Source organism: Panthera tigris, chromosome B3, assembly GCF_018350195.1.
Source record: "Panthera tigris isolate Pti1 chromosome B3, P.tigris_Pti1_mat1.1, whole genome shotgun sequence".
Classification (NCBI taxonomy): Eukaryota; Metazoa; Chordata; class Mammalia; order Carnivora; family Felidae; genus Panthera; species Panthera tigris.
Window position 1 is genome coordinate 14,035,407 of NC_056665.1, and position 144,179 is coordinate 14,179,585.

At 41.4% G+C, this 144,179-nt stretch overlaps 1 long non-coding RNA gene across 1 annotated transcript; it reads left to right on the top strand.

Annotated features, from left to right (window-relative positions):
• The first annotated feature begins 51,110 nt into the window (after positions 1–51,110).
• Positions 51,111–91,707, top strand: LOC102972635. The gene is made up of 6 exons (XR_444472.3): positions 51,111–51,389; positions 52,996–53,124; positions 84,946–85,078; positions 86,789–86,973; positions 90,921–91,084; positions 91,668–91,707. It is a non-coding gene; the product is annotated as an uncharacterized LOC102972635 (long non-coding RNA).
• Positions 91,708–144,179: the final 52,472 nt, after the last annotated feature.

Below are 144,179 nucleotides of genomic sequence, written 5' to 3' on the forward strand. Positions count from 1 at the left end.
TTTTGGTTCCTGCTGTGACAAATGCTAAGTAAGCACCCGATATTTCCCAAGAATTTCTAGCTGGCTCATCCCTGGACACTTAATGTCCTTCTGGTGGCCCCCGAAAACCTGAGCCCATGGGAAATCATCTTACTGTTACCTTTAATTCTAGAAGCTTCTCTGTTGTTCTTCATTCTTGTGCTTGCCCTGTTTATACAGACAGCTTCCCAGCTAACACCTTGCTACAAGACCCACCCATCAAAAGCTTTTCCAATTACCCTTTCTTTCTTTCTTTTTTTATGTTTATTTTTTTATTTTTGAGAGAGAGAGAGAGAGAGGGAGAATCCCAAGCAGGCTATGAGCTGTCGGCACAGAGCCTGATGCAGGGTTTGATCTCCCAAACCATGAGACCGTGACCTGTGCCAAAATCAAAAGTCGGATGCCCAACCACCACCCAGGGGCCCCTCCAATGACCCTTTCAAAACCCAGTTCATTTGCATTGTTTGAGACCGCTTTGTCTTATTATCTTCCAATATAGAAGGTTTGAGTCAGGGTTATCTATTTATTTGCCACATTCTTCTTAGCGTTTGGCTTCAATTATTGAGTAAAACTGAAAATCTGTTCATTCTGTCCACATGGGAGGAAAATTGCTCAACCCTCCCTCTCCGAGCCTCTTGGCTATCGAGACCCTAGACCCTTCACAGCCTCTGCTCCATTGGCCTCATGTGCCTAATTTGGGCTTCTCGAAGGCCCCAGGTATTTCGCCTGCTTTCCTCAGCCTCTTTTTCTTGGAACTTTTCTTCCCTGAGGAACGGGATACAATCACCACAGCTCTCTCTGCGGACTTGTAGCTTCCAATAGTCAGTTCACAGATTCTCTAATTTTATTTAATGGTTTCATAAAGAGGCAATGCAGTTCTTTACAGAAGTTAACAGCCAGGGCATGCTTGCGGGATGTTTAGAATATCCTTGTTTCAATTAAACAGATACATCGCTCCTTGCAGTAGTGGCTAGTTTCTGCCTATGTCAGGTGGTACAGAACCATTTTGTTTGCTGGGAACTCTTTGTTTCTGGGAGTCAAGTCTCCCTAGCCCGGGCCGGAGGAACAGAGTTTGCTTAATCCTGCCCGCTAGATGATGAATTAAGCTGCTTGGGCTCGAGCCTAAAACAGGATCCCAGGTCTGGCAAGATTCATGCACACTCCTATCTAAGAACTGTTCCTTATTTTGCTTTTCAGGTGCAGTTTCCCCATTATGTGTTCTATACGGAAGACATTCCCTATAGCCTCCAAAGATTCTCCTCCTGAGCTCCAGATAAATGTACAATAACATTCCATAAGTTTTGCAAGGCTCCAAGCCTTTCTGGAGTCAGAGATGGACTGGAAACTACCCTGAGGGAATGTGGGCTCCATCCAACCCAGACTCGTATTTCTAGAATTGGTACAACCAGGAGAAGGGGAGGCCGATTTGGAAGATGATGTCGCCCAGAGCTGATGGGATCCAAAAATGAGAATGTCACTCTTCTCCCATCTTCCACAATCCTCTGAATTGCTCTGGGATCCTTAAGAGAGTTTTGGAAATCAACACGGAGTAAATTATCATTCATTCATTTAACCAATACATTCGCAGCATCCACTCTATGGTAGACATTTGCTGGGTGGGAGGCCCACGCCGACAACAAAGCAGGCAGTTACTGGTAGCAGCCTTAAGAGGAGATGAAGGTAACAAGTTTCTAAATGCTTCATTAGAAGTAAGAAGGACGGGGGCACCCGGGTGGCCTAGTCAGTGAAGCGTCTGACTCTTCGTTTCAGCTCGGGTCACGATCTCCCGATTCACGAGACTTGGAACACCGCTTTGGGCTCTGCGCTACCTGTGTGGAGCCCTCTTGGGATTCGCTCCCTCTTCCTCGCTCCCTCTGCCTCTCCCCTGCAGCCTCTCTCTCTAAAAATAAATAAATAAGCTTTAAAAATAATGATAATTATAAGTACTGTACAACATTATATGCAATAGCCCCAAATGAGAACAACCTAAATGACTATCAACTGGCGAATAAGGAGGACAAACTGAGGCATCTCCATACAATGAAATATTATTTGGCAGTCAAAAGGAGTGAGAAGTGCTGATGTGTGTTGTAACACTTAAGGATGGACCTTGAAAACATGCTAACTGGAAGAAGTTCTGTACAAAAGACCACATTTAATTTAAAAAAAATTTTTTTTAATATTTATTTATTTTTGAGAGAGAGACAGCATGTGAGCCGGGGAGGGGCAGAGAGAGAGGGAGACACAGAATCCGAAGCAGGCTCCAGGCTCTGAGCTGTCAGCACAGAGCCCGACGCGGGGCTCAAACCCACAAACCGCGAGTTCGTGACCGGAGCCGAAGTCGAACGCTTAACCGACTGAGCCACCCAGGCGCCCCAAAAGACCACATGTTAAACGAACCCATTTATGTGATGTGTCCACATAAGGCAAGTCTATAGACACAGAAAGTACATTAGTAGTTGCTTGGGCCTGTGAATGAGGAGTGACTCTCAAAGGGCATGAAGGAACCGTTCTCGAATTATGGCAATGGTTGTACGCCTCTTTAAGTTTTCTTAAAGTATAAAATATTGAATGCACACTTACAACAGGTGAATTTCATGGTATATAAGGAATACCGCCAGAAAGCTGTTTAAAAAGTCTTGAAGAATTCACTGGACCACTACATCCCAGAAATTATTACTTGAAAAAGAATAATTATTGCTCTAAAGGAATTAAAGAGGGGAGAGCAAGAAAGGATCAGCGTGCATAAGTAAGTGCCTCCTTAAATAAGGTGGCCAGTGAAGGTTTTGCTCAGGAAATAACACTTCACGAGAAATCAGAAGGGTAAGAAAGAGCCAACCAAAAGAAGCCCTGATGGAGGAGACTGTGAATGAGAGGGAGTAGCTCGCACAAAGGTCCTGAGGTGGGGAAAACTTTGGCCTCTCCGAGGAACTGAGGAGAAGCCCAGTGTGAGAAGGAACAACGTTGTGTAGGGCCACAGGATCCATGTTAACTAGTTGAGATTCTATTCTCCGTGTAATATCAATCCACTGCAGAGTTTGGAACAGGGCAATGGCGAAAGTTGGGAAAAGCCGATCAGATGCTGTTCCATAGCCCAGGAGAAAGAGGACGATGTCTCGGATGAGTGTGGCAGAAGGAAGGATGGACAGAAACAGATACGTGCAGTGTTGATGTTTGAGATGGAACCAACCACAGTTGCTCAGAGATTTGGGTTTTGAAGAGTGAGGTAAAGAGACGAATCAAAGAGGACTCCCATATTTCCAGTTAGAGAATTTACTAAGATGATTTACTAAGATGAGAAAGATTGAGGTAGGAACAGTTTTGGGCAGCAAGAGAATCAGGATTCCTCTTTTGGACACGTTGAGTTAAAAAGGCCTCTGAAACCAAAGGAAGAGTGACGGAGAAGGCAAAGGAAATGTAGGTTTGCAAAGGAGACCAAAGGGCAGTGACCCGTGAGGCCAAAGAAAGTATAGGAGAGTGTGACATCACAAAATCTTACAAAAAAGAGACTTGAGAGGGGCGCCTGGGTGGCTCAGTTGGTTGAGTGTCCAACTGGATTTTTGGCTCAGGTCACGATCTCATGTTTTGTGGGATCGAGCCTGGCATCGGGCTTCGCACAAGCAATTTCTTGTAGGCATGATGATGAGAGAAACACCGGAATCGGTTGAGACCCAAAAGGAGTGAGGCTATGGAGGCTGTATATGTGGATGAATCAAAACACTTGGACCTGGAAGGAAGACGAAGGAGTGGCGGTAGTTTTAGGGAAATGAGGGATCAAGGGAATGCTAGCATATCGGGTAGGGCCCCGTATGATAGAAAACCCTACAACAACTTGCTAGACGTCTATTTTCTCCTCCTTTACGTGAGGCAGTAAGAAGTTCTGGGCTGCCATGGTGGCTCCCCAAACACCAGGGCCCCAGGTCCTGCTACCTTACAGCCATGTCAACAGACACACGAGAGGGAGTGATAAACAAACTCAAGTCCTCCCATTTTGAGGATGCTTCCAGGAGGCTGAGCCGCTGCCTCTGCTAACTCGATCCCGTGGCCAAACCCAGGTGCAAGAGAGGCTGGAAACTGTTGTCTCTTCCAAGTGTTTATGGACTTAGCTAAATACGTAGGTTCTTTAATTAAGGGAAAAAAAGGAATGATGGCCATCGGAGATCAACTGTCATCCTTTGCCAGAGCCAGAATTTGAGTTGTGTTTGCGTGTTTGCTTTTTTGTTTGGGTGTTTGTATTGTTTAGCTGGTGAACGGAGCTAGTAAAGGGGCGTTGGCTACAGGAGAGTAATGGACCAAAGTCCACAAAACCCTTGAGAAAGACGAGGAGGTTGGATTCAGAACCTAAGTAAAAGGACTGGCCTTTGAAAACAGAAGGCACCTGTCCTCAGCTGTAATTTTAGTGGAAAAAGGTAAGTCAAGGGCAGTCGTAGGTACGTTTCAATACTTGAAACTAGGTCAAAGATGACAGACTCCCAACTGATGACATCTATCTTCCGGGTGACATTTGCAGGGAGGTCAGCTTAGAGTAAACTAGAAGTTTCAGGAGATGGGTGAGGCACAGGATTTTTATTGTCATGGAGATCCAGCATAGTGGGGAAACTGGGAGGAGCCACAGAACAGTGGTAAGAGCCCTTATGAAATTCCTGTTCTGTAGAACAAATCACACGCTACACATATCAACCTTCTATCGCTTCTACCATTTTGGATTCCTCTTCTCCAAACTCTCTCCAAGTTCCCTGGTCCTCTTTTGAAATGTGGAACCAAAGCTGTGTCTCTCCAAGGTTTGACTACAGAGGTCTGACCCTCCCAAGGGCAACTGTGGAAGCTTCATGTTATAAGGCGTCATGAAAAGGAAGATGGGGAAAAATAAAGAGGCAGCTCCACACTCTCGAATGTTCCCAACCTGCAGCAGGTTGGGTGGTCCTTAACAAGGGTTCATTTCCGTTTCCAGTGGCCCTTCTCTCGAAGACATTTTTCCTGGAGACTAGAGTCCTGGGCCAACGTATCTAGATGAAAACAATGCCAGTACATTGTTGAATTTGACATTTATATTTACATTAAGAACCTATTTTTACGGTTGTGGAAGAGCCTAATCAATCATTCATTCCGGCAGTGTTCAATGGGAAAAAGTATCCAGATTTCAAAATGTGATGTATGCCCAAGTTGTGATATGGAGACAGTAAGTAAGTTGGAAGGGACAAGGGATAATTCTTGATCCTTAATTTTCTTTTTTTCCTGGCCCTTCCTTGTCTTATTCCAAGACTGGTCTACCATGGTATCTTGGACTTCTTTAGTTTTTCACTCTGAGCATACTCACTATTCCTTATCAATTTCCTGGGAACTGTAAAGAACACCAAAACCTGTTCCTGTTCTGTTTGGTTCTTAAATTCGTTACTGAGATACAATTATATTTCATAATTATTCCTGTAGGAATGCTATCTCACATTTCCGACCTTGTTTTGTATTTGGTTTCCAATTTCCCGACGATGTGCTTAATGTATGGGCATCTGCAAAAGCTGGAAAATAAGTTCTTGGTGTCAGGCTTAGCTTGTTACCACATTGCACCCAACAGATGGTAGAGTGAGGTCCCTGTGCTATAGCTCCATAAGCCCCTCTAGACAGAGTTTCAGCCACAGGGACTAGGGGGTGATCCAGGCCAAGAATGTCCTTTCCTTAAGCTCATAAAAAAGTAAATTGACTATACACACACACACACACACACACACACACACACACACACACACGTATGTATATGTTCACCTGCATATATATGTGTGTATGTAAAGCACATGTATAATTTGTATAAATGCTTTTCTAGGGGCGCCTGGGTGGCGCAGTCGGTTAACCGTCCGACTTCAGCCAGGTCACGATCTCGCGGTCCGTGAGTTCGAGCCCCGCGTCAGGCTCTGGGCTGATGGCTCGGAGCCTGTTTCCGATTCTGTGTCTCCCTCTCTCTCTGCCCCTCCCCCGTTCATGCTCTGTCTCTCTCTGTCCCAAAAATAAATAAAAAACGTTGAAAAAAAATTAAAAAAAAATAAAAAAAATAAATGCTTTTCTATATGTATAAATACATAAGCATGTATTATATATATGCATTTATATATGCTCCCTGATTTACCACGTCATTACAATCTAGAGGCACTACTCTCTTGACTTATGTGTCAATCACCCCCAGAGTAAATAAGAAGTAACAGCAATAAAAACCATTTCTCTAGGGGCGCCTGGGTGGCTCAGTCCGTTGAGCGTCCGGCTCCAGCTCAGGTCATGATCTCGCAGTTCGTGAGTTCGAGCCCCCGGTCGGGCTCTGTGCCGACAGCTCAGAGCCTGGAGCCTGTTTCAGATTCTGGGTCTCCCTCTCTCTCTGTCCCTTCCCCGCTAATGCTCTGTCTCTCTCTGTCTCTCAAAAATGAATAAACGATAAAAAAAAATTTAGAAGGGGAAAAAAAAAAAACATTTCTCTAAAGGAAAGAAAATGCCTTTCGCCATTTTTCTAAAACTCTTCGTCAATTTATCACCGGACTTGGTCGTCTTAAACTCACCAATATCTTTCCTACTGTACTTTGCAACATATTATGTCCCACACTGATTGCCAGGCTATGTCCCAAATGATCAGGGTACTTGTGGTGCCTAGTATTTGGCTCCCCGAACCACGCTCCACAGTCTACATGGAACGTGTGAAGAAAAAGATGTCTCTACTCGCCTTTGTCTTTAAGAAAGTGAGTAATTGTCTCTCTCCTTGCCTCTTCCCTCCATGGAGAATTTACTGGCCCCAATTTTTAAAAAAGCTCCTACCACACTCCCATTTTCTGTAAGTGCAATTAGTTGCAGGTACAAAATTTGGAGCAAAGAGGCCCCTTGTGGCCTGTTGTGCCTGCAGTTATCCAACTGTGGCTGCAGTTTTTCAGTGCACAACTGATTGCACCCACAAAAAGAAAGGCTAAACTCTGAAAATGGGTCCCTTTAAGACAGTTGGGGGATTGCATGCCTCCGGTCGGCAAATTGCAATCTTTTATAGAGACACAGCCATCGCTCCGGCTCGCAGTGCAGGTCTGAAATCCAGGTTAGGCATCCCCGGTGATGGAGAGCGCCCTCCCACCCCCCGCCCCTCTGGAAGGCAGGTGCCCCGAGCCCCTCCCCAGGCTCCACCTCACCCCCAGTTTCACCTTGAACTACCTGCGGACAGGGCGTGAGTATTCAGCATCCCAGCCTCTATCTCCTGCTTAGTTCACCAGTCACTCTCCAAAAGGGTTTGAAGACAGAAGCTCGGTCACACTGTCAATATAACACATTTAACCAACTCTAAATTTGCTTTAAAGAGACAGCTACAAAGATTGACTTTTGCAAAGTGACTCACTCCACCATGCAGCAAAAGACGTCCATTTGCTCCCGACTGTTATTAACTGTGTCACTGAGTACATAAGAAAGGGTTTTGAAGGAATTCCAGTGTGAATCCACTAATTCAATAATCCAATAACATAAATTCCAGTAATGGATATTAATACCGTGTTCAAAACACCGCGCTCACAACTTTTATATCTCTTTTTCTCAAACAGACAGAGCATGCATCGCTGAGAGGCTCCTGATAAAATAATAAAACCCGATTCTCATCTCGAAAAAAGAATCATTATAGGAGGATGGTAATTTACTTTATATGACCTTCAATTGATTATTCTGTGGCTGCTACACAAATATCACAGGAGCTATTGATCGTAAAACCTACCAAATAGATCTCTAATAGCTTTTACTGGGCAAAAATAATTACGCTTGCACTGTGGTCAAACACACATAAACCAATGTGGAGGTATTAATGTATGCTATTATTACCCATCTGTCTGCGAGGTATGGAGAAGCCCCTTCATGGGAACACACTATGTCTAAGCCCATGAAAGCTTAATATCCAAGCCAACAATTACAGCCAGTTACACTGAAAAATTGATTACTGTAACTAAAAGCTAGGGCTGGAAAACAGAGGCTGCAGCTTGCTTAATAAAAGTAAAATCATAACAAGAGAAATCCTAATTGAGGAGCTCCTACTGCCGTGGCTACACGGATGCAGAAATTGAATTTCCCTGTGGTGCTGGCAGCAGAGTAACTTTTCAGAGTCAAGAGCTTTCTATCCAGCCCAGATCAAGATCAATGATCAACGCCCGTAAAAGGTCAGGGTGTCTAATCAAAGAACAGATCATCTATCTCTCAAGGAAAAGTGTACAACATAATCCAGAAATGCAGCACGGCTGGCCACGGAGAGCGAGAAAAACGCAGGGAAAGAGAAATTCCAGTTCCACTTTGGTGAACAAGAAGAATGCTCTGCTCATACTAAGTGTGGAGCCGGACTTAGGAAGGCAATCTGAGGTCGCTCAGGTGGGCCTGAAGCCGACCAACCAAACTGGAGCGCAAGGAGGAACTTTCCCCAAGTTCAGGGAAAAAATGTTTTCAGCTTCGAAGTTCCCCCCCGGCAAGCAAAAAGCGCATCCCCTCGCTCTCCACCCTGCCCCAGGCCAGGATTTTAAATAATAATGAAAACATAAATGCAATAATAATAATAATAACAAACCCCGCTATCAAGGTGTTAAAATGAGGGGTGGCAAATTTCTAACACCTGGAATACACAGACCAGAAGGCTAATAAGAGTAAGTGATGCAAGGCCAAAAAAAGGAGACTGGGTCAACTCAGTGTGGACTGTGTGTGTTTGAGCGGGGAGGGGCGGGGGGGGGCAGTTGTATCCCACGAAACAGGCCAGGGTAATAGCCCATGAATCCTATCCACGGATCCCATGAAACAGAACAGTATTGGAATGTGCAGCTGGAGGGCTGCGCATTCCAATGACAAGGAAGGTTTTTCTAAAGTACTTCTGTTCAGACCACGCCCCAGGCCAGTAGAACCAGAATGCTGCTCTAGGCGGTGGGAATTAATTAAACACGGAACAAAAACCAAAATAAAAACAAAACAAAACATAAAAAGCCCCAAAGCCCCACAAATCCAGGTGAGTCTCATGCCAAGCCAGGTTTGAGAACCACCAACCCTGAGGATCAGAGACCCTTCTTCGCCAGACAGATGAGAAACCTGGAACTTCACAGGCGCACCCCTCCTCCGGCAGCAGTATGGCTCACGTGTTTGTTTCTCTTCCTTTTTGGCATTATCAGTCCCAGTTGTTAAGGGCAGGAAAGCTGGAGTCACTGATCTCTCTTTCATGATTTATGATTCAGAAGGAAGCCACGGGTGGAGGGGTTGGGGGTGATGCTTACTGCTGTGGTGGCTGTTATTTATTTTTATTTTCATTTTGTAGATACACGCTTTTCTGGAAAACCTTGAAGCCCCTGGTAGGGCTGAGCGCCGCTCCCCGCCCCTCAAGGCCTTGCCTGGATGTAACTGACATGTACATAGATACACTCTTGGACCGTGAGGGGATTGGGGTGGGGATGCTGCTTGTCCTCAGTTGTTCTCAAATTACTGGATAAAGTGCATGTATTGGATCCTTCGCACCAGAAGGAATAATGGAGTCCGGTTATAAAATCCATACCACGTTAGCAGGACTCGTGGTGGCTGCCTTCTCAGAAGATCCAAGGAACTTAGCCCCGTCCTTAAAGGCAAGGTGATTGCACTAAGATTAGCTCTGCTCCTTTTTTTTTTTTTTTTTTGAATTGTTACAAGCTTTTTTTTTTTTTTTTTTTTTTTTTTTTTTGAAACGGCCCTTGAGATCCAGGTTAGGTTCTTGCTTGGAGTAGTTTGTGTAGCCGGTGCACATCAGTTACTAACTAGCACTGTGTTCATGCGGTGCACTTCGGCCTGGGGGCGGCTTGCCGCCTGAAGTCCGCCCGGGGCCATGCTGAATTCAGCCTTGGGCTTGCAAACTCCACCACGGGTCCGTGCTCTCAAAGGCACAGACCGGAGGCAACGAAGTGTTATCACTCCAATGTGTTTCTCCCTTAGTGGTCCCTTCCAAAGGTAAGCGTTCTCACTCTTCCACTCGTTTAGAGACGAAACCCAGTGAGGGCCCGTGTGTCCGCACGCACGGAGGGCAGGCCAATCCAAGGCAGGCGTGTGCAGTCGGGGAGAACGCGTCCCCTCCGCGTTCCTGCAGGCCCCCCGCCCCCTCCCGCCCTGGGCGCCAGCGGCGGGGCCAGGCGCGCGCGCCGTCGCCGTGGGCCGAACGTACCTGCCGGGTTCCGGCCTCGGAGAACGCGGAGGGGTGGGGGTGGGGGGGGCCGCAAGGGCAAGGCCAGCCGGCGAAGCGCGGCGAGGGGAGCGGCGGGCCGTCCCGCAGGTGCGCCCCACCTGCCGCCCGATTGGCCGCGGCGGCGGCGGCGCCCGGCGGGAGGAGGGCGGATGATGGATGGCCTGTCCGCCGGCCCGGGTCCGAGCAGCGGGGGGCTGGCGAGTGTAAACACGAGCGCGCTCCGCGGCTCCGGGCCCTGGGCGGAGAGAGCGAGAGGCCGGCACAAAAGGACCCGGCTCGGAATGTTTAGATTTTGAAGATTAGTTTCTATTATATCGCTGTGGGGGAAAGGAAGACGCACTCCGGGCAAGCGGAGGGCGCAGAGCCTCGCCTCGTTTAGGGCCGATGTTTGACAAATCGTGTCGCCATCGGAGCAATCCCTGAGCCTCCCCAACAGTTTTCAAGTCCTGTTGGTCATTTGTGTGAATGATGCCCTATCGGTTATCTGAGGGGGGGAAAAAAATGAAATCAGAGCCGAACAGTTGCATTCTCTTATCTCAGGCAACAGTAAAATCATGGAACATAGATTTCAAGAAACAAAACAAAACAGAAAAAAAATGGGGAGGCGGGGAGACAATGCACTTTAGAGGGTCTGTTCCGGATAAAAATATAAGACAATTGGATATCAGATGCTAAAAAAAAAAAAAAAAAAAAAAACCCGCTTGAGCTCAAAGAGAATATAAAATACGAGAATGTATTCTAGAGATAATTTTGCACTCTAGAATGTGTAAAATTTTCATAATTTGTCTAGCTTTTCCGTCCTTAAAAGTCATGAGCACTTTGAATATGTTTTGTTTATCCTTGCAAAAAGATGACAGCACATTGTGTCAGGCTATGGGATTTAAGAAGTGTCCTTTTAAAAACTCATTAGGTTGAGAGGAGGGATTGAAGCAGACGGAGGGATAACAGGAAAAAATATGTCACGAACCACCATGGAAATGGAGCTGGTCGAGAGAGCTATTGTATCTTCCAGACTCCTCTTTGGCAACAGAAGGACAGGTCCATTCACTTAGCATTTCCTCCCGTACAACCGCAGCACTCTAGCTAATGCCATCTCCTGTCAAGAAGTCAGTCGGTCCTGCCCATGAGCTGATTCTTTACCTCTGAGAGCAAAGCAGTTGAGAGAAAGCAGTGGGATTTTAGATTATTTTTTTTTAATATGGGAATGTTATTCGATTTCATTGTGCTTTAGAATAGCCACCATCCCTACTGGCCTAGCAACTACAACCATTAAGAAAATAGAAGCCATGTAGGGGCGCCTGGGTGGCTCAGTCGGTTGAGCGTCCGACTTCGCTCGGGTCACGATCTCACAGTCCGTGAGTTCGAGCCCCGCATCAGGCTCTGTGCTGGCAGCTCAGAGCCTGGAGCCTGCTTCCGATTCTGTGTCTCCCTCTCTCTCTGGTCCTCCCCCCATTCATGCTCTGTCTCTCTCTGTCTCAAAAATAAATAAAAATGTTAAAAAAAAAAAAAAAAAAGAAAATAGAAGCCATGTTGAAAATAGCAATAAGTGAAATTGAATCCTGTCACAGAGGTGTGTTTTATCTCATTGTGGTTGAAGATGAGTCAGGGGGAGAAAGAACCTTGGTCCATGCATTTCCCTGTTAAATGCTGTATTTTCACAGGGTAAGGGTTGAAAAATTTAAGAAACTTAATAATCCCATCACACTAGCACGGACTGCATATCTGCCCCCCCCCCCAAGAAAACAGCACACATAAATTCATTTGTGTTTCTTTCTAGAATTGCTTTTATGTAGGCTTAAATACTTACAGAAGAACTCATTTGAATCCTGTGGGTTTTTTTTTCATATGTTATATGAAAAGTACTTGTTAATATTAGTAGAAAATAACCATATTAAAAAGTTTTAAGAAGAGCATAATATTTCCTTGAATGTACGTATCATTTGATTAACCATTTCCTCGTTGTTGGATACTTAGGTCGCTTCTGGCTTTTGGTAAAGTAAATAATACAGTAAGGAACATCTTAAGGCAACATTTCCGTGTTTTAAGTTAATGGATTACTTTCAAATAAACTTTTTAAGTGGAGTAAATATAAATAGGCCATGAATGAACACTTTGATACAATTTTACAATAATTTCCCAATTGCTTTACAAAAAAAAAAAAAAAGAAAAGAAAAGAGAAAGTAAAAAGTGGTAGCGTTTAACCCTACGCAGAGGAAAATATTGGATCACATGTTTTACAGTATGCACAGTGTTACCAAGAAGACTAATAAAAAACATGTGGCAATGTGGTGGGCATGATTATTTCTTTGGTTTTTACTTTGATTATTAATGAAGTTATACTTCTGTTCTCTTCTAAACATTGATTTTACTCCCCCCTCTTAAATTTTTAGCTCCCCGTTTATTTAATTACTAAGATACCTCTAGTCAGCATATTAAAAGAAAATCTAGCATTTTTACAAATCGCCCTTTCGTGGTGCTCATTTTGCACTAGGGTGGTACCCCCTGGTCAAAATAATCCTAGCAAGAAATGCCTGACAAAACCGGGCTAAGGGGCAGTTTGGGATGATCTACTGAATTTAGGTTACCAGCAGGCTTCCGCTTTCCCTCCGTTGTGACACCTAAAATGATATTATCATCTGTGAAATTACCCCAGGAACTTAAGGTACTTTATGGCGAATCGTATTCTCTCATTAGGAAACTCAGAATCGTGGATCCCTGCACTAGCTTTCCTTCCCGTCTGAAAATGTGTGTTCTTTCCTTAAGCTGTGATGCGGTCGTTTAAAAATGCCTTCGTGCGTCTCGGCACCTTGGCAAGTGCACCAGTGCCCAGTAAATAAAGTGGCAGCCCGTGTCCCTTTTAGCAAAAGCTATATATCTGTTCAGACTTGTAATTTGCTCCGTTTATATCCTTTGCCCTTGAACTCTGGTTATTAACGCAATGTTTCTCCAAATGATGCCATATAACTCTGCTCTGAGCACATTCACGGTGACACCACGCAAACATTCCAAGGGCCAGGGCCAGCTGAGGAAGGAAAGAAATGATGGCTGAATTGTGGGAGTTTCAGTGCGTTCCTCACAATGGAGCGGCTGTAAAACTATCGCTGTTAATATTCAAATCGGTGACAAGGCCAGCGCCAGACTTTTGCTAATATTCTGAGGTCTGATCGCAAAGCAATTTGGCGAAGTAGCTTTGATTAAAAAAGGAACAGCCAGCGCCCTTCTCCCAAGAAATGAACTAAAAGCCCATCAAAGCATCTGAGACAGGTGTCCTAATTATACACCTTCGAGAAATTATTTGTGGGGCGTCTGGGGGTGTGGGTGGCCATCGTTGCTCAGTTAGAAATAGCAGATTGTGTAGGCAGTGGAGCTACTGACCGGATCCCTTTGTGTGAACTGTAATGAAAGACCCCGATTTTTGTTGCTGTTGTCGTTTGTGGTATGTAAGTAGCTTGCCTCCTGTATCTTGTAGAAGAGAATTGGGCACGGACTGCGCCTAATAATTGTTTTCATTTTAAAATAAAAAATGTACTAATTAATATTGCGTGAAATTTTGGGGAGGGAGTAGGGCCAGGCTCCCTCTACGATTGCTGGGAAGGGAATGCACTGATTAACCAAATTAATAATTTAGGTGTGATCACAGAGACTGTGCGAAACCTACTTTGGAAAGGAAATTGTTCTCCCACGTTTCAGAAAAGGACATTTGCGGAGAAGTCCCTTTTCTTTTAAAATGAGGAAGTCTTCCATTTAGAATAATGTGCCGAAGAAACAGCCTGTCCAGGTTAGCCTCTTTTGAAGTGTGGTATTTGTGTCAAAATAATGGTTTTAGGAAGTTTATTTTCCCAAAGCTCTTTATTTTCACAGGCCTTGGTAGATTCACGCTGAAATGACCTCACAAGAAAAAGTCTCTTTATTGGGGGTGGGGGCGGCATTTTACCCTTCAGCAAATTGTTCATAGAAATGAGATTTAATTAGTACACCTCCAAAAATTCTTGGCTGTGCATAATGCAGTTCATGCAAAAAATGTTGATGGGAATGAGAACATAATATACCATCAAATATCAAATTTTATGCTGGAAAATAAGCTTCCACGAAGTCTCTGGGCACAGGTCTTAGTACTCAGTGTGCGCCTTTCGAAAAGACACTTCTGACTCCTCCCACTGACCACGCTATTAGCGCACAAAACAGGACTTGAGTACATTTACATGTGTAAATACACACGTGTGAATATCGTCGATAAAAAATAAATAAGCCATAGCTTCCCAGGAACACCAAACACACTTGTAAAAGATCATTTTCCCCCATTGCAGTATTATTCCTGAGGCAAATGAATTCTCGATTCCAAGTAAGCTATGTTAAGAATACCCTGGAAAGAAGGCTTTGCATGACTATGGAGGGGTCCATTTTCTTATTATTCTCTCTCTAATCAACGGTACCTCAATGAAAGGAGGTTTTTCACTTTTATTTATTTATTGAATTAATTTGTTTTCCCTTAACGTTTATTTATTATTGACAGACAGAGAGAGACAGAGCAGGAGCATGGGAGGGGCAGAGAGAGGAGGAGAGACGAGAATCTGAAACAGGCTCCAGGCTCTGAGCTGTCAGCACAGAGCCGGAGGCGGGGCACGAACTCACAAACCTCCAGATCATGACCTGAGCGGAAGTCGGTCGCTCAACCAACTGAGCCACCCAGGCGCCCCAGGAGGTTTTTCACTTTGAAATAAAGAGACCCTTCTAGTGATCGTATTTTGAGAATATGGTTTGACTGAGGAAGACAAAAATGCAGGTAAGGGAATTTTCTTTTTCTTTTTTTTTTCCGGAGAACTGTAGAATCTCATGAGTGGACGAGCAGAATCTTGAGACAGACGCCAGACACCTTAGCTACATCACTTATTCCTGAATCCCCGTGGGAGGAATACCTGATGAACGTTGTCTAGTTATTGAATTAAGTGCACAAATACATGCGGCTGAATGTGTATCGTTGCACATCATAGGATTGAAACCTAATGAAGTCACGCGCTTCATGACACGAAGTGATTTTAATGCAAGGAGATCCTGTGGATGGCTTCCTGATCCTCAAACTTCACGATGTTTTGTTTTGTGTATTGAATTCGGGAAGTTACGATTCCATTGCGCTAGTAAAACCAAGTTTAGGGACGCCTGGCTGGCTCCGTCGTGGAGCATGCAACTGTTGATCGTGGCACTGTGAGTTCGAGCCCCACGTTGGGGGTGGAGTTTACTTCCGAAACAATTAAAAAATAAATAAATAAAACCACGATTCAAGAACCTGGCTCCTACGCTTTTCTTCCATTGTCTGGGCTCACTGATTGCTAAAATGCCCGTGCGAACTAAAACCGTGTACGATGTTAGAAATTTTAGTCGCAAAGGGAAGTTGTATTATGTGGTGCAAAGCATGCGTTTCATTTTTGATGGAATGAGAGCATAGCTTATTAAAGATTCTGAATGGCTTGAACTTTGACTGGTTGTCCACAGACTAAACTTTGGATTTTCTACTTTGTCCTCTTAAATAAAATACATTCATCTATAATGCAGATTCTGTGTGGGAAGCTTACACCAATCACAGTTTCAAACATTAAATTCTGGAAGGTGACGAATATTCACCCTTGACTCTGTCCTTCTTCCCATTTCCCTTTTCCTAAAAGGAAATGTTTCCAACAGGTCTATTGAAGTCTATGAGAATTCACTTCCCTATCCGTAAGTAACATGTCTGTACGGTTACTTTTTAAAAATTTCTTCCTTCTTTTCTTTTTCCTTCTTAGTATTAGTATTATTTTAGTTTGGAAAATTCTCTATTGACTTTCCCTAAAGAAGGTCAAGACTTGTGTCTGTCCCTAATACCCATGCCCTCGTTTGCTTACTAGTTACGTTAGAATTTTTAAATTAATATTCAGTGTGCATTATCACCCTAAATGCTATCGAGGGCCACGCTAGGGAGTAAACGTTTCTTGTTTTGCACAATTTCTGTTTCCCCTAGTGTTAATAATTACTTTTTTGTTTTTGGATTTTTTTGTATGTTCTTTCACTTCACTTCCTAGTGACATCACCAAATCCTCTCTCTTAATCTCTGACACTTCTCTTGCGACATCATATACTTCAGTTACTGTACTACGGCTTTCTTTAAAAATAAATCTTTCCAGGGGACACCTGGCTACCTCAGTGGTGATGTATGTGACTCTTGATCTCGGGATGGGGAGTTTGATCCCCACGTTGGGCATGGAGCCTACTTTAAAAACTACCTACATAAAGCTGGGGCGCCTGGGCGGCTCAGTCGGTGAAGCGTCCGACTTCGGCTCAGGTCACGCTCTCGCGGTCCGTGAGTTCGAGCCCCGCGTCGGGCTCTGGGCCGATGGCTCGGAGCCTGGAGCCTGCTTCCGATTCTGTGTCTCCCTCTCTCTCTGTCCCTCCCCCGTTCATGCTCTGGCTCTCTCTGTCTCAAAAATAAATGTTAAAAAAAAAAATTATAAAAAAAACACAACTACATAAAGCTAAAAACAATCTTTCCAGGGGTGCCCGGGGGGCTCAGTCCGTTAAGTGTCCAACTTTGGCTCCGGTCATGATCTTGCAGTTGGTAAGTTCGAGCCCCGTGTCGGGCTCTGTGCTCCCAGCCCAGAGCCTGGAGGCTGCTTCGGATTCTGAGTCTCCCACTCCTACTCACTGCCCCTCTCCTACTCACACACTCTCTCTCTTTCTTAAAAATAAACATTAAAGGGGCACCTGGGTGGCTCGGTCGGTTAAGCGTCCGACTTCGGCTCAGGTCATGATCTGACTCAGAGTCAGGTCTGACTCTTGATTTTGGCTCAGGTCATGGTCTCATGGTTCTGAGAGCAAGCCCCAAGGTCAAGATTCTCTCTCTCTCCCTCCCTCTCCCTCTGCCTCTCTCTCACTTGCTGTCTCTCTCCCTCCCTCTCGGGAAACAAAAAATAAGTTAAGAAAAAAGAAAATATTTTCCTTTTGATGTTTATACATATCTGTATGCAAAAGCCTTTTTAAAAAAACACAAACAGATGATAATGGGGTTAGCGTCATCTATTAACATGGAAAAGAGCGTCTTCACTCTGACAAGAAGAGCTCAATTATTTTATTTGCAGTTATAAAGTACTTTACAGTTTTTGAACTTTCCGGGTAAGAAATACTAAAGTACCATCATGTATAAGTTTCCACCTTTCCGGAAGGTGGTAACGATGCATACCGCATGTCCCCATGTTTCCGTGAGAGTATTCTTAAGATTAGCAAAATGTTATTTTGCAGGGACATATCGTTAATTATTTAAGCAATTGATTATTCTGGAAGTTAGTGAAGAATGCGGACTATGGAGTGAAACGGGCAGAATGTACCCTGCAGACCTGAGTTCCGCGTTGGCCAGCAAAGTGAAAGGTACCCCCCATTAAAGAAGATTAATTTCTATTATGATATTATTGAAGGTTGCAAATTGAAATAGGACAGATAGATTATCGAAGACTTACACTCAACGATGTAAGATTTAATTAAAGTAAGCTATTCCAAATTCTACGTGCCGATGCAAATGCTAATAAACTGCTAGATCTTAAAACACAGTTCCATAAAACCTTAAAGTCAAATCTGCTAGGCATCATCAAAATATTGAGACCACTCTTCTGAATACGTGATCGTCCGCATCGTGTTTGAACAGACATTCTACCTTTACGGTGATTTATTGAATCGACCTCAATGAATTCTAATTAGCAAGAAAACTGGTATATATCTAGGAATGCTTGGTAATATCCACGCTTTCAAGAATTATACACAGTGAAGTAAAAAGCAGAGTGGATATACAATAAGATTTAAAAAATATCACCAAGTTTAATATCATTCTCATAAGCTTGGCAAGTCTAGTGCAATATATTTCCGTCCTGTGAAGGTCAATATAGAATGACAGATTGAAATACTCTACGTGACTTGCAAAAGTCATTTTTGGGCAAGCTGTTTTCCAAGACCCAAATTAAATTAAGGCGTACCTTGCTTGAGACGTTTTTTATTTTAACTGGATTGTGGCCTCGCTTTCAGAGGGTATCGCTTTTTATCCCTGGTTGTCAAATAGATACTCCCGTTGTGAAAATGAGCTTGATAGCATGTGGCAAATACCGATTACGCGCCGGCCCCGTTTCTGGAAGAAATGATTTTTTTTTTTTTTTTTTTTTTATCATTGGAAATAAAATGCCAAGAGTTTTTCCTCATTATTTGCCACTTCTTCCTGAGGCTGTGATTGGAATTGATAGAGGGAGTACATCCTAGCGTTTAGGAACGCAAGATTTGAGGCAGGCACAGTTGGGTTCAAATCCCGTGTCTGCCACTTACTAGAAAGCCACTTAACCTATCTGGGGTAACTGGCTGCTTCACATGTGAGGTGGGGGTAAAAACTGGTGTTCGTCAGAATTCAATAGGGCACGTAGCACAGCGCCTGGTTCAGAGGGAGCACGTCCATCAGTGAGGAGGAGTCCGCGTTGCCGACGTCGATGTTGTCGATGATCCTGCCGTTGGTCCCACATCTGCAAATTTATTCTCTTTTGTTTTTATTGCTTACTTGCCTGTTAACTGGTATTGTGATTTTAGTGCTCCTGGCTTTGTATACTAGTAATGTTAGGGATGAAGATCCTAGATGACATGACGTAGTTTTTAATCACGTCGAACGTTTCCTGCGCCGGAGGGTCTATGGTTTTGCTCATTCTAGGGCCACGTCTCCAAATCTCACCTCCAAGAGCGCTCTCTGGATGAATCTGATTTAGAGAGAAGTCCTTACCTTTTGCCCTTGTTTTCTTCTCTTGCTTCCCTTGTCCTTTATAGGGTTTGTCATCCTTGCTGCCCATGAGAAGCCAATTAGACCCAGGGTACAGATCTGTGTGGCCACCGTGGCCCCTTAGGGCAGTGTCCCTGGTACTGTTACTCTAAGAGTCCTTGTCGTGTGCCCTGTCGTGGCAGGAGTCATAATGAGATCGATGCACTGAATCAGATCGATCAGCCTGCCTATTTCAGCCACACTTCTGGAGGCTGGATCAATGCTGATTAAGCACAAAGCAAAGGGAAATTTTGGCCACATTTTATTAAACACTGTTTTTTTTTTTTTTTTTTTTTTTACTTTATCATTTTTCAGAATAAAGGAATGGTTCCTCAGCAATCTCCCAAAGCGACCGGTGGGGTTTCTTGTTTTTAAGATTGCCTTAAGTGCCACCTTGAACTGGTGGACTTGTATTTATCTATTTGGTGTTTTAATCCAGTTACCGTTGGCTGAAACAGGGAACAAAAATACAGTCATCACTCAGCATAACCCGTAAAAGGCCTAGAAGAAATGTACATCTTTTTTTCCCCTCTTTTTAAATTTACTTTTTGTTATTTATTTTTGAATGCAGTGAAATGCTTTTTTTTTTTTTTTTAATTTTTTTCAATGTTTATTTCTGAGACAGAGAAAGACAGAGCGCGAACGGGGGACGGGCAGAGAGCGAGGGAGACACAGAATCCAAAGCAGGCGCCAGGCTCCGAGCTGTCAGCACAGAGCCCCACACGGGGCTCGAACCCACACACCGCGAGATCATGACCTGAGCCGAAGTCAGTCGTTCAACCGACTGAGCCACCCAGGCGCCCCTGTTTGTTTGCTTGTTTAAAATTTATTTTAAATTCCAGTGTCCCATGGCTTTCAGGCGTAGGATACAGTGGGTCAGCAATTCTATACGTCACTCGGTGCTCGTCATGACGCGTGCCCTCCTTAGTCCCCACCCCCGCCAAATGTACCTCTCGATGCATTTGGGGGCACACGCTTTTGTACATAACCTTGGCAGACACCTCAGTAGTTTCCGCAGGCCCCTCCTCCAAGAAGCAAGAAAAAGTTCCTGTAGACCTTCAAACCTTAAAATTCAGATTGCTGAGGGTGTCTTCAGTAATCTGAACACCTCAAGGGGTGGGGGTGGACGGGACTTGGTAGAGCAGGTCACGTGTCCACACAGTGCTGGCCAATCCCTGCACACCGCTGCAGGAACAGCAGGTTGGAAGGGAAGCTGAAGCAGCCCCAGGGCAATGGTGGGGGCGGGCGTCCCCTCTCAAGTTCTAGACAAGATTTCAAAACAATAGTAATAGTGGATAGTAGTTCAATTACTAGAGTATTATTATTATCATTATTTTAACGACTTGGCTTTTTAGAGCAATTTTAGGTCCACGACAAAATTGGGAGGAAGCGACAGAGATTTCCCATTTACCCCCTCCCTGCTGCCACACATACATAGCCTCTCCCATCATCAGCGTCGCTCACCGAGGGGCACATTTTTTATCGTGGGTGAACCTACACTGACGCATGATCATCTCCCAAAGTCCGGAGTTTACCCTCGGGTTTACTCTTGCTGACGTACATCGTACCGGTTTAGACAAAGTCATGGGAACATATATCCATCATTATGATGCACAGAGTATCTTCGCTGCCCCCAAAATATTTTAAGCTCTGCCTTTTCATCTCATGTGCCCGCTCTCACCCCTGGCAACCACTGCTCTTTTTATCATCTCCGTAGTTTGCCTTCTGCAGAATGTCGTATGCTTGGAATCGTACAGTAAGTAGCCTTTTGACATTGGCTTCTCTCACTGGGTAATGCGCGTTTGAAATTTCCTTCTGTCATTTCATGGCTTGCCACTGTCTGTATGTGCCAGTTGATGTGTCTCCTCATGCCCCGATTGCTTCCGGTTTTGGCAATTATGAGTAAATCTTTCCTAAATATCCATGTACGGCATTTTGTGTGGACATATGTTTTTTCTTTTTTTTTTTAATTTTTTTAAGTTTATTTATTTATTTTGAGAAAGACAGAGACAGCACGAGTGGGGGAAGGGCAGATAGAGAGAGGGATAGAGAGAGAGAATCTCAGGCAGGCTCTGAGCTGCCAGCGCAGAGCCCGATGTGGGGCTTGAACTCATGAAACCGTGAGATCGTGACTCGAGCTGAAACCAAGAGTTGGGTACTTAACCTATGGAGCCACCCAGGCGCCCCTGGACTTACGTTTTCAATTCCTTTGGACACACGCCCAGGAAAATACCTGTCGGATGATACTTACCAGAGCATGCTGAGTTTTGTAAGAAGCCTGCGATTGTCTTCCAAAGGGGCTGTGCCATTTTGCGTTCCCACGAGCAGTGCGAGAGAGTCCTTGATCGCATTCGCTGTCGTTCCTGTGCCAGATGTTGGTCATTCTAACTGGTGTGCATTGGTATCTTATGGGTGTTTTCATTTGCATTTCCTTGATAACATACAACGTAGAAAAAAATTTTCTATGCATTTGCCACCTGCATATCTTCTTTGGTGAGATGTCTGGTGACGACCTTGGCCCAGTTTTTAATTGGGTGGTTTGTCTTAGTATTGAGTTTCAAGAGTTCCTGATACATTTTGGGTAATAGTTCTCCATCAGATGTGTCTTTGCAAACATGTTCTCCGAATCCATGGCTGGTCTTCTAATTCTCTTAATATTGCCTTTTGCAGACCAGAATTGTTTTGTAATTTTGATTAAGTCCGGCTTATCAGTGATTTCTTTCATGGATCTTATGTTTTGTGGTACCTAAAAGGAAGCACAATGTCCAAGGTCATCTAGATTTTCTCCTGTGTTATCTTCTAGGAGTTTTATGGGTTTTTTTATATTAAATTTATTATTTTTTAAAATAATAAATCCAAATAATAATCCAAATAAATAATAATCCTATAAATAATCCAAATTAGTTAGCATATAGTGCAACAATGATTTCAGGAGTAGATTCCTTAGTGCCCCTTACCCATTTAGCCCATCCCTCCTCCCACAACCCCTCCAGTAACCCTCAGTTTGTTCTCCATATTTATGAGTCTCTTCTGCTTTGTCCCCCTCCCTGTTTTTATATTCTTTTTTGTTTCCCTTCCCTTATGTTCATCTGTTTTGTCTCTTAAAGTCCTCATATGACTGAAGTCATATGATTTTTGTCTTTCTCTGACTGACTAATTTCACTGAGCATAATATCCTCCAGTTCCATCCATGTAGTTGCAAATGGCAAGATTTCATTCTTTTTGATTGCCGAGTAATACTCCATTGTATATATATACCACATTCATCCATCGATGGACATTTGGGCTCTTTCCATACTTTGGCTATTGTTGATAGCGTTGCTATAGACGTGGGGGTGCACGTGTCCCTTCGAAACGGCACACCTGTATCCCTTGGATAAATGCCGAGTAGTGTGACTGCAGATCGTTGCGTATATGTGTGTGGGTCTATTTCTGGGCTCTCTGTTTTGTTCTAGTGTCTGTCTATTCTTTTGTCAATACCACACTGTCTGGATTACTGTCACTTTATATTAAGTCTTGACATTGGGTAGTGTCAGTCCTCCCACTGTGTTCTTCTCCTTCAATATTGTTTTAGGTATTTTGGATCTTTTGCCGCTCCGTATAAACTTTACAATCATTTGTCAAAATGCACAAAATAACTTGCTAGGATTTTGATTGGGATTGCGTTGGATCTATAGATCAAGTTCAAAAGAACTCGATATTTTAATGTTTATTTATTTTGAGACAGAGAGAGACAGAGCATGAACGGGGGAGGGTCAGAGAGAGGGAGACGCAGAATCTGAAGCAGGCACCAGGCTCCGCGCTGTCAGCACAGAGACCGAGGCGGGGCTCGAACTCACAGACTGTGAGGTGATGGATGACCTGAGCCGGAGTTGGATGCTTAACTGACTGAGCCACCCAGGCGCCCCAGTAACTCGATATTTGGACAATATTGAGTCTTCCCATCTATGAACGTGGAAAATCTCTTCATTAATATAATTCGTCTTTGATTGTATTCATCAGTTTTGTAGTTTCCTACAAAAACAAATTTTGTGCAGACATATTTTTCTTAACTTATACCTAAGTGTTTAATTTTGGGGGTGCTAATGTAAATGGTGTTGTATTTTTAACTTCAAATTCCAGTTCATTTTGAGTCCACAGGAAAGCACTTGACTTTTGTATGTTAACCTTGTATCCTGCAACCTTGCTGTGGTTACTTATTCGTTCCGGAAGGTTTTGTGTATGTGTGTGTGCGCGTCAGCTCTTTTCAGATTTTCTACATAGATGATGTGGATCTTCAAAAAGATGACACTTTTATGTTTTCCTTCCTAACCTGTATATGTTTATTTCCTTTTTTCATGCCTTATTTAATTAGCAAGGACTTCTGGATTAAGTTGCAAAGGAATGGTGAGTGGGGACAGCCTTGCCTTGTAACTGACAAAGTAGGAAATATTTTGTTTTTCTTACCATAAAGTATGATGTTAGCTGTAGGTTTTACGCAGATAGTCTTTATCCAGTTGAAAAAGTTACCTCTATTTTTAGTTTACTGAGAGGTTTTTATCTTATCATGAATGAGTGTTGGATTTACCAATGGTTTCTTCTACATGTATAAATATGGTTACGTGATGTTTCTTTTTTACTTTGTGATGTGATTCATAGTCTTTATTTAAAAAATTTTTAAGCTATTCCAGTACTTTTTCTTCCCAATGTTACTGAGATAAATTGACATGTAGCATTGTGTAAATTTAAGATGTACAGAGTGATGAGTATTTATATATATAATAGATATGTCTTGCAGATACATATATCATAGATATGTATCATATATATCATAGGTATATTATCATAGGTGTATATATGATAGATACATATCATAGATGTATATATCACAGGTATGTATAATAATATATATGATATCTAGATCAGATCTAGATCGTATCTAGAGTAGATCTATAGAATATATATCAAAATGATTACCACCATAAGATTAGCTAACACGCCTACTACCTCACACAATTACAAATTTTGTAGTTTTTGCGTGTGATAAGAACAGTTAAGATTACTCTCCTAGGAACTTTCAAGCTTATAAAATGATATTGTTAACTAGAGTCATCATGCTGTACATTTGATGTCCAGAATTTATTCATCGTATAATTTAGAAGTTTGACGCTTTGCCTACCATCTTCCCATCCTCCTCTCCCTTTTGATTTTCTATTTCTAGGAGTTCGACCTTTTTTTTTTGTCCTCCCAGATTTCGTGTATAAGAGAGATTATACAGAATTTGTCTTTCTCTGTTTGAATTATTTCATTTAGCATAATGTCTTCAGGGTCCACCCATGTCATCACAAATGATAAGATTTTCTTCGTCTTAAAAATTTTTTTAATCTTTACTTATTTTTAAGAGAGAGAGAGAGACAGAGCGCTAGCGGGGTTGGGGGGGGGGACAGAGAGAGAGGGAGACACCGAATCCAAAGCAGGCTCCAGGCTCCGAGCTGTCAGCACAGAGCCTGACCCGGGGCTCGAACTCACGAACTGTGAGATCATCCCCGAGCCGAAGTCGGACGCTTAGCCCATTGAGCCACGCAGGCGCCCCATTTTCTTCTTCTTTATGACTAATAATCTCTCTCTCTCTCTCTCTCTCCCTCCCTCTCTCTCTCACTCTATGTGTATGTGTGTACACGTGTACCACATTTTCTTTATCTGTTCATCTTTTAATGGAGACTTAGGTCGTTTCCATGCCTTGATGATTGTGAAATATGCTGCAATGAACCTGAGGACGCAGATACCTCTTTGAGATAGTGATTCCATTTCCTTCAGATACGTGCGCAAAAGTGGAATTGCTGGGTCATAGGGTGTGTCTATTTTTAATTTTTTGTGGACCCTCCCTGCTGCTTTCCATAGTGGTTGCACCAATGTCCATTCCCCCCAACAGTGCATTAGAATCTCCTTTTGTCCACATCCTCAACCTTGGTTACCTCTTATCTCATCACCATTCTAAAGGCATACGAGGTGATAGCTCACTGTGGTTTTGATTTGCATTTCCATGACCATTAGTGATATTGAGTATATTCTCACGTATCCATTCACCGTGTCTTCTTTAGAAATATGTCTCTTTGGGGCGCCTGGGTGGCTCAGACGGTTGAGCGTCCGACTTCGGCTCAGGTCACCATCTCGTGGTCTGTGAGTTCGAGCCCCGCCTCGGGCTCTGTGCTGACAGCTCAGAGCCTGGAGCCTGTTTCCAATTATCCGTCTCCCTCTCTGCCCCTGCCCGCTCACGCTCTGTCTCTCTCTCTCTCTCTGTCAAAAATAAATAAACATTAAAAAAAAAAAAAAGAAAAAGAAATATGTCTATTCAAGTCCTCTGCTCATTTTTAAATCATATTTTATTTATTTACTTTTTGCTCTTGAGTTTCATGAGTTCCTTCTATGCTTACGACGTTAGCCCCTCATCTGACATTTGGTTTGCAGATATTTCCCTCCACTCTGTAGGTTGCCTCTTCATTCTGTTGACTGTTTCTTTATTTGTGCAGAAAATGTTAATGTGATGTAGTCCTGTTTATTTTGGTCTTTTTGCTTGCCCTTTTGGTGTCATACCCGCCCCGCCCCCCAAAAAAAATATTGCCAACACCATGCCAAGGAGCTTTTTCCTTATCTTCTAGGAATTTTGTAGTTTCAAGTTTTACATTTAAGCCTTTAATCCTTTTAAAGTCAGTTTTTGTGAGTGGTGTAAAATCGGGGCCCGATATCATTCGTTGCACGTGAATACTGCTTTCCCAAGCTCATTTATTGCAGAAACTATCTTTCGCTCATTGATAGTCTTGGCTCCCTTGTCAAATATTCACCGATCGTGTACTTGGGGGTTTCTTTTGGGACTGTCTGTCCTTTTCCTCTGGCGGCGGTGGTGGTGTATGTGTGTTTCCTGCCAGCAAAGCACTCTGATTTCTATCGCTCAGTAGTAGAGGGGCGCCTTGATGGCTCCGTCAGTTAAGCATCCAACTCTTGATTCCGGCTCAGGCCTCGATGTCGTTGTTCGAGAGGTCGAGCCCAGCAAGGGACTCCGTGCTGACATCGTGGACCCTGCTTGGAATTCTCTCTTTCCCTCTCTCCCTGCCTCGCTCTCTTTCTTTTCCCCCTCTCTTTCTCTCTCTCTCTCAAAATAAATAAATCAACTTAAAAAAAATACTCTTGGTCGGTAGTATAGTTTGAAGTCAGGAAGTGTGATGCCTCTGGCTTTCTCCTTCTTTCTCAAGATTGCTTTGAATATTCGAAAATTTTTTCGGGCCCTCCTTGGTTAGGTTTATTCCAAAACGTCTTATTGCTTTTGATGCTATTGTGAGTGGGATCGTGTTCTTTTTTTCTTTTCTTTTTGGCTATTTCATTTTTAGTGCATAGAAAGGCCACGGATCTTCCCGTGCTGATTTTGTATTTTTCAGCTTGGCTGAATTTGCTTATTGGTTCTAACCATTTTGGTGGCAGGTTCCTTCGGGTTTTCTACATATACGATCACGTCCTCTGCAAAAAGAGATCATTTGGCTTCTTCCTGTTTGATTTAGATGCTTTTTTTCTTTTGCTCACCTAAGTGCTCTGGCTTGGAATTGTGGTAGTATGTCAAACACATGTAGTGTGAGGGGGCATTCGTGTCTTAGTCCTGATTTTAGCAGAAAAGCTTTCAGCTCTTCATCATTTGAGTATGTTAGTTATGAGCTTGTCCACACAGGCCCTTTATATTTTGAGTTATATTCCTTATATACTCAATTTGTTGGGAATTTTTATCACGAAAGGATGTTGAATTTTGTCAAATGCTGCTTTCTGCATTTGTTGAGAGAATTGGATAATTTTATGCTTCATTTTATTAATGTGATGCCTCAGATTTATTGATTTGCATACGTTGAACCATCCTTGTATGCCAGGGATCGATCCCACTTGATTATGATGTATGATCCTTGTAACACGCTGTTGAATTCAGTTTGCTGGGATTTTGTCTGGAATTTTCGCATCTATATTCGTCAGGGATGGTGGCCGCTTGTTTTCTTTTCTTGTAATGTCCTTATCTGACTTTGTATCTGGATGATGCTGGCCTTATAAAATGAGTTTGGGAATGTTCCCTCCTCTTCAGTGTTTTGGATTGATGTGAATTCTTCCTTAAATATTTAAATGGTACAGTTCACCAGGAAAACCACCTGATCTTGGGCTTTTCTTTCTGGAAAGTTTTTGATTACTGCTTGACTGTCCTTAAGTCTTTATTGGTCTGCTCAGATTTTCTATTTCTTCATGGTTCAGTTTCGGTAGGCGTGTACTGCTAGGAATTTATCCATTTCTTGAGGTTAGCTGATTTGTTGGCTTCATGTAATTGTTCAGAGTAGCCTCAGAGATCCTTTGTATTTCTGTGGTGTCAGTTGTAATGTCTCCTCCTTCATTTATAATTTTGCTTATTTGAGTCGTCTCTCTCTATCCCTCGCTTTTTGGTTAGTCTAGGCAAAGATTGGTCAATTTTATCTTTTCAAAACGAAATCTTAGTTTCATTGATTTTTTTTTAGCATCTTTCTAGCCTTGATTTCGTTCGTTTATGTTCTAATCTGTATTATTTTGTTTCTTCTGCTAACCTTGTTTTCCTTTTGCTAACTTCGAGCGTAGTTTGTTCATATTTTCCTAAATCCTTGAGGGGAGAGAGACTCCTAAGCAGGCTCTGCAACATTAGTGCAGAGCCCAGTGTGGGGCTTGAACTCATGAACTGTGAGATCATGACCTGAGCCATGATCAAGAGTTGGACGGTTAACTGACTGCACCACCCAGGTGCCCCCGGTTAATAGTTTATAAATACATTTATTTGGAAAACTAAGGTGTTGACAATCAACTGTCAGCAATCACTATTTTTGTGTTTCTTATGTTGTTAAAAGTCCAAGTCTGAGACCCACTGACTACACATTAATTACCCTTCTGCTAAGTGGTGGATACCATGTGTGTTTTTTTGTTTGTTTTTTTAATTTTTTTGTAATGTTTATTTATTTTTGAGAGAGAAGAGTGGGGACAGAGAGAGAGGGAGGCACAGAATCTGAAGCAGGCTCCAGGCTCTGAGCTGTCAGCACAGAGCCTGACATGGGGCTCAAACTCACAGACCGTGAGATCATGACCTGAGCTAAAGTCGGACGCTCAATGGACTGAGCCACCCAGGCGCCCCGCCCTCCACCCATGTTGTTGGTTTTTTTTTTTAATTTTTCTTGATTTTTTTTTTTTTTTTTTTGTTTTGACAGAGACAGTGCAAGTAGGGGAGGGGCAGAAAGAGAGAGAGAATCCCACGCAAGCTCCACACTTCCAGCACAGAGCCTGATGTGGGGCACGGACCCATGAACCATTGAGATTGTGATCTGAGCCAAAATCAGGAGTTGACTGAGCCACCTGGGTGTCCCAATGGTGGACGCCATGTTCTGAGCTGAATATATGAGACACCCCCTGAATATAGGGCACAACCCTTGCCCCTGTGGGTCAGCTACGTGAGGGCAAGGTAGTCCGTATTTTTACTTCTCTTTCTTCTCTACACTATGCCTCACACATAGTAGGTGATAAAGAAGCATCTTTTGAACGGGTGAACAAATGAGATCGTGTCACATTCGTCTGCTTATCTGATCACCGTTGGTAATCACTAATCTCATCAACTAAAATTTCTTAAAAATGAAAAGGTGTACTACCAGTGAAACAGTTCCCTGTGTAGGTATATGAGATGGAAAAAAAGGATGGGGAAGGGAACCAACTCATTGATTTGGACAACTCATTTCATATCCTGCACTAAGACGTACTGACTTTGTACCTCTCAAAACGTCACCTTTGAAAGTTGAGACATAGTGGAAACATTTGGGCACTTGCCAGACCTCTTCTCGTCTTCTCTTTCCACTTTCAGTTCAGTAAAACCTCCTTCCCTCAAATCATACACATGCACGCGATGTGTTTTTAAAGAAATTATAGAGACCATGGCAGACACATCGTATTTATTATTTTTGAGCAGGTCAAATAGTTCCGTCTTCTTATTATATAGTGTGGGCAGCCATATACCCTGCTTTTCTACCTTATAAGACCTGGAGCCTTAGTTCAAGTTGCCTGAAGAAACTCCCTCCTTTCAAATTTGGGTAAGGCTGTCTGCACCTAGAAAGCCCTTTACCTGAATTGATGAGAGTAAGAATGGTTACCTAAATATCTGATTAAATAAAGTTGACGGAATATCTTTAGGCCTAAAATGTGCTTTCCTCATTCTCAAATAAACTCCTATTATCTTTAAAGTTTTGCCATATGAAAATGTTTGCTAATGGTTTGAGGCAAAACATTAATATTCAAATGTAAAGTGTTCTTTCCGCATCAATGAGAAGTTCCGTAGAAGAATGGGCAAAACACGAACAGTGAATTCACAGAAGGAAAAAAAAAAGACAATAAATGTATGAAAGACCAAAATAACAATTTATGAGACACCGTGCTTATGAAATACCCGTCACCAAAAGCAAATAGAGAAACTGTTAACCAATTTTCATCCTTCGTGTTGACATCAATGAACAAAATATTAATAAACAGGCCCTGGCAAGGATCCATGCTTATGTATGGATGTAGGACGTTTTGTACTCAAATGTAAGTTGGCCCAGCAATCTCGCTTCTAGAAATTTTTTCTGAAAGGTACCATCATGGGTGCCGAAATGCTTATGAATGGGGTATTTTCAAAAGAGATTTCTTAGTAATGGTGGAACACTGGAAGTAACCTCAATGTCCACCAAGTAGGTAAGTGATTTTCTAAACCTGGAGTTAGCTGTGCCATAGGATTCCAGGCAGCTTTTATAAATGCCTGGGATGGAAAACTCTCCAAGATATGTCAAGTGGAAAACATTTTAAAAAGCCAACAAGCAGCATCTTGCAGATGGTTATAGGCAAAAAAAAGAGCATATACACAGAAACGTGTATGGAAATTTACCAGAGGAGGATACGGAAGGATGTAGGCAAAATTGTAGAAAGTTGGTATTTCCAGGGATGAGAGGACAAAGAGAGAGAATAGGGAGCCTGGGGACAGCGAAAGGAGCCTCCCTCGTATGTGTTATTCTGATTGTTTTCATCTTTTTTTTTTTTTTTAATGTTTATTTTTGGAGAGAGAGAGCGACAGAGACAGAGCATGAGCACGGGAGGGGCAAAGAGAGAGGGAGACACAGAATCCGAAGCAGGCTCCAGGCTCCGAGCCGGCAGCACAGAGCCCAACTCGGGGCTCGAACTCGCAAACCGTGAGATCATGACCTGAGCCAAAGTCGGACGCTCAACCGGCTGAACCACCCAGGCGCCCCTGATTGTTTTAATCTTTTAAAAATACAGTACATTCGAGTGTTTTGTAACTTAAAAATGAAAAAAAAAAACCACCTGCTTTCAGTTCAATGTAATGAATGCCAGCAAAGAGTTACATTATTTTTTTCCTGAATTATTTGTAGTACTTCTTTGTGTATTCTGGATAGTAATAATGGATTAAATACATTCAATTCTTCTAAACTGGCGCTTTTTCTTAATTTATGGTGTCTTTTTTGTCCAGAAAATATGTTAACTTTGTGTGATCAATAGTCTACTAAGGTTTCTTCCCCTGTACACGTCAAGATTATAAAAATACCATCCAGAAATTTTACTCTAATTTTTTTTTTTTTTATGGTCAAATGCACGGACCTCTTTGGGACACCTAAAATGTTTTTCTTTTCTGTAAAGTAGAGGTTTATCGTGAACTCTTTTCCTAAAGGCTAATTGATCATCTGATTCAAAATTTCTTACATGCTTTTCCTTTCATGCTAATTTAAAATGTCAATTTTAGGGGCGCCTGGGTGGCTCAGTTGGTTAAGCGTCTGACTTCAGCTCAGGTCATCATCTCACAGTTTGGGAGTTGGAGACCTCAGAGCCTGAAGCCTGCTTCAAATTCCGTGCCTCCCTCTCTCTCTGCCCCTCCCCCACTCATGCATGCTCTGTCTCTATTTCAAAAATAAATATTAAAAAAATAAACATAAAATAAAATGTCAATTTTATCATATATAGATTATTAGATACATAGAGGTCTGTTTCTATATTTTCTTTTCCACTGATAATTTTTTCTGTCACTTTGTGAATACCACAGAGTTTTAATTACTGTAAGTTTGCAGTTTGTTTTACGGTCTGATAAAGTTTTCACTAGTGCCCTTGTTTTCCAAACTTTCTTGACTATCTTTACCTATGATTCAGCTTGTGACATGTCACTAAATATCAGACTGTAATTTTTATTTGAATCATCTTTATATTGAATCATCATTTTATATTGAATCATCTTTAACTTACAGATACATTTAGGAAAATTTATATTTTTATAATATTGAGTTTTTAGAACATTTCCACTCACCATTTAATTAGGTATTCTTGTATGTTTTGTGGTTAATTTTGGTTGAATTATTTTGTTCACACAGGCATTGCTTATTTCTGATTACTGTTATTTCTAGGTAAATTATGGTTTTTATTACTGTTATGAAAAACATGTTTTATTGCTATTATAGTCTCTGGTTGATGATTCTTGTCTTATGAAAGCATATTGCTTTTACAATATTGATCTGGTAGTTGGTCAGCATCCTTGAACTGTGTGGTTCTCACTATGAGTTTGTCCATTCTTTTCTTAAAACTTAAAGATAATCACAGTCTGTAAGTTACGACCTTCTCCCCTTTTTCATTTTAACATTTATTTTGTCTTCATAATTTTAATACATTAACCAGAATCTCTAATACAGTGCTAAACTGCCTCAGTGAGAGTCAGCTGCCCTGTCTTTTTTGTGTGTGAGTTTTGATAGGAATGATTCTAACATTCTAGAATTAAGTATGATCTGGACTATACATTTCTGGTAGATCCCATATTTCAGATGGAAACATTTTTTTTTTTCTATTTTAGCTTATGTCTTGTTGTTGTTGTTATTTGCTTGGTTTTTCATTTAAATCAGTAATGCTCTTAGGGAGCCTGGGGGGCTTGGTCTGTTGAGCATCCGACTCTTGAGTTCGGCTCAGGTCATGACCTCATGGTTCGTGGGTTCGAGCCCAGCGTCAGGTTCTACAGTGACAGTGCAGAGCCTGTTGGGGATTCTCTGTCTCTCCCTCTCTCTCTGCCCCTCCTTGATCATGTTCTGTCTCTCAAAATAAAGACATAAACATTAAAAATGTAAATCATTAATGCTGTTTATACAAAGGCATCGTAATGCATTGGTTCAGGGAACAAGTTGGAGAATCCAAATTCTGCATATTCTGTGTAACTGCACCACCTACCTTCCCTGGGCCGCACCTTTTTCTTTATCTGAGAAGAGGGAGAACTCATAGGATCTACTCCACTGGGTTATTTTAAAAATTAAATGAGTTTAAAAATTAAATGAATGTGAAAAAGCTTACCATGGTGCCTGGTACATAGCACTCAACAAGGATTATTATTTATTGTTATTATTACTATTACAGAAATAGTCATTTGATTCTCATTTTTAAAAATATAGCGACTTATATTAAATCATTTTTTTGGTATTGCACTATCTTAACGTTCCTGAGGTATACCTTTTTTGGTCGTGATTCATTCAACCCATTGTTGGATTTCTAGTATTTGCATCCGTTTGTAATACCTATTTGCGTCTCCGGTTTTCCTTATGGATGTGGGAGTGTCTGTGTGCTTATATAGTTTCTATAAAATTTATCTTCAAAAATTTTTTTAACATTTATTTATTATTGAGAGACAGAGAGACCCAGAGCATGAGCAGGGGAGGGGCAGAGAGAGGGGGAGACACCGAATCTGAAGCAGGCTCCAGGCTCTGAGCTGTCAGCACAGAGCCCGTCGCGGGGCTCGAACTCACAAACTGCAAGATCGTGACCTGAGCCAATGTCGATCACTTAACCAACTGAGCCACCCAGGTGCCCCCGTAAAATTTATCTTCAAAGTCTGGAGTCCATTTTAGGAACAGAGCTCTAACATAGTTCTGTGATTATTGGTGTATTCAGGTTTTTATTTTCTTGATAAAAACTTGATTCTCCATATTTTTCTAGAAAATAATTTTTCTATGATTTCTATATTTCGCATAAAAGAGTACCAAATATTCTCATATGAGTCTTTTCAAATATCCTCCATTCGTATAGAATTTTTTATTTCTTATTTTTAATGCGGTTTCTTTTTTCTCTCAATTTAATTATTTATATTATTGTTTTTATTATTATTATTTTTAATGTTTATTCTGTTTTTGAGAGAGAGAGACAGAGCGCGAGCAGGGGAGGGACAGAGAGAGGGAGACACAGAATCCGAAGCAGGCTCCAGGCTCTGAGCTGTCAACACAGGGCCCGACGTGGGACTCTAACCCACGAACTGTGAGATCAAGACCTGAGCTGAAGTCGGAGGCTCAACCGACTGAGCCACCCAGGTGCCCCAATTACTTATTTTTAAATTCTAAGTTAGATCTCCAGAAGTTTGTCTGTGTGTGTGTGTGTGTGTGTGTGTGTTGAGACTAGTGTTTGGATATATTCTCATTGATTTCATTTCTTAATGTAATCTAATTTATACTTTTATCATCATTGATTTATTCTTTCTCCTTTCTTTGGATTTAGTTTAAAGCTATCATTTCTAGTTATTGAGCCACATGCTTAGATCATATATGTTGAAAGGTTCCTTTGTTCCATATTTACTCATTTCCTCAATCACTCATGAATGATTGCCGAACATGCATGCAATGAGCATGAATTGAGTTCCCACCAAAGGTATTGAAACTGTTTTTCAAGACATGTGGGAGACACTGGAGGTACTAATTACTCATAAATTGGAAAGGAAGTAGATTTTGAAAAGAAAGAATGAAAGGAAACAATCAAGAAAGCCAGCAAGAAGGGAGTAAAGGAAGGGAAAGAGGAAGGAAGAAAAGAAGGAAGGAAGGAAGGAAGGAAGGGGAGGAAGGAAGGAAGGAAGGAAGGAAGGAAGGAAGGGAGTGGAGGAAGGAAGGAAGGAAGGAAGAGAGGGAGGAAGGAAAGAAGGAAGGGAGGGAGGAAGGAAGGATGGAAGGAAGGGAGGGAGTGGAGGAAGGAAGGAAGGAAGGGAGGGAGTGGAGGAAGGAAGGAAGGAAGGAAGGAAGAGAGGGAGGAAGGGGAGGAAGGAAGGAAGGAAGGGAGTGGAGGAAGGAAGGAAGAAAGGGAGGGAGGAAGGAAGGAAGGAAGAAAGGGAGGGAGGGAGTGGAGGAAGGGAGGGAGTGGAGGAAGGAAGGAAGGAAGGAAGGGGAGGAAGGAAGGAAGGCAGGGAGTGGAGGAAGGAAGGAAGAAAAGGAAGGAAGGGAGGGAGGAAGGAAGGAAGAAAGGGAGGAAGGAAGGAAGGATGGAAGGAAGGGAGGGAGGGGAGGAAGGAAGGAAGGAAGGAAGGAAGGAAGGGAGGGAGGGGAGGAAGGAAGGAAGTGGAGGAAGGAAGGAAAGAAGGAAGGGAGGGAGTGGAGGAAGGAAGGAAGAAAGGAAGGAAGGAAGGAGTAAGAAGGAAGAATGGTTAGCGTGAAGTAGAGAAAGACGCGCTAACAATATGCACAAGGTGCTATGAAATGACTCATCTCTAACTGAGGGACAATAATAATTGCTCTCCTTACCTCAGAGGCTCATTACAAGAAACAAGTGAATTAATGTATGAGAAAGCATTTGGGAAACCTGTACAGAGCGATTAAGTACAGTAGGTCGGGGGGGTGGGATAAATCCTAGGTTTCCTCATGCAATCAGGAATGCTGCCATTCTCAGCGTCAGCTTCGTCTCTCATTGTGTCGCATCCTTTTTAACATGTCATCCAGGAAATTCACACTTCATGTGCGCCTAGTGCTTCGCCTGGATTGCTCTTCCTCTGTTGAACGCTGTGCTCTGAAATAATTTCCCCTGTGAAATACCGAATTCTTCCGTGTGTTGCACAACCGCGTAACTCCCTGTTCCCTCAAGGGATTCTCTCCAAGCCACCTCCCGTGTAGGTTGTGCTCAGTCTTCTGTTCCGGGTCGTACCACTAGGGAACACGCTGTGGTCACGCGGTACCATCAGCCCGCGGGGCCACAAGCCTCGCGCGGAGGAGCATCATCTCCTTGCAGGGCCTTTTCCGAATTTGGGTGACGTGTGGTTGGCAACAGGCCCCCATCATTCCACTTCTGACTGCTACGTGCTGAAGGGCGGTCACTTCTCTGCCTGCCTCCGTCCACAAATCTCTCCCCCCTATTAAGACATGTGATTTGATAGTTGCTATTTTGGGGACACAGCTTTAGCGAGGTACCGTAGGATAGATTTTAGATAACATATTCAGAGGCCTTACCAATCGCAGTCTCCAAGGTAGCCAAAGACCTTCTTTTTAGCTTGTAATCTGATTTCTTGTGACCTTCTAGGGATATTCAGTTCCTGTGGACCTTCACTGCCTTTGGAGATATCAGTTCCTTGATGTGCTTTGCAATTGTTCTAGGATGCCAATATCAGAAATATAAGGCAGGTATTGTCTGTATAGCCACCGTTCCCTCCCATCTTCTTCAAAAAAGAAACACCTTCTTCTTTGTTTCCCAAGTGTGCGTGGTTCCAGAAGGTGCTGCCAGTCAGATAAATTGCGCCGCTGGCCAAAAGGGTATAACTTCTGATCCAAGCCGAGCCAGTCAGAACACTTCACTTCTCTTGCCAAAACCATTAGTTCAGGAGGGTTAATGGCAGCTGAACGATGGCCTCCCAAATAGGATCACATCTTGGTAGTCAGAACCTGTGTAAATGGCATATTACATAACAAAGGGCAATTTAAGTGCCAGATAGAATTGAGATTGCTGTTCCGCTGACCTTAAAATAGAGAGGAGACTCTGCAAAATCTGGAAAGTCCTAGCGTGATCCCCAAGGTACTTCAATGTGGAAGAGAGAAGCAGAGAGGCCAGAGGGATGAGATATGGGAGCCCAACCCACTACTGCTGGCTTGGGGAGGAAGGAGTTTGGATAGAAGAAGGTCTGTGATCTCCAGAAGCTAAAACAGGCCAAAAATGGATTTTTCCATTAGAGTCTGCAGAAAGGGATTCAACTCTGCCAACGCCTTGAACTTGGCTACCCAACAAGACCCATTTCAGACTCCTGACCTCCTAGACTATAAGGTAGTAATTGTATATTGTTTAAGCCACTGAGTTGGTGGTGATTTGTTATAGCAGCAATGAGAAACTAATACAAGGGTGATCATGCAGATAACCTAGACCAAGAAAGCCCCCTTTTCCCCGCGGATTTTTGAGACCTAGTGAGTGGGTCAAGGACAAGGCCAGGGAGGTGTGCCAGGAGATTGTAGAAGACAGCCAGTTTGCAAGAATGAGCTGAGAAGGGCAGAGATGGAAAGATGGAAAATGCTTCCTCAAATCTCCCTCCCCACGTACGGGCTCTGCAGGACAACGTGGTCCCCTTCCCTATACGCTGGTTTGAACTGGGATGCTCTGTCCCTTGCCGTTTGCCACTTGAATAGACGTGAGGAACACAGGGGCTAAATGTTGATGTAAGAGAGGTTCCTGATGAGGACAGCCTCAGCGATAAAGGGACCAGCTCAGAGAATCTTCAAGCCAAACATCCCCAACCCATGACCACAGTGTTGTTCACAGAGGGAAATACGCGCGAGGCTCCTGATTGCTTTCAAACCTGCCTCCAGTGTTTCAAACCCCGTCTCCAGTATTCCCGGAGTAGGTCAACTCTTGGCTCATAAAGAATTGAGCATCTTTGAGACTCACATTTACATATTACAAAAGCATGTGTGATAGGATCACACAGTTACTCCCAAAACACTCCCACGTGCAAAGTGCGTATAGCTATAGATAACAGGTACTAGATCCAGACGTATAAATGTGTTTGATTTTTCTCATGGCTCCTTGCTTTTTTTGCTGCGTGGAAGAGACCAATCTGGTCATCTCAGCTTCATGGTTGAATTTGGTCAGTGTCTTCCGACAATATAATATCCTTCAGATAAAATTTCCAGTGGGCCAGAGATACCCCGTCCTTTCTTTTCTCTGAATTAGTGTTATGCACACTTTGTCCTCAAGCCTCAAGGAGAGACTAGGTCTCTGGGTCCTCAAGGAATCCTGGCCTCTCCCACCAAGAGAGAGGATGGTGCTCTGGGCGGCTTCCTGCATTGGTGACACTTGGTGTGAGGGCCACATCCTTGGGTGGCACCCTGAGTCTGTTTGAACTGACGGTCTGCCTCATTCAGCCTGGCCGGGTCCCACTGATGCTCCCCAGTCACTGTGGCGTCTCCCACCATGAGAATGGCTCTTCTGAGTCACTGTCGCACCGGCCACCTGGCCCTGGGTCTGGGCTGTGCACCTGATGGCCTCGACTTTGGACTCCTGACCCTTTCTGGTCCCAGCGCTCCCCTTGACAAGCTGAGTGTCCCTCATTCAGGGACACCCTACGAAGGGTCTCTGACCTGGGTCCTCTCCAGCTGTAACTGAGGGGAGCTCGGGAAAAGTCAACTATGCCCCCTTTCTCTGTAAGCTCTGAATTGACCCCTTATCGGGTCCCAAACACAGAGTTGGACAAGGGAGCTGTGTCCATGATATGCCCTCATTTTATCAAAGACACTCTCTCTTTTGGCTAAAATTTACAAGAAGGAAGACTGTGAAATCCATGCGCCATGTCCTCTGTTCCCGACCTCTCACCCATCGTTTCCCCTCTTGTCTCTGACGCCATTTCCTCCAGCATCCAGATTCCAGCTTCAGGGCTACCTTATGGCCTTCAGAGGGGTGGGGTTGGGACTAACATGAGACCAGTGGAATTTTTAAAGGTTTCGCCAACTCTGCATATGTATGGTGGATTTTCATTCAAAACATTAAAAAAAAAATTTTTTTTTAATGTTTATTTTATTTATTTTTGAGACAGAGAGAGGCCGAGTATGAACGGGGGAGGGGCAGAGAGAGAGGGAGCCAGAGAGTCCCCAGCAGGTGCCACCCGGCCAGCGCGGAGCCCGAACCCATGCAACCGCGAGGTGGTGACCTGAGCCGAAACCAAGAGTTGGATGCTTAATCGGCTGAGCCACCCAGGTGCCCCAAGGCAGTGACGTTTTTAAAAGGGAGCCACACGGGAAGTAGAGAAAGACACTGCCGTTGATGGTTTGCTAAGGGTCCAGAAGTTTGCCGGAGCTTATAAAAGTGAGGCCTCAAACACTCAGTGACTTACCGACAGATAAATAAGCACACGGATAGGGAAGTAACAGTATGGTCCGTGTATCCGCATGGTCTGGGCATCCAGAGATCCCATACCGTGTATTGTTGGCAATTCACAAGGAGCAGAATCTGAAACTCAGGCGGGAAACGTAACAACTCTCAGGTCCACCTTTGTGTGCAGATGTTGGACAGGTGGAAAAGTTCCAACACATTTTCTTTCCTTCTCAAGTTTTTTTTCTCTCACACCTTTTTCTCCGCTGGGGGGCTGGGGTAGGGAATACGTATATCTAACAGCAATTTGATTATTGACGCAGCAATGAAAGCTGGCAGTTTGGTGATTCTTCGGTGGACGCCTGTGGGTGACCGTCTCCCGGCGTCTTTACGCGGGTCTGCAATGTCTGGCCTGAAAGCCACCAAGCAGTTGCCTGATACACGCAGCTGAAGGGGACTCAGCGAGGGGGCAGCCAGTATCCCAGCTCCCAGACATGGTAGAGGGGTGAAGGCATCAGAGGGCTCAGAAAGCCATGGATCTGGAACCATGCCCCTACCCTGCCAGCTTTGTGACTTTGGGCACGTTATTCACTCCCTGGGCACCTCAGTTTTCGCATCTGGAAAAAGGGGAGGATAATCTCATACTTTCGGGATTAACTGAGATAATATATGTAAATCTTACAGTTGGCAATTTTTATAACGTCCAGCAACTCTGCCGTTTACTACTGGCCTGAGCTGGAAAATTCGTTTTCAACCCTCCATTGGGGTTTATTTACTTATCAGCACATAAAAATTCAGGATGTCCAGTTAAATTTGAATTTCAGATAAAAAACTAATAACTTTGTTAAGATGAAATACGTCCCATGAAATATTTGGGACTAAAATATCTCCTACTAAAAAGGTAGTTGTTGGGGCTCCTGGGTGGCTCTGTCGGTTGGGCATCTGACTTCGGCTCAGGTCGTGATCTCACGGTTCGTGGGTTCGAGCCCCGCGTCAGGCTCTGTGCTGACAGCTCAGAGCCTGGACCCTGCTTTGGATTCTGTGTCTCCTTCTCTCTCTGCCCCTTCCACACTTGTGCTCTGGCTCTGTCTTTCAAAAATAAATAAATGTAAAAAAAAATTTTTTTTAGAAAGGTAGTCATTATTTGAACTTGAAATGTAAATGTTTTATTTTTATTTTTGAGAGGGGAGACACAGCCTGAGCGGGGGAGGGGCAGAGAAAGAGGGAGACAGAGGATGGGAAGCAGGCTCCAGGCTCAAAGCTGTCAGCGCAGAGTCCGATGCGGGGCTCAAACTCACAAACCGGGAGATCACAACCTGAGCCGAAATCGGATGCTCAACCGACTGAGCCACCCAGGCGCCCCCACTTGAAATTTAACTGGGCATCCTGCGCTGTATCTGACCCCTTGTCTGATGGATGAGCACATTTATGTTTCCCCCATCTTCTACGAGAGCACGATTGTGAGCCTGAGATAAAAGAAATACACGTGCAAAAGTTGCCTAAAATGCAACACGCGATTCGCACACAAGGGAACGATCTCTTTATGAGCGTGGGGAGTAGACTCCTCTTCCTCTCTTCCAAGCAGACTGAGAAATGCACGGTGAAAGTCAGTGAGAGGTGATACTGTGAGTCACAGACCAGTTAACCCGATCACCTCTTCCGAGGGCCTGGCCAAGAGTCTCTGGGTTACTGGCGACAGACTGCTCTGTCTCATTACTCTGCATGTGTAGATTTCACTGTACTTTTTGTACTTGGGGAGAAGAGGAAGGGGAAGATTGTGAAGGGGACTGCCCGCCTTTATATGGGGAGGGTTATTTCTTTATTAATGAACTTTCTAGACATGCAGTTTGCTTTTTTCCAGCACATTAAGATTTTCATCAGGTCTTTTCTCCCGGAATGGCAAATCACGAACGTCTTATTTTAGGAGCAATCACAGGAGGGGCCATTTTGGTGCCCCCCCCATATGCCAAAGTTGCATTTCAAGCATAAATACACCTTCAACGGAGAATTACAAGTGAAAAGTCGAGGTAAAACAAACAAACAAACAAAACTCAAGGAGATTTTTCACTCTTCCATGGCACGTGCATCCAGGAAACAGAAGTGCTCAAATACTTTCCTTTTCAAAGAAAAGAACATCTTCAAGTATTTTCCATCTCTTCCCACGGCCCAGCACTAGGTATCAGAACAAAATAGGTTCCTGCGTAACTCAGGCAATTTCTCACGATACAGTAAATAAGGAGAGAGTGTGAATTTTGCCTCGACAATGCTTGCTTTACCAGCTAATTCTAATTCCGTCTCTTTAGGAAAATGAATAATTCATTGCATTAAAAACTTAGTCAAATCAATTATTTGCTAGAATGTCGTTGACAGAGGGTGCCAGTCATAGCACCGAATTGTTGTTTTTAAATCCGTTTTGCTAGCTTCACGTAGACACTGCCTCCTGGAACCATCAACTTGGCAATTTCCTCCGAGATACAGAGAAATAAATCTCCGGGGACCCTTGGCCTTTGACTCTGGAATGCAGAAGCCTTGGGCGAAGAGAAACATATGCTGGGCACCCGCTCCAACGCGGACAGACACCACGCAAGCCCCACCCCTGCATGAAATTGGTAATTTCCCAACCCAAGGGCCTGATTTTCAGCTGGCAGGGGCCAACCGTCAGGATAAAGCTCTCTGTGCATAGACACTCAGGGCCATCGCGTGTTTATGGACACAAATTGAAGATCAGATCCGGTGATGGAGTCTCCGGCCGCAGCTTGAAACCAGCCCATCAATGTCAGGTTCTGTTAAGTACCTGATTTCAGCACTTTGGAGCAGTTCCGGTGGGTAGAGAGGTTCTGTCAGGGTCAGCGCTTCAGGCCAAGTTCAGACTCTCCCATTTGCCACAAGCGAGGACGATGGGAAGTGAGCTGCGAGAGTTTTAGACTAATATTTAGATAATTGCAATTTATCTCATCTTCAGGATCACGCTGATTGAACCTGAGCCGAGTTTGAGCCCGACTGGGTTTACGAGGCCTCCTTCCTCGGAGCTGAGACGTTTGAAGGAAGAAGAAGAGCGAGACCTGGGATTTCCGGCTGACCTTGGAACCAAGAATGACCAATCCCGGTAAACAATAAGAGCGAGTATAAACAATCACGAATATTGCACAGGCCCTATCTCCAGTGCCGAGAAGAAATTAATTTCCTATTTGGGTCCCATTCACATAAATACTTCTAATGATGTATTTAAATCCAGACTCTGTTAGATCCTAAGCGCACACAGTACCTGAGCCAACAGCGGGAGCCTTGCATTTAATTGGTTACTGTAATAAACATATAAAATGTTGTGTTTTTTTTTTTTTTCGTGAGAGGACAGAGCAGTGGCTACATAAAAGGACATCAAATGACACATCCTCCATTTCCCAGCAAATAAAAAAGCCATCAGCTCATAACAAGGCGGTGATAAAAGGTGCTGAGGCCAGTAAGATTAAGACTTTGTAATAAGGTTCAGGAGCCAAAACTGACAGCCATTTTCTTTTATATTTATCATGTCCTCACATTGGGGTGAGAAGCCATGGCTCTGTCCCATTGCTGGCGAGAATTTATAGCAGCTCCATTATTAGGAGATTGCAGTGAAATGGAGTAGAGGTATGGTTTTCTGAGAACGTTACGATAGCCTCCTACATTATACACTTGACAGGTTCGTCAGCTCTTAGTAACAAGCCTTGTAAAGTACTTTAATATCATTAGCACTATTTTCTTAATGTGTCTGCTCTCCTCACAGCCTGAAAATCTCATATATCATAGGCTGGAGGGAGGCATGAACTCCTATCTCCCCTTTTCTGGCTTCTTAAATGTGATTTTATAGTCACACGTAGGGTTGATATTTTAATCAAAATAATGCAGCCATTTTCCTTTATTGATTATCAAGTAAATATGTATAAATATGTAGTTAGGGGTGGGCAACCCTTTTAGAGGATATTGAAAACGCATAATGAATGGCTTTCTGGGGTAATCTTGTCGCCGCCTGCTTCCTTCAGTAATGCTATGGGCCAGGAGTATCTCTTCAGCTCTCCTGGCCCAAAGGTCTGTGGAGTCCACGGCGGGAAAGAGGAACACGGGCCAGAACTGAAATTCTGGAAGCACGTTCCAGGTAGGCAAGGCCTACACCAGATGCCTTTGAAATTTCTGCAGTCCGTGTCTCTGTTTCTGTAAGCTAGCATGAATCGCAATATATTCGGTGGTTCGTGTCGCATTCCCAAAGGGCAAAGTTTTATTTCAAGATACAGAAATCCTGTAAGGTGTTTCTTCCTTTCTTCCTTCCTTTCCTTTCTTGGCTTACGTCCGTTTACCTGCGATGGCTGGTATTAAACCCAGAGACCCCACAGTGCGAACGTTTCGTTAAGTGTTTTAAATTTGAAAAATAAACATGTGTTGCTTTGTGAATGTAATAAAATTATAAACTTGGTTTAGAGCTCATGTATAAACAGGACATACATCTTCATAGGGGCTGAGTTTATTCTTAACACGATAAGTAGTCTCATATATGACCTTGATCAAAACATTTGAAGGATTGTCGGCAATCGCCTGAAATCCATACTAAAAATAAGGATGGGGACACACACACACACACACACACACACACACACAATATCAAGAGAATCTTACGACATCCAGTAAAATTCAGCCAAATTGTTCTGTGACTTAAAAGCAAGTTAGAGTCAAATGTATCGTTCACTTCAGTACTAGAACTCAGAGCAAAACATCAGCCATGTGTAGGCAGTGGAGACAGTATCAGTGTCAAGTTATCTACTATATGCTGCCCTGGATGTGTATTCAACTCGTTACTGGATGTATGTGCTGATTCCCACCGCCACTCTCTCAAGCGAGAAATCAAAGAGTCTCTCTGTGGAGTGCTTCCTTTTGAATAAAAATCACTGCACCGCGCTCAGGACCCACAACATAGTAGGTAATCAACAAACATTGGTTGGAAGAATGAGTAACTGCGTCTGTCCTTTCCTCCATCCTGTGTTGGGATTTCTGCTCCTGTTTGCCCGGGGCCATCAAAACCGGGTACCTGCAAGAAACAGACACACATCAGAAGAGAAGAGCCGTAGCGTCTCAATCTGAGATTGAATCCCATCCATGCTTGTCTTCATTAACTTGCACATATGCTTCCGCGTTTACAGCGGACAGTTTGCAGATGATCTCGAGGCGGTTGCACTGTATAAGGACAAGGAAGCACCACTAGGCAGTCCCCAAACTGGCTCCAGGCAAATTATTGGAACGTGTCTAAAATACTTAACCGTTCAAAAGGTGTTATTTTGAAAATAAACAACCCAAGAAGAATTGAGACCTTTATCTCTGTCCCCACATATGGTCTTTCTGTTCCTCGGTTGTACAAATATTCCAAGACGTAGTTCACAAAGTGAAACTGTCAGGTTACATTTTGTCAGTTTAATAGCTTTGTTTCAGTCTGTTTAAAAACGCCCTCCTAAATTCTGTCTCCCCTTTTCACTTGGCTAATTTAGGCGCAAAGATGATGGTCCATATTTCAGACCACCTGTCTTCCCACCTGAACAAGAAGACAGGGCAGGGTCAGACCCATATTTTTGTCTGTTTTATAGTCAATACAATAACTGCTGCTGATAGATTAATTATATAGTAACTACGGCTGATTTTTCTTAGAAAGGAAATGATTAAATCGTGTATTTTTCAGTGCGGTCTGGTCACCACATGAGGACCTAACCTAACCTTTTTCAAGTACTTTATGTCTCTTCACCTGAAGGAAAACCATTAATTTGATGAACGGAGAAACTGTCCTCGGAAAATGCTACCGTTCACACGATCTAGTTAACATAAATACATTTTTAATATCTGTCGATACGTAACTGTTCCTCATCAGTCACATGCCTGGTCATAAAATCATTTAGTCTATTTATTGCGAGAAATCATTAAGAATTAGACTTATCTAAAGTCTGTAAATTTGCCAAGCTTACAACATTTGATCCCATTGAGAAAATATTTTTTGATGAAGTCTTTACGTGTAAAACAGTGGGGTAATTAGTCAAAATCATCGACTGAGAATTTATGGACATTCATGTGTCTAAACAGCTGTTTAACTTCTGAACACTGATGCACTGACATTCAAAGACAACAGTACAATATGTAAAACGAAGAAGAAATTTAGAATCACCTGGCTGGTCTTCCTCAATCAAAATTCAATTCTTTGGGTTTTCCCTTCCTTGGCAAACCCCCTGAGCAGGAGTAGTTGTAATCCTTCTTCCCATCTATGCCCAAACAAGGCATACAGGGAGCAAAGGTGGATTCCTTATCAGTCCTTTGTACATCTCATGGTATAATTTAGCTCCTCACCTCCAACTTTGAGTTTCCAGAATCTGTATGACATTCCAATTGGTCAGAGAGTTTGGGCCGAAAGCCTGGACGAGCATGTTGACTCTGTTTTAGTGTCCCACAGAAAACACCAATGTTGGGTTAATTAGCTAAGAAGATTTCAGTTCAACTCACTACGTTTATTAGACTCTGGGACAAGGATTGTAAAATCAAAATGTCACCTTGATGATCTGTTGTCCCCAGATTGAATCATGTTTCAATGAATATGCTGATTACTTTGATTTGGTGAGGATCTAGGGCAATGGGAGTTCTCATCACGGCTGAATGGGAAATAAATTGAGACGGCCATCTTGGACAACAGTTGGACATTATCAGGTAACTTGGTAATGTGTGAATCTTCCAACATAGTAATTTGGCTTCTAGAAGTACACCTGAAGAAATGGTTCTAAAAGTGCCCAACACTGTTCAAAATAGTCTAAAACTGAAATAACCCAGATGTCCATCAACAGTAGAATGAATATATGTGTGTGTGTGTGTGTGTGTGTGTGTATGGCATATTCATACAATGGAAACTATAGGCTGGAAAAAGGGAATAGCTACATGTATGACCATCAATGATCACAAAAACCTAAGGTTGAACAAAAGAAGACAGTGAAAGAGACACACATATGACTCCCATTCCCGTAAAAGTTTTAAAAAAGTAAATCCAAATCTCATACTGATTAGAGATCCATATGAATGTGAAAAAAAGTCTAAAAAAAAAAAAAAAGGATGGAATTGTTAACACAAAATCCCGGAGAGTAGTGTGATGAGTGGGTGGTAGGTATAAGGGTTTGTGTTTTTTTTTTTAAAACACCAAGAATTTAAGGTGTACGTACGTAATTTATTCATCTTTAGAATATACATTTCGAAATTCAAAAAAAAAAAACCAATAGATTTAAAAAGTAACAATAGATGAATAGAGAAGCAGTAGAAATGAGTCCAAAGACCCACCTCTGCTCCTTTATCTCATTTCACTTTTAAAAATCTGTCTGATGTTGGGGCGCCTGGATGGCTCAGTTGGTTAAGTGTCCGACTCTTGATCTTGGCTCAGGTCATGATCTCATGGTTCATGGGATTGAGCTCTTGCATTTGGGCTCTGTGCTAATGGAGTGAAATCTGCCTGCTTGAGATTCTCTCTCTCTCTCTCTCTCTGTCTCTCTGTCTGCCCATCCCTAGGTCCCACTCTCTCTTTCTCTCTCAAAATTAAGTAAATAAACATTAAAAAAAATACTTCTGACACAATCATGGAGTAGCCTTTGGTGTAGACAAAAATAGCGCCCCCCCCGACCTCCGCAAATGGTGCATTTTGCTTCTGCAATGGAAGTGTGTTTCTGTAGTCTATCAGATTTAAATCAAATGTAGACAAAGATCATTTAACATACATGGGAATTAGGTGAGATCTCATGTGTTCCATCTAATACTTTTTATATACCTCTGATAGTTAACAATATGTATGAGGATTATGATTTCAAATCAATTATTCAGACGCTGAAGTTAGCCAAATGCAGTCCATTAAAATGACTATTGTTTTATGTTCCTGTCTCCTTTTAAGACCATTTTCAAAGACTAAATCAGGCACTTAAGGCACTATCATTCCATTTTGCCCAGATGTGTTCATGATGTAACTTTACCACTGTGGCGTAGTTTTAGAAGATTTTGATAAATTCTCTTCTTACATTTCAAAGTAGTGGATACCATGTGAATAGTTTTCACCTTTGTCTTATTTTCCAAAAGCAAGCGGAAGAAGGGGGCAGATATCCCGTAATGCTTGCCAAACAACTCAACAAGAACAACAAAAGAAGGCACACAGAGCGAAATGTCATTTTATCCTCTCTCAACAACCCAGTAGGCTTCATATGATTATTAATCGTCCCCTTCTAATAGAGGAGAACAATGATGCCTAGTGAATAGAAGGACTTGCCCAGGGGCGCCTGGGTGACTCAGTTGGTTGAGCCTCAGACTCTTGATTTCTGCTCAGGTCATGATCCCAGGGTCCTGGGTTGCAGCGCCTGCATTGGCCTCCATGCTGAGTGTGGAACCTGCTTAAGATTCTCTCTCTCCCCGTCCCTCTGCCCCTGTCCCCTGCTTGCGCTCTGTGTCTCTCTCTATAATAAAAGAAAAAGACTTGCCCCAAATAAGTGATGACACTCAGGTATGAACTACGGTGCTTTGTTCTCTCTCCTACTCTGAAAAACCTCCCTCCCTCCCATGTGAATCAGCAAAGAGTTTATTACCGTAATTAGGCACATGTCATGTATGCATACGGGCAAAAGACGATCTTCACAATGTTCAGTGTAGTTCACGTACATCATTAAATTATTTTGCAAATTCGCATCATGAGTAGCATTTACTATTGGTAAATTATGTCCACATCAGGCATATAATATTGCCATCTTTTTAAGTTAAAGACATCAAAGAGTTTTTAATAGAAACTGTAAAATATTTCCTTCCAAAACATTTTTTTTCCCCCACCTCTCTTTTCCTGAGTGAGCCTGACATTTCTAGGAGATGATTGTCATGTGTTTATTTCCATTTCTCAGCGCCCTTCCTGATCACACCAGGCTGGTAATTAGTAAGATAAAAATTGCTATTGGATCATGCAACATTTCAACTGTCATCCTGCTGGATTGGGGGAAAAAGTTACACTGCGCGATGAGAACCCAGCGGTGCGATTGTATTGACTTTTATGTCATGTTTGTTTCAGTTTACCAGTCAAAACGAGTTTCACAGCTCCTCCTGGTCCAGAAGGTTCCGTTTGCTTTATGAAAATGAAGCTGTCTTGTTTTCTGGTTCATAAATCATTGTCAAGCAGAGCTAGATAACAGAAACAAGTTCAGATTCCAGAATGATTATCCTTAGAGATGATGTATTAAATATACAGAATACAACTTGATTTTCATAAGCCATGTTGACTTGGCAGGACGAAGGCTTCAGGGGAAAATTATCTCATAAGAGGAGGTGTGAGAGCCTGCACGATCTAACCAGGTGGGGATGGTGGGGGGGGGGGGCGGCAGAAAGTTGAGCATATTCGCATAGAAACACGTGTGTTCTCCCATTTCCACTCCGTTATTTACCTGCTGCTGCTCCTTGAAGCATTTAGGTGCCTCTTTATTTTATGACCAATATAGGAATCCTCTTTAGAAAGGAAGAGGTTTCCTTTTTTCCTGTCCCTTCATTATCTGCCATTTCCCTTTCATCCTCTTTTTGAATATTCTGATATCTTGTGAAGTCCTCTGTCTCTTTATATCATAAGCTCTTCGCCCCTGAAATTAGGTGTGGTTTGAGTTTTACCTCTGGGATAGCACAGCCTTTCCGCAGGAGGCTTCCTGATGCCTCGCCAGAGCCAAATCAGGGGCCATGGGAGCAAAGTCTGAAGGAAAATCACAGTGGCGTCACAGAGAGTCACAGGGATGTCCTGAGATTACAACAGCCCCTCTGGCAACCGGCAGAATAGGTTTCACGCACATGCCTTGTCCCGAATGTGCTGAGACTGACTTTCCCTCTAAAGGAAGAGGTCAGACGGCCAAGCAAAGCCAAGTGCATTCATCCCACTGCGAAAGAGAGATGTTTCTTCGGTGTGAAAAGTGTTTCGCCTCCCACCTGACTGCTTAGTTCCTACTGGAGTTGCCAATCTCGTTTCAGACATCCCTCCTCAGAAAACCCTCCCATCCTTCCCAGCCGCCTCTGCAGTCCTGTTTCTCTGGGTATTCACACTCTTCGCTGTCCCCCCCGCTCTGTCCTTATTGCTGGGATAATCAAGAATTAATTGCGTGATTCGTTTCTGTAATACTGCTCTTACTTGGTAAGATGGAAATTCCGGGGGGCTAGCTGGTCATGTCTGATCACACAGTTGTGGTCAGGCACATGCCACAGAGTATTTTGGCATTAAGGATTTGGAAGCAGAGGGTCGCCTGGGTGCTCAGTTCGTTGATCTCCTGACTCTTGGTTTCGGCTCAGGTCGTGATCTCACGGTTTGTGAGTTCGAGCCTCGTGTCAGGCTCTGTGCTGACAGTGCAGAGCCTGCTTGGGATTCTCTCTCTCCCTCTCTCTCTGCCCCTCCTCCCCCCCCCCAATAAATAAGTAGTTTTTTTTAAACATTTATTTATTTTTGAGAGAGAGAGAGAGACAGAGCACGAGTGGGGAAGGAGCAGAGAGAGAGGGAGACACAGAATCGGAAGCAGGCTCCAGGCTCCGAGCTGTCAGCACGGAGCCCGATGTGGGCCTCGAACTCAGGAGCCACGAGATCATGACCTGAGCCGAAGCCAGATGCCCAACCGACTGAGCCACCCAGGCGCCCCTAAATAAGTAAATTTTTAAAAAGTATTTGGAAGCAGAGCATAAAGGAAAAAAGATAGGTAGCTGAAGCCATTCACAATTCTGAGTAAAATTTGGTGTAGCAGGGCATTTGGATGGTGATGCAAGACATAGTCAGGATTTAATTCTATTTCGGGGGCACCTGGGTGGCTCAGTTGGTTAAACGTCTGACTTCAGCTCAGGTCATGGTCTTGTGGTTCGTAGGTTCCAGCCCTGCATCGGCCTCTGTGCTGACATCTCAGAGCCTGGAGTCTGCTTCGGATTCTGTGTCTCCCTCTCTCTCTGCCCCTCCCCTGCCTGTGCTCTCTCTCTCTCAAAAATAAACATTAAAAAAAATTAATTCTATTTCAGTTAGGTTTTTGTGCTCAGGCTGGAAGGCAGCCTTCTCCAAAGAGCAAACTAACAGAAAATGTACAGATATTGGCATGTATTTCTGTATTATGAAGACGAGCTTTCTCTGCTTTCCAGGAAAAGTCTTTGATTTTCCTAAGATAAGAGAATCAGCTGGGGAAGGAGAGTAGGTCTGCAAGCAAACCCATAAATACCACAAGTCTCTAGTTTGGGATTCAGGAAGTTGTAATCTGATTTTACCTGGCTTATCTGACTGATTTATTATTTATTTACAAGACTAGCATCTTCACTCATTTATTCAGCAGGAAGGCAAAGTGAGGAATTGGAAAGTTATTTGAAAACTTTGATAAGTACAGTCGGTTAAGCGTCCGACTTTGGCTGGGGTCATGATTTTGTGGGTTCGAGCCCCACATCCGGCTCTGGGCTGACAGCTCAGGGCCTGGAGCTTGCTTCAGATTCTGTGTCTCCCTCCGTTCTCAGCCCCTCCCTCACTCGTGCTCGCTCTCTCTCTCTCTCAAAAATAAACATTAAAACATTAAAAAAAAAAAAAACTTTGATAAATACATGTAACTTCATGGGATCTTCACCTCAGTGTGTATTTTCAGTAACACACTCAGAGACCTCTGTCATGTGGATAATTGTCCCAACTTGTCACTTCACTGTAATTGTAAAAACAAAACAAACAACCCCCTCCCCCCGCCCCCAATAGGACACAACATTTTCTAAGCTAAGGACAAAGTCTCTATGGAACTTTGGATTTTCTCAGAATACATGAGATTTCTAGGCAGTTGGTTAACTCATACGGACTTTGCAGCTTTTAGAAGCATAGAGACGTTTGTAAATAGAGTCTTGTTTTTATATACAACTATTATAAGAACACTGGGGCTTTGCTCTTTAGGAAGAGAGAGTTTCTGTGGAACAATCAATAGAGAAACCCTGCATGGTTTATTTTCTATTATGTATACCTTACAGGTCATGGAGTCAAGTACTATGGCAGGGTTTCTAAAAGGCTGGTGATTTTTAGGAAAGAACATCAATAACATATGTAGCCGAGCAAGCTAAAATAATTACAATCAAATTTCATGCTTCAGGGCATAAACTGATTTCCTGCAAGGGTCAGGAAGGAATTGCGCTGCCTTCACCAATGTGTACTGCATTGGGTAAACGACTCCCCTATTTTTGTTTGGTGTGCCTTCCCCCCCGCCCCGAAACTAATATACTGATCAGTGCTCTTAAGAATGCAGCTCAGCTTACCATACGCCCATCCTTGGTTGCATCATACCTTTTTTGCTTTCTTCCTGGTACCTAAGAACCTTTTCTCTAGCACAGCGTACTGGACGGGGCACAGGTTGGGAAGCGTTGCGTATAAAATGCAAACGTTCCTTCTTGGACACGTTTCTAAAAGTTGAAGGTCTAGAAGGGAGAATCTGGACGGAGAAGAAAGCAAAAATAATGTGATTTGGGATTTTCAGCACACCGTCTTAAAATGCAGCGAGGACCACTTTGTCCCCTTTGAGACCCTCTCAACCCGTCCACTTCCGCTCCCAGCTTTTTATTAATCTTTTTTTTCCCCCCCAGCTAACTTTTGCCACGGAGGGGCGGGGGGGGGGCGGGAATCTCCATCGAAACATGAATCTGCTCTTTCTCAGACCTTCGGCATCACGAACAATAGATTCTCACCTTTTGCCACCATTTTGGAGGGGAGGGGGGGTAAGGGGAGGGGAGGGAGGGGAGAGGAGCAAATGGTTATTCTCAGGCGCTCCTTCTACTACAAACTTGGAGCAGAGGCCTTTGAGCTAATTAATTACATTCTGTATATCTGAACCAGCTAGCAGAGCTCCTCGCTGACACTTGGATACATCTGGGCCTGATAACAATTGCAAATACTCAGGGCACACTTTAGGGAAAAAAAAAAAAAAAGGCTTATGTTACAATGTGCAATAGCACGTTTTACAGTCCTCGGATCGGTCAGATAAATAAAACAGCTCGAGTCCAGGGCTTCGTGGGGGGAAACGTACTTGGTAACATTTCACCTGGAGCAGAAAAATTTCCCCACTGACAAGGGAGCAGTTTGACCCGAAGAAAAGGTTCAGTTCCTCCGAGGGACAGTTTTGGAGATTTGGGTCCGACGTGGGGGCGTAGAAGAGAAGTTACAAGAAGCTCCTTCTGCGCATCCATCCGAGGAGCAGGTGTAGACATGAGACTGTGCGTTCCTCGGCCGCGTTCGGGGTAAATACTGAAAAGATCATGTGAGTCCGTTTGGGAGCCGCCTTGGAGGGGGGGCAGGTTTAATGGGTTGAGCACAGGTAGGTGCCTTTCCAAAGTCATCAGTCGTGCTTCGGGGGTGATGCTGGGAGCACGGAAGGAAACACCTCCCAAAGCCAGAGCTTTGCGCACGACAGAAACAATTGTCGGTGTGCACTTGGCAATGAGCTGGCAGGCAGTCCCTTCTGCTAACACATGCTGTATGTCAGCAGTCAGCCTTCTTCCTCCTGTGGAGAGCTGCGAGGTCATAAAATAGAGGGGTGTCACTGACTTTAATCTGGCAAATTTCCCTGTTCCTCGAGTTTACGTCCTTTTTAAGTGCAGCTTTGACGCGTTAGTATTTAATATTCTTGCCCTTTCCCTTCAGTGTGTGGTTTTGTGGCACGAATCCAGGATGCCCAAGGTCTTCATTTTCTCCATCTCATGCCCCTGCTTTTCCAGAACATTGCTATTTCAAAGTTGCATATAGTACGGGCCCCCCCCCCCCGGGTGGCTCAGTCAGTTACTCGTCTGACTTAGTTCAGGTCATGATCTCGAGGTTCATCAGTTCGAGCCCCGAGTCGGGCTCTGTGCTGACAGCTCGGAGCCTGGAGCCTGCTTCGGATTCTGTGTCTCCCTCTCTCTCTGCCCCTCCCCTGCTTGTGTTCTGTCTGTCTGTCTCTCTCTCAAAAATAAATGAATGAATTAAAAGAATAAAAGTTGTATATATTAGCCACAACTTTATTACAGAGGACAAAAAAAAAATGTGATCTTCCATTTGTAGAGCACTTTGGACTTTACTCATTAATGCAGTTTTTCTTTTTAATGCGCAAAACAGGACAGAGACGTAGTGAGCCCCCATTTGACAGAGGTAGCAACTGAGGCTCAGATATATGTGGGAAGTTGTTCCAAATTCTCCAGTTCTTAAGCAGAAATGGAGCTCAGTTCCACAACCCATGAGCATCCATAACTAAATACAGTGCTTTTAGCCATTATACTACCACCTTTTGACTGTGTAGTGATTTCCATTCTGAAAGCAACTTTTTTTCCTACATCATCTCCTTTAAGAAATAAATTCAAAGGACACCCGGGTGGCTCAGTCCGTTAAGAGTTGGACTTCAGCTCAGGCCATGAACTCATGGTTCGTGAGTTCAAGCTCCACTTTGGGCTCTGTGCTGACAGCTCGGAACCTGGACCCTGCTTCAGATTCTGTGTCTCCCTCCCTCTCTGTGCCCCTCCCCTGCTTGTATTCTCTCTCTCTCTCTCTCTCTCTCTCTCTCATGAAAGAAAGAAAGAAAGAAAGAAAGAAAGAAAAGAAAGAGAGAAAAACTCTAATTAAAATAAATAAGCTTTAAAAACAAACAAATGAATAAATATGTAAATCCGATATAATCCACCCATTTAAAAATCCCTCTCAATTCAGAGGCACAGGGATGTAACTGAACTTCTTAGCAGAGGTGAAGGAACTAATGGAATGTGAATTTTGGTATTCCTTTTAGACACTCTCTTGCATATATGGGTATCCCATATACCGAGGAGCACGTGTCACTTTAATGATGATATGCCCTGTCACCCCGTTTGTTCTCTTAAGGAAGCAAATAAACACGGATTTTCTTGAGGGAAATGAATGGGCCCAGAGACCACGTTTCATGCCTTACTGAATCCCCGACTCACTCGCTTCGAAGGCCATCTGTCCTTGAGACAAAAAGACCACTTTTTGGTAAGTTGTGGGGAGGTTTGGTTTGTTTGTTTTTGGGGGGTCGGGGGGTGGGCGGGGGTATCCGTGTCTCCGGAAAGCCGGCCCCTGTGTTCTCAGGGGTTATAAAAATGGGACTCGTTTTTATTGGCAATCCACAGCCGTAGTGCTGAGACAAATACAAATCGGACGGTGTGGATCCTCAAAGGTGAGAACATACAGCTGTTGGGAATTGCGGGAGAATCTGACCAATAAAGGAAGTCACTATTTTTCCAGGCCTAAAGTGAGTTATAGGGCGAGACGGGTGTTGTATATTTATGTAAGGCAGCAACGGGGAGTTTAAACGGCCGTATATTGCCGAAAGAACATCATTCACATTCAGGCTGAGACAAAAGGTGGAAATGAAGTAACATCCTGGCCAGAGAAGGGCTCACGACAGAATAATAACGTTTCAGAGAGGGGGGCCACGGAGGAGGCCGTGGGTAGGCCTCAAAATGAGGAAATGATCAAAATGCCTTGTCAGGCCTTCAAAAAACAGTTACACACGCGCGCGCGCACACACACGCTCAGGATTAAGGCCTGGCCAAGCGTCCTTGGGAAGGAAGGTCATTTATCTTTCACAGAAACGCGTACACAATTACTTGCAACCTTCATCAGTATAGTCAGCAAGATAGGTTTGCCAAAAGAACTAGAAAAAATATATATCAATACACATATTACAGTTGGGAGTGTGCATTATTATACACTCTAGCCTCACTGCATCAGCGTGGATACTAATTCAGGACAATATTTGAAGGACTAAAGTGGTTCCGGCTGCTCAAGACATTCAAGGGAAGGGGGTTGGGAGGTGGGGGTGGGGGGGGGAACTGTCTTATCTCCTGTGTTTATTTATTGTGTCCTTTTGTTTAGAGGAAGTTGCATGGAGAAGAAAGGGATCATGGAATTATACTCCTGTAATGGCAAATGGTGAAAGGGAAACAGACATTCATTCCAGAAAAATAATCAAAAGAGGACAGGGGGTGGGGAGGGAAAAAAAAAAAAAAAGACTTTTAACGTTCAAAAAATATACATAGCCAGTCTGTGGGACTCTTTGAAAAGGCTGTGCTTCTGTTTGGTAAAAATGGTCTCCAACACACCCCCCCCCCCCACGCTAATTAAGATGTCAAAATTTTTAAAGGTGATCACAGTGAATATCGCAGAAGCTTTAGTCATTTTAGCAAAAAAAAAAAAAAAACCCACAAAAAACAAAAAACAAACAAAAGAAAACAACCCACCAGGATATAAAATAAGGATCTCCAGTCACACAGCTTTTGGCTATCACTAACTTAGAATGCTTATTAAAATATGGGATCCCGTGGAACGGGGATGAAAACAGTCTGTCTTATCCCTGAGGTTTATTTATTTTTGAAACGGATGTAACAGTTTTGAAAAACTTACAATTAAAAAGGCTCCATTCAAAATGTGTCTGTGACCGGCCACGGACAAGATTTGAAAGTCTACCTTATTAGGACAAAGCGCGATGAGACGTCACAATGATTTTATGCCAAGGACACGTAATTTAAAACCTAAAGCACACATGTACAACCTCAAGCATCCTTAAAGTTTTAAGGGCATAGTGGAATCATGACATGGATAGATTTGCTTCCATTTTTTCTTTTCTTTTTCTTTTTTCTCTACCATTTAATAACTGCATGCTAAACTGCCATTAAAACAAAACAAAACAAAAACCAGTGGATCGGAATGATTTAATTTTCTTCTTGGACCCTTTCGAAACAGTATTATTTCTCGCTGTTTCAGTCATGCCTGACGAGTTTGCACATCCAACCCCAATATTATCGGGACATGGTATTTAGCAACCTTTTCAATAGCCAAAGGCAAGGGAGACTAAGAATGGACTCTCAGGCTTCCTCCTCTCCCTATAAAACCAGCAATTTGCAGATGGGAACCGCTCAAAATGCATTTGCAGGTGAACTTCCCAGGCACAGAGCTGAAGCCACAGATTTCTAAGAATGACAACTTCAGCACATCCGTGAAATGATCCTACTCGCCAATTTCCTATTTTTCCACAGGGGACATCTCAAGGGCTGGGGTCATGCAAATTCATTCCTGGCTTCTGAAGCATCAGGTAATGGCCAATGCCAGAGGCGGGATTCCAAAACCATTAGCCCAACTGGTCTGATCCTATATGGGAAAACCTGATACTTGGGCCCCGTACCCCATCTCCTGGCCTGCCTGCCTAGTACTAAAAATGCATCAGTGGAGAAAATGCTGAAATAGGTCACTTGCTGAAGCATATCCTAGAAGTGTTTGATGAAAAACAAATGCCATTTCCACAGAGTTTGAGCTCCATTGAGGAAAATAATACCTTAAATACAGATTGTTCAGTCTCCACTCCTGTGTTTGCTATATATATAATACACACACACACACACACACACACACACACACACAGACACATGTATATGTATAGAAAATCTATCTGTGAGGAATTTCTTGAACCAAGAATCGTTGGTCACACCTGCAGCATTTCATTCTAAGAAGCAATACTGGCAGAGAAAGAAAATTCTTCCTTTCTTTGGTTTTTCCCTTACATGTTTGAGTAAGGAATCATTAGAACAGTTGCTGGCATCCGGCGTCCGTGTGTTGTGGTGTGTTGAAAAAAACCCCTCCCTTTAAACGCAGATTTTAACCTTTCCACCTTGGCCTCTTACATTTTCTTTCCTTTTACTCAAAGCATTTAGGTAAATTAGGATGAGGTCCTTCCATAAAAATGCAAGGGGATCAGTTAAACTTTCATCTCTAATTTATTCATGAAGAAGTGAGGTCTTGCCTGGTCTTGCTGTGCATCATCCTGTCAGAACGACTTTCTCTCTCGTTGAGAAGGGAGATGGAAGGACAGGAAATCAGAGCTTGGGTTTTGCCAGTAATTGCTGCCAGGATAAAAATGCGGGCGCCTTCTTGCTTGGGGATGCGAATGGGGGCAAAAGTTTCAAAACACCAGAACTGGGACCGGAGGAGCATCTGTATGTGTGGGAGTGTACAAATAAAAGCATGAATTATAAACATAAATATGTAGATATTACGAATGCATCAAATGTAAACACGTGGCTTCTAGAATCCACCTGTAAGACGCCTATCGATTCCATGCCTCTGAACCTATTCAGCATCGTGGCGTAGGCACACCATCGTGTCAACGTACGAGTGGACGCAAAGCATTTACAACAATGGAAAACACGCCCGAATTAAATTTCCCACACCGTACCATTTCCAGCTCTGTTTTGTAGTTACAACTTCCCGCGAGCTTGCTAGTGTAGACTGTCCGCTTTAATGATTCTTGCTCTCATGCATAAAGATGAAGCTTTCTGTTGCCCTGCGTGTGCAGGCAAACACGTGTGTGTGTCGCCCCCACCTTCTTGAACAGGGGCAAGTTCAAAAGATTTACTCCTCTTTTAAGAAGACCCTCGTTTTCTCTTTCAAATTTAACTGCGGTGTAATATGTGTAACGTTCTCTCTTAAAAGTTCCTCATCTTTCTTTTTTCCTTTTTAAATCATTTCCTGTGTTTTTTTTTCTTTTCTTTCTCCATATTTCACGTTTGTAGGCTTGTGGGGAAGGAGCTCAGAGTCTTATAATGTGAAAGACCTTATTCTGGTTGATGAATAGGTTCCTCGGTTTTGCCATTCCCACCCTGGTATTCAAAAATTATCATCTTTTATACATGTGCGAAAGGGAGGGGGGTGGGATCTGGCATTAGTTCTTTTAGTCGTCAGGAAATTACAAAATGTACACTTGCAAAGTAAGCAATTTTTGCAGTCGGCCTGCACATCCATCTTTTTAATGAGCCTTGTTTATAACCTGACGCCGTGTTTCTAGTCACCTACCCTGTTTACGTCTTTGGCCCCTTTAATTAAGAGAAGAACCAGTTAAAAGAAAGTAAGAAGAAATATTAATATGATCTGATTAATTCAGCTAGCAGGAGGTTATGGGGTACCAAGGTTATTATAACCTATAAAGGCAATGTGAATAAAGCTGTATTCATTTGTAATTTTATTAGGCGGAGCAAATTAGTGAGTCTGCATAGCAGTGACAAAAGACCCGTTCCTATTTTTCCTTACCCCCTACTGCAAGGGCCAGGTGCCCAAAGTTAGGCTCCATATTAGGCAAATGAGATCTGATACATCTCAGCTGCACATCTAATGAGAACCTCCAGAGCTGGTGCTGTGCTAATTTGGAAAGATTAGCTGGGATGTTTGTGTATGGCTGGTTAAAGTCCAATGAAATAAAAGGAAAGCACAGAGAAAAGGAAGCAAAACCAGCAAAGGGTTAAAGACCTGAAGACAACCGGGGGGGAAGGCCAGAGAGAATTGATCATGGGCAAACTATTAGAAACAAACTATCAGGGGCAGTTTGCGGGGTGACGAGAAAATTCGGTTTTAAGAGAAACAACCACGGAACCAGTCTCTTTCTAATAATAAAACGCAATAAGGTCCACCCGCCGTGGGGTCCCCCTCGCCTTGAACCTTCCCACCCCAGCCCCTCTGACATCAGGAGCCCGGCTTTTGTCCACTCTCGTGGAGTCAAAGAAAACTGCAGTGTTTATTTCCGGGAAGGATGTGGCGAGCCCTGATCAGTTATGGAGTGTTCAAAGGAGAGTAAGACCTTGGATTGCGAGTAACTTGTTCTTCGAGGGTTCCGCAAGAGGATCAGACATTTGTGATGAATTTTAACTTGATAAACGAGCGTTGGCTTGCTATGGCAGTCGGGTACCTGACACTGAACATCACATGATCACGACTGAACCAAAAGTTCTTGAAATTCGCTTTGATATACAAGTGCTTTGGATTGCAAGCATGTTTCTGGAAAGAATTACACTCTTAAACCAAGGTTTGATTGTAAAAGTAAGTAGGCATGGTGGGAGTCTTTAATACAAAGATCTCGGTATCCTTCCAGAGAGATATTCTCTTGGGCTGGTCTGAGAAAAGAGGTTCATTCTTCCAAAATCCTGATTTGTTTGGGCCTCTGATGTATGAATTATAGTTTCCCTCATCTTGCTTTTATCTCATCAGTTTTTCTGAACTCGAATTTCAGAGTCACTGCCAATCTGGTATTTGTTCTGGCCTGACTTGGCATCTCCCGGTGATGGCTCTAACCCTTACCTGGCCTATGCCTGACTCGCTGTTACGACCTTAACCCTGAGAACTTGGAGGGTTCCCTTCCACCACAGTCCAGAAAAAGGTTTTGATTCAGTTAGGGGTAAACTATGTTATATCCTGAAAGTTAAAATTGATTGTGATAGTTCTTAGTCTGATGCATACCCTAGACATAGACTCCTAAAGGGCTCATCTGAGCTCTTAACCAACTCTGAGTCAGAAAATTCACCTTTTACATGTATATAGTTGTACTTTACTGGAATATCTCTGGAATACTATCTAAGCTAGTTACATGTTTGCCTCTGAGAAGGTAACTAGGTGCAGAGCGGACAAGGTGGGTTAAGAGAATTTGTTCGTCATTTCGTACCTCCTAAATTGTGAACATGAATATGTTCCCTATTTAAATCGAGATCTTTTCATGATTTTTTCAAAGTACAATCTTTCACCAAAAAAAGAAAAAAAATTGCCTTTTATAAGAAACAAAACAAGCAAGCAAAGGGAAAAAAATAAGAGAGAGGCAAATCAAGAATCAGACTCCTAATTATGGAGAACAAACCGATGGTTACCCAAGGGGAGGTGGTAGGGGGATGGGTGAAACGGGTTCGGGTTCAGGAGGACACTAGTCACGATGAGCGCTGGGCGATGCCTGCAATTACTGAATCACTCTGTTATACAGCTGAAACGAACATAACACTGTATGCTAACTAATTTGAATCAAGATAAAAACTTCAAAAGAGAAAATTAGCCTTTTCCCACTAGTACGGCATCCCATCGAGTGTACTCTTAGGAGAAGGAAAAAATCGTAAGTTGGATAATAGCAACAACAGAGTCCAAATAGATCATTTCAGAAACCCAATGGAGAAACGAAGGACATTCATCTTGAACAGGCATTTCCATGGCCGAAATTATTTGAATGCTTTACACTATGTTCAAAACAAATATAAAATAAGTGAAAAAAATTAAATAATAAGAAGGACACCCTCCCTGGTTGAGGAGAGAAACGACTTCTCAAGAAAATAAATCTTTTATTGGAAATAAGTGAAAAGACAGAGCATTATATTGGACGTTAAGTGTTCTCTCAACTCCAAGTACAACATAAAGTAGGAGTCCTGAAAATGTGAAAAAAAAAATCATGCAGTGATCTCTCTTCATGCAAAATGCATCTCTAAAGTTTTAAAACTACATATAACGGTTAATGTATACGAATGTGGGAGCAAATCCCACAGTGAACACATTTAAATACCTTCCAAACTCTTTGGGATTTCTCCTCCCGGACGATACTCTCCTTTTTTTAAAATGGCTTTGGCCTGAAAAAAAAAAAAATTGCTTTGGCCTGTAAAGCCACTTTTTTGATAGAAAGTGTACGCGAAATTGTTACTATTTACATAACATTTAAATGGCCCCCTGGTTCTCCCCATCATCACTTTGCTTCCACTGGTCAGGTGAGAAATGGTTAAAAACATCTCCGGAACAGCAGAGCTGGTGCATCGCTTAGAAGAAGCCAATACTATCATAGTAGGGACTCAGGGAATATCTATTGAGTCAAATAAGTCAAATAAGTGTTCAAATGCATATCACACACAGCTTGGTAAGGTGACCTGTGGTTTTCAATCAGAATTCATCTTTCTTTCATCACTGATGCCGCTGCACTCACAACGTTTGGTTTATTCTGAGCGACAGGGGTTTAGCGCAGGTCCTCTGGTCAAAATCCCAGTTCTGTCACTACATGCTGTGTGTCTTTGGGCAACTGGCTTAATCTCTCTTTGGCTCCGTCTCCTCGTTTGTACGATGAAGGAAATAATGGTAGCGCTCAGCTCTTGGAGTTACTTCGAGGATTAAATGACTTAATGCCTGTAAATCACTTCGAAAAGTATTTGGCATATGGCAGTCCTTGATAAACGTCAGCTAGGGTTACCATTTTACTTTTCATTTTGGGTACAACTTTTATAGCAGTCTCTTCCCAACTTGTGAAGCCCGTTGGAGACGGGCTGGCTTCTTCAGCTCCCTGGTACCTCTGTGCCTAGCACAAAAGCCCTACCTCAAAAGAGGGACGCGAGACATGCTGACATTTTCTACACTGCATGGGGGTAACAGTCATCGAAACGATCCTGCTTAGAACCCGTCTTTCCCTCTCCACTTAGTTCTTCGGTTTTCCCTCTTAGTCTTCTGTTTTCAACAGCCGCAACGGAGCAGCCAATAACTACCAGACAAGACCACGTGGAAGCTTGAGTGTTAAGTGCCATGTATTACAATACTGATAAAATGTTGACTTTATGTTAGTATCTGTGGGCTACAACAGGTTCCATGAACGTTGGTACCCTTTCTCTCTCTCTCTCTCTCTTTCTCAAGAAAAAGATGCCGTTGTTGGTGTGCGAATCCTGGAAGGAGCCAAGATTTGGGAAAATTGTCTCTGCCACCTCCTAAGCTACTCTTCATATCAAGTAACACCCAACTCATGGGATTGGGACACGTTTTGGTGAGACAAAATATGTAAAATACCCAGTACTCCGTAAATGACAACTATTGTTACAATCCTCGTTTGCAGAAAAATCCGCCTCAGAGGGTTCCCATAGGCATAAAAGACTTCAAGCAAACATCATTTGGTAATAGTTGCACTCGTCGCTGGTAATAGTGCTTTGATTGGAAGGGTTCTGAGTCGGAGCCCACACTCGGGGGAATGGGTCTGTCATCTGGAAGCAAGTGTGCCTCGTGCCCTGTCCAGGAAGGGTCAGCACTGTCCTATGCTTTTTCCACATAGACGGCAAGGATCTTTCCAAAGATTCCAAGCCCCCTGGATTCTCTCGGAGATCTGATGAAGCCTCTGAACCTGTCTTAGGAAAAATGATTTTAAGTCAATAATGTAAAATGCACTTTAAAAGACAGCCATTAAAGGGGTGCCTGGCTGGCTCAGTTGGTGAAGCATCCGACTTCGGCTCGGGTCACGATCTCACAGTTCGTGAGTTCGAGCCCCACGTCGGGCTCCGTGCTGACAGCTCAGAGCCTGGAGCCTGCTTCCGATTCTGTGTGTGTGTGTCTCTCTCTGCCCCTCCCTCACGCTCTCGCTCTCTCTCTCAAAAAAGAAATAAAACATAATAAAAAATTAAAAAATAAAATACAATCATTAAAATGCTGATAAGACCAACTCATAGTATCATAATATCATATGTGCTTCTTTATTAACATAAATAACAAGATCCAGCGACAGATCTCATACCTACTGTCCTTTTAAAGATGTATGGAACAAACATGACACTGTGATGGATCTGTGGCATATTTAATGTATAAGAGACTCTTTTTTTAAATGTTTATTTATTTTTGAGACAGAAAGAGACAGAGCATGAGCAGGGAAGGGGCAGAGAGAGAGGGAGACACAGAATGTGAAGCAGGCTCCAGGCTCCGAGCTGTCAGCACAGAGCCCGACGCGGGGCTCGAACTCACGAACTGTGCGATCATGACCTGAGCTGAAGTCAGACGCTTAACTGACTGAGCCACCCAGACGCCCCCTGTGGCATATTTAATGTAATAGAATTGTATCCATCCCTTGGTGCAAAATCATATGTATTCTTAATACTGTTACCATGTTTTATCCACATTCATAGTGAAAGGGAATGCTGCATTTCAGTTAGAAATTGGTGAAAATCCATCCGATTTTGTCCATCCATTTTCATGGACCCCTTGCCCTGGAGCCCTAGATGATGAATCACTGTGCTAGAATCCCAACTTAAAACCCTGGCCTGAGACCTAGAAACTTCTTTTCACGTAATCAGCCTGGTATAGACCGTGTTTCTCCAAGACCACCTCCCTGGTCGCCCTCCAGCACATACTCGTCCGTCTAATGACGTTTGTAAGGGCCTTCAGAGATCAAGTCTTAGAAATTTTTGTGGACACGTTGAATTGTTCCTCCCACCTACACAGGCTGATATCATAATTATTATGGTTCTGTTTCTAGTGAGTTGGGAGTATCTTGGTATAAATGTTATGATTTCTGAAAGTCAAGATTGAAGATTGATGCAAGAGAATTCAAACTGAGCTATGACAATATTTTAAGAAATGAAATGCTTTGAGAACAGTCATAAAACAGGAAGTGCCTTAAGACTTGGGAAACTTCAGACTCAGTTGTACAGAGGGAAAAGAGCAAAATAGACTTTGGACAAGCATGTAGACTGGGGGATAGGAATTCAACCTCAGCTTTACAGCTTTTTGACATGGACCCATATTCCTAGATAAAGGTTATAATTCATTCTCCTGGATATGAAACAATTCTTCACATGTTGGATTAAAAGCCCAGAGGGTATATATAGAGCTGGGTGTATTGGGACAGAGTGATGTGTATCTCTAAAAAGGGAAACACAATTTAGATTAGGAACCTATTTTAAAGACAGGATACAGGTTTAATTTTTTTTTTATGTTTATTCATTTTTGAAAGACAGAGAGACAGAGCACAAACAGGGGTGGGCGGAGAGAGAGGGGGAGGACACAGAATCCGAAGCAGGCTCCAGGCTCTGAGCCATCAGCACAGAGCCCGATGCGGGGCTTGAACTCATGAACTGTGAGATCATGACCTGAGCCGAAGTCGGACACTCGACCGACTGAGCCACCCAGGCACCCTGACAGGATACAGGTTTAAATTGGTGATTTATGTACTTACAAATATTTTGCATGTTATTGACTCCCCATGAAGGTAACAAGTCCAAAGGGATAGTTAAAGTAAAACCTTACTCATCGCTCATATCTTAATGGTGACTGAGAGGGAGAACGCAAGATGAAGTCTCCCAAATCTGACCTTTCAAAGGCAGACACGGTGTGGCTCTTCATTGCTTGTTTACATTTGCGATACTAAAAAGATTAATTGATTGTTCAATAAATTATCACTTTGCAGATGGGGTTAGTCTCTTAAACAAACCACCAATCACCTTGTTAACACATAGATATAAATAAATCGCTTTCAATAGAATGAAAATTATCCCCTATGTAGGTGTGGCAATTAGATTATTGATTTCAGGTAAATGTCTAATTAATTATGCAATAGGCTTCATTTCTTCTGTTAATTAAACTCCTGCTCTTTTAAGTCAATAAACTGTAGCCTCAGGAGAAATGAGAAGTTTCCCATTTGAAGAGTCTAGGCACTACCCTCCCCCCCCCCAAGTGGGGCAGAATATGGAACCCTTCCTTTTCCTTCAACACAAAGACCCATATGGGGACGAACTTTTAAGAGTAAATTGTATTTCCAGTTCATTCATTGGCTATTTCTAGAATCCAGATGGAATAGAAATCCAAAAAGAAATACTGAACTTGAAGGGAAGCCACTACCCTGTCTTTTGTGAGATTCTACCTAACAGAAATTAAACTCTCTCTGTCTGATTTGGTTTTACAGAGACCAGCTCTAACCTACCTTTACACAGTCTCCACCCAAGGTTCAACTCCTTCCGAAATCATGTTATCCTCATTTCAGTGTTGATCATTCACATGATCTAGCCGGGAGAAAAGACTATTTTTAGGATTGTCCTGGGATCAGAGCCTAAATGCAACTCATGTCCTCACCAACATGCCTTGTCCTATTCTTTACTTTGGACCAAAGAGTGATCCATAAACGACTTGTTTTTTCTGTTCTACTTGGGAGTTGACTGGTTGTTTTCTCTTCTCTTTTTGGGTGTGTGAGGGGTGGGCCGAGGGGTGGAAGGTGGGGGCTGTAGCTGCTTTGCCTCATGCCTGGAATCTGAACTTGGCTATCCCTTTCACTCTGATTTCATAACTTGATAAGGCTTCTGACCCTTTGATTGACTCCAGGTTTTGCTTTTCCTACCCTGGCCTCAGTGCCAAAGTCTCACACATGTCCTCTCTTGTAAATCTAATGTTTTGCACATAGTAGAGGCACAATATTAATCCAGTAAATGAATGGAAGGGTGGGGGCCACATTGTGTATTTGTGAAAAGCCCTGGGTAAATTCAGTTCTGGAGAGTCTCTAGCTTCCAGACAGCAATGAACTGATTCTTTTCTTCTTTTATGCATTGACCTAAGGATAGTCCACAAAATTAAAAATTACAGTGATAGTCATGAATATTTATTGAGTGCTTACTATGTTTCAGACATCATTCTAAGATAAATGGCATCCATTATGTCATTTAATCCTCAAAGAACACTTTCAATACCCACTTTATTATCTTCATTTTACAGAAAGAGAACATGAGGCATAGAACCCAATGTCACAGAGTAAATGTTGGAATGAGGTTTTAAACTCAGGAAATATGACTACAGATTCTGTACTTTTAACACCTACCCCGCCACCAGTGATCACTCATAGGCAAAATGAGTGACCAGAACCAAAGGATCAATAGCGTATCAAACCGGTCCTCTTGGGCGCCTGGGTGGCTCAGTCAGTTAAGTGGCCAACTCTTGATCTTGGCTTCGGTCATGACCTCACAGTTCTTGAGTTTGAGCCCCACGTTGTGCTCTGCACTGACAGCCTCCAGCCTGCTTGGAATTCTTTCTCCCTCTTTCTCTCCCCCTACCCTACTCGTGCCCTCTCTCATGCTCTCTCCCTCTCTCACGCTCTCTCCCTCTCTCAAAATAAATAAATAAACTTAAATTTAAAAAAAAAACAAAAAAAACAACTGGTCCACTTGACCTGAAAACTTTTTGGCAAGAATGATAGCTCATGTTTAGTAAGACCTTAATTCATATTATTCATCCCGCAGTGAACACGCAGACTGCCATATTCTCAATGAAATCTCCGTCAAGAAGGGGTTGACATTCTATGATGCCGGCCAGGTGCTGAACAGAGGAACACCTCCCACTAATGGTTTTAGCACTAGAAACGTGGATAACACATAAATAGAAATCATTTTCTCCCGACCAAAATACTTGCCCAGAGCGTAGAAGTAGCTACAGAGGAACTGCACACTATATTTTCATGTGAATGTTGCCCAGTGAGTTTACAGTAAGCCTGGACGTGGTCCTACTGACCACAGAATGACTTTCGCTACTTCTTGAGAACCTGGATATTTCCTTGTATGGCAAGAGCTATAATTAGCTGAGGACTCCTAAACTGTACTTGTTAAAAATAATCCCCATTCAAGAAACCTGGTAAAAGTTGTGCTGGTGTTTGCATGAAGCCTGTTATACATAATTTTCTGAAGCTGTTTTCAATCATGCAAATGATTTTTTCCTTTGCAATATGCTAATGCAATCTGATTTATTTCAGTTGTAAAAGTTAATTACAATGTGTTTGTGAGTCCCTAAAGATGATGTATTAAATGTTTATAACCGGGATTATTAAAATGTCCTGTCTCGATTACAGAGCTTCTCTTTCAAACACTAGAACTAATTGTAGCCTTAAATCACAACAACCTCACTGTTAAAATTAACACAAGGGCAACATTGCATAATTTTAATTAATTTTAATTTGGCCAAAGCAAATTAATTTTTGTTTTCTAGAAGGACAGCTACACTCTTTTGTAGCCTGCTTCCACTGAGTATGGAGTTCATAAACTTCTTTTCTTCTGAGCATCTTCATTATCTTTGTTTATATTTTGGTTCCGATTTGCATAGCTGCTTCTCCCTGGAGATAGAGGGTGGGAGGGAAAGGAAACCAGAGTGGAATGTATACACTTCTGTGGTCAGGGAGACACATTTTTGTCTGTGAGTTTCATAATCTTCGTGGTCCAAGTCTTTACCAATAATAACATTCAGAACTCAGACTTCTATACTTAGCACCCATTAAAAAGCTGCCAACACCTCTTTCAAAGTTGGCAAAACAATTTCCTAGCAAGTACCTGCTTAGAAGACATCAGGTCCAGATTCTTTCCTCCTTTTCCTTGTGTCTAACATGTGAATACCCAAACTGATTAGTTCATATGCATAACTAATACTTCCGTTGTTTTATCCACTGTTTTATCAGGGTGTGCTAGACTTAAACAACAGTAACAAACAGGATAAAATTCTATTTATTCCTAAAACTGACTGATCCTTCCCTGGAAAGCTTCACCTCCAGTCTCCATTTCTCTGAATATCATGGTCAGTCTCTGCATTCAGAGGAAAGCTGTTTTAAAATTAGCCACAGCCGCGATAAAAAAAGAAAAGAAAAAAAAAGAAAAAATCTTGAAAATATATCTTAGAAAGTCAACACAGCCCCCTGAAATCTAATGTTTTTATTTTTATTTTCTTTATTTTTGAAGGAGAGAGAGAGAGTATGAGCGGGGGAGGAACAGAGAGAGAGAGAGGGAGACACAGAATTCAAAGCAGGCTCCAGGCTCTAAGCTGTCAGCACAGAGCCCGATGTGGGGCTCGAACTCACGAACTGTGAGATCATGACCTGAGCTGAAGTTGATCGCTTAACTGACTAAGCCACCCAGGGGCCCCCCTGAGATCTAAAAAAAAAAAAAAACAAAAAACACACAAAACCAAAAAAATCTGTGACAAGTACTGTGTTAGATTACAGTGCTTTATCTAGCTGACCATAAGTTCTAAATGTTGTAAAGAACTGAATAAATCGTATATTTCAACTCACATGTAGATATTTTGGGATGACGTGCGTTCCTGCTTTTGCCAATCATCTAAAGTTTAACCTGCTTGTCCATATTTATAAGTGTTCCTTATGCACTTGATAAACTAAAATCTTAGAAGCAATCTCAGTTTATGGCCAGAAACCATAATCATAGCCAAAATGATGCGTGAGTTTAAAAAGTAAAGTCTAAGCATATCAAATAATTCTTTGTGCAAGCCAACACGTTGTCTTTAAGAGTAAAAGAGGACACTGCTGATTAATGCATGAGAAAAAATTTGCTTAAGACGGGAATCTCCTGGGAAAAATGGAAGATTTGCTCACCTTCCACACTGGGAAATGACTTTGATGACTTTCTAGTTGTATATTTCGCACATTCCTTCTGTCTGTTCCTTTGTTACAAAGATGGGTCTCTGGCAAGCACATCTTAATAGCATGATTCCATCCTGATTAGAGTTGACTAGATGGATATGGATATTTGATTGCATGAGATCTACGGAACTTTGCCTTAAGTGTAGTCAGGCATGAGATGTTTGGGTTAAACTCTGGATGCGGCTAAATCAGTATTAAGCAAAACTGAGGGATGTGGGCAATTCCTTTTCGGTCCATGTTGTGAATGTATTTATTAGATAATAAAAATGTACATTTGAGCCACAGATCAGGTCAAAGAATATATATGACAAGTTTCATTTTTTTGACTAAGGGAAATTACCGCTGGGTAAACAGTTAAATGCTGTGTATAGAATTATGAAAGGAAATTTAGAGTTCTTGCCTGGTTAAAAAAAAAAAAAAAAAAAAAAAGAGTGACACGACTCAAGTTACCATAATGGCAACCTACACATAATCAGTACGAAAGGTTTTTGGGTCAAATTCAATGACTTTTAAAACAAATCTAACAGAACACATGTCCTGGATTGAAGAATGCATTTTTTAAAAAATTGTGAATTTGTCAATTAGCAAATTCCATTTTGATCTTGAGTTGAATGTGCACTGATAACAGAGTAAAAGCATATTATTTCTTATAAGTGAATGTTTGCAGAGAACATTAGGGCCTTTTTGAAATTCTTTCTGCTCCTAAAATTATATTGGTGAGAGGGAGAAGGGACGAATTGTATTGGTGATCTGAGTAGCTGTATTTATATATGAATGTTTCTTAGGCTTATGTACTCTATGAGGTCAGGGAAATTATTTTATTCACCTTTGTATCTCCAAGTTCTTAACATAATTCTAGTATTATACTAGAATTATACTAGAATACTTAACATATTCAGTATTGAATGTACTGGTATAAACAGAAACGACCGAGGAGATTTGGTATAGGCTAAAAATAAAATTAGACCAGAACCTCAATATTCACATTCCCACCCTTAAGGCAATCAAATAAATACAAATAAAATAAATCTTAGAGCCTTAACCCACTCCCTAGAAACTCTTGGCTGATAATTGGGGAGGTTTCTCTGATACTCTGAAATGCAAAGAAATTCCATCAATGAGAATTAGTATGAATGAGAGTAACAGAAGACACTCAGGCTCATGATAAAGCCTCGGGAAACAACCTCATCGCCTCCTTTTTTTAATATCTAGATTTTATCATTCGTTCTGGGAATTATGCTGTGGACAGGAAGCATATGTAAAAAGTTATGCTTATAACCTATCAAATTTTTTTTTTTTACTGTATTATATGGTGCAGGTTTTTTTTTTTTTTAATTTCCTCCTAAAACTACACTTCACAACGTGCATACGATACACGAAGAGGGCATCCATTGTCAAGTGCTGAAAGGATTTGTTCACTAACTTTACAGATCGCACTCCCTGGCATCTGTGTGCCAAATGGTTAATGGTTGCCACTTAGTAAGAAGCCTCAGCCTGTTATTGACGGAGTCTCTTTCGCTCTCTCTAGTGGAAGGACACTGGTAAGAAGAATGAACGTACTTCTTAATGCAGACACCCATGGGCTAGAGAAATAAATCTCACTTTGGCTACATATGCCAATGATGAGACTGCATTCTTCAAGCACTGTCAGGTTATCGACTTTCATCCCAGGGTTTGTGGAAGACTACAGATTTAGACATGCGGGCTTGTACAGTGACAGAGGAAGGGATCCCGAGACCACAGGCTTCGTCTTATCCCGGAAAAAACTGCTCTATGAGAAGATGTCTCCTTAGAAAGAAATGCATTTTGTTAGATGAGGCAGATAGTTTTCCCGATGGGGTCTGATAATGGGTGCCAAAAATTTATGATCGAGTCTTGAATCTGAAGTGTTAATGCACTGATTAACTGTATACTGCCCAGACGACAGCCACTGGCCAAGACGGCCAGAAATCACGTCTGGTCACATCCTCCACTGGCGTTCTTTTGAGATACGAATAGAAATGGCCACTTCTCATTTAGCCCTTTGAGTGTCCTATAGGCAAATTAAAAATAAATTTTATTGGGGCACCTGGCTGGCTCAGTTGGGAGAGCATACAGCTCTTGATCCTGGGGTCGTGAGTTTGAACCTTAAATTGGGTGCAGAGATGACTTAAACAGATAAAAACCTTAAAAAGTTAAATAAGTTTTATTAAAAAGCTAATTCTTTTCTCTACATCAACAATGAATAATTGGAATATGAAATATGAAATTCAGTACTATTTACATTAACACCAAAAAGTCAAATGTTTAGGTCCAAATGTAATAAAATATTTACAAGACCTATATGAGGAAAAGTGTGAACCTCAGATGAAATAATGGAGAGGTATTTCATGTTCATGAATGCTAGAAGACTCAATATAGTTAAGATGTCAGTTCTTCCCAGCATAATCTGTAGATTCAGTGCAGTCCAGAGAAAACTCCCAGAAACTTTTTTGGTAAATACCAACAAAGCGATTCTAAAGTTGCTGTAGAGAGGCAAAGACCCCAGAATATCCGACACAGTATTAAAGGAGAAGGGGCGCCTGGGTGGTTCAGTCAGTTGAGTGTTCCACTCTTGATTTCAGCTCAGGTCATGATCCCAGGGTCAGGGGATCGAACCCTGCATTGATTGGGCTCCATGCCCAGCATGGAGCCTGCTTGAGATTCCCTCTCTCTCTCTCTCTCTCTCTCTCCCATATATATATATATATATATATATATACACACACACATATATACATATACACATATATATACATATATGTATTCTCCATATATGTGTGTGTGTATGTATATATATGGAGAAGAATACATATATGTACATATATTTATATGTATATACATATATATGTGTGTATATACATATATATATGTACACACACATATACACACACACACACATATATATATATGTATATATATGGAGAAGAATATTTGGAAGACTGACACTATCTGACTTTAGGGCTTAGTATAAATTAAGACAGTATGGCACATATATATATATACATATATATACATATATATGTACATATATGTATTCTTCTCCATATATATGTGTATATATACATATATATGGAGAAGAATACATATATGTACATATATTTATATGTATATACATACATATATATGTGTGTGTATGTACATATATTTATATGTATATACATATATATGTGTGTGTATGTACATATATTTATGTGTGTGTATATACACACACACATATACACATGTATGTATATACATATGTGTGTATACACACACACATATACACACATATACACACACATATATATGGAGAAGAATATTTGGACGACTGACACTATCTGACTTTAGGACCTACTATAAATTAAGACAGTATGGCATTAAAAAAAAGAATAGAAACCTAGTTCAGTGGAACAGAATGGAGAGCCCAGAAACAGACCCAGATAAATATACTCAACTGATCTTTGACAAAGAGGCAATAGTAATTCAATGGAGAAAAGGGTCATTGTTTCAGCAAGTGAAACTGGAACAACATTCACATTCAAAAAAAGGAAAGAAAAGAAAATGAAAATGAAACACGACGCACACCTTACATCTTTCCGCCCAATCAACTCATAATGGATCCCATACCTAAATGTAAAATGCAAAGCTATAGAACTCCTAAAGGACAACACAGGAGAGAACCTATGTCTGACTCTGACTTGACGATGAGTTTTTGGATACAACACCAAAAGAATAAGGCATGAAAGAAAAATTGTTAAGTTCTACTTCATTGAAATTAAAAACTTGGGCTCTGCGAAAGACACTCTTAAGTAAACGGAAAGACAAACCACAGACTGAGAGAAAATCTTTGCAAAACTCTTCTCTGATAAAAGACTGGTAACAAAATAGACAAAAAGCCTTCAAAATTCAGCAATAAGAAACTAAGGAACTCAATCTTAGAATTGGGCAAAAGAGCTGAACAGATACCCATCAAATAAGATAATACAAATGGTAAATAAACATAAGAACAGATGATCCGTGTCATATGTCATAAGGGGGTTTCCCAATTACAAATAATAAGATACTGTTGTTTCCTATTAAAATGAATAAAATCCAAAATACTGAGCACACTGAATGATGTAAGGATGTAGAACAACAAAAATCTTCATTCATTGCCGGTTATGATACAAAACGATACAACCACTTTGGAAGGCTGCATGGTAGTTTCTTACAAAATGAAGCCTGCTTTTACCACATAATCCTGCACATGCTCCTTGGTGTGCGTACGCGTGATGTGAAGACGTAGGTCCACACGAACCTCTGCACATGCATGCTTAAATGAGATTTATTCGTAACTGACAAAACTTGGGAGCAACCAAGATGTCCTTCAGTACGGGAATGGACGAATGAACTGTAGTATATCCATAAAATGCGGTATTATTTGATTGTTAAAAGAAACGAGCTATCAAGTCACGCGAAAAGGCACGAACTAAGATTGCAAGTATGTCACTAAGTGAAGGGAGCCAAGCTGGAAAGGCTGCACGCTGTACGATTCCAGTGCGTATGGAGTAGACAAAACTGGAGACAGTGGCCTGAAGTTCAGGGGGAGCTGGGGGTGGGTGGTCAGGTGGAGAAGAGAGAATGTTTAGGTCAGTGAAGATAACTTTGTATGATAATAAGAATAAGGATCTGTGTCATTATGCATTTGTCAAAGCCATGAAACGGAAGACACAAAGGGCAAACCTTCAAGTGTGGACTTTAGTTACTATTGTATGAATATTAATTAATGTAATGCATTACACTAATATAAGAGGTGAATAAAAGAGGAAGCTGGGCCGGGGGTGGGGTGGGGTCGGGGGAAGAGCTTTGTGGCAATTCTCTGCGGTGTCTCATCAGTTTTTCAGTGATAATATAAATGGTAATATATTAATTTCCAACAAATCAAAATCATAATAAATAAATGTCATCTGCTGTTTATAAGAGCTCTTTCTGGGGCGCCTGGTTGGCTCAGTCGCTTGAGCGTCCGACTTCGGCTCAGGCCATGATCTCTCGGTTTGTGAGTTCCAGCCCCGCGTCGGGCTCTGTGCTGACAGCTGAGGGCCTGGATCCTGCTTTGGTTTCTGTCTCCCTCTCTGCCTCTCCCATGCTCATGCTCTGTCTTCTGTCTCAAAAATAAGTAAACATTAAAAAAAATTATGAGCTTTTCCTAACATGGTGTAGAGACAGTTCCTTCGTCTGCCCAAACGAAGCCCTGTCTATTTGGTGTTATTGCAGAATAAGCTTAAAATCAAGGACTATCAAATTGGAAGCACCTTTTGAATTTGGGGCTCGGAGAAGGTTCTAGTGTTTGTAGCTTCGATGGAGTCTGCTTTTGGTGGCCTTGAACTTAGATTACATTATCACCAAACATTGAGTGTGCTTTAAAAAAAATTTTTTTAACGTTTATTTACTTTTGAGACACAGAGCAGGATCCGTGGAGGGGCAGAGAGAGAGGGGGACGCAGAATCCAAAGCAGGCTCCCGGCTCTGAGCTGTCAGCACAGAGCCCGACGCGGGGCTCAAACCCGCGAACCATGAGATCTTGACTCATGAGGTCATGACCCAAGCGGAGGTCAGAGGCTTCACACACTGAGCCACCCCCCCCCCCCCCCCCACCGAGCATGCTTTAAATAGGACACCTAACACTTGGGGTTTGGCAGTGACAGTGATGTGCAGTTATCAACCTCTTCTGATGCCTTTACTGAATCTCCTAGGCGGGCTTACTTTTCACGTGTGTTTTCATAAAACCAAATCAAAAACTGCAACACATACAGTTTAGCAGAGCATATATGGTTATTTATGCACACATCTTCCTCTTGAGGCCTTGGACCAGGGCATTTCTTTTTTTTTTAATTTGAATCCTCAACCTGACATTTAGGAAATGTTTGTATTTGTGCTACCCGAACAGATTACCACAATTTAGAAGCTGAAAACAACAAAATGTGATACTTCAAGGGGTGCCTGGGTGGCTCAGCCTGTTAACCATCCAACTGCGGCTCAGGTCACCACCTCACGGTTTGTGAGTTCGAGCCCCGCGTGGAGCTCTGTGCTTGGAATTCTGTGTCTCTTTCTCTCTCTACCCCTCCCTTGCTTGCTCTCTCTCTCTCTCTCTCTCTGTCTCTCTCTCTGTCTCTCAAAAAATTAAAAAAATTAAAGTAATATGCATTTTTATGGAGAAAAAAATGAAAAAAACCCCGCATACCAAAAACCTACCCATATCTTACGACCTAGTGAAATGTTGACGTATTTTCTTCTGGACTTTTATTTATAATTGTTTTTATATAAATATACTTACATAGTTTCCATTTCAGGTCTAGACTTACACAGTTTTAAATCATGCTTTTCTTTTCCACCCAACATTATACTATTAATATCCTATTAGCTGTATGCTATTAACCCTGATGTAGATCTCTATCTCATGACCACAAGGTCAGGACCTGAGCTGATATCCAGAGTTGGACGCTCAACCGACTGAGCCACCAGGTACCCCGTTTTTTTTTAAAAAGATACTTAACATTTGATTTGAGACTTTTGAGAATACTTCATTTAAACATTACCCTAGATGGGGGCATTTAGGTGGCATTCATTTAAAAGAGCATCATTGCGATCATCATCTTTGCACGTAACGGATTTATTTTCTAATTGTTTTATTTAGAAAACCTTCATAAAAGTGAAATTTCTGTGCCAAAGAAATCCTCGATGAGAACATAAAATATATTTAAATATATAAATCTTTTTTTATATATAGTTCTATATTTTACCAAGGTAAAGGAACTGAAATCAAGTGAATAACTTGGAAACTCGTTACAATGATGTTGACAGACGAAAGGCAATACGTTGAATTTAAAGAGCTTTAAAGTCAATCAGAAAATAAACTGTTTATCCAAAGGAAAAACAGGTAAGGCACATAAACAGATGTCCTATGGAAGGCATACAGTCAATAAACATGAAACAGTGCTTAATATGATAGCCAAATCAAAAATGAATTTCCTACTTTATTTCCATCATGTTATATATATGAAATAATATAACATGACGGAATATGGTACAATCAGCAGGCTTACTGTAAGTACATTGCTGGTGGTAATTTAAGTGGGCACAGCTTTTTGGGAAAAGAACTTAATAATATTCTTTAAAATGCCCTGTATTTGATGGGATATACCTATAAAAATAATGTAAGAAGAACATAAAAGAAAACAGAGTATCTCAGTAGTTATGTAATGGTGCTATGCAGCTGAAAGTTTTCTAAGTACATAAATCACTTGTATTTGCTGCCAAATGTGGTGTATTCCTCATAGAAGCCAGGAAACAATCCTGACCTTTCTTTAGGTAGATAATGAGAATTATATAAGACCCTGCCCCTGGAATCGGTTGAGCTGCGAGGTTGAGGACAGAGACTACAAACTACTACGTTGGGACAGAATTTCCGATCCAACTGCGGGAAGTTTGGGTCTGGCTACCAAGTTAGAGGAAATAGCCCACAAATGACTGACTTCATTTCTGATGCCAGCTACACGCTTAGGGATGTCCCCACTGTATTGGCAATTCGTAAAAGACCCACCAAGCTCACTAAAAGCCGTTGTCCTACAGATGCAATGGATGACAGGAAAAGATACCTTGAAAGCAGCCAAGGAAGGAGATGCACAGGACAGAATCTGGTAATGTCGCAAACATAAAACTCACATTATCCTCAGGATACATTACCCTTTCGACAACACTATGTGCTATGTATATGTCTATGTATATACACACGTATATGTGTATATATATGTGTGTGTGTATATAATGTGTATATATGTGTATATGTGTATATATAATATATATATTAAATATATAATTGTGTAATATGTAATATATTATATATATTATATATAATAGTCAACCTGAAAAGCCACAACATGTGGTATATATCATTGGTTTTTTTCCTTTTATCCTCTCTAGGATCCTAATAGAGCTTCAAAACACATGAAGCAAAAACTAATAGTCCTGAATGGAGAAATAGGGAAATCCAAAATTACTCTTAAAGCCTTCCATATTCCTCACCAGTAATCTGTAGAAGTAGGAGATAATCTTTGTGACTTTATGTCGGGCAAAGCATTCTTGGGAAGCAAAAAATCAGGAAACAAACAAGAAAATATTGATGCGTTGTACTTCAAAATTAGAAGCATCCGCTTTTACAAAGACACTGTTACTGACATGAAAGATAGGTAACATTCCAGGATAAGATACTTACAACACAAATCTGCTACATAACCAGTATTCAAAATTTATAATGAATGCTCACAATAAAAAAAAAAAAAAGGTTCACAGTAAGAAAACAATCCAGTACAAAAATGAGTAAGTGATTTAAGCAAATGCTTTTATGAAATCAGAAATAACGATAAGCACAAGAAAAGCTGTTCAAAGTCATTAGTCATTAAGAAAATACAAATTAAATCCACAATGAGATACTGCTTCACGTGGCTTACAGTGGTTAAGAAAATGATGACGCTAAGTACTGGCACGAATGTGGGACAATTGGAATGCCAGCCTTGTTGGTGAGAAGGAAAAAAGAAATCAGCCGCTTTGGAAGACCCTTGGGCATCTTCTTACCGTATGACCCAGGAATCCCCCCGCCTAGATTTTCACTGAGGGGAAACTAAAACATATCCACACAAATGGCCGTGCGTGAATGTTTATAACATTTTAATTATAATCGCTCAAAATTGACACAGTTCATTTATGGGTGAATGAATAAACAAATTCTGGTACATGCGCAGAACGTAATACGAGTCAGTAATCGTTAATGAGGAATAAACTAGCTGATACATTTAACAAGGCGGCTGCATCTCCGAAACATTATATTAAGCGAGGGTCAATGTCTACCAACAGACACCCTAGTCATATTTATTCATCATGGCAAAAAACCGACACAAAACAAAGGAAGGAGCCTAACTGTCTGTCAAGAAGAGAAAGGATAACAAATTATGCTATACACACATGAGAGAAGATAACCTGGCAATAAAACTATTGATAATGTTAAGTAAATTATATTAAATGGAAGAAGCTAGAAACAAAAGTGTACAAACTAGATGATTCCATTTATTTATTTATTTTAATATTTATTTTTGAGAGAGAGAGCAGGGGAGGTACAGAGAGAGAGAGAGAGAGAGGGACAGAGGATCTGAAGCAGGCTCCACGCTGAGAGCAGAGAGCCCGATATGGGGCTCGAACTCACAAACTGTGAGATCATGACCTGAGCCGAAGTCGGACGCTCGACCGTCTGAGCCACCCAGGTGCCCCTGTGGTTCCATTTAGATGAAACTCAAGCACCAGCAAAATGAAACAGGGTGACAGATGTTACGATAGCGGGAGTTTGTGCTTGAGAAAGGGTCTGAGAGTCATTTCCAGAGTGATGAAGTCTGTCTGTATCTTGAACTAGGAGGAAGTTACAAATGTACGTCTAGGTGAAACATTCAGTGAGCTGTACAATAAAGCTTTGTTCATTTTACTCAATAAAAATTATGTCTCACATAAAGTTAGGTGCAGAGCACCTTGGTGAAATTGATGTTTCTAGAACGGGGACAGGAAAAACACAGCTGAGCCTTGGAGCCTCCTGTAGTGCCAGAAAATAAGGAAATGCTTAATAAGCGAAAGGATGGGACTGGGAAATGTCACAGGGACACAAAAGCCAACCTGAAGAGTCCCCAACGGCTGAAACTGAAGCAATTTGTTGTACTAAAACATGCAATACAACATCTGTTATATGTAGAATTTTAATTATTACTCAGTATATTTTTTCTAATTGCCATTTCGTTTTTACCCATGGATTAGTTAGAATTATATTTCTTGGTTTCAAACATATGGAGGTCTCAATTTTTGTTGTTCTTCTTCACTCCCAGTTTAATAACATTATATTCAGAGATTATATTCCGTGATTTCAATTTTTTTAAAATCCCGTTGACGCTTGCTTTGCGATGCACTATATGGACAATCTTTGTCAAAATTTTGACAAAGCTTTCAATAATGTTAAGGCAGACTTTTATATTCTTATGGTACTTTTGGTTGCCTACTTCCGTTATCAGTGACTGAGAGATTTAATAAATTCACTCGCTATGATTCTGGATTTTTCTACTTCTCATTGTGATTCTGACAACTTGAGACTATTATATGATCCCACTTAACTGGCACTTTTATTATTATGGATTGTCCTTCTCAATCTGTTAATACTCCTATAAAGTGTACTTTTTCTGGTATTAACATAGCATGATAGTTTTCTTGTAGTTAGTGTTTGCACGGTACATCTTTCTTCTATTCTTTGGTTTTAAATATTCTGTTCTGACAATTTAGATGTCTCTTGTACACAGCACAGAAATTGATTTTGAGGATTTTTTTTGAGTGGTCCAATAGTCTTTTTATTTTAATCAAATAACTTAATCAATTTACATTTAATATAACTTGTGATATATTGAGATTAAACGTATCATTTTACTAATTCCATTTCTCTACTCTGTGTCTTTATCTTGGTTAGTTATTTTTTATTAATCCAACTTTTCTTTCTCTAAGCTTGGACATTGTGTCTTTTACTTTTTTTGATAGTTGCCATAGAAATCACACTATTAGTTGGTTTTACCTTCCTACAGCGTAAGTACACAAATTTTGTTATATTTTAATAATTTATACTTTAAAATCAAAAATATATTATTATTGTTAAATATGCACTGTAATGATCTTTATTTGCTCACCATCTCATCATCTTGCTACTGCTTTTTGTTTCTTTCTGCATTACTGAGAACCCATCCGCAATCTTTTTTTTTTTTTTTTTTGCCACATAAAGACTACCTATCCTACTTACTTACTACTTAGTTAGTACTATACTACTTATCCTGTACATATTATCCCACTACACTAATATTAGAGTAAATAAGATAGTAATTCTATGCTATATTATCTCTCCTGAATATTGAAAATTCACATCCGTTATTTCCTCAGTTTTGTGACCTATTCTCTTTTTTTTTTATCTTTTTGAGATGTTAGCCCACACATTTTACAACTTTGTTACTGTATCCTATAAATACCTCACTCTCTCATTTGACAATGTTTTGTTTCTCCATGCTTAATTCTGTATATGTCCTTCTAAAGTAGTATCCGGTGCCCTAATTCTCTTTTTAGCTGTGTCCAGTCTCCTGTGAAACCAATCAAGTTATTAATCTAATTTATATTTTTTATTTGGTTCTTTTTATAATGTTCAGCTCTTTGCCTAACTTTTTCGTTATGTCTTTTATCTCCGTGAACATAATAAATAGTTATTTTAAGCTGTATGCTTCATAACGCCAATACCTGGAACACTTGTAACATGCTTTTATTGCCAATTTTGTTTGTTTGGTTGGTTGGTTTCTTTGCTACCTCATATTGTATTGTTTCTTTACGTGTCTGTAATTTTTCATTGTACACTGGATATTTGATAGAGTTTGGGTTCTCAACCCAGATTAATCCATTTGAAGAGTCCCCTTCCCCTGGACATTACACTTAATTATTCACGGATGAAACATAACCTAAGCAGAACTAACCATAATCTTTCCCAAAAACTTGTTTGTTGGTTTTTCCCCAAATATATTAAGGAAAACCTCCCATTTTTCTAATGATGTGCTTAGTAGAGTGGACTTCTATGCCACGGTTCTTGAGACCACCTTTTTGCCACACCAAGAGACTCTATCTGAGCAATAAGGCAAACATAGTTAATTAAGGTCATGAAATTAAGAAAGTGATGCCTTCCTGATTATGTCTTAGTTAACAGTAACTTGAGAGCCACATCTGTATTAACTATTTATAGTTCCTATTTGCATGGCTCAATAAATCTCCTTTTTAGTTTAGATACTTTTAAATTGGACTTTTTGTCATTTTCAACTAAGAATTTCTTGTTAATCTGGTGAATTAGTTCAGGCATAAGAGTAGTTTTGGTGGTTGTACAAAGAGCTGAGGAAGTTTGATTCAGGGCCGGTAGGTAAGGTAGAGAGCTGGTAATACTAGAAAAGATGATGAAATTCTAAACGAACGAGAATGGAAATGAAAATACGAAAGGGGTATGGATTGGAGAGATATAACCTAGTAAGAATAGTGGGATGAAATGTTGGACATGAAAAATTCCTAGTAATGTTTTCTCTATTACAACAGCTCTGTAAGCGAAGGACCGCACGTTCTTAATACTTTTATGTACTCACTTGAAATTAGACGGTGTACAAATACTAGTACATATCACCTTGGTTTGCAAGCATAATTCGTTCCAGAAAGATGCTTGTCATCCAAAGCCCTTGTATAGCAAAACGAATGTCAGGAACCATTGGCTCAGTGGTGATCATGTGTCCTTTGGCCTCACGAACGACTTGTATTACAAGACATCACTCGTTTATCGAGTTAAAATTTGTTAGAAATGTTTGCTTGTCTCACGGAACACTAGCAGAACAAGTTACTTGCAACCCAAGGCTTTACTGGTGTCTTAATTCAAAATATTTAATGTCGAGATGGATTCCTTGCTTTAGCAGTTTGAGTTTTCCCTTTTACACGTCGCTTTACCTGGGTAGTGAAATCGGCACATTGGCCGCTAAACGGAGACGTTTTCGACCTCAATCCTGGTGGATGTGACAATTCCATTTAACTTAATCTTTGCAAGTGATGGTATAAATATAATTTGTATTGTTCTACAGAAACTACTTCAGTTAAAAAAAAATATGCAATCAGTCGCCTTCCTCTGCAGCTTAAGGTACGTGTGACCAGGGAGACCTTTCCAAAATAAAGTTGTAATAGTGCTTAGATAATAGATAAGGGCTATTCTGACCGAACTGGAATATATGGAAGGAGGAGGTGATAGACATCTTGCAGGAGCCTAACGTGTCTAGATAAACATTTCTGGGCAAGATGATTTTAAAACACGTATCTGCTTTCCTGTGTTTCTTCTCTTCGCTACTATTGTTGAACCCCACTCTAAAATTGGAATTTGTGGCAGAGTTGTGACTTGCTCTCCATAAAGGGTTATCAAGGCCATAATACACAGTTTTCCTCTTTCCAGAGCCTTAATTGTACTAGTAATCTCACAATTTACTTTGAATTGTGAGAAATAAGGGTGGGAAGCGTAACAACGAGAGCAGTTGGGTTGTGAAACATGGAATTGTTATGTCATAACTGCAACATTTCTCATCGGAAAATCTCTTTCATGGCTATGGGAACAAATAAAGATTGCCTAGAAAAGTCAGAAGGAATGAGAAACTTCTCCCCTCATTCTCACATTTTTGCCGAATAGAAGCAGCAAAGAACTCCCATGTCAGGATGAATCACCCGACTGGAATTCACACACAGCACAAGATGAGGGGGCTACCAAATGCCCGATGCAAATGTTAGTTACAGCACATTTCCTAAAAGGCAACTTCGAGTCACCCCCATCCCGCTCACTCTTCCCAATCTCTGGTTTGTGTCTTGTCACCTATACCATAAACAAAGCGGTAGCATTTGTAGAGATAAATAGAGAGGTGCGTGGGGACAGAGCCAGGGAACTTGTCGGGGAAAGAAAAGGCGGAGAAAGCCTGCGCGCTTGAAGCCAAAAATGAAAAACTTAAAACAATCATGCACACGGAGATGTGGGAAGATTCCTCAAATCTTGTTACAGAGAGTGAAGTTCCAACGTAATTCTATCAACACTGATACTGAGAGAGCTCCAGAGTCATATGGCTGATTCTTCTATGTGTTTCATCAATGGTGGTGCTATCTAGGCTGGAGGGAAAATCTGAAAGTTACATCTGGCAAGAATATAGCAAATCCCCAGGAGGTCTGTATTAAGGTACCCATTTAACTAGCAGGTGTCTCCGTATTTACATTCAGTTAGCACTTAACTCCGAGTGTTTTACGCTCAGAGAACGTGCGTGTAGATTCCATTACATATTATAAGTTGTCGACTGCTTGGTAATTGTTTCATTTTTAGACATTGTTTTTTTCTTATTACAAATGTGATAAATGTATATAGCTTTAAAAGTTAGTAAAGGCAAACTCACACACACACACACACACACACACACACACACAGGAAAATTAGAGGATTGCACTGATAATATCGTTCATTGTTTTTTTTTTTTAATCAATCTGTTTGTGACTTAAAAAAAAATGAAGATCACTATTGCAATGTCCATACTCCATGTATTTTAAGCAGAGCTTTGGGGAAGGAATTGCCAAATACAGTAATGAATGTGAATCAAGCTCTAAAAGGAGGTGGGGAGGCAAATGAGGATTCATCTTCAAAAAAAAAGTTCTCTGCTAAATGGGGGAAATTGGGTAAAAAGATTACAAGAATGCAGAAAGAATTTTGGCCTTAGGTAATTAGATGATTTAACTCTCACGACTGTTTTAATACATCCAGGCTTTCCTTTTATCTGAATCTATTTTTTTGTCTTGCATGTTTAGAGCTCTGTAGTTGAGGCTGGGTCTTAGAAGCCTCTGATTATACCACTTATAGCCTACATTGTATGTGGGGAAAAAAGGGATTTGAAAAATAACCCAAATAATGCTATGCAAGTGGTAGGGTTTTGCTGAATTTTGGAGCACACTGGGGACTTGGTAGGAGTTTAAGCTGGAAAGGTGGACACCAGTGTTTATATCAAGGTGGGGGCTTCGAATGTATGGGCATCACATTGATGTTGATGAAGAGCTCTTGAAGGAATTCAAGCAGAGGAGTAACATGAATGTGCTTATTGTTTTAAAAGAGTATCTTGATGGGTGCCTGGGTGGCTCAGTCGGTTGAACATCCGACTTCAGCTCAGGTCGTGATCACACAGTTCGTGAGTTCGAGCCCACCATTGGGGCTGTCGGCCCAAAGCCCGCTTTGGATCATCTGTCTCCCTCTCTCTGCCCCTCCCCTGCTCACGTGTTCTCTCTCTCTCTCTCTCTCTCTCTCTCAAAAATAAATAAAACATTTAAAAAATTAAAAAATTAAAGATAAATAAATAAAAGCATACCTGAGTGCCAAGGGAATAATGCATAGAAGAATGGACCCGGTCAAGGGACATTAGTTGTAACGGTCCAGACCTCTACTCCTCCAACATACATAACACACACATCGAAGGTGTGAACCTGCATGACACAATGGTAGTAGGAGGCAAGGTAAGAGGCAGACTGGAGAGAAATGTAATAGTAGAAATAACAGGACTTGGTAACCATTGGAAGATGGAGAGGAAGATTGAGAGAAAAATCTCAGCAAACAACAAGACCCGGTTTCTTATCCAAAAACAGTGATGCAAAGCTTTCAGACCAAGTAGCCACGGGGAGAGATTTTGTGGTAAAAAGATATGATGAGTTGAGCTTTGGATAAGATTTTGGGGTACTTACGGGACATCTGGGGGGCAGTAAGTGGTTTTTGAATATAGAATTGGATTTCTGGACAGTTATTTAATAATAGCTACAACTTACTTGATGTGTAGTATGTTCCAGAAATTTCTAAGTGCTTTACAGATTTTAACTCACTTAATTTTTGAAACAAACAAATTACTTGTTTAAAATGATTAAAAAGTAAAATAGAGAAGTGACTTCCCCATGGTTGCATGGCTCTGAAGGAGTTGAGCCGTAACGTAAATACAATAATTTGACGCCTGAGTCTGCATTCTTAGTTACTACGCTATAAATGCTAAAAGAAAGGGAAAAAATGTCATCAGCATGATGACTCCAAGGAGTTGAAACTCTGGTAGAATATAAAGTAGACATTAGTAGAGAAGGGGAGGAGAAAGGGAGGGGGAAGGGGAAGAAGAAGAAAGGAGAAGAAGGAGGAGGGGGTGAGCAGAATCAACAGATTTTTTTTTAATGAGAATAAAAATGATGAGGAATCTAAGAAGCAGAAGGAGAAAGAAGAATCAGGAAAGAGTCAGGAGGCTAAACAAAGAGGTGCCCTGTCATGGTAGCCTAGGAGAAGAAGTGAGTGGTGGTTTGAGAACCAGTGAGCGGTCAAAAAAGAATTGAAAAGTACTCTGTACTTTGCCTTCAGAAGTCTTGGGTGACTTGGTCAGAGCAGTTTCAGGGTAGTGATGTGATAACTTGGCTTGATTTAGTGGGTCATGGACTGAAGAACAGAGCAAAGGTTGACTTCTTTTCTAAGAGGTCCGAGTACGAAGGGGAAGAGAATGCGTAATTATTTCTTTAAGGTATCATAGGGTAAAATAAGGTTTTATTTATGTTACGTTTTAAAGTATAGCCATAACATTAGTACATGTCTACGTTGGAAAGAAAAGACCCAACAAAGAGAAAAAAAAAATGTTTAGGGTAAAGGAGAGGGCCAAGATCATTGATGGCATGAGTTTTCAAGAAAGATCCGAAAACATAGACTCCAACGTGAAAATGGAAGATGAGCTTTGGACAGAGGTAGAAGTTCCTCTTTCTTCAGGGTGAAAATGAAAGGAATGGGTTTTGTAGGTATAAGAACAGGCGGTTAAAGAGTTCAAGGCTGAAGTCTCCTATTTTCCCCAAAGAGTACCAGATGAGATCATTTGCTACAAGAAAGTCAAGAACAAGGCCACACATGTGGCACACCTAAAACTTTGGAATAACTGCTATCAAGAAGAGAGAGAGAACTCAGTACACCTATATCTCCCCTTGAATGGTCCAAAATCTAGTTGGGTTTAAAAGTCACAAGTCTGGAGTCAGACACAACGGTCCATAAGTGATTCACTGACTTAGATACGTTGGGCGGGTATTGTGGGGAGACAAGGTGATGAACTTGTTACTGAAGAAATACACCTCATTAGTCAGGCTACGTAGGAGAGCAAGAAACGAAATTTGGGACAGACGAGAAGAAATTAAGAAATTGAGGTGCAGAGGGCCATGGTATTGTGTGCAGATTTAATGGAAGCCGGAGAGATCTAGAAAGCTATAAGAACCAGAGTTCGTGGTCAGAGAATGAGATAGTTAAGGTTTAACGGGTAGTACGGTTTCTGATAGCGAAAAAGTCAAAGTTAAGGTCATCCTAGAGTATTGATGGACTAGAGGTAAGAGCTGTTGGAGTTGACACCCAGAGCTCCGAGTAAGGTTGCTGGCTGCCCATTCACGTGGCCATTGCAGGTTCCTAGGGTAAAGAGAAGGTGAGGGATGGAAAATGTGTCGATCCCCAAGAAGAGAGAGCTTTGGGTTCCTATAAATACCGACATCCATACGAATCGAGCCAGGGTTACGCCCTGTGGATGTGGAGTCTGGCCAGCTAGCTCTGTCTACACGGTGGTACCCCAATAGCCTGGCTAATGACTGCGGCCCTCTCCATGTGTCATTTAAGAATCGGCTCAGGTATAACCTAATCTCCAGCTGTGGTGTACGGGTCAGGAGGCTGGGGGGGTCTGGAGTCGCCCTGCGCCAGCTCAAATAATGCACACTCTCATTACGTGATACCTGACCCAGGACGGGTGATTGAACCTGTGTGGAGCTCCGTTTTCTCGTCTGTGAAATGGAAACAGTATTAGCGATTTCTATTTCATTTCAGAGAGTTTTGAAGATGAAATGGGCCAGTTGATACAAAGCGCACAGATCAGCTCTGGATTTGCCGTCAGTACACAATCCTTTTCAGCTATTGTTACTTAAAAGCCTTCTTCACAATCTACACCGTTCACATGTCCCTTCTAGCCTCTTGTCGCGTTGTGCACCTATTGTTTGTGTGAACCTGTCTCTCTTTTAAGCTGAGAGCTCACTTTGGCACCTGGGCTGCTCATCCTGAAAAACCCCACTACCTGCTGCCTCGGACGCTTAATAGCAGTCTGTTGAATAGATTAATGAACAAATGCGAGCTCTTTTTTTGTTTGTTTGTTTTTTCAGTGCTCGAATGAACGACATCATAATAACGGACGACGGCGACTCTTAGCCCTCCGTCCACCTCTTCACGTAGCGTCCGTATTTTCTAAGCCTTATTTTGAAGGAGGTTTAATTTCTACAGAACAGTACCAAGCAGGTATTCTGGAAACCTTTGTTTTTTTAAATTTATCTTTAAATCCTTAGATTTACAAACATTAGACTCGGCTATGGCTCCCCATTTTATGGCTTTACTACTTTGCCATCAAAAAATAGATTCAGGGGCTCTGCCGGTCTTCCTCCGCTGCAGAACAATGGCCACAAAATCGTGGAGGATGCAATAAAGCATTTATTTCTTTTGTGTCTGCAGTTCCGCTGAGGGTCGGTTTGGGGTCAGCTGGGCTGTTCTGCTTCAGGCAGCGGATCCAGTTGGGCTATGCTTCCTGCCTTGTTATGGCTCGGGCTCTGTTCTGCTCCATATATAATTCTTCTGGGGCCCGGGTGGAAGGGGCAGAAACTCTTCTTATGGTCCATGGCAGAAAGGCAGGCAGGCAGGCAAGCCCAACGACACACATTTCACCCCCCCCCCCACCCCCCGCTTGTGTTAAGCCTGCTTACCTGCAAAGGAGTCATGTGGCCATTAGAAATCACCCAAGGTTAAATGCCCTGGACCTGTCAATCCTCAAAGCCCCATCCAGCTCTGAAGCACCAGGTTCTATTCTGGTCTCCTTAACCGACGCTCAACCCAACATTCCATTCCTCAAATGTCCTGGTGAGTCCAGCGATCAAAATAAATCCTGCTTGCGAGGCCTGGTATTAATGTGCAAGTAACGCTTACAACAGATCAAACAGAATTTCCTTAGCTCTGCCAGCGTGCTTTCTGGATTAAAGAAACAGAAATCTGAGCAGCTTAGACGTTCACTGATAAGGAAGTGGTACACAGTGGGGAGGAGAATGGATCTTGGACCCCAAAAGTCCCGGCTGTAACACTTAGCCTTCTGTGTCCCTGGGCAGGTACCGTCCGATAAGGCAAGGCGTTTAACATTTTCGAGTTTCCCCATCTTGGAAGTCAGGGACGAGCCATATCAAATGCCTTGTGAGTGCAAGTCTCAATTAAAAGTACACACAAACACATTTATTTGCAAATAAAATGATTATGAATGCCACTAAAATTGTTGTTGTTACCATATAGAAATAATAATAGCTTTTATAGAGGATCGTGTGAAATGTTTCTATGTATCACAGCGAAAAAGGATTCTGGCATAGAGCGGGTGCACAAAAAGAATGGCTTCCTTCCTACAACTTTCCCTTTAAATACACAACTGGAAAACTGAAGCAGATGTGCCCTGACCGAAAGCTACATGTTTTTCTCCTAATTATTCAGGGAAAAGGAAACTCCCTATTTATGTATGTATGCCTTCCCAAGTGCAAACTGGCAAAAACATATTCGCCAATAGTACAAATATGTTTTGTTTTGTTTTGTTTTTTTTCACTTTAAAAGGCAAAAGACCTACAACTGGACTTCTTCCCTCTGGGGAGATGAATTTTGATGATGTCCATCCCCATTTTCCAGAAATGGGAAGATTCCTGGGGCAGCAGCCCGGTCGGGCCTCGGGTTTTGTAAATGGGCTCTGGGGAATGAGTGGGTTACTGAGAAGCAGAATTACCCTCTAACCCAGGGGACATGTTAGAGCAGGGCCTTCTGGCTTCTTTTGAATGGAGACATCCTAATGGCACCAGACTGATAATTTTTCCCTCAGCTCCTTCAGAGTTGCCGTTCGGAGGCCTGTCTATTGTTTTGAAGCAAGTGAATAAAAAGTAGTTGTGTTTGTAAAAGTTCTTGTCCATGACCGTCTCTCTTTCTTCTCAGAGAGAACTGTGGATCTTCACTCACAAGAAAGTCAAATAACAACCAAACTGCTTTATTGAGACCTATCCCGTTTGAGGCACTGTTATGTTTAGTATTAAGAAGGTCTAAGTTTTCTCATCTTTAAATGGGAAATATGAAACCCAAAGAAGTTAACAGCCACATGCCCAAAGTCAATCAGTCAGTAGGTAAGTATCAGCTTTGGGGATTTTTTTTTCTTTTTTTTTAATGTTTCTTTTTGAGAGGGAGAGAGACAGACAGAGTGTGAGCAGGGAAGGGCAGAGAGAAGAAGACATAGAATCTGAAGCATCCTCCAAGCTCCCAGTTGTCAGCACAGAGCCCAACACGGGGGGCTTGAACCCACAAACCGTGAGACCATGACCTGAGCTGAAGTCGCATGCTGAACCAACTGAGCCACGCAGGCACCCCTCAGAGCTGGGATTTTAACCCAGATCAGTGGATTATACAGGAAGACCTCTGACTACCTGGTCACGCTGTGACTGGTATGTGTGTGGAAGGCACTTGCCGTGCCTGTTTAAAAAACGAGTGGAAACCTCCAACAAAGTGAATTTGCGTGAAAAGAGCAACGATGTCTCCGTCTTATTCAAGACCGTCCAATACAAAAGGCTTCCTCTAGATGTCAGGTTTCTTCTTCGCTGTTCTGGGGATGTTTAATTCACGGTGTGGCTTGGAGACCTAATTGGTGTAAGACGTGGCGAGACCTGGAAGATCCTGGCGCGCAGTAGACGGTAAGGATGATGACGTTGGCCGTGAAGTTGACGACGGAGATGATGATAACGATAACGATGGCTTAAATGCGTTTGTACAGGAGGGGGTTTGAGAATTGGGTCTGCCAGCTCTGAAATCATACTGGAACCAGCTGGATTGCCCAAGGTTTCCAGCCTCTCGGCTGGTGGAGCAGAATACTAAGGTCACCTGGATCTCTTGGGAGTGTTACAAAAGCCTGGTTTCAGGCGTCACCTGGCTCTTTAAAAATATTTTTGAATAAACTGTATACAGGCCTCTATGAATCTATGCCCCAATTTATTTTATGGACGTAATTTTTTAAAGGAAAGAAAGAAAACATATGGCTTGAATCATATTTTATAGTTTTTTCTACTTGAGTTTGGAAATGTATACATGTTCATCCAGCAATAGTACCTCAACAACCAAAAAATGTATATTAAGCATGATTATATGGAAAATTGCTCAGCTCAAATAAATCATGGTGCTTGAAGGCTGGCTGAAACCAGCCTATGCTGTTTTCTGCTACCTGCTGGAAAATATTCTCTCTAAAACTTACATTTTAGGTGTTTTTTTTTTTTTTAAAGTCAAAAAATAAATGAGTGACTTTTTCTTCGGAGATTAAGGAAATGAAATACTTGACTTTTGTCACAGAGAAATTAGACACCATCTCCTTCGCACTGTGTCAAACTAATTCTGTCACCCATGTTCTAAAACCTGTGACTGTCCCCGCGCCAAAAAGGAACTTTCATGTCCATTGCAGAACGTCTCACAAGCAAGTGGCGAGGGACCTCCCAGGAGTGCTTTTTCCAAACATCTTCATGGAGAATTCTTGGGAGCTGCGCAATGACCTCATTTACAGTATTAAGGGGATGTGGATGGGGATACATAGTAATGGCAACTCTCAAATCTTTTGGAAGCACTTTGGTTCTCTCTTGTATTGGGGACTTAAGTCTGTTATCTCAGTTCTGCCAAACTCCAGGCTGTAATATATCCCGAGTTTATATGAAAATAGAAAAAAAAAAAGGCCTCCTAATCTTCAAGGATAATGGGTATCATTGACTGAATATCTAGCGTGTGGGGGCCCCACTGGCTCCATTTTGCAAACGAGTTAACTTACGCTCATCGAGGAAAAACTATTTACTCAGGATCATCACATTGCTAGGATTCAAACCTTGGCTGTTTCGCTTACCTGACTTTTCCCTTTCCATTATTGGTCTAAGCCTAGAGAGCTAGACGTCTGATGTATGGTGACATGTACCTCTACGTGCAAAAGGAAAGAGTATCTTCTTTCTCTCCTTTCTATGTACAACAAAAGTTTCACCGAAGATCACACAGTCTGGTCAAGCAAGACATGATCGTCAAAGTCGTATTCCTCCTCATCAGTAGTCCGTTGTTCTGTCTGCCCACGTAATTAGGGTCAATTCGAGGTAGGCTTGGATGAGCTCTGTAGAAAGAAGCATATGATCGCTGAAACATACTCGTGGCCAGTTTAGTTCATTCATAGCAACATGAGCTGATTTTAAACTGAACTAAAGAGTCATTCCTTGTTCTTAAGCCTTTTCTTCATTTTTTTTTTTTTTTTCTCCAGCAGCAGGACGACTGATAGAGTCCTGAGAAGTACTTTTCCATTCTATTTCAAGTTCTGAAATGGATGCAAAAGTCATCTTGAGTGGAGGAAGTGTCACAGTTTCCATAGCATGAGTGACAGGAAGTGGGTATTTAAGAAAATAGGCCCCTTAAACATATCTAGCAGGAAAGAAAAAGGAACCTAGCTCAGTTACGGATGACCTCTCTGCTCCCTGCCCTGACTTTCCTGAAGTCCCAACCCTGGAGGCCCCTAACAGAGTTCCAAGTTTTAATTTATCCCTCTGTGTACTGATTCAGTAGGCTGGGATTCAGCCTTTTCTGTATTTTTCTAAAGGCCTGGAAAAGAATTGCCCAATGGCCAACTACCATTTCATTAAATTGCCTCTGACGATTTTGAGAGCAATGGTAGGAGTTAACAGCTGGCAGGGGATGGTCTGTGGATCTGTGTGTCTACATATTTATTGATATATTGGCTTCAAGAAGGTGAACTTCCAGACGAGTTGTGGCATCTCCTTGTAGTGTCACCAAATTGGAAACCAGGATATGTAAAAGACGCCACCAAATTGGGATATTTTTACGTCTCCATTTTATGTGCTTTTTTTTTTTCTTTTCCAAATTAGTGGTCCTAGGGGATAACCAAAATAGGCGTTCAATTTACTTAAAGAATTCGCTGGTTGTAGACATTACACACTCAAAAATTAGACAAGGTGATTATTGTATATTTCGGAACTGGAAGGGTCAAATTTTCAAGTACAGAAGGCAAAGCTATCAATGACAAGTCTGTTCATATTTGCCAATGCAAATTGGGTAACGTGCTGAGAAGCTAACATCCACACCTGTACAGGGAATTGTCTACGTATGCAAATACACCTGTTTAGCTCTTAAGTGTGCAGTTCGTATGGTTCATCACGATGTATTTCTGTAAAAATGCATTATTGGATCAAGTTAAAGAACTTGATCACCTGCGGTTAACTGATCTATTCCCAAATGTATATTCCAAACACAAATTTATCATCTTGGCGAAGAGAGGACGCCATCTATAAGCTCCAGAGGCTAGAGGTATAATCACTCCCTTGCTTTCGGTTTATCATACAGTATACGATTAAAGTAAGTAATTTTCCCCCTTTGAATTTCAATTTTCTGATACGTAAAATTGGCCTAAAATGGCACCAGCTGGGGGCATCAAAAATATAGATTGTAATTCTAACATTGCTAGCGACTCCTTTTACGAGTAAGGATAAATCTTTTAACCGCTCCATACTTTCCTTTCCTCACCTGTACAACTGAAGTGGTGTCGGTAATGAAACTCAAGGCCTCAAGCCTGGACTCTTTGGACTCTGAGGAGAAAATTTAGAAGGGCCTTGAACTCATCACTGGAATTCAGCAATTCTATTTTAAGGTTGTGGCTCATCGTGTGTTTCAGCATTTCTCCCCAAGAGAAAGTTCCACTGTGTTCATCAAGGTCTCAGAAATCTGTGTCCCCAGAATGTGTAGACCCACTCAACCAAATGTTGCTACCATTTTTTCCAAGTAGTAGCATTTGCTGATTTTGTGAATGGAAAGATACTCAGATGCAACGTTTAAATGCGGTCACCATCAGTTTCCTACTGAAGGGTTTTGAGGATGGGCTGATAATATTTTTATGGTTTCTTAATCAAAAGCCACTACTACCTAAAGGCACTGCGCAAAGCACATCTTGGGGATATGTGGGTACCTGATAATAGATGCAAAGCTTTGTGTGTATGTGCATTTTCTAGGGGAATCAATAGCCTTAAATTCTCATATTCTTCATCATTAAAAGGTCAAAAATACTGATTGAGAGCTGAGAATTTGCCCCAAATGTTTTCACTAAAAGTGCGTGATCGAGTGACACGAAGACAAATAATTTGACTATGCTACATGATTGGCTATTTTAATTGCTAAGCAGATACATTGTGCCTTATGAACACAGCCATTCATTGCAAGGTGAGTTGATTAATGTAAATGCTTCAGAAACCCAAACATTTCCAGTTTCCTTCCTTCTTTCATCCTAAACCTCCTTTTGCTCCTTTATTTATTAGCCAAAGCTCTAGAGAGTAAGGTCATTTATTCAAATAGTTTGAATATTTTGTATTCAGCCTCTTATATTAAATAATTATTCTTACTTCTGAAATTACTTTGTTTTTGTCGAAAGCAATTTAGCATTATTAATCAAGAGACTTAAAACTCCCCATTCCCCTTGGCCAAGTAATTACACTTCTAGGTGTCTCTCTTAAGGAATGATCTAAAATACAGATAGAATGGGGGCACCTGGATGGCTCAGTCATTTCAGCATCCAACTTTGGCCAAGGTCATGATCTCTCAGCTCCCGCTTTGAGCTCTGGGCTGACAGGTCAGAGCCTGGAGCCTGCTTTGGATTCTGTGTTTTCCTCTCTCACTGCCCCACTCCTGCTCATGCTCTCTCTCTCTCTCTCTTAAAAATAAATAAAACATTAAAAAAATTTTTTAAAAATATATTATAAGATACAGATAAAATGGATGATACTATTTTAAAAACATTTTCTTTTAGGGGCGCCTGGATGGCTCAGTCGGTTGAGCATCTGGTTCGGCTCAGGTCATGATCTCGCCATTCGTGAGTTCAAGCCCCGCGTCAGGCTCTGTGCTGACAGCTCGGAGCCTGGAGCCTGCTTCGGATTCCGTGTCTCCCTCTCTCTCTGCCCCTCTCCTGCTCATGCTCTGTCTCTCTCTGTCTCTCAAAAATGAATAAAGTTTAAAAAATTTTTAAAAAACATTTTCTTTTAAATAACTTATGAAATCAAATAACAAACAGTGGACTATGAATACATAGATGAAAATATTTATTTCAGCAACTCTGATGTTCAGTGTTTCTACATGATTAGGTGATTTTGAAAAGAAGGATATATTTTCAGGTAAGTTTATAATTGGTTGCTCTGGCTAGGTTCCAAGCTTACTTGATGATGCGATCTTTTTGTTTGTTTGTTTGTTTGCTTCTTAGACAAAATCAAGTTCAAATGTTGCCTACCTTGCTCATGTAGACTTTCGCTCTTCCGAATGATTTGAAGTGTACATCTTTGAGGAAGGAAGGCTAACACATTTACTTAACCTCATCCTTGAATGCCTAGAAGGATAAAAATGTTACGATTGACCAATGGCCACAAATATTACTCGTTCAGTCTCACAACCATGTAGGACGGTGGTGGTGCGGTAGAGAAAGGAAAGCCACGGTCAAAATTGTAGCCTCCTCGGAGCCATGTTCAAACTCAAAATCCTTTAAAGTTGTACTTGCTACATCCCATCTCTCTTGAATTATCAATAGTAATTTACTGGTCTTTCAACATCATAGACTCATGTTGTGAGCTTTTGAAAGCCATTATTATATTCTCAGTGTTTAGGGGGAAATGAAATCTTGCCTTAGTGATTGTACCACAGAGGGCAATTGCAAAGACATGCAGCCTGACAAAGCACACGTCCTGTGGATCTAGTATCTTATTCCTTTGCAGTTGGGACCCCAGATTCTAGAATATTCCCTTGTGTTGTCGCGGGGGAATTTTCATTTCTCACTGGCTATTTCATGCCATCCTGAGCATTTAGCAGAACACCAAACCCAGACTGTCAGACTGGGGATGTCGTCCTATCACTGAACAAAACTATTTGGGATTTGTTTGGGCTTAGGACAGAAATGGGCAGCTGGGAGGCATTTTGGTCAAGGAGAAAAATGGCACGTTTCTGAACTGGAATGATAGATTGGGAAGCCTACAGATCTTTGTTTCATTTTTCCTTTCTGGGAAGGAAAAAAAAAAAAGGAAGAAAGAAATACCAATCGATTGCCCCAACGAACTAAAAACGAAGCCCATGGGCTGTTTACCCACCCTGAATCTACGGAGGCAGAATAATTCTAGTTAACTATAAACATACTCTTAAAAATCCAGGTTCTCTGTTCAAAAAGCTTGTAGGGGTTGAACATAAAAAACTTTCTGATATACAAGTACCAAATACACGACAGTGATAAAATTCTTGCACTAGGTTAACTACACATTTTGCTAATAATGTTGGATGACACAATCCATGAACATCACCGGCAGGCTGGATTTTGGCACGAGCACAAAGGTTTTATTAAACACGTGCTGCCAGTGAAACATGGCTTGCTTACTCATGACGAGGCAGCCGTGTTTTATATATATTTATGTGTATATACATACGGATATACACATACACACACAGTCCAGATCGCTCCCTTGATTTCCCGCAGTCCTTCTGATAACTATCTTACAGATCAGGAAAACTCTCTCTCTTCTCAGCCAGATTTTGTGTGGGTTCCTCTGAGTGTCAAATGGAAACAACCACAAAATTTAACCTTCTTTTACCCTGCTAAACATACGTGTTCACACAAGTTGTCAGGTTCTCTGAATGCCTGATAACCCTGCCCATTGATGGGTTGCAGAGGTGACCGCGTCTGAAACTGCAGTGTGACACAAATGTGAATAGTGACTTCAAGGAGCAGGAGAAGAAATGCATCTTGAACTTTCCTGAGTGATCGTCCCTCAGAAGAAAGGGGGGATGGCTGGTGCATCTCTGAGCCTTCACGAGGAGCATGTAAGATGATCTTCTGTTGGACTAAAATTATTTTTTCGATTTTCAGCTCTTCCTTTAAAAATATATACATTTAGGGGCGCCTGGGTGGCTCAGTCGGTTGGGCGTCCGACTTCGGCTCAGGTCATGATCTCGCGGTCCGTGAGTTCGAGTCCCGCATCGGGCTCTGGGCTGACAGCTCAGAGCCTGGAACCTGTTTCGCATTCTGTGTCTCCTCTCTCTGACCCTCCCCTGCTCATGCTCTGTCTCTCTCTGTCTCAAAAATAAATAAATGTTAAAAAAAATGTATACATTTAGGTAAGGTTTCATATCCATATAGATACACATTAATATCTACGTACATAATATACAGACAAATACATATTGTGGGTAATGTTTTTAAAAAGTTTACAGATGGGGGGGATCTCATTAAGAAATGTTTAGATAATATCACCTATGAATTTTAGACTGTTTTATTTGCCTACTTCAATTCGTACGTGCTGCATATTTCTAAATGTCAGGAAAGTATGTCTCTTAATTTGTAGCTGAGTCTTTTCAATGAGAAGTTCTTCTCCCCACGTCAAGCGAAGAAACAGCATTATGACTGGGAAAAGCTAGGGGCCTCAGATCGCCTTTTCTTAGAAGAATCACTGCTCACACCTGCTGCAGTGAGGATCCATTTTTTCCAAGACAGAACTGATGGAAAAGAGCATGGCAGTGAGCGGTAGGCTCGTCCTGATAGGCATGCCGACTGTCTGCTGTAGGGAAACCCAACAACAGTCAACATGTGGATGCCCAAGAAGATGAGTGAAGCTGGTCATCTCCAGGGTCTGGAGCTCAGCTCCTGAAGACAAGGAGAAAAACATGGGGCTTGGGTGGCAGATCCTGGGGAACCACCAAGGCAACGGGACTTTTTTGAAGGTAAGGCTAGAAATCTAGTGCCTGTTTTGGAAGGAATGAGGCTCCAGAAGAGTGAGGCCGGGGCTCTGGTCAAAAATGGAAACCCCAGGGCCCCTAGGTGGCTCAGTCGGCTAAGCTTCCAGCTCTTGATTTCCGCTCAGGTCACGATCTCACGGCTCCTGAGATGGAGCCCTGCGTTGGGCTCTGTGCTGACAGCGTGGAATTTGCTTGGGATTCTCTCTGTCTCCTTTCCCTCTGCCCCTCCCCCATTTGTGCTCTCCCTTTCTCAAAGTAAATAAGTAAAGTGGAAAAAAAAAAAGGAAACCCAGGGGTGCCTGGGTGACTCAGCTGGTTAAGCGTGGGACTTCAGCTCAGATCATGACCTCACGGTTGGTGGGTTCGAGCACCGCTTAGGGCTCTGTGCCAACGGCTCAGAGCCTGGAGCCTGCTTCAAATTCTGTGTCTGCCCCTCCCCCATTCTCCCCCTCTCTCAAAAGTAAACATTAAAGAAAAAAAAAAGTTAAAGAAAAAAAAGGAAACCCAGCTGAAAATGGGACACAGGCAAAATGTTAGCGTTCTTACCTTATCCTTCATTTTTACATGTTGACGTATGTTGAGAGATTCCTTGCTCCAGGAACCAAGCTAGGTATGGATACAGTGGGGAACAAAAGTGAACACAATTGCTCTTATGTCAGAGTTTACCTCTTAGAGGGAAGTCAAGAATAATAAAATCTCTATGTTGATAAACAGAAAAAAAAAAGTGATCTAATTCCATACAATAAAGGGAACTGGCCCATAACTTTCGTTGGAAAATGGATGCCGAGGGGTTACCTTACGTTATCATTTACTATCACGGGCTTTTAAAATAACACGACACCAGCCGTCATGAAAATTGTGACCCTAATCATGGAACCCTGTATCCTGTAATTATATAATAATCATCTTTTTGCGTATGTGTGAAAGAAAGTAGAAATAAAAATAAGAAAGATTACAGAACTGTTTCGAAGAACCTGGCATTGATTATTTATTTAACAATTTGACTATATTTCAGCACTGAAAAAAAAAAGATACAGTTCCTTTCCTCAGGAAACTCGCCTTGTAGTGCGATAGACAAGAAGCAAACAAAACCGTGAGAGTTTCAACCGTGATATGTGCCCTGAAGAACATAAAACAGGGCGATGCTGGTGAGTGGATCCAGAGAGTCAAAGGCTACTTCGAATTGGCTGATTCAGGACGGTCCTTTAAGGAAAGTCACATTTTCACCTGTGACCCAAATAGATAAGAAGGACGGAGGTGCTCAAGTATTAAGGATAAAAGTTTCCAAGTACAGTTGAGCAAGCGACTACGACACCTCTAAGGTAGGAATAAATCTTGAAGACTAGGTATCTAAGAATCTTCGTTGCTTCTCAGTACTGTTGGTTCCCCTTACGCCTCATCTTTCTTTCCTGTATTTGGAGGAAGGACAAAAGGTCAGGGAGCTACTCACATCAATGCCAACAGAACACCAGCCACCGGCCTGGGGCTCCATCAACTCCCGGGAACCAGGGGTGTGACTGGTCTGTGAGTGGGGGGCAGAACCTGTAAATGGAAGACCAACTGGTTTTCCCTTCAGGGAGTCGGACAGCCAAGCAAAACGTCCCACACTGAAAGTTCTGATCGGCGGGAACAGCATCCTGTCTAGCCCGGATGTCACATCTAGTCGGATTGGGCGGAAGTCACAACAAGAGTATTTAGAAATCATCCTTTCCCATAGAGAACAAGTCTGTTGGCAGCAGGCTGCCAACCTAAGGGCAGAATAAGCTACGTGGCTGGAGGCGAATGTCGGTGAAGGTAGCCCGACCGATAAGGGGGAAGAGAAGGGGAAATTCTGTGTTGGCAGCTTTTGATCCACGTGAAATCAGGCTTTCATTTCTTAAAAGCCCCCAATTTATTCCAGCATGCGCTGCCTCCACTTGAGTAATTCCAAAGGATGCTACAGCCATCACGACAAGAAATGCTGGGTTTTGATAACTGGAGAAAGATTGCTGATTTCTTCAAAGTGCAGAGCTGTGAAACCCCAAGGGTTATATTTATCCCTTTCATATCTCTGCTGACAAGCAACATGGGGCATGTAAAACTGGTTTAAAATGTTCATGTTGAGACAACAGTGTCCCTGAGTGATACACTTCACACATGTAATTCACTGGAATGTTGTTTCCCCCCAGATACCTCTTCTTCCCCTAACCTCTTACGAATTTGCCAGTAACAGCTGATCTGTTCCCTTTTCCTTTCCCCATTCCCTTTGATTCTCCCCTACTAATAATTTGTCGAGAGAGAGTATATTTTTTTAAGTTTATTTATTTATTTTGAGAGAAACTAAGGCAGCTCAAGCGGAGGAGGGACCGAGAGAGAGGGAGAGAGAGAATCCCAAGCAGACTCCACCCTGTCAGCACAGAGTCCAACGTGGGGCTCAGAGTCACGAAACTGTGAGATCATGACCTGAGCTGAAACCAACAGTCGGATGCTTAACCTGCTGAGCCACCCTGGTGCCCCAAGAGAGAGTATGTCTTTTAAATTTGAAATGGCCCGGGCGCCTGGGTGGCGCAGTCGGTTGAGCGTCCGACTTCAGCCAGGTCACGATCTTGCGGTCCGTGAGTTCGAGCCCCGCGTCAGGCTCTGGGCTGATGGCTCGGAGCCTGGAGCCTGTTTCCGATTCTGTGTCTCCCTCTCTCTCTGCCCCTCCCCCGTTCATGCGCTGTCTCTTTCTGTCCCAAAAATAAATAAAAAACGTTGAAAAAAAAAAATTTGAAATGGCCCTATTCTAGCTTCAGGTTTGTATACGTGCATGTGTCCACAGGACACGGGAACGTGGACTTTGGCATTAGAGAAAAAGGTTCAAATCCAGGCCCAGACACATAATAAGTTTTAGAAGTGGGGTGACTACTGTTTCTGATTTCCAGTTTCCCCTCGAGCGAATAGTGAAAATAATACTCTTTCCAGAGCTTTTGTGGTGAACATAGAAATGATCTGTTTAAAGGAACTAACACGTATCAAAACTCAACAACAAGGCAAGATATTTTAAGGTTTTGGTGATAGTATTTAATATGTCAGTTGAGGGGCACCTGGGTGGCTCGGTCGGTTAAGCGTCCGACTTCGGCTCGGGTCATGATCTCACGGTCCGTGAGTTTGAGCCCCTCGTCAGGCTCTGGGCTGATGGCTCAGAGCCTGGAGCCTGCTTCCGATTCTGTGTCTCCCTCTCTCTCTGCCCCTCCCCTGTTCATGCTCTGTCTCTCTCTGTCTCAAAAATAAATAAACGTTAAAAAAAATTAAAAAAAAATAAAATAAAATGTAAAAAAATATGTCAGTTGAAGGAGATGTTTAATCTAAAACTTTATATAATTTGGGGATTTTAGCCCTCCCTTTTCCTTTTTCCTCAGAATCTGACATCCATCTAACTGTGGAGATCTCGAAAGCCTCACAGTGCCAGGAAGCTGGGAAGTTGTTCTTGGATATGTGTTCCCAGAGCTTTGGATTTTGTAGAAAGATAAGGCTTCCTCAAGTAAAATAAAATCTGGGATTCCAGAGATATACAAAAATAAGGCATTCTATTCCTCACTGACATTCAAAAACTTTTGCTTATTAATCACACAATTTTTACACTCCATCATAATCGCTCTGGAATTAGAAGGTACAGGCATAACAGAGATGCATTCCAGATGCAGATCTGTTGACCCAACAGGGGCTTGGTACCCTTTGCAAGAGAGGGAAGAGATTAGCATTCATGTTTTAGGCAAAGAAACCCGTTACAACGCTCGAAACCTGTCTCCAGAACCTTACCGACCTCGTACGAGAAGGTTGTGATACAGGGGTTCAGAAATGGATGTTAAGTACAAAAGGGCCTCTTTTGTTTTAAACCCGTCACTTCTGTTCTTGTGCATACCAACTTCCTGTTGTTACCTATACGAATGAGATAGCTTCCATGTCCCTTTTTTTATATCGATACATCCCTACCCCAAACCCTGTCCCTTCAAAATTGCACCTGCCGCAGGCAAACTGTAAAAGTCTACATCAGCTTGGTGTGAGAGGGTGACTCTTGGAGGGAGGGGAATGGTTCTAATCTTATTTTGCTTACGTTGAATGAGTATACTTAGTCCGCCCAGTCGTAAGCACTAAGGCAGGAGGAACATGAAATATGGAAATACAGCCCAACTTTCGGGGCACAGTGCTTTGAAAAAAAATAAGTTATTGGAGGTCTTAGTCATGCCTTTGAATCTTTGATAGCTCTGTCATTTGATAGCTAAGTCACTACACCTCTCTATGTCTTAGTCTCCTTATCTTTCAAATAGAAGGGCGAGAATACCAACACTGTTGAGGGGTGTGACTCGTGGAAGACGGCTGTTGGTCGCTGTCATCTGGCACGGGCCATATGACTTCTCCCGAAAGAAACTTTTGTCTGGAATTGCCAGAAATCTTAAGACACGGGCAAGCCGAATCCCTTAGGGATATTCAAGGGAAGCGCATTCACAGTCCATGGGAACAGCTGGTGGGTTTTGCTAAAGATGGGCCCTAGAAGTGCTACCCTCTGGGGCATCTGGGTGGCTCAGTCGGTTAAGCGTCCGACCTCAGCCCAGGTCGTGATTTCGTGACTTGTGGGTTCGAGCCCCGCGTCGGGCTCTCTGCTGACAGCTCAGAGCCTGGAGCCTGCTCTGGATTCTGTGTCTCCCTCTCTCCCTGCCCCTCCCCCACTCACACTCTGTCTCTGTCTCTCAAAAATAAATACACTTTGAAAACATTTTTTAATTAAAAAAATTTAGAAGTCTTATCCTCAGGGAGCTCTCCCATGACGATAACTGAACTATGACTTGGCTCCTTTTATTCCTTTCTGAGCTCAAGTACATCGGCATTCCCCTCAAATCTGTGAGCAACCAATATTCTTTCAGTAAATTCCTTTCTGCTTGAGTTAACAAAGGTAAATTTCTGTTATTTGAAATCAAGAACCTTGACTCGCAGTTACACAGCTCGGTTAACTTTTATAAGAAGAGCATCATGATGGCTTCCTTCATCCGATGAAGACGTTAGACCTTAGTGATGTTGAGTAACTTGAATGATCACAGAGATAGAAAGCAGTAGAATAAGACTTTGAACCCAGTTATATGACTCCAAAACTTGTGCACTTAAGCAGTACTGTGTCCCTCCCACAGCAGTGCCAATTGGATGATCTCTCAGAGTCATGGAATACAAAATGGTGGACTGTGGATTTGGTGGCAGAATTGTCCACCAGCATATCTCATGAGGTTTTCTAAAGCAAAAGACAACAAAGGAGTTCTTGGTCTTCCGGTGTGTGTGTATGGGGGGGGTGTGGTCATATAATAGCACTCACACACTGGATCATAAATCTGACTTTTTTTCTTTCCAAGTTTTTATTTAAATTCTAGTTAGTTAGCATTTGGTGTAATATTAGTTTCAGATATAGAATTTAGTGATTCCTCACTTACATACAACACCCAGTGCTCATCACAACAAGTGCCCTACTTAATCCCCATCACCTACTTCACCATCCCCCTGCTGGCCTCCCCTCTGGTAACCATCAATTTGTTCTTTAGAGTTAAGGGTCTGTTTCTTGGTTTTTCTCTCTTCCCCACCCCATTTTCGTTTGTTTTGCTTTGTTTCTTAAATTCCACATATGAGTGTAATCGTATGGCATGTGTCTTTCTTGGACTGACATTTCGCTTAGTATAATACTTTCTAGCTCCATCCATGTCATTGCAAATGGAAAGGTTTCATTCTTTTTTTATGGCTGTGTAACAATCCACTGTATAAAAAATAGGAAAATTCTTTTGATTACAACCAATGAAAACCACATGTTTGGGAATCCTTCCACAGATATTCATATATATTACAATTCTACTTATTAACCCTGAGAGATTATAATAATTTGAGTTTGTGGGAAAAATAAATATAACATTTTATATTCTTTAAGATTCCTTAAGACATTATAAGAAGTGCCAAAGTGCTGAATACTAGTAGTCACCAATAAATAGAAACTCCCTAACTGTACATGTGGATGAAACACCATTAGGGTACAAAGGCCTCAATTCTACTATGAGGAGTTGGAATAAAATGACCTTTGGGTTACCTTTAAAAACTCATCTCATTAGTTGACATGACTGTCATTGTCGTAGTTTCATCCTGGCCTGGCCAATAGTGCTACTTTTCTCAGTTGTAAGGGATGCATCTTTAACCTATCAATGGGATTAGGTGGACCAGGAGGAAATCAAGGTGTGCGAGGAAATAAATTAATTCAGAATTTGCATTCTGTAGCACCTACTAATAACCTTCATGGGTACGAAGACAGATTCCATTTTACTTTCCTTGGTATCCTCAGTATCTACAACAACCCTTTGAACATACTGGGTGATCAATGACTAAAATAAGAATCTGTTGAATGAAATAATAAAGTATTATTCCCCCCCTTTCTCCTTTCTGGTTTAACCCATCTAGTAAAACTGCTCTTCTTTAGTTCTAAAGAAGAGAAGTCTTCCTTGACTCCTAGGGCATGATGAAAACAATCCATTGAAAGTGCTCTCAGGTATGAGAGAAAGAGAGGAAGGATTAAAGTCAGGGAGAGCACTGTGTACTTTGCTTAGAGTGAGGAATATAATACCTGAAATCACTAGGCTTTATGAATAGCAACAATGACCTTTATACTTTATATTGCCACAGCACATTATACGTTTTAAAGACTCATTGGATTTTCATAGTCACCCCTGATTTTAAAGATGGGAAAATTAAGAACGGAGCAGGCAAGGCGCTTGATCTAGTTAGGCAGCAGCAGATTTGAAGCACAGCTTCAAATACAATACCATCTTCCATTGCATTCCTCTGCCTCTCTAAAGGGAGGAAACTTGACAGAGCCTTCCCATGAAAATACTAAAGAGATGTGTTAGAAAGCTGGCACTGAACAACTGTACAATGCTAAAAAACATTCTGTAGGAGTCAACCAAAGTGAATTCAGTATAATTCTGGAAATAAGCATCAACATGATGTTTTCTTTCTTTTAGAGAAAGCACTAAAGCCATGAACCTCTAAAATTCTTCAGGTTGTTTGGAGTAGAGTTTGGTAATTCAGGGATGTGCTCAAATCACTCATTCCATCATTCAATAGATATGTATGCAACGCTTCTCAGATGATAAGCATTCCTGGCCATGGAAGTTTGTCACCATAGGGTCATCTCCAAGTTTAGGAGACAGTGGGACTGTGAGATTGGAGCTTACTTTGTATTCCTATGATGTACCGGGATCTGTTTCCACAGTGATATCTATACCTTAGACATAAATATAAATGCAATCAGTGGCATACTGGGATGTGTCCTAGTGGCAGTCATGTGTAATGTGAGCTCTCCAAGGGTATATAGAATACCCTTCATCTCTGGTATTCCATGGTCATGCTAAATGCTTAGCACCTAGTGCATGGTTCATTGATGCTTGTCAAATGAACAACTAAAACCACTACAATTTAGCTCTGCAGAATAAAAGTGATGCTGGGCTTTAGAAAATATTGAATACCTCCATAGAAACACACTCAGGGCGGAACCTTGGGTAAGTCTGATGTGGTTCTCCAACTTTGAGGACACTATGTTTTCATTAACAGGTCATTTAACAACCTTACTATAAAGCAGGAAAAAATGTGCTAGAGGCATATGTGATAATCAACCTACTGACAATAGCATATTCAGATGGCAAGGATTATTTCAGGCAGTAATATTAGAATGTATTTTGTAGACATATTATTTACGCAGAAGAGCAAAACAAGAATATGGTAGTATATACTTTCAGACTCCAAATGACTAAGCATTGTACAGATCCAGCCCAAGATTTAAAAAGTTGTCCTTCTTTCATCAGCCATGAGTTCAGTAGTATCTTCTGAGTCTCTGATGAGCCAGGACTGATATATTCTGGAGGTTTGGACAAACTGAACAAGAATCACAGAGTCTGCCTTCATCTTGCTTAAAGTTTACTGAGAGCAACAAGTACAGAGCCAACAGTCTCACAAATTGATGCATAATTACTAACTAATACAAGTCATGAAGCAAAAGGAAAGGATGGGGTAGAAGGTGAAAATGAACACTTACATAGACTGGGGAGACAGTGTCTTTGAGTGAATACCACCAGACCTAGGCCTGAAGAGGAGTTCGAGCTCTCCAGGGGAAGAAATATGGACAGAAACCATTACTAATGGTGGAAACAGTGCAATGCACAAAAGCCCTGGGTGTAAAGGAACTAAAAAACTTTGAGGATCCGAGAGACCGGGAGACTGGAGTATACAGAGAGATGAGGCCAGTGGTCCCTGTTGTTGTAAATGTAGACAGAAATAAGTCACCTTAGTGCTTAAGTGGACTCCTTTTACTCAGTGATGAAAGTACTTAATAGCAGTAAGTTTTCTAATGTCAAATATCTGAAAACCATATAAACTAGGGCATCTATTATTCATATTAGTAATCTTTAAAATAATAATTAAAAGAACAGAATGATGTGGTGTCTTTCCATTTCTTGGATTTGCACTGAAGTTGAACAGTTTGTATCGACCAATTGGAGAAAAACCAGTTTCCTTTTGCAGAGCATGGGCATGACCCAGGCCCTGAAGCATCAGAGGGACTGAACCACTGAACTTCTATCACAATGGTCTTCATGTTCTCCAGAGTAGCTGAGCTTCCAAGACCGAGGAGGAACCACATTTCTCCCTTCTGTGTGTGACTGAATTCTCCATATACCTCTGTCTCGCTTATAAATATCACAGGCAGGCACCAAGTTACTGCCTGGTTGAATGATCCCCTTTACAAGCTTCTTTCTAGGTTTTTGAGTAAAGGTTTCCCTTATTAATTTTACCAGCCAGCATTCACTTAGCATTTGCTTTGAGGCATAATTGACAGGCAGGGTGACACCCGCCTGTGAGAGAGCCATAAATCAGAAATAATTTCCAAAATTGGCTGAAGGACTGAAGTGTTGAATAGGCAAATACAGGTAAAAATCTCTTTATTAGGGCTGACAGGGACAGCAAATGTCAGCGAAGTGTTTCCTAATGTACCAGGCGAGATTAATTTGGGGGGACCCTTCCTGAGCTGATGTGATGCTGTGTGTTCTCTAACAAGTACATTTCGTGGGACTCCATAGGAGTGGAGTGGCAGGGCCATAATTGAAGAAGGAGCTAACTCCCAAAAGGCAGGAACTCCATTCTGTAGCATGCCCCTGCTCCTGGAAAATCATTCTTCTGCCTTAGACTCTATTTGCATTGTGTGTGTGTGTGTGTGTGTGTGTGTGTGTGTGTGGTGGAAAAGAGCTATAAGTCATGATCCAAAGAACTCAGCAGGATAATGAAGCCACACAAGGTATCAGAAAGGAAAGAAAGAATCCATTCCATGGTAGCTGAAGAAAACTTTCATGAAAAATGGGAATGTGAGAAATTAGGACTGAACGTGTGTGTCATCTTCTCCATTAAAAAAGATAATATGAATTAAATTCACATCTTGGGGTAAAAGAATAATGCCATAGTTTTCTTTTATTTCATGGAGATTCTGACATTGGCCCTCTCCAAGCCAACTTCAGAGACCTCCATTATAAGGATAAAATTTGGTCATTTTGTAAACTGTACACAGATGCCTGAGATGTAAATTAAAAAAAAAAAATGCAGTGCTCTTTTTTTCCTCCAGATATCTATTTAAAGATGTTTTCTAAGTTATAGCTGACAACAGCAAGATGAAAAAATAGAAAATAGGATGAAAATTATATGCTGGGCAAAATTATACACCAGCACATTCTGAAAAGTCTACACAGTAGCAAAATAGTAATCCCATCCTGGAATGTTCTCCTCCTAACAGTTCATAAAATAGATCAGACTAGAGACTTTAATGCATAGATATCATTAAGAAGTCTTATTTTTAGATAATTAAGGAATGAGGATATTTACTAGCTAGAATCAGGAATCTAAATAATACTTTTGAGGGCCATCTCATTGGGCCGGCAAAAATATCCAGATAAGAAAACACTGAGCAGCTGTTAATATTAAAATCAACTGTCTGCAGGGCACTGTACTAGGCACTTTGCATATTTAGTCTTCAGAGATCCTGCAAAGCGCTTGTTTGTATTAAATTCAGTGCAAGCAACAAAGCTCAAAATAATAGCAATTTCAATAAGCTAGGGTGGTATTTCTTTGAAACAAAACTATGTGGAGGTGAGCAACTCAGGATTGACAGTATGCCTCTACCCCTGAATGTCTAGCTCCTCAGTGACTTAGCCTTTCAGACTATTTTGTTCTTCCCCTGAAGATGTGGTCCTCTCCCTCATGTTCCAAGATGGCGGGTAGAGCTCTAGTATCGCATGTGCATTTGGAGTGTCAAGATGAAGAAGAAAAACAAGACCGGCCTCAGCACTCTTTTCAGAAAGTTTCGGGGAAGTAGTTCCATGACATTTACATCTTATTCATCTGAAGTTAACTGCAAGGCAGCCTGGGAATTGTAGCTTTTATTCTGGGCAGCCATGTGCCCAGCTAAAACCAGGACTTGTCTTACTGTAGAAGAAGGCAAGAAGAAATATTGGGAGACAATTAGCAATTTCTGGCAGAGTATTATTCCCCCCGTTTTGCAGGTTAGAAAACAGAATCTAAGAGAGGAAAAATAATTTTCCCTAAAAAAAAAAAAAAAAAAGAAGAAGAAGCTAGTAAGCAATTCCAAACCCTACATTCTTCTCATTTTGCCATAAGGCATAAAAAGAATAAGAACTGATCCAATTAAATTTTTTACACTCTGTCAATTAAATTCAGTCCAATTCAACTAATTCTAAAAGCTCATATCTTGTGCTTACCATAAGTAAGAAACTATTTTAGGCGTAGGGCATTGTGCTGGCTAGGAGAGGATTTATGGAACATAAATATGGATGAAAATATAGATATGTTATATCTTTTTAGTGCATCTATAGATGGCAATGTCGATGGAAACAGATACAGGCAAAATCAGAGGCTGATTCATGGGCAAGCTAAGGAGGCATCAGCCTCAGGACCTTGCACTTGCGTAAGCCTTCAAAAGGCCAAGGAAGGTACCCGGCATTGGCTCATTTGATTTTGTAAAATGGGAAAAAGATATCATAGTCCCAATGGGTTGCGATTTCTCTTCCCTCTTTGACGTTGACTTGTTCACATTTTCCCTCGTGTTGGGTATAGCACTGGGGTGGCTCCAGTCATTTGAGCGACCTACCTTAGGGGATGAGTTGGGAATCCACTCGGTCTGGATCTATGAGAACTTATTGACGTGGTTCACTGTGACTTCTATGTGTAGTTAACTTATTGTTAGCAATCCTGCTGTAGGAATATGCTCTTAAGATAATCAAAAGTAGTGAATCGCATCAATACATTGGGGAAAGAAATAATCAATGTGAGGCTATTTGACATAAAACATTCACATTGAGAAAGCTACAAACAGTAATTCACCAGGCGTCAAACAAGTTCATGAGTGAGGAAAGAATATTTTACTTCTCAAGAGCAACTGAAATGCCCTGAAATCTTACTTTTGCCCTGAAAATGCCCTGAAAAATCTAATTTTGACAGCTCATATGTGAAAAATCTTGAGGAAAGCTCTCCTTCAAAATGTATTCCCATTTGACAATAATTATAACTTTTCCCTGAAATTTCCAATAATAAGATCTCTGAGTTTTAACGTGTTTTCTCAAACATTCAAAAACTGCAAAACACAAATTTTTAACTATTATCCTTTTCGACCTTGAGTTATATTAGCACGTTGGTTGAAAATTGGTGGATTGTATACGTGTGGCTCTCTTTCCAGAGTCTCTATTTTGTTCCACAAGCCTATGTGGCCTTGATTTTTATGATAGCTTCATAACCCTTCAAATAAAATAAGAAAATTTGCCAATATTTTGCTTTCTTTTCCAAGTTGTTTTAGCTTTGAATTTTAATATTAATTTTAGAATCAAATTGATAAGTTATATTAAAAACAGCTTGCTGGGACTTGGATGCATATTGCATTGAAGTTATACTTTCAGTTGAGAGATATTTGTCACATTAAAAACTCTGAGTCCTCTTTATTTGGTCATCTTGATTGATTTATCTTTAAATTGTATTGATTAGTTTTCAGTGTGCAAATCTTATACATCCTTTTGTCTAATCTATTTCTAAATATTTTGGTTTATTCTCATTTTTTTGTAGATAGCAGCATCTTAAATTTTATTTTACTATTTGTAAAGTACTAACATTTAATAGAAGTGTCATTCATTTTTATATATGGACCCGACCCAGAATCCTGCAATAATGCTATATTCTCCCTATCATTAATTCTAAGTTTTAGGGTTTTCTTGGTATTCCTTTACGATTTTCTTTGAAATAATTTTGTTTTCTGTGAATAATGACAGCTTTCCATTTTCCTTTCAATTCTTTGTGCTATTTCTACTTTTTATTACACTGGCTCATCTTTTAAGAAAAATGGCATACAAGCTGTAGAATGGACTTCCTTACTGACATTCCAATCTTAGATGAACACATCGAATGTATCACGATTAAGTGAATTTTTTGTAGATATTCCTTAATTAGACTGAGAATACTCCTAATTTTCTGTAAGTTTTTATAATGAATGACTGATGAATTTTATCAGATATTTTTTTCTGCATTTACTGAGATAATCACTTGATTTTTCTCCTTTATGCCAATAATGTGGTGAATTTAAGTTAATTTTGGAATGTTGAACTAACCTTGCCTTCTTGGAACAAAGTATGTTTGGGCAGGATATAGATTTTTATATAATGCTATATATTCTAGTTCTTAATGTTGTGGAGTCAACGTTATGCTGAACTCATAAAGCAAATTAGCATATCTTTCCTCCTTCCAATTTTATGAAAGATATTATGTGACATTGGTGTTAATTACTAATTAAATGTTTGAAAGTCATCACCCTTAAAGGGATCTGGGCCTGGAGAGATTCTTTTAGTTTGTTTCTTTGTGTTATTTTTTTTTTGGGGGGGGGGCATAAGAAACTTTAAAAATTTTATATTTAACATTTTAATAGATATAGTTTTATAGAGTAAACGTTTGTGTTCCCTAAAATTTGTACATTAAAGTCTTAACCCCCATTGTGGCTGTTTGGGGATGCAGATTCTTAAAAGTATTTAAGATTAAATGAGGTCAAAAGGATGGGTCCCTGATCTGATAGTATTAGTGCCCTATGAGGAGACACCAATGGGGACGCATGGGTGGCTCGGTCGGTGAAGCGGCCGACTTGGGCTCAGGTCACGATCTCGCGGTCCATGAGTTCGAGCCCCGCGTCGGGCTCTGTGCCGACAGCTCGGAGCCTGGAGCCTGCTTCGGATTCTGTGTCTCCCTCTCTCTCTGACCCTCCCTTGTTCATGCTCTGTCTCTCTCTGTCTCAAAAATAAATAAACATTAAAAAAAATTTATAAAAAAAAAAGAGACACCAAAGTGTCAAGAAAAGACCATGTGATGCCATAGCAGGAAGACAACCATCTGTAAGACACAGAGAAAGATCTTACCAGAAACCAAGTTAGCTGACACCTTGACCATGGACTTCTAGCACCCGCAACTATGAGAAAATAAATGTCTATTGTTCATGCCACCCAGTTTGTGGTGTTCTGTTATAGCAACCTGAGTTGGCTAATACATAGGACTATAAAATTTTCTATTTCTTCTTGTTGACCTTCTGGAAGGTTGTCTTTTTCAAATAAATTGTCAGCTTTTCCAGGCTGTTGAATGTGTTGGCAAACAGTTGTTCAGAATATCTGATTATGATCCTTTTAACTTCAATAGAATCTGCAATAATGCCCCTCTTTTCTTTCTTGTTTTTGGTGATTTTCATTCTTTCTTTTTTTTTCTACTCATCAATTGCATTCATTTTTAAAAGCTACTTATGATTTTGATGATTTTCTTAATTGTCTATTTTTTTATGTCATTGATTTCTGCTTTGATATTTTTATTTCTTTACCTCTTTCTTGGGATTTACTTCATTCTTTTCTTCTAGCTTATTAAAATGGAAATTTAGATTAAATACTTCTTTTTAACCTTTATTCTTTTCCCCTTTGAGCATCTAAATACATCAATTTCTCCTAAGGGCAGTTTTAGCTATATTCCACACATTTTGATATATGGTACTTTCATTATCATTCAGTTAGAATAATTTCTAATTTTCCTTATGCTATTTTGTTTGACCCATGTTATTTAGATGTCTGTTGTTTAACTTTGATGTTTTAGACTCTCTTATCTGTTTTTCTTCTTTGTTTGTTTCTGATTTCTAATGTAATTTTACTGATGTCAGAGGAAATAGTTTATACGATTTCAACTTTTTAAATTTATTGAAATGTGGTGTATCTTGAACTGCCTCTTATATAACTGAAAAGAATATGTGTTTACAGTTGGTATATAATGATCTATGTCAATTACATCAAATTTTTTATAGTGTTGTTCAAATCTGCTGTACTTATAATGTTTTTTTCTGTGGTTGTTCTGTTAACTCCTGATAGAGAGGAAAGAAGAGAGAAGAAAGGAAGGAAGGAAAGAAGGGAAGAAGGGAGAAACGGAAGGAAGGAGAAGGAAAGAAGGAAAAAATCTTCAAATGTGACTGCATTTATCTACCTCTCCCTTTGGATCTATCAGTTTTGGCTTAATTTCTTTTCAAACTCTGTGAGGAGATGAGTATACATGAAAGATTGTCTTATTGTGGGGATGAATTGATCTTTTCTTCAGTACAAAGTGACCCTATTTATTTCTGGTAATAATGTTACTCATTTTCAAGTCTAGTCTGTTTGATAATAATAAGGCTACACAAGCTTTCTCTTACTTACTGCTCCCGTGGCAGATTTCGACCCATTCTTTTACTTTCAACTTACCTGTGAGTTTATGTTTAAAGTGCACTCCTAGAAAAAGCATATGCTTAGGTCTTATTTTTTATCTATTCTGAAACGTCTAATGTTTTACCTGGGGTTTGTTTCACCCATGGAAATTTAATGTGCTCATCAATATGTCTGAGTTCAAGTGTCACATTCTGCTTCCGGTTTCTTGTTTGTTCTCTCCGTTTTTTGGTTGCTTCCTTGTTTCACTTTTCTTGTCCTCTTTTTGGATTAACGTGAAAATATTCAATATTCCCTTCTATCTCTTCTATTGGCATTTTGCTATCACTTTGTATTGCTCTTTTTGTGGTTGTACTAGAGATTACCAAATGCATTCGTAACAATCTTGAATTAGCTTTATATCATTCGGTGCATAATGAAATAACTTTATAACAGCATAATTTCATTTATACTTTATCTTAACTTGTGTACTTTCTCTATACTTTTACATACTGTGAACCCCATAATACATTGTTGTGAATTTTTCCCTTTACCTAGTCTTGTCTTTTTTTTCTTTCTCTTTCTTTCTTTCTTTCTTTCTTTCTTTCTTTCTTTCTTTCTTTTCTTCATTCTTTCTTTTCTTTCTTTCTTTCTTTCTTTTCTTTCTTTATTTCTTTCTTTCTTTCTTTCTTTCTTTCTTTCTTTTCTTCTTTCTTTCTTCTCTTTCATTCCTTTCTTTCTTTTCTTCTTTCTTTCTTCTCTTTCATTCCTTTCTTTCTTTCTTCCAGAAAGAACGAGTGCAGGTGGGGGAGGGGCAGAGGGAAAGGGAGAGAATCTCAAGCAGGCTACACACCCATCATGGAGCCCGATGTGGGGCTCAATCCCCGGACCATGAGATCATGACCTGAAGTGAAATCCAGAGTCAGATGCTTAACCAACTGAGCCACCCAGGCACCACCTTACCTAGTCTTTTCAAGAATATTTGACTTTTGAAGAATTCAAGAAAATAAAGAAAATAATCTCTATATTTACCATTTCACCAAGGCCCAGAGACTGAGAGACTGTGTGGTGCTGAAACCAGGGAGATGGAAGGAAACTGAGATCCTGACAAGTGTGAGTCTGTGAAATCTCTCTGCCTCCATTCCCAGTCTCTGCTCAGTCATCTAAATTTCCTTGTGAACAACTTGGTTGAGAGGATGCTCTTTGCATTTGGGGTTCCTTCAGCTGCAATCTAAAATGGCAGCCTTTAGATTCATTACAAATCTAGTTTATTTCCTCTTTTCTAAGCCAAGTTTGAACTTTCTGATAGCTTTGCTCCTCTGCCCACCTGCCCCAAACCTCAGCAATTGATCCCAGGTTTCAACGTGTCCTATATTGTTCACTTACTTAGAAAGGGTTTGTTGGGGCGCCTGGGTGGCTCAGTCGGTTGAGCGTCAACTTCGGCTCAGGTCATGATCTCGTGGTCTGTGGGTTCGAACCCCGCGTTGGGCTCTGTGCTGACAGCTCAGAGCCTGGAGCCTGTTTCAGACTCTGTGTCTCCCTCTCTCTCTGCCCCTCCGCTGCTCACACTCTGTCTCTCTCTCTCTCTCTGTCAAAAATAAATAAACATTAAAAAAAATTTTAATAAAAAAAGAAAGGGTTTGTCTTCCTGGAGTTTAGGGGTTTTTGTTGTTCATTTGGTTTTGGGTTTGGTGTTCTTTTTTTTTTTTTTTAATTTTTTAAAATTTCTTTGTGTCCACAGCTTTTTGATGATATTAAAGAAAAGTTTTTAGAATTATTTCTATTATTGTTTAGATAATGATTTCTTGTTATCTTCTTGGGATGTAAAATGTTTCAATTCTTTCTATATCCCAATCAAAATAAAAGTGGAAGCCTCTAGAATGACTTCCCTCCTTCCTTCTTCCTTCTTCCTTCCTTCCTTCCTTCCTTCCTTCCTTCCTTCCTTTTTCCTCCCTTCTTTTTTCCTTCCTTCTTTCCTTTTTCCTTCCTTCCTTCCTTTTTCCTTCCTTCCTTCCTTCTTTCCTTCCTTTTTCCTTCCTCCCTTCCTTCCTTTTTCCTTCCTTCCTTCCTTCCTTCCTTCCTTCCTTTTTCCTTCCTTCCTTCCTTCCTTCCTTCCTTCCTTCCTTCCTTTTTCCTTCCTTCCTTCCTTTTTCCTTCCTTCCTTCCTTCCTTCCTTCCTTCCTTCCTTCCTTCCTTCCTTTTTCCTTCCTTCCTTCCTTCCTTCTTCCTTTGTTCTCTCCTTCTTAATATATGAAATCGTTTTCTCCCTCGCTCCATCCTTCCATATTCTGAGGTCGACCATCCTCTACAGATTAGCTTAAGATGCTCCCTCCACGAAAGTATTTCCCAAATGTACATATACATTTCCTACTCAGACAGCTCCCTTTTCCAACAGGATCTTATTTACCAGCTCTATCACTCCTTTTTACTTAGACATAGGTATTTACAGAGACTACTTTTCATGCTTAGCTTTCCTTTAATGTGCACCCTACATGCACATTAAGAGCTTCTGTCCAAGAAGAGTTCCATTTCCTTGAATGTACAGGTCATGTTTTTTGGTGGTGGTGTTGCTTATTGTTGTTATTTCATGTTATTAAATTTATTGTAACTCACAAGCCAATAGAATGACCATGAGTTTGTTTGCAGATAACAGTGAACATAATGATGACAATTCTTTTGTTTTTGAAATGGTAGGAAATAAGAGACACGAGGTTGTTTTTCCACATAATAAATCTTCTTTGGTACAATAGAAGATGTAATGAAGCACTCTCCAAATACACATGTACTTACTGTGTGTACATTATTATAACATAAACATGAGTATCTATAAACACAGAATCAGGAGGTCTTACTCTGCCAAACACAAATATCCGCAAATATATTGATAACCTTATGTGCTGTGACCATTTACTTTATTCTGTGTTGGGTGTAAGTGTTTAATATAGGCTTTAAGAATTTATAGATTATGATAAGCAAAGACATATTGTGGGGAAAGAACTGAATTCAATTCAGAAGACATAATCATTATTATAAAACATACTAAAGAAGTTCTCAGTGAAGGAAATATCTTCTCTTTTTAATTCAAAACACAATTCAATGTGTCTTTCTCAGAAAGCAAATCTTTTCTTCTCAGATGACCCTCCTTCTAGTTCTGTCATACTCGTAATGATTCTTCTTCAGGTTCAGAAGTTTTATACAAATATTATTTATGAGAATGGACGTTCATGAATGATGGCCATAAAATAGAACATAATTTACATTTCTAAAATATATAGTTATATAACTATATACCTATACCTATATACCTGGAAAATGTATAGTTTGTATAGAGAGTATTTTCTAGAGAAAACTCATCTAGAAATGTTATATAAAAATCATTTTGCACAACAGAGGGAGAAGACTACAGAGAAAATTGTTTGAGCGAACCCATGGGTAAAAATCGTGGACCACAATTTACATCCTAGCAACTTTTTCACATTCAAGATTTGATTTTTTTTATGTTTATTTACTTTTGAGAGAGAGAAGGACAGAGCATGAGCAGGGAAGGGCCTAGAGAGAGGGAGACACAGAATCCAAAGCAGGCTCCAGGCTCTGAGCTGTCAGCACAGAGCCCCACGCGGGGCTCGAACTTATGTGAGATCATGACCTGAGCCGAAGCTCAACCGGCTGAGCCACCCAGGCGCCCCTCAAGATTTAAAATCCAGACTTTTGGGGATCCCTTTTGATATCATGATTAAAACTTTGAAATAGATCACCTGACATGGAGTAATTTCACAGTTCCCTTCTGCTTCAAAGATTCACCACACCCTAGTTTTTGTTCATTTCCTTATACTCTTGAGTTCCCCAGGATGTGTTTGGCCCCCTGTAGAGAAAGTCTTACTTTACCATTCTCCTGCTCCTACATCTCCTTCTTTGTTTCTTTAAGGTCAAAAAGCACAGAAAGAAGGGAAACTGACAAAGAATGGAAAGGAGCCATTTTTTTTTTTCATTAAATATTGGGCTTTAAAGAGCATACTTCTAAGGAAAGTTGAAGAACTTTAATTAGGGTTTTAAAAAGCAAACCCAAGAAATTCCTTCACCATACTGAAAAGAAACAAAAGTTATGTCTTTCATTTACGTCTTCCTCATTATACTGGACAATATTACTTAAGGCCAGGAGGAATATGTTATTCATAATCGTGTCTCCAACACCTCACCAAAGTCAAGACTAAATACTGGCTAAATTAACTTAAAAAAATAAATAAAAATTTAAATAAATAAATAAATAAATAAATAAATAAATAAATAGGAGAGAGTGAGGTAAAGCTTCTTTAATTCACTGATAAGCAACTTGAACTTTAAAATTGCTTTAGTCTGAATCCTAGAGCAAAAAGTCGTATATTTTAATTCAAAGCATTTCTCAACTTTTTTTTTTCAAAGCCTATGACTCATCCTTGTACAAACGCTTTCAGACCTTGGTTGAACCTTTCGCTGACTTGACTTGGCTCAGATGTGAATTTCCCTGCGCAATTTAGATACAAATCTGCGGGAATTACACGGATTGAAGACTGACTGGCAGTTTTGTGAGCCAAATTCTCTAAAAAATTTCTCCTTAGAAGCTCCTAGTAGTTGCCTCCCCCACATATTCCCTCCTTTCAGGGAGTCCATCTTTAGCCATAGACTCCCCCAGAGGGGTTTATTCTAGAAAACAGAAACCCCATTCAAACTGGTTAAATGGTAAGAGAAATGTCCCGACGTAGAATAAGCTTTAAAGTTAGGTTGAATTCTAGGTAATGTCACAGAGGATCTGTTTTCCCCCTACTTTTCTGCTCTGATTTATGTAGAATCGGCTTCTTCCATGATTTCAAAATGACCTTCAACACCACAAGGAAGAAACCTCCTTTCTCTTACAACGAGAAAGAAAGGGAGAGAAACCTGGATTGAAGTGGATTCCAAAGCAAGAGAGAAGCTAGGAAGTGGAAAAAATGAGTATGGACAAACCTTTTGGTGAGTTTCCTATAAAGGAAGTGGAGACGTGGGGTGCTGATTGGAGGGAGACGTGGGTGAAGGGAAAACGAGGCAGCGAGTGGGATATTGTCATCGTTATACTGGTGTTGATTATTTTTCCAGGGTTGAGCCCAAAATAACTTGTGTGAACATGGGTTCCTATGTTTAGTCACCATGTGCACCATTTTCTGTGAAGTTCTTGTTCTTTGCCTATTTTGGGGGGGGGGCGTTACTTTGTCTCCATATATTCTTGATCCTATGTCTTTTTAAATACATATTGCAAATACTTTCCCCAAACTGTTTTTACCTTCCCCCCCGCCCACCCGGAACTGAATTTAAATTGGTATCTTACTACAGAAAAGGTTCAAGGATGAAACCAAATGCTTATTCTCTGAAAGGATTCAAACCTGGCCTCGACTCAGTATTCTTTTTAAAAATTATATTATGTTATTAAAACTTAGGAGCGCCACAGGTGGTACAAGACATCACTCTGACAAGGTCTCAGGTCTTAGAACATATTAGTTATTATTGCATATTATTTTCATAACAGCCACTAGTTTTGCTAAGGTTCTAACTAATCCTAGGCACTGCGCTGAACAACTTATACATCATCTTTTGTAATGCTCTCAATCCAGTGAATTAAAGTTGTAATCTATATTTCACAGATGAAGAAAATGAGCTTCAAAGGGTTTAAGTACATCACCCAAGGTTACACATTAATAACAGGAAAGAATCCAGATTTGAACCCTTGTGTGACTCCAAACCACTAATCTAAACTCCTGAAGTGTAACTTCCAAAATCAATGATCATTAGAGTTTCAACTGACCTTGAAGCTCTCTTACTGCAACTACCTTAAGGGGTAGGAGAGAGTGGATGTTAAAAGTGTGGAGCTGAATTCTGGCTGTGCCTTTTAGGAGTAATTTTCTGGACTTCATTTTTCTTATCCGTATGATAGGGAGGGTATCATTAATCTTACAGAAGAGTCCTTGGGATACATATGAGGATCCATAGAAAGCAGTGTTTGGCATAGAGTAAGCACTCGATAAGCATAATCCATTATTATTATTACTATTATTATCACTTTTCCTGCCCACCTGATGGCCAAATCCCTTTGGCAACAGGTCCCACAAGTGACTCCCTAATATTGAGATGAATCCCTCTCGCAAAAGTGAATTTACCGCCTCCTATAGAGAGATCCATTCTGTCTTTGAAACATGCTAGTTATGAGAATGTTTTCCTTTAAGAGTCAGCTGACGATTGCCTTTTGCAAAATCGTTGTTAACAAGACTTTCTAGGATGGCATACAAAGACCAGTGACTTTGTTGAAGATTATTGTTACGTCCCTGTGAGTTGTCTTCTCGCCAAGGAAAACAAAAATATGGTGGTCGTCTTCTGTGTGCGTAAGTTTCTCGGTGTCCCTCGTAAAGTTCTGAACAGAACCCTCTTCAATGGGGGTGATGCCTGCCCTACTGTACGCCTGAGACAGACGCCACTTGTAAGTCAAATCGTACTGTCCTTACGCAGCTGAGGTTTGGGACCCAAATGTAGAGTCTGTATTTGGCTGACAAACTCAAGTACCTGGAGTGAAGTGGCCGGTCCCAAGATTTTATGGCTTCCTTATTCTTACATTGTATTTTATTTCTCGAATATAATCCAAATGAACTGTTTGAACTGACACTTAACGATAACAATAATAAAAAGAACCGGGAAATTATTCCTTAAGAACCTTTTAAAAAAGGGTTCTAGTTAATCCCACCTGCTTCTTTAGGAGCATCAGCTGGGCACAAACCACAGGCGAAACTGCAACATTCTGGGACTGTGTCCACATGTGCCATGGTTCCGGGAACCGTTCGATTACATTTCTCATTTCTTCCCATTAGCCCCATAACTAGTCATGAACCTGTCCTGCAGACATTTCTTCTAGTCTTATGCTTGCCATCGAATTTATTCCATTTAAAATGTTACATCGTGTGTAAAATGTTGCTTGATTTATTTTTCTGCTGCTTTTTTTCTGATGACCTCCCTCCCTCTTCCTTCCTTCCTCCCTCCCTTCCTTCCTCCCTTCCTTCCTTCCTTCCTTCCTTCCTTCCTTCCTTCCTTCCTTCCTATACCTCCTCCCCTCCCTTCCTTCCTTCCTTCCTTCCTTCCTTCCTTCCTTCCTTCCTCCCTCTCTTCCTTCTTTCCTTCCTTCCTATACCTCCTTCCCTCCCTTCCTTCCTTCCTTCCTTCCTCTCTTCCTTCTTTCCTTCCTTCCTATACCTCCTTCCCTCCCTCCCTTCCTTCCTTCCTCCCTCCCTCTCTTCCTTCTTTCCTCCCTTCCTTCCTTCCTTTCCTTCCTCCCTCCCTCCCTGTCTTCCTTCCTTCCTTCCTTTCTTCTTCTTTCTCTTTTTTCATTAAAAATCTTCGTTTAAATGAAGTCGCAGGTGTTGTTGTTGTTGTTATATGGGGCAATAAATATCTGAGAGAGGAAAATGCAGAGGAGGTGCTCTCACGTGGTGTTAGAGATGATTCAACCCAAGTCATCACCCCACTGCATGAATGGCTAAAAACTCGCCCTCCTGGCAGCAGTTAATGAATTGTAGCATCTAAGTATTAGCAAGCCAATAGTCAGTCACACATACCTACATCTTATTATCATTATTATTTTTTAGTATTCACATCCCACTTCTGTCTTATCCAAAATACTTTAGATGCTCACAACCAAAGAATAATGCAACCGTGCTCATGGAATAAATATGAAATCAAGCGATACAGAGGGAAGCTACTCAAAGATACATGTACAATGGCATTCATATCATGAATAGCTGCTTTCTCTTCTCTTCCAAACACTTCTACTCATCTTGCTAGAATTCCCACTCTGTGAGCAGCAAAGGGCTACCTATCTTCTACTTGTCAGAACATTTTCTCCTTCTTTGGACTTTATTCAGTGGTTCTCAACAGAGGGTTTGCATTAGACTCCTAAGGAGAGCTTGTAAAAACAAACAACAACAAAAAGCAGATGCCTGTAGGAGGCATCAGTCCAATTGAATCAACTTGGGTAGAATGGAGTTGGATCTGTAGGACACTGCCCCTTCTGTAGCCCCCAAAAGTACAGGATGATGTTTACTTATTTCCAAATTCTTCAGGGTCCAGACTGTGGTCACTATTCTTGATGTTTCGTATCTCTTTGACCACAATTTCCCCATATTTTTTTTTAAAGTTCATTTATTTATTTTGAAAGAGGGAGATAGACAGCGGGACAGAGAGAAAAGGAGAGAGAGAATCCCAAGCAGGTTCTGCGCTGTCAGTGTCGAGCCAGATATGGGGCTCAAACTCACGAACCACGAGCCCGTGACCTGAGCTGAAATCAAGGGTCGGAGGCTCAACTGACGAAGCCACCTAGGTGCCCCACCCCATGCTGCTACAATCACTCTGGCACCAACTCTCCACCCTTTTCTCCTTTATCTACACGCGTCTTCAACTGGCCCTGATTCACGAACAATTTTAGAACCTGGCTATCGTTTTGCCTGCCATTTCTCCACTTATCATCGTTCTTGAAAATGTGGTGTGGTCAATACAAGACCAGGTTCTGAACCTGGGTTTCAGTCCCAGCTCTGCCATGGTTAATGTTGCTGTCATGGGAAGAAGATTGTTTCCAACCCTCTTTGCCATGAAGTGGGGTTGGTACTCAGGGTGGTAGCACTCCATGTTGGGACCAAATCGGTTGCCATGTTTGTTTCTAGGGGTTATGTGGCCCATATTATGCTCACGCTATTGCCATAACTTTTCTATGAGACCTTGTCTGAATTCTTAGTTCTTCTCTGATCGGTGATCTTCCACGAATATGTCTAATCATACGACTCCTCTGCTAAAAACTTCCCCTATCTTCTCAGTACCTATTAGATACAATCTGGTTTCCTATGAGCAGCATAGAAACTGTTCACTGAGCTGGTTTCCAACAAATCTCCCAACGGTGCCTTCCTTCATTAACATCTCCCCACTTGTCCCTCACTCCAATGTTGTATATTACAGATCCTGTAGATACAGTTGCATGTTTATACCAATATACCATGACCACGCTTTATGAATATGTGGCCATGTTTCTTCCAGTAAGTTTTACAAGCTCTCTAGGCTTTAATATCCTCAGATATAAAATTAGATACTTACCTTGAGAGATTCTGTGAGCATTAGACATGTTTACAAATCCACGTGTACATGGACACACATATTTACAGACACACATATATGTTTACAGACCCATGCATATCCAGACATGTTGGTAAAAGATACATGCCCATTACAGGGATTAAAAAAAAAACAAAACTGCAGTAGCTGCTATTAATTTTGTCATCAAAACACTTCTTTATCATTATTATGGTATTACTACCATCATTATTGTATCCCTTCTGTGAAGCTTGTCCTGTGCCCCCTTCTCCTTACTCTCCGGGTCCCCCCCAGCCCTTCGTACCTATGGCTAGGTTACACCTTTCCCCTTGGCTGTGATTGCTGGCTTATATAACTAGCTGTCCCACTAACGTATGATCTTTTTTGAGGACGTGCTCGGCCCAGGATCTGCTCCCTGGAAAGACCATGTGCCCGCGATCGGATTCACAGAGGGCTCACTTCCAATACTTTTATGCACCCACAAGTCATCTAGAAGAATCGAAATTACCCAACATTGGAGAACCAACATTGGAGAACATTGGAGACTGACAGGCTCCGTGCTATGGCTCAGCTTTAGTGAAAACAGAAAAACTGCCTCCTGAAAAGGTCGATGCCCTTCTGGGTGGAGCCATTCCTCTGGATGGGCCCCTCTTCGATTTTACCACCTCCTGAGCTGCCGGTCTTCTGAGCTCCTCCGCACTGTGATTTCTCATTAAAAACCTGTCTCCCTGCCCTTCTTCATCTCTCTCTCTCTCTCTTTCTTCTCTTTTCCTCCTAGACTCTCTCCACCCCTCACTCCTCGCCTTTGGCCTTTCCTGTGCTCTCAGTCACCACGCAAGTGACCCGCATCTGTTCATCCCGCACTGGTGTTCCGGCTTACCTCCCTCTTCTACCTCTCAGTCTCTTGCCAGTAACAATCTGGCGATGAAGCTCTGATTTAAAATCCATCCCGGAGAAAATCAATGGCAAAACATCTATGGATTCCCCCGCCCCCGCCGCCCCGACACATATCATAATTACAGCAAGTTATTTCTGTGAACGTGTGTATGGGAGAAAGGCAGGTGATGCTCGTTCAAGAAAGCCAGCGTCTGGTCTGTCGTGAAAGGTGAGGGGTCCCAAGGTGTCCAGAGGAGGCGACATCAGGTGGCTGAGTCAGATGTACCAAAGGGCCGTTTCTCTTTCGTAGCTTCAACCCTCAACTGGGAGGGACTACAGGGAAGGCCTCGCTCTTCACAAACACTCCAGGATAAAGTGATCGGCAGATTACAAGTAAAGCCTCTCTTTAGCCATTCCACATCTCCTGTCAGACAGAGCCGGTTAAATTACAGTGCAGGCCACAAATGCATTGATCATCCACTCAGCTCGTTCGACCTGGGATTTTAAAGATCCAGGCCAAGGATAAGTGAAGTCATCTTAGCAAAGTTTATATTCGAAAGGAGGGTTAACCAAGTTCAAAGAGGTGAGGTTCGGGGGAGAGGGCCCCAACTCCCCAGCGTCGAGCTCGATTTATGCATAGGCTTCACCAGTGAATGTTCCCTTACAGCCTATGAAGGGTGTTGAGAGAACACACAGATGATGCCGTGGCCCCTGCTCCTAAATGACTTACATGTGTCTCTCCCAGCGCCTCTCCCGCCCCTCCCCTACCTTGTAAAGGGAGGCTCAAAGGACACACAACGTCACTACAAGTGGCCTTTGTGCCGTTCCGAGGGGCAAGGTGAGTATTCGAGATGAAGCATCCCTCGGGTCCTCATACATTCGAGGTGGCATCACGTATAAAATCGCTTTCGTTATTGCCGTTTGGACAAGACGCTCTCACAATAAGCTGTAGTCACCCTTGTTCAGCCTGTAAAACACAACAAAGGTATAGAATCTTTGCATGATTTTTATAGGCCAGTCTTCATAAGGAAAAGATAGGCCATTTTGAAGCCAAAACAGAAAAAAAAAAAAAAAGATGAATCATTAGAAACACTTAAAAATTCTGTGCATGACATTCTTCCTTATTAAAAAGACCCATTGTAAATTGGAAAGTTCCGAAGTCTTTGTGGTAGGGAGAATGAATTATAATGACATCACTGGGTCATGAACTAGGCCCACTGGCTACTTTCCAGAATGAAATTGACTAGGAGAGATCAGATGAGCCCATTCGTAGCACAAGACATCTGGGAGGCAGCCAGGGAATAGAGGTTCAAGCCCCCTATTTAGGACACACTTCTGGTTCCTCTTCATCATCAAATACAATCGTGGTTTCCCAGGCAAGGCATCTAGCCTAACAATGCATTTCAATTCACATTCTAAAGAACACCCAAAAAGTTCTTTGTACTCATTCCTCACTGAAAGACCTCATGAAAAATATTAACGTGTCAACATCTGGCTGACACCTTTGCTACATTTTTATCATGTCGCCGATGGGAAGCATTTTGCCTTCAAATAAGCATAATTTTCCAGTCGTTTCCATCTCCTTTTTTTTTTTTTTTTTTTTTTTGTCTCTCTCCCAGCGTAATAAATGGTGTCTGAAGCCCAAGAGAAACTCATTTCTGTTAACAGATCATTTGTAAACCTTTAAGGGCAGCTGGTGAGGAAGGGGCATTTTTTTCTTCTGTCTTAACTTCCCTGGTTGTCTCTCTAAATGCAAAATGACACCTCATTTAAAGCTTTCTGGTGTCATCTTAATCTCCCTTATTTTACACTTTCTACCTTTTTGATATTGCTATAGACTGCATGGAGGCTTTTTACCTAATACTGTAATACCTATTATCTGAGGCATTTAGGTATATAGGCTCTTTCCAGCTAAGAATAATGCAGATCAATTGGATGTCAGCAAGGCAGTAACATCAGATAGTATATATATATATATATGTGTGTGTGTATGTGTGTGTGTGTGTGTGTATTTTTTTTTCAGGGTAGAAAAGATGTCTACCCAACTGACCTTAAAGCTAGCACATTTCAATATTAATATACTTTATGCATGCATGTGATAACGTTTTACCTTTCTTATGGATCTGTAGGGAAGTCTCATTTTTTCTATAGAGGATTATTACCTATTCCAAGGGGGCTGTGATTATAGATACTTACTAAGACAAGAATAATTGACCATAAAAACCCTTTTATATTCCCACAATTATTTTTGCATTGACTAAAAGTGTCAAGAAAATCTGATTTTATTAGCCAGTCCCTAATTTTGATTCCATTTAATTTTTTTTTCTGGCTCCCCCCCCACCCCAATATGTTTTTAGTCTGAGATAGTTGGCAATTGTACAAAAGAACAATTTGTTACAGAACCTCTACTGAATGGAAGTTCTATAATCCAAGCATAACATCAAGTATCAAATAAAATAAAAATGTATGAGATCAGCAAAGGGGACATGCTCCAAGGTAAGGAACTGATCTAGGGCCTAGAAAAAAAAAGAGGTTTAAATCAAAATTTGACTGCTCAGCTATGAAGTGAGTCTGTGGAACAAAGGGTCAAATGTAGCTTTGACCCGTCATTCCCCTCCACCCCCCCCAAGAGATCGGATCCCGTCAGCACTGAGCTTATTTCCAGTAAGGCGCAAGGAGCAGGGTTCCGCTTCTTAGGAAGCAGCATGGGCAACTCTAAAAGATGCTGGAGGAGAAAAGGAGGAAATGCATTGGGTCTCCAGGAACTAGGGGGCGTCGCGGGCAGCCTCTGCTCTCCAGAATGATAGAAACAAGGATGAATCGAGGATCACAAGTGAATTTGGTGACCCAAAGCATCACTGCTTCTGGAAAGAGCCCTGACCAAGAGAAAGAGGTTAAGTGATCCAGTTTGGCTGCTAATCGGTGGAGAATTAGCAAAGGACTTGGAAACTCCCTTTTAGTACTAGCAATCTGATTTCAGAGACTCTACATGTGTTGGCTTTTCGGAAAGTAGAGGATGGGGTGGAAAGAAGACATGGAAATGATATGGAATGCATTTGACCCTTGAAAACAAAACCCATCTTGGATAGATGATATATAGACATAGAGACATAGACATAGACATAAAAAATAGCGGGACTTAAGTTTTTATAATTTCCCCACATCAGCTATGACATCTGCAGCTGCAGATAAGACCCATAGGCACCTCACACCGTCAAGTCACCAAGAAGCCAGTTGGGGGCAGACACTTCCCCAGGTGATGGGAGCGGAGTCTGCTGCTACCTGGCCGAGCTCAGAGCTCAGCTCGTTCGACTCAACCTCACACCTCATTCCCAGTCTACCTCCCGAAGGCATCATGGAGGAGAATGGCTTTCAGGTCTTTGAGGACTACAGGTTCACGGGGAGAGGCTATCTCCTCCTCATTTCAAAAGACAACTGGCTGCAGAATCGGGAATTCAGGAGAATTGCTTATAGATCCTGAAGGCGCCCGTGAGAAAGGGGAGCTTACTTTTCGTTCTCTAGCTGTGTGCTCGCCAGAGCCAACAAACTGTAGCATGTCCCAGTGCTCCCATGAAAGAGAAGAACATGGTTGAGAGAGATTTGGTGTGACTTCAACAAAGGCTTACTTGTGTCGTGGGGCAAAATGCTCACGGAGACTTTGTGCAGGATTGGTCAAGAGGCACACAGAAGCTGGAAGTCTACTAAGGAAGTAGATTAAAGTAGGGTGTGAGAGTGGGGCCTGCTGAGGCTGTAATATAGCACACCTGGGGTGAAGACAGAGCCACCTCCCCATCCCAAGTGCCCTCCATGGCCCTCAGAGTATGCAAAAATGGCCCATTAGCTCCATCTCCAACTGAGGAAGCACTGAGATTAAAGAGGGGTCAGGAGACTTGGGCTGCCCAAGAGATTGCTTGGCCAGTGGAAAGGTAGGCCAAGAACTTCTTGACATATGAAGGGAACAGGCAGGATCTTAAGAAAGATGTCTTGGGGGTTAGGCTACACCACCTGAGAGAGAAAGAGTACACGATGAGTGGTGGTTACCAGTTGCAAAGAGAATCAATGGAGCCCAGGACCCGGCCTCTACCTGACTTTCCTAGCAATTTAGATAAATCCTTCCTCTTTTATCTGCGTTCCTGACATCCTCCTTCCAACACCAGAAGGTCAATCAAGGACACGGAAAGCCAATGTGCCTTTAATTTCTCATCTCAGTCACATAAGACAGGCCAGGGGAGCTTAACCAAAAGGATGGAGAGTGGCAAGAGCATAAACAAAAACTCCTGCCTCCTCTTCCAATCGAAGAAGCCAGGTTCCAGTCTGTTTGGGGGGGGGGGCGGCATTTGAGAGAGAGAAGGGAAGAAATTTGAATCTCATATGAGATTTTACTTTTAAAATAGGCTAACTTGAGTTTTAGTATCTGAGAAGGACTAAAAAGTTACAGGACCTTGCCAAGATATTTTTGTAAGAATGGGAAAAAGAAGATTTTGACACCGTGTGGTTGAACATCAGGACCGGAAATAAAACTAAAACCACAAAAAAGAGCCCGTCTGGATTCTTACCTAATGTGCTACGTTTCCTTAATAAACCAGTTATAATACTAAGAAGTTAATTGCACCCTCTGCCATTTGAGCGAAACAATCACCTTCTGACTTGCGTAATAATTTAATAGAAGCAACGGGAATACCTGAATAGACCGTTAAAGGATTATGTGTCATATGACCAGTTGTTGATGATTACAAAGCAAACTGTGGCTGCTTTGTCAAACTTAGTTACAGGAGTAGGAAGAAAGTCCCTTGCTTCCACACTATCTTATTTATTTAGGAGCACTCACTGCCATTTCTTGCAGCCACTTCCAATTGTCAGATTTCATTTAAGAGGCACGACTGCAGGCACCATCTATAAATAAACACATATCACCAATTTCACTCTCAGAATAGATAAGACATCATACCTTACTTTATGCTTTCTGCAAAGTCTCTTTTGGTACCTCAGGGAACCAAGTGACAACCTGGCAATTTTTTGTGTATTATCGAAGAAAAGAGACGCAGACGACAGATACTTCCGGTCAATTAGCATGTCTTTGCTGGGGTGATCAAATCTGTAAGTTCATCCTCTGACCCCGTGGATTGGATGGAGTATGAACGACCACCATGATGAAAGAACAGGGGGCTTCACATTTAAGATTCCACAGACAATAAATTACACTGGTCTCCATCGGCCAACTACTTTTATTTATCATGTATTTCCTATGGAAATCACCATCTGGAGCAGCCTTCGTCCCCGCTTCTCCACCAAATCCACACGAGGGGTCTACTGGCTTTGTCCTGTGAATTCAGGCACCCAGACCGGTCTTGATTCTGGGCATGAAGGCATATTTGGATTCCCTGATCTTTGGTTTGTTTCAATTCAACATTTCAAAATGATCAACACGATCTTGATGTACTGCGCCCCGTACCTCTATCCCTTTGGATACTTCCTTCTTACCCTTTGACTTGGGATTCTTGATACCTTTCGTCTTAAGCCATAGCATGAAGGCTGGACCATAACAAAATGTAGTAAAGTGACTACGGTTTTCACTGCAGAGTACAGAGGGGTAGGTCATCTTCAACAGATTGTTTAGGAAGCGTTCTTAATACCTTAAAGATCCTGAAATTAATTTACTCATAGAGATATTAAATACTACTCCAGTTGACTTCAATGACTACTATACTAGTGTCAGGAACGACTTTATTTTCACTTCTCTTTCGTCGTAGGAAACTGTCACCTGAAAGAGCCCGTAGGTAAGAAGATACCACGCAGTTATAACCGGAAGCGTTATAAACCTTGACCCAGAATGGGAAGTATGGAGTCTCAGACTCAGGCTTTGGAGCTGGATGGACTGGACTCTAAGTCCTGGCTCTACCACTTTCCAGTGGGTGGACCTGGGCAAGTCACTTAATGTTTCTGCACCTTATTTCTAAAATGGAGATAATAATATTTCCTTGATGAGGTGGATTAATGAAACAGCGTGGAAGATAAAAGCCCAGGCTCGATAGCAAGTTGCTCGTGGCTCAAGTCCAAGGTTACCGCTTACCAGGTATGATCCATGGGCAAGTTACAAATGCTTACACTCTCTGTGACTTGGTTTCACCATCTATTAATCGAGGATGCTAACAGTAACCAAGTCATTGAATTGCTTTGGATATGAATTTAGTTAGTATTGACGAAGTGTTTAGAAAGTGCCTGGCCATGGTTAATGTTCAATAAATGTAAGCCATTATGAATGATATTATTCTAATATAGTATTACTTCTATTACTACCCATAATAATCAAGATAATGAGGTGAATATTAACAGTCTGCTTGGCAGGTTTGACTTGGAGCCAACTGTAATAATCCATTAGTTGATTGAAGGGGGTCTAAACCCAGAAGATTGAAGGACAAAATGTCCCCGAATTGGCCCCACAACCATGTGGGATCCCGGCGACACTCCATCGTTACTAGGAACTTAGCAAATTAGTCTTCTGGGGGTTCCCTGTCAGGTCCCAACCTCTGCCTTAGAAGCTCTAGGTTGGGTGGACAGTAAAAGAGGAGATAATGCTAGTTGTCTATTCCAGAAGAATCAATGGTAGTAGGAGAAATTCACTTCTTTGATAACAGCAGCAAAACCGGTGCAGTGGTTTTCCTCAGGGAACTGGAAGGTGCTGTATGCTTATCAGACTTAATATGCAACCAGCCGAATAACCAAAAGACAAGACTTTTCACCGATTAGAAGTCCGTAAATAAAAGGGCCAAGAAACCCACCATGATAGAGTGAATGTGAGATATATTAGCTTGGCCTTCATTCTTTAAATATGTATATTTATATGATTATATATATATTTGCTTTTTCATCTGCTTAATAATTGAATATAAGCAACAGAAAGACCAATCTGTATCTCCTATCACATATATACTATATATATATATATATATATATATATATATTTATTTATATGTATATAGACATACATGTGTATGTCTATATACTTTTATGTTGAAGGCACTGTGAGGAATACTAGGATAAAAGAATCCTCTGTTTCTCTAGTGTGTATGAAAGTCAAATAAGTACACAAATATCTCCAATGCAAAACAGGACGTAGTAAATGTCAAGGAAACCCACAGATGAAGTACAATTAATGTGCTAAGGCGGTAAGGAGAGTTTCCTGTATAAGGGACCAGACAGGGCTCGACAAAGGAAGTACCATTTGAATAGCTTTTAGCTTCTGTTCAGGACTCATGTCAACCACCAACCCTCTCCCCACTACCACTGGACCAAGCATTAATCCCTGCCAATCATGCTCTTTTCCTCCCTGTGCCTGTCAAAGGTGCTCATAAGACTCACCTCAATGGTGATTCCTCCTATGCCCTGTCTCCAAGTAGATTTGACCCTTCCTTAGTTGGAAACACACACAACTCTCTGCCCAGTTCTCTCCCTTTGACATCTTAGTTCATTTTTCCATTACTCTCCCTGTCTTCTTTACTGGGCTGTGATCCTTGTCAGGGAATAGGAAATGTCTTTGAGTCCTCGGCACCCAGAGATTCAGCACTTTGTGGAATGACTGAACTCTGCCTTTTTTTTTAATGTTTATTTTTGAGAGAGAGAGAGAGAGAGAAAGAGCAAGCAGGGGAGAGGTAGGGAGAGAAAGAGAGAGAGAGAGAGGGAGACAGAGAATCGTAAGCAGGCCCCGGGCTATTGGTGATGTGGGGCTCAGACCGTGAGATCGTGATCTGAGCTGAAGTCAGATGCTCAAAGCACTGAGCCACCCAGGTGCCCCTGAACTCTGCTTTTGAAAATGGAAGAAAACTCCTGGAAAAAAGAAGAGCTCTCGTGCCCTCTCTGAAAAGGAAAAATGTGGAGGAAGGGGAGAAAGGAGCTAGTATATGTGATTGCCTGAGGATACAGGATATGATTTAATCATCATGTCCAAGCATTCCTACTTGGCATTATTATTTCCTTTTACTCCTGTGGAAGTTGAGGTACAGAGAAATAAAAGGATTTGTTTAAAGTCTTAGAGCTGTTAGGGGTGCCTTGGTGGCTCAGTCGGTTAAGCAGCCGACTTCGGCTCAGGTCACGATCTCGCGGTCCGTGAGTTCAAGCCCTGTGTCGGGCTCTGCGCTGACAGCTCAGAGCCTGGAGCCTGTTTCAGATTCTGTGTCTCCCTCTCTCTGACCCTCCCCCGTTCATGCTCTGTCTCTCTCTGTCTCAAAAATAAATAAACGTTAAAAAAAAAATAAAGTCTTAGAGCTGTTGAAGTGAGCGGCAGGGATTCGAGCCCAGGTAGTTTCCTTCACCGGCTGATGTTCCCCAATGAGGAAATACATCGGCAGAGTGATGTAGATATACCACCTATGGATGTCACTGGGCGTTAAAATGCCAATCGCCACCTTGACAAAGTTTACAGTGGGTGTTTCCCATCACTCCCAAGACCACCAGGGAGTTGGCTCTTTAAAAAAAAATTTCACTTACCTGGTGAAAATGTATCTGTCCTAGAGAAAAGAAACTCCATGTTCTTTTTCCTTCTCTTTTTCCCTCTGTGCTCCCTTCCTCCATCTCTTCGATTTCTTGCTCTACCAGAGGACCTTCTTCCAGAGGATGATTCCCTCCCTAAGGTGATGATGAAGATGATGATGATGATGGTGATGATGATTGGGTCAAGCTTCTGCTAGGGTTTTGCTTTATTCTATCAAGAGCCTGCCCTGTGCCTCAGTTTCTCAAATGGTGCAAGATTTAAGGTTAGATTTCAATCCTGTATACCCTAAGAAATAAGATAAGCTGAATTATTTGTTTAAAAAGTATTTCTTGGGGAACCTGGGTGGCTCAGTTGGTTAAGCACCCAACTCTTGATTTCGGCTCAGGTCATGAGCTCATGGTTGTGCGACTGAGCCCTGCATCAGGCTCTGTGCTGACAGCATGGGGCCTGCTTGGGATTCTCTCTCTCCCTCTCTGCCCCTCTTCCCTACTCTCTCTCTCTTTCTCAAAATAAATAAATAAACATTAAAAAATTATTTTTTAAGGAAAAATAAGGAATGAACAGAATGATTTACATGGAAATTTTGACATAGTTTCGAGTTAGAAAACAAGAAAAACTAGAAATAATTTTAATATTTAATGATAGGAGTTTAATAAAATACGGTAATCTATGCACATAAGATATTCTAATTGATTAAAAATATGTTTTCAAAGAGAACATGAGTTGCAATATGGTTGTGGTATGTTATTAATCTGGATATTGGATTACAAAAATATGAAAACCAAATTCTAATTTTATATAAACCATAGTATATAAATACATGTATGTGTTTGAAGAAAAAAAAAATGGAAGACAATATGTTAGAAAATAAACAGTAGCTAGCTCTCATTGGTTCTATAGCTGGTGACTCTTTCCATAATTTCCTCATTTTCTCCTGTTAACATGAAATACTTTGGCCACCAGGAAATCGATTTCACCTGCTTGTCCTTGCAGTTCTGCTCTCCCTAAAAAACAAAAATTTTTTTAAATTGGTTGGTTCATCCCAACCAGTGTTTCCAGGAAGGAAGATCTACCACCGGGGAAGCTCTTGTTTATTTACCCTCCTCAATCTTGCTTCTACCAATCCGCTTTCCACATCACGCCCTTTGATACATTTCAGTGCATTGAGAAAAACTTATGCGTCAGAATGCGGCAGATCGACGCTTCACCCAATTTTCCCGTATGGATTAGCTGTGCAATCTCAGGAAAAGTACCTGCTCTGAGCCTCCGTTTCCTAATGAGGAGTGAATGAGATAGCGTGGGTGAAGCAATCAACCCAGGCTCTGGGGCACGATACACTGGTCATGAACACACATAATGAGCTTCTCTTGGCTACCTTTCTCTCTGTGCCTACCCAGACTTCATGTCGGATCCCCATTCCAGTCCTTCCCGAAGCCTTCCATGATTCTCCGTGGACAGCCATGATGTCCATTTCTTAAGTATGCATTCTGTACGACTCAGTTAGCCCTTATATATAGCCTCTTGTGCTTAGCGACTCCACGGCAGGTCCCCAACAAAACTAAGAGCAGCACCCCCCCACCCCCATAGCATCCACGACTCTGTTTATAAGCTTTCAATCAGCAGCTCATGATGAGGAGCTGAATCTTTCTGAGTTGAGTTTTGAAGGTCAAGGTATATTTATGAAGCCTAACATGGAGTGGTAAAAACTGAAGTCTGCATGCTTCCTCTTGGTTCCCCTGGAACAAGCTGAAGAGCCATCAGGGGCCCGTGGGTGGTGCCCGGTGGCTGGATCTGAGCTGTCAAGATAGAAAGTCATCACCATCCCGAGAGACAGGAGGGCTCAAAAAGCCCCAGAATAGTCCTGATTCTTGTCAGACTGTGGAAAAGCGCTTTGAACATAAATTGGTGAGTGCATTTGATAAGGTGAAGTAAAGTAGGTTGGCTCCTACAGCTGTAATTTGTTCCCCCTTACAATTCCGTCAGTCAAATGGATTCCTGGGGAACTAGGCTTCTATGGGATGGAAGCAGAAAAGGAGAAAAGAGCAGACACACTCAAGAATATCAGTCTGAGATATATTTCTGCTGGTATTTGCAGTAAAAAGTTATTGATATGCCAAATCTAATAATTAAGTCTCAAGCTTTTAGGCCATAATGACTTCTCAGTTGAGTAGACTGTCTTAAAAGTTTTTTAATGTTTATTTATTTTTGAGAGAGACAAGACAGAGACAGGGTGTGAGTGGGGAGAGGCAGAAAGAGAGAGTGAGACACAGAACCCGAAGCAGGCTCCAGGCTCTGAGCTGTCAGCACAGAGCCGGACGCGGGACTCGAAGTGACAAACCACGAGATCGCGACGTGAGCCGAAGTCGAGCACTTAACCAACTGAGCCACCCAGGCAACCCCAGAAGGTCTTTATTTTACATGTGAGAAGCCACTAGATTTGTTTTGTTTTCTCACATTCTTGCTTGTCTTCCAATCACTGGGCAACATAAATAAAGCTATTTTGAAACTTGGTCTTTTCAAACCAGTCGGTTAATAATATACATTTAAAATAAGACTTTTTTTCAGAGATGCTTTCATCGTCTTTTTAAGGTTTTTGTTTGTGTGTTTGTTTGTTTAATAAGGAGAAAGTAAACTACATTAACCTCTTCTTGATGGTGACTAGAATGTAATAACAGGAATAAGTATACAGATAGGAAATATGTGTTGAGCTATGGGTTGAAATATGCTTTATTCAAAAAGGTGAAATATGGGGGCCCTTGGTGGCTCAGTAGTTTACGACTCTTGGTTTCAGCTCAGGTCGTGATCCCAGGGTCGTGAGATTGAGCCCCGCTTTGTGCTCGCACTGGGCAGAGAGCCTGCTTAAGATTCTCTCTCTCTCTCTCTCTCTCTGTCACACACACACACACACACACACACACACACACACAAAGTTGAAATAAAACTGCTCTAAAGGATGCAAGGAAGAATCCTTTTTTTATTACGTTGTCTCCATGAATGGAAGTTTCATTGACTTTAGCCATTTTTTTTAGGAAACTTAGAAAAGGAAAAGAAGCTTTTAAGAAAGCTTTGGTCATAAATATAAATAAGATGTTGATTTCAGAGAGTAATTAGTGCTTTGTTCCTCTTGAATAGCAAGTGAGGGAGGTTTGTTGACTGTCTCGTTCAGTCCTATTGATCTGCCAAAATTTTACAGAACTTAGTAACATCCATGATTTCTTTTTACATACGGTTATCTCTGTCCCTTTTGGGAAATCTTACTTGTGTTATCTCATGTTTCGTCCTTTCTTTTCTTTATTTGCACGTCACAAAAATGTTGAATTTGTCTCACTTGCAGGTAATGATTTTTATGAGCTCATCGGGGGTTGTCCTCAATGCTACCACAAAAGCTCCCAGCAGTCAATGAATCGTGCAGCGTATTTCAGTGTTCTTCATCCAGGATTGCTACAGAGGCAGAGATCTGTCTGTAGAAATACTTTTAAAAGTTGGGAGTAAAGAATATTCTTCTAATATTGCTGGGTCTTTTTCTAACTACAAAAGCTGTACACCCGTTGTGAAATAGTTAGGAAGTAGAAAAAAATAGAAAGGAGTGACGAACCTCACCATCCCTGTAATATTGACATCTTAATTTATAGCTTCCTGTTATATAAAATACATATATACATACAGGGACCAACGTAGAATTTTACACTCTGATTTCTTTCCACTTACATCAGAAAGGGAGCATTTTCCTCTGTCACCAGAGTTTTCAAACTTATTTAATAATTATTTACACATTCATTGCCTGAATAAACTATAATTGAAATTGATACTGGTTTTTTTAAATTTTTTTTTTTCAACGTTTATTTTATTTTTGGGACAGAGAGAGACAGAGCATGAACGGGGGAGGGACAGAGAGAGAGGGAGACACAGAATCGGAAACAGGCTCCAGGCTCCGAGCCATCAGCCCAGAGCCCGACGCGGGGCTCGAACTCACGGACCGTGAGATCGTGACCTGGCTGAAGTCGGACGCTTAACTGACTGCGCCACCCAGGTGCCCCAGAAATTGATACTGGTTTTGAGACTACTTAGGATTTTTACCTGAAAAAAAAATCTACTTTTGACATAGGCATGATTTTATACAGTTTAATTTGTTCTGGCTTACATATGCCCAACCACTTCCCACCCCAATGCCTGAGTCATACATAATTAAGTTCTTCTTCTAAATTTGATGAGTTTAAAAAGCATAATGGACCTTTTCTGAAATAATAAGAACTAAGATTCAAGTTAAAGAAAAATACCTTCATTTACATGATAATTAAAGGGTAAACAACAGTTTACTTGTCATTCTGTAAATTCTGACTCATAAACTTGGACTAGAACTTTGAACTCTAGAGCAGGGGGTAAGCATACTATGAGCCAAAGGCCAATTCCAGTCCAGTAATTGTTTTCCTATCATCTATGAGCCAAAGATTTTTTTTTTCTTTTTTCAACATTTGTTAATAGTTGAAAAAAATCTAAAGAAGGATGATATTTTCTGACACATAAATATGAAATTCATATTCTAGGGCCTGTGTTAAAGTTTTACTGAAACATGGACAACAATCATCTGTTCACATATCTTAATGGTGGTTCCACCATTGAGCTGAGTTACTGCTACAGAGGTCGTATAGCTATTTGGCATCCTGTCTTTTATAGAAAAAGTGTGCTGACTCTGGCCCTAGATGATGAAGTTTTTAGTGGGCTAGCATTAGAAAAGTCCAGGTTCATTCTCTCTCTGCCCTCGGTCCGGATCTTCTTCCTTTTTTAAATTGAATTTAATTTTTTCGAACAGTATTATTTGTGCCCATCAGTATTCATTTGCCTATCAGAGCTGCCTTTGAACTTCAGGAAAGCCGCCATCTTGTTTTTGTTCGCTTCTCTGAAGCTTAGTGTCTGCAACATGAAACACTAGTAAGTTCTTTAAACTCCTTGTTATCTTGAAACAGGGCAAGACCTTTACCCAATTTATTTAGTTATGGAGGAGGAGGATGAAAGATTGGGTCCTAAGTGTTATTCAATGGTATGACATGGTTTTCCCTGGAAGGCAGCCAGGACTGATGCTTATGAGGTGTTTGTCTGATGAACTGTACCCCTGTGACACTAAGCAGAGCCAGAAGGAGGTGGCAGTCCATCTTTCTGACTCAGGTTTGATTTACAAATCAGAAGAATGCGCAAAGCCCGTGGAAGCCAGACCCACCCTTGACACAGTCTAACAAGGAAATAATGACCCCTGCTTGTGAATAGCCATTGGGATGGTAGTATGATTTGGATGGTTGTTGAAGTGTAATATGGTATTTTCACGAAAGCAAAATAGACCCTAGGCAACCGCTGACTATGATGTTTGTTTTAGTAACTGGAAGTGTGGACAATGATTATTAGCCTGTGTCTGTGGGTGACAAAGAATCTCTCTGATTAAAGGAAGCCACGTATTGAATGTATGGAAACTTCTAACATAGCTCACATGAACAGAAAAAAATGACAAACAAGTTGGGAGGTGGGAGGAAGGAAACATTGTGTCACAGTGCCTCCAGCATTAAATTCCACATTCAGAAAAGTAAGATGAACTCAAGTATATGACAGTGAAACTCTCTTGTAACAGGATTTCATTATCTGATTAGCTTTCATGAGCTACTTCCTATCACCCCACCCCAGATCTCAACTTCAATCTTGTACATGCTGTGTACAATTTCTTGAGGCTCTAAGAACTCGTGTTCGTTGTAGCCATACAACGAATTCTTTGAGATTGTTTGACAGTGTTTACAAAAAGTGAAATCCTGGTTATCTGGGGTCAGTTTAGACCATAATGACTTTGCAAAGACGTGATTGCTTTATTTGCGTTACTGTATTAAGTGTAAGTAACGCTTTCTTTTTTCTTTTTTTTTTTTTTTCAACGTTTTTTTATTTATTTTTGGGACAGAGAGAGACAGAGCATGAACGGGGGAGGGGCAGAGAGAGAGGGAGACACAGAATCGGAAACAGGCTCCAGGCTCCGAGCCATCAGCCCAGAGCCTGACGCGGGGCTCGAACTCACGGACCGCGAGATCGTGACCTGGCTGAAGTCGGACGCTCAACCGACTGCGCCACCCAGGCGCCCCAACGCTTTCTTTTTTCAATTAAAATAGCATTCTATTTATGGTAGAAAATTTTGAAAATACAAAAATTTTAAAAGAAACAAAAATAACCTCCATAATCCCTCCACCCAAAACATTATTTAACATTCCATCTTTGCCATGATATTTTTTTCACAGTCTTAATTATACCCAAAGTTCAGTGGAGTCTGTTGCTTTTTACTTAACTTGATTGCATAATTTGGAGATAAGACGTTCACAATGATCTGGAAAATGACTTCGAGATGGATAGGCAACCTGTTAAAATATTTGTCTATTAAAAATAAAACTGAATTCTAGACAAAAAATGCATTTTCTCAAGTCACAGAATAAGCAAAACTTTTGTAACTTCCTTCTTAACCTCATGACTTCTTTTTTGGCCATCATTTTATGGTCTGGGTAAAGACCAAAATTTTTTAAAAAGTGGGGTGGGGGGGAGACAAAAAAAAAGAAAGAAAGACAAGTCAAGAAAAAAAGAGAAGGAAGAGCCAGAGAATTGAAAAGAAAATACCACATTCCCAAAATACATCTGGTCCTGCTGAGAGTAATAGCATTTGTGTAAATGTGTAGACAAGTCCCTAAGATGACTTTTTTTAAGCCTACCTCTTTGATACGAACTGTTCAAACCCCACAGTACACACATTTGAAATTCAGTAAAGAAAAATAGACCGAGAACAGAATTCATTTTTTTTTTTTTAATTCTAGAATCTTTTAAATCAAGTTTGCATTGCACTTTTTCACTCTTTGTTTTCATACAGAGACACACTAGATGCCAGGACAGGGCCAACGTAACAGTGGTGTGGCCAGGATTGAGCTGGAAGGGAGCTGTGTCTGTGCAATGGGTCATACAGCATGGCTGTGGCCAGCCTCAAGAGCCATCTAGCCCAACACGAAAGTAGGCTCCGATGCCACCAGGGACCATTCGTTCCTGAAGTTCGGCCCTCTCTAATTTGTTTACAGCGCCCATAACAAGTTTTTCCTCGAGGTCTTCTTTTCTGAGACATCTACGTACTAGGGCTGTGTCTGCCCCTGATACAAAGACCCCAAATGCTACTTACTGTCTTCAAGGGAACCAGGCGAGACTGTAATCTGAGCTTTTTTTGGTCTCTCTCTACACTGCAACATCGTAACATTGAAGTGTAGATTTATGGCATGCTTTATGTATATTTTCTTAGTCCCAAGGCCCCCCTTTTCACAGATACATACACAACATGTCATGTAGAAAATATAAATTGTTGATCGTACAGGCACTTTCTTCCTTTTTAAACCTTTCCAAAGGTCTTTTTGTTAAATACACCCAGATGCCGTTTGACAGATGAGGGGCTAATTGCTCTGTGAATTACCTCTATCGATTCCTGTTTCATGTTGAGCCAAACAAACAAAAGATATTAATGCTTTGAAAAAAATGAATGATGACCTTTCTCTGCAAACACAGCTTGCGGTCTCTGATTATTGGTGATTCTGGAGAGCAGCGGTCAATCGCAATAGCTGTAACGCTATGATCACTATAATAAGCTTGCCTGACCTTCTCTGCCATGTTAAGTGGTTTAAATTTATTTGCCCAACAACAGAAGAGCTTTCATTTAAAGTCACAGAACATTCCATTTAATTTAAAGATGGAGTGTCTTCTTTCCTCCTCGTCCTTTCTTGTCCATTTCCCCACCTCCTACGCGTAGGTCTTAAGTTTCCAAATAGTTTTGCTACTGTAAAATGACCACCACACCTGCAAAATGCAATCCTTCCGTTCTGTTTCAAGTTCGTGGTGCCACTGCCTCTGTTGACTTGTTCTTTCTTGTCTCAACACACTGGAAACATGTTTGTTTCTCTCTCTTTATACGTTTTGTTTGTCCACACTTCCAGTTTAGTGTTGTAGAGTCTATAAGCAATATGGAAGTCAAGAATGCAAGAGGCTGTGGTTCCCTAGCCTGGGAACCATTTTATTTTTCTCTTTAATGAATAAGACCTTGGGCCAATCTTTTCTTTTCTTTTCTTTCTTTCTTTCTTTCTTTCTTTCTTTCTTTTTCTTTTTCTTTTTTTTTTCCGGTCCCCAGAGCAGACCCTTCTGGGCCTGATGACCTCAGAGCATCTTTCCAACTGGGGACATACTAATTTCCTCTATCTCTCTACGTCCACAACCATTTCACGTAAATGTCAGAGCCGTAATTGGCAGCTAAGAAAACATGCTTGTGGGCCTTTAAGGACTTCCTGACTTTTTCTCCACAAGCCTTCATGCTAGTGAACATGAGTAAACCACAATGGCTAAAGCTCTGAATGGTTAGGAAGTGACAACCCCCCACCCCCCCTTGGTTTCAGTGGAAATCTCTTGAAAAGGGTACCTCTGGACACTTCCATCAGTTTCCTGGTAAGACACAGGCCAAAAATACCAAGGATGTAGTTCCCCTTAGGATAGTCTGGTCCCTGTGCTGTAAGATTAAAGCAGGAAGTGAAGAGAAAAACACCACAAATAATCAAAAGGCTTCCTGCCTTCGTCTGGCATTCTCAAGAAGTTAGGTCTGAATTTAGATAGAGTTGAGCAATGTTAAGAAGACTCTCCTTAAACATTATCTCTAGCTTCTATTCAAGAGAGTGACCGATAATGTTGGTAAGCCATTTTTTTAATTTTTGAAATAATTTTTTTACATTTATTTATTTTTGAGAGATACAGAGCACAAGTGGGGGAGGGGCAGAGAGACAGGGAGACACAGAATCCCAAGCAGGCTCCAGGTTCTGAGCTGTCAACATACAGCCCGATGTGGGGCTCGAGCTCACAAACCGCGAGATCATGACCTGAGCCAAAGCGGGATGCTTAACTGACTGAGCCACCCAGGCACCCCGGGAAGCCATTCTTGAAGTGCCCCTGACTTCCCTATGCTGAGAACCATTTGGAATTTAAGAAAACGTGAGGTGTGGTTCCTGCCCGTGTCGGGTTTGTCACTGGGCTCTCAAGGCACCAGCCTCTTTGTCAACAGTGGGATGTTGGCAAACGCAGTCTGGCTTGCTATATCTAGAATGCCTTTCTATGCTCCTCCCCTTGAAAATCCAACCATAGCGTCTCCTAAACGCTACATACTCTTTATAATTTTCCTAGGCTCCATCCCTCCTCTTGCTTTGGTAACACTCTATGAAGGATTCACCACAGCACCCCATGCATACTTCTAAGTGAGCACTTTGCCCATCGACTTTATTTACTGCTCCGTTTATCTCTTTCCACTAGAAGTTTGTCCCGTGCATCTCAAAGTGTTGCCCACAGAATGCAACGCCCGTTATGTGTCCGACTGACGTTTGAAGATGAAGAAGCGAATGAACAGCTGATTTGGATTGTGTCACATAACTACTGCTACACAACAAACCATTCTAAAATCCAGTGGCTTCGTCCAGCTCTGGTTTAGTGTCACTTGTGCACTTGTAGGTGACCCAGGGCTTACTTGATCAAAGCTGAGCTTGGCTGGGCAGGCTGGGCTGGGACGGCTCAGCTGGGATAACTCTTGTTCTCCGTGTTCGTTTTTGTCTTAAGACCAGCAGGAGAAGCAAAAGTAGGACACTGGCAAAGCTCTTAAGACATACTATCATTTCCACATTATTCTACTGGCCACAGCAAGCCACACGGGGAACCCCAAGTCAAAGGACAAGTCAATACACTCTTTGTCTGTAGCCACATGACAGAGTCACATATCAAAGGGCATGGGAACAAGGAGAGATGAAAAACCGGTCCCGGGAATGCAGCAAAACCTATCACGAAGGAAAAACTGGTGGGTAACTCTATTAAAGGAAGAACCGAATATTGGTTACTACCCATTAGAGCCATTTGACTGATCTTCTTAATCCTCACGTTACCAATCCATAGCCCAACAACCCAATGGCTTATGTGGTCCATAAATAGTCACCAAAGTAAGTTGGATCACAGATGGGAAATTTTTAGAAAATCAGGATTGAAAGAATTTTGATAGCTTCGCTTTTAATTTTTTTTTTAAAGAAGGTATGCATGGTGGGCAGATGTGTGATAAACACAAAACAAGAAGTTTTAAGCACAAAACGGCTGTCCTTTACGAACGAAGATGCTTTCGCTTGCGTTTACATGTTTCACCACGGAAGTAGGTTTAAACATTTTCAAAGCCCTAAAAGTAGCTCACACAGTGAACTCATCTTCCCCTAGACTCCTTGTGTCCCTTGCAAGCAAGCTAGGAGAAATGTCACGTACACATGGCCGGGCCTTCGTTTTTACAGTTGCTGCTCAATCACTGCTTTTGTGTCAAGGCTCCAAGGTTCAGGCATTGATTTACCAGGAAGAGCAAAGTTAACTTAAAAACAGAAAAGGCCCTGGCAGTAATCAAGCCCTGTGAATTCCTGGCCCTCTTCCTGAGAGCCCCAGTGAGGCCCACTCAACTGGGCCAACCCCACACCATGCACACTGGATTGGTGGTCCTCTTATCATAGAAAATTCCACCAGTGCAGCCAAAAAATACAGAAGGAAGCACACAAGAAAAATGTGAATAAAATATGCAGGCCTGCGAATTGAGTTTTATGAAAAGAAAAAAAAAAAGGAGAGGAATTTCTCTTAGCTCTTTTTCATAGTTCATAGGACAAGAAACAATGGGACAAATCACTTATCAAATGTGAATAGTTTTATTTTTTTTAATGGCAAATTAGGCCCTATAAGGGTAGGGTTGCTTTAAAACGTCGCTCCTAATTTTTGCCCTATCATCAGATAATTTAGACGTGACTATTTCATAAACAGAAAGCTACGTTTTTCTATCATTTCCCTCACATTTCACGCGCTAAAGGGTTTGTGTTGATTAAAGGTGTGCAAATCCAAATATGCCGAACACATCCTTGCTCCTTGCCTTCAGTTTTTAATAAAGTATCCTGGCAGAATCCTGGCCTATAGCTAAGAAATACTCGGTGCCTTGGGGAAACGAGATCCTTTGGGTTGGGGTTGTTGTTTGAATACAATAGCATTTCAGAATATTGTCCTCCTAGTTTCGGCCCGTGGAAGTGGAAGATGAGGACGTTCTTTCCTCTTGTGCCCCGTCACCTCCCTGATTTGTCTGTTCTTTAGGTACACGGAGTCTGCCTTACATGGGCCAACGTCAGCCTTTGAATTTTTCCACCTTATCATGCTTCCCTGTTCTGTCATTCACTCAGAAAGGAGGTCAGAGCCTCGTCGGAGGGGGCAGGGAAGGGCACACAGAATCGCCAGGGATGGGAAAGTAAGCAGCTTTACAAATATTCACAGCTGAAGCTCCCTGTAGCCATGCTCCGTTTCCAGTGGCCTTTAAAGAGGGAAATTCATAAGTTATTTTTCCATAAAAGGGAATCAGCGCTGAAGTCCGGCTTCCCGGAGACCTCAGACACGGAATCACCGCAGCCCTCCCTGAGGTCCCAGGCACAGAATCCGGCTCCCCTCCCACATCCCTGTCCATAAGAAAAGAGTTTTCCCACTAGATAAAGTAATTAAAAACATTCTCAGAATAGAAAGCAAAATGCCGTGGGCCGGCCAGTTTTTCAGGAAGAATCAATGTATTGCATATTTACACTTTGATGCTCGGACGGTGATTAAGACTGTCATATTTGGGAAGCCGTTGCTTATGAAAATAAATAGGTAAAGTGCGCAAGAGTAGTTCTGCCTATGTCTCCTCTGTTACCCAACGTCAGGGAGAATCCTTAACAAGACACAAGGCACCAGCCCGTGTGAAGTCATTGGGTATCTCCAAACTGGAACCTCGCTTTGTAAATCCTGTCTAGGTAAATTACCTTTCCAGTGCAGGGGATTTCCTTTTAGGAGATTCCTTGGGAAGGGCCTCCAGGGAACGGACTAACTTTTTAATGGTTCGCTCAGATTAAGAGGAAGGAAATGTGAATCCCTCTGGGGGAAGGCACCACTCTAGGCTGTCCGCATCCTGTAATTCTTCCCGAGTCCGTGAATCATACTTTTAAGACTCCTTTTCAAGGGCCTTTGTCTTCCTTTAAGAGAAGGCCAAAGCAGAAAAGACGAGGTTTAAAATAGGTCTCAATCAAGCTTTTGCCAGAAAAACAATCACAGATTCTCTCCCTGTGGACCCGGAGGAGGTCGTTCTGGGTCCTTTGCCTCCATGCCTCCCCTCACCTGGCACGGTACTTGACTGGATTACTTTGTTATTTTCTTTGTTTTCAGAATTAAGATGACTTCTAATATCATCTCAGTGTCCTGGGGCTACAATTCTGGACCACGTTTCCCTTTATAACCAGCCTCAGAGTCTGATTTCACTTACACCGTAAGCATTTGAAGAACTGAGCTACCATAACAAGATTTTTCCAAATCTTTTTAGAGAGAAATCTTGCTTGAAAGCCATGCTTTTATTTAATAAAATGTCTTGTAGGTAGGCAATTATAGACTGTGTTTGCACCTTTTCCACACGGCCTGAGCGCTTCTGCAAATAGTTAGCGGGAGTGAGAGGTCGGAGCATTAGATCATTCAAAGTTTCTGTAGAACGAGGTAACAAGAGAAGACTTCTAGAAGGTTCTTCATATTGCACCATCAGTTGCTCAGTGAAGAAATGAAACTTTATTGAGCGTCTACTAATGGTGAAGTATATATTTTTTCAAGCGACCATCCAGAGTGGAAAAACCCTGCATCAAGGACAGATGTGTAATGACAACAAATACCCATAAGAACCTGAACGTAAACGCCGGACTTCGGGTGACACTGACATGCCAACCTAGGTTCATTGCTGGTGACAAACGTACCATTCTGGCAGAGATTTTGATAATGAGGGAGGCCAGGCATATGCGGGGGTCTAGGGGACAGATGGAAAATCTCTGTCCCTTCCACCCAATCTTTCTGTGAACCCCAAACAGCTCTAAAATATAAAGTCTTTTAAAAATGTGCGAAAGTTAATTTAGATGATTTTCGAATGAACAGAAGGCTAGGATTGGTTCGCAGAGATCCGCAATCCCTCACCTGCAATTCTCTAATCTGAGTCCTTCATCTAGGAAGTCAACATTTATTCATGTATATTTTTTGGCGGAAGGATCTCTGTGTCAGCCAATATAAACTGGCTTGAATCATATGTAACAAAACATGACCCAAACTGATGTCGGGTATGTAGAATCTCTATATATCCCACTGGCTACGAGTGCGTTAACGATGCCACCCCGGACGTCACTGGTGATAATGGGTAACATAGGGGTATATGTTCCATGTCACTTTCGAAAATCCTAACAGTTCTAAGTTATAAAACACAATCACCCCAAGAGTTTCAGAGAAGAGATTGTGGACCAAGCACTTTGAACCATAGGAAGCAGGGAAGGAAGAAAAGAATAGAAAAAGAAACAGTTCATTTCTACTTTATCCCTTCGCTAATTTCCCGGGAGATTCCAGTCTTAGGGGTCTTTGCAGATCCCCATTATTATAATGGTCGCTTTTCATCGAAATTTACTATCTGCAGTAAAGTGTTAGAACCTGCTAACATAATTGTGATTTCTACTCAGATATATCTTAAAGGTTTTTATATGAATTCTCATAGCATACATTTTGTTTCTGTAAGTCTATTCCAAGAGAGTATCCAGAAACCTGCCTTTCTTTCCTCTGAGCCAGCTGAGACTATGATTGGATGCTTTATCGCTTTCGAATAATGAGACAACACATATATTCGAAAGCCAGATACACTTTCAACTTCAGCAGACTGATGGACTAATCGCATCTTCCGGGTTTAAATTTGAAGCATTACAGCTATGTTCCTGTGCATTTACCTCCACGTGTTAAGATCCCATTAGGATAAACAGTAAGTCCCTTGTTTCTGTTAGTTTCCAAGCACACTGTGGGCCAGAAGGTAGAAGTCCAAGTAGCTTCGTTACATGTTTAACTCTGAAGTGATAGTCTTGATATATGGCCATTCAAACATAAAGTGTGACTATATTCATTGAATCTTCAGAAATACTTTCTTTTCTCTCCTTTTGCTTTCGTGGTCCCAGCCTTTAACTTAAATATCTCTTGGACTCTATTTGCCAAATTACTGAATTCTTCTCCATGCTTATATACACTGCATGCAACTTGATGAATGCTTGAAATGTGAGGCAGGTGATTTAATTTTCTAGAGCCTATTCAGGCCAAGGCAAAGGGTATTTAGCATTTATTTATTTATTTATTTATTTTAACATTTATTTACTTTTGAGAGAGAAAAAGCGACAGAGGCGTGAGCAGGGGAGGGGCAGGGAGAAGGAGACACAGAATCCGAAGCAGGCTCCAGGATCCGAGCTGTCAGCACAAAGCCCGATGCAGGGCTCGAACTCACGGACTGCACCAGATCATGACCCGTGATGAAATCGGACGCCTAACAGACCGAGCCACCCAGGTGCCCCAAGGTTATTTTGCATTGAAGGGCATACTGGAAAAGTACATATTTTTAAAGCTATTAGACTTTTAACAGATAATCTAGATTTTTAAAGACATTCACATTTTTTCTGACTTAGTCCTACTAGGGATTCGGGTTAACAGTTTCCTTTTTGAATGTAAAAATTGCAGCCATGTGAGCAAAGACACCGAAAGATGCAACGCTAGATTTTGCTTCTATGGAGTAATGTTCGTTTGAGACGGCAAATTTGGGAGGTAGCCCTGTTCTTCAGTGATGAATTCTGTGTGTCACAGTTTTCAACACAAACCTAGAGCATGTGTGCGACGATCACAGGGAGACAGAGCTCAGGCAAGTTCCTGACCATCCTAAACCTCAGTTTAGGTGGCAACAACGATGGAAAACTGTAGGAAACAGTCAGGCAAAGCTTCTGAGCCATCTATGGCTCAGAAGTTTCTAACCATCTATGTTAGCCTCGGCCCAGTAGAAATGCCAAGGTTAGCAGAGGCTAAAATTGTCAACAACCGGTTAATTTCATCTCATGTTGCTAATTTTCTTTACAAATTTCATTACTTGGTTGTCAGTTCTCACAGAGGGTCTACATCGGGTACCCATGAGACAGTATTGACTGCATTGTTGGAGTTATCGTTGGAGGTTTTGCGGTGTTTTCTGGGTAAGAGAAATGCTTTCACCGTAAAATGTTTGTTTAAGTCTATGTGAAGAAGTACGAAATGCGAGGCTCAGGACTGAAAGCATAAATGAGGAGTTTACTGATGAAAAGGAAGAAGGAAAAGAAGGAAGGAAGAAGGGAAGAAAGTTCGGGGAGAGACATTCCCATCTGTAGGATTGTCATTAAAATCGTCCCCAATGCTTGAGAATCGAAAGAAAAGTTGTCATAGGCAGATTCTCATATCCTAAATGTGCACCCCAATTGCGTTGAAGCATAAATTTAAATCTAAATCATTTGGGAGAATATATTTAAATATCCTATATTTTTGTTTACGGCTGATATCTATAAAAATCTGTTATGTTCCACAGATCCATATTATACAGGTTATATATACAAATATTTTATTACTTATGCATAAAACATGATTTCTTGGGGGATATAAGCTGTGGCTTTCTCAGGTATCCCTGCTACTTGATTGTTCTGAGTATTGGCTTTCTGACAGGGTTTGGAATGAAGCCATTTTTATTAATTTAGTTATTTTTGCTGATATAAAAGGCCGTCTATCATGTTAATGATGTATCGGTCTGCGGTCCCACCGAACAATAATTACAGAATGTTCCTAATAGTAAATCATTTGTCACAATCACAGCTCAGTACAACAACCTTTGTTGAGCTGTGGAAGACATTATCTGAATAGCAATACACACACCTTTATGTGAGCTGATTAGGGGGGGCTTACACCCAGTGGCCCAGCAAAGACCTGAGAATCTCAAGTCTGAAATATCCTCTCCCAAATCTCAACTCGGGGATGCGCCCAATGCCCTGCGGAATTTTTTTTTTTTGTGTGTGGTGTTAGCCTATCTGATTATATGGAACCAAAATATTCTGCTGAATGGACCAGGTTTAACAAGAACCTAAATCAAAGCAGAATAAAACAAACCCCCTCCGAAAAAGTGATGCTGCAAGACGATCAGAAAAAGAAAAATATTCAAGGTTTTACTAAATCCTCTTTGGTTCTCGTGAGCACTGGGCAGAGCAAGGATACGATACCCCCAAAGAAAACTGGGATGGGCAAAAAAAAACATGGATACCTAAAGCACATGTACAGTGATCAAGCTCTCCCTCGTAAAGATTCACAACTTGATTTTGGTTATTCTTGAACA